General features: G+C 43.9%; 2 protein-coding genes across 4 annotated transcripts; both read left to right on the top strand.

Moving 5' to 3' along the window:
• Positions 1-21485: 21485 nt before the first annotated feature.
• CFAP161 (cilia and flagella associated protein 161) lies at positions 21486-33547 on the top strand. The gene is made up of 7 exons (XM_067471437.1): positions 21486-21740; positions 23303-23392; positions 25243-25478; positions 28206-28290; positions 29283-29441; positions 31191-31264; positions 33275-33547. The coding sequence occupies exons 1-7, from the start codon at positions 21651-21653 to the stop codon at positions 33465-33467; spliced, it is 927 nt and encodes a 308-aa protein (XP_067327538.1). The 5' UTR covers positions 21486-21650; the 3' UTR covers positions 33468-33547.
• Positions 33548-51905: 18358 nt separating this feature from the next.
• IL16 (interleukin 16) lies at positions 51906-117788 on the top strand. 3 transcript variants are annotated; one of them, XM_067471436.1, is made up of 21 exons: positions 51906-52496; positions 67716-68193; positions 70309-70445; positions 72044-72176; positions 76864-76972; positions 78931-79070; positions 82941-83051; positions 83171-83285; positions 86285-86358; positions 88553-88751; positions 89154-89271; positions 90222-90354; positions 91898-91985; positions 94422-94906; positions 97160-97292; positions 100846-101935; positions 103707-103890; positions 106475-106576; positions 112154-112403; positions 113517-113642; positions 117003-117788. In XM_067471436.1, the coding sequence occupies exons 2-21, from the start codon at positions 67885-67887 to the stop codon at positions 117200-117202; spliced, it is 4236 nt and encodes a 1411-aa protein (XP_067327537.1). In that variant the 5' UTR covers positions 51906-52496; positions 67716-67884; the 3' UTR covers positions 117203-117788. The 3 variants fall into 3 exon arrangements, with proteins under 3 accessions (XP_067327537.1, XP_067327536.1, XP_067327535.1); XM_067471435.1 differs by having other exon boundaries at positions 51906-52540; XM_067471434.1 differs by lacking the exon at positions 51906-52496 and adding an exon at positions 63356-63453.
• The last annotated feature ends 264 nt before the right edge of the window (positions 117789-118052 follow it).

Here is a 118052-nt window from a genome sequence, read left to right as displayed (position 1 = left end):
CAACACCTTAGAAGAGTTTCATACAGTCATGTGGCTCATGCCAGCCACATGACCTTGGAGGTGTCTACGGACAACGTTAGCTCTTAGGCTCAGAAATGGAGATGAGCACCAATCTCCAGAGTCGGACACAACTGGACTTAATGTCAAGGGAAAACCTTTACCTTTACCTATATTATTATTATATATTATAATATATTATAATATTATAAATGGCGCAGTGGGTTAAAGGCCTGAGCTGCTGAACTTGATGACTGAAAGGTCACAGGTCCGAATCTGGGGAGCAATGTGAGCTTCCGCTATTAGCCTCAGCTTCTGACAACCTAGAAGTTCAAAAACATGCAAATGTGAGTAGATCAATAGGTACCACTCCGGTGGGAAGGTAACGGTGCTCCATGCAGTCATTCCGGCCATATGACCTTGGAGGTGTCTATGGACAACACTGGCTCTTCGGCTTAGAAATGGAGATGAGCACCAACCCCCAGAGTTGGACACAACTGGACTTAATGTCAGGGGAAAACCTTTACCTTTATATTATATTGTTATTATATATTATGATATTATAATGGCGCAGTGGGTTAAAGGTGTGAGCTACTGAACTTGATGGCTGAAAGCTCACAGGTTTGAATCTGGGGGGCAATGTGAGCTCCTGCTATTAGCCCCAGCTTCTGACAACCTAGAAGTTCGAAAACATGCAAATGTGAGTAGATCAATAGGTACCGCTCCGGCAGGAAGGTAACGGTGCTCCATGCAGTCATTCTGGCCACATGACATTGGAGGTGTCTATGGACAACGTTGGCTCTTAGGCTTAGAAATGGAGATGAGCTCCAACCCCCAGAGTTGGACACGACTGGACTTAATGTCAGGGGAAAACCTTTACCTTTATCTATATTATATTATTATAAAATATTATAATATTATAATGGCGCAGTGGGTTAAAGCACTGAGCTGCTGAACTTGTTCGAATCTGGGTTCGAATCTGGGGAGCAATGTGAGCTCCTGCTATTAGCCCCATCTTTTGCCAACCAATAATAATAACAATAACAATAAAAATAATAATAAACCTTTATTTGTACCCCGCTACCATCTCCCAGAGGACTCGGTGCGGCTTACAAGAGGCCAAGCCCAAATACAATAGTAAAAACAATAACAACAACAAAATAGCTCAAAAAACAAAGCAATAACATTAACAACACACAATGACGCAATTAAAAACCTAGCAGTTCAAAAACATACAAATGTGAGTAGATCAACAGATACCGTTCCAGCAGGAAGTTAATGGCGCTCCATGCAGTCATGACCTTGGAGGCGTCTACGGACAACGCATTAGACGTAGAAATGGAGATAAGCACCAACCTCCAAAGTCAGACATGACTGGACTTAATGTCAAGGGAAATCCTTTACCTTTACGTACACACACACGCACGCACACACATATAGGGATGTGCAAAAAAAGAGAGAGGTCTGTTCCTTCCTAAAACTTTGAAAATTTGCCAAAAATCCATGGATATGTGAAACATTCTGAAATTCAGTGGGATAACAGTGGTAAATGTGTTCTACCATTGTAACATGTGTCACCCCAATAGCTTCAAAAATGAGGGAGATGGGAGCCCCTGAAGTTTCCTCAATTATGTAATTATGTGCATCCACAATTACAGTAATGAAATAGTAACACAATTTCATTAGTCTCATTATGGTAATGAAATTTTCACTAAGTATACTTTAGAAACACTTGGGCTTGTTTATTAGAGCATAGAAACATGCATTTTGGAGGACATCCTAAGTTCCATTCTAAAGTCAGGAGAATCCAAAGGCTATGATTTCGTGTCTATCATTTCATTTAAGTCAACCTTTCCCTTTTACTTACAAAGATAATATTACTGACTGGGTTTTATCCCACGGGATGGGAGAATGGGACTGCAAGTTTTCCAGGCATGATGGCTGTTACCAAATATCTGAAGAGGGCACAATCTCAGAATCACATTGTTCAAAGCTGATTCAAAAAAACATTATTGCAGAATGGGGAGCAGTCTGTTGTATTCAGCATCTCTTCCGGCATATGAACCACAAACGCATAGTGGACAATGGGAATGGGAAAATAACAGGAAGCCGATTAAGTGAAGCTGTGCAATTCTGTCAGTTCCATCAAGAATGCCTTCTTCGAACTGCGCGACTTTAAAAAAAACCCAAACTGTAAAGAAGGTCTGCTTTAATATAATAATGTAATACAACTTGGAGTATTACATTCCTGAGCGTAAGAGCTGTTGGAGAGAGGCATAGGCTGCCTCAGAGTGTGATGGAGTCTCCTTCTCTGGAGGCTTTTCCGCAGAGACTGTCTATCAGGAGTGCTTTGATTGTGCCTTCCTGCCTGGCAGGGAGTTGGACTCGATGGCCTTTGGGAGTCTCTTCCAGCGATAGGATTCTAGGATTATATGTTAGGAGTAGGCAATATGGGGTCTCATGGATACACTTTTTCTCCCCCATCCATTATCTCATCCTGACCAAGGCCAACCCTTTTGGGATCCAAATGTTGCCCACCTTTCCTTCATTTTCTGCCCCCAAAAGAGAAGAGGAAGGGGAGGAAAGGGCAGGGAGGGGACTTGGGGAGAACCCCCTCCCTCCAAGCCCTCCCACCCCACTCCTGCCCTCAATGTGAACCCTAAGTTGGAAAGTTTGCCCTTGCCTTAACTAGTCAGGCTGAAAAATGAACCAGAGATTCCCAGAAGACATCACAGCTCTGTTTCACCATTGCCTCACCACCAGCTACTTTCAGTGGGACAATGAGTTCTACGAACAGAAAGATGGAGTAGCTATGGGGAGCCCTCTCAGCCCGGTCATAGCGAATTTCTACATGGAACACTTTGAAGCCCTGGAAACAGCAACCAAAAAGCCCACGATATGGTTCAGATATGTGGATGACACCTTCACCATTTGGAGCCATGGAGAAGAAGAACTCAACAGGTTCCTGGACCATCTTAACAGCATCCATCCAAACATCCAACTCACCATGGAAAAAGAAAATGAAGGAAGACTGCCTTTTCTAGATGTCCTAGTCATCCGCAAACCAAATTAACAATTGGGTCACACCGTTTACAGAAAACCCACATACACAGATAGATATCTACATCAAAACTCCAGCCATCACCCAAGTCAAAAAAGAAGACCCATTAAAGCCTTGGCAGACCGTGCAAAAAGAATCTGCGAAGCCCACCTCCTCCAAGATGAACTGAACCACCTCAACTGGACTCTCCAGGCCAATGGAGACTCCACCTCAGACATCAGAAGAACTGCAAGACAACCGAGAAGAAGCCACGAGAGTCAAGATGAAGATCCACCCAGAGGAAAAGGGTTCTTGCCAGACATCAAGGGAACCACTGACCGCATAGGGAAGCTGAGGAGGAAACACAACATACAAACTATCTACAGATCCACCAAGAAAATCCAACAAATGCTACGTTCAGCAAAGGACAAGAGGGATCCTCTCACTTCTGCAGGAGTCTACCGTGTACCATGCAGCTGTGGACAAGTCTACATAGGGACCACCAAACGCAGCAGCTTTGCCCAGACACAAATCAAGGAACATGGAAGGCACTGCAGACTACTTCAACCAGAGAAGTCAGCCATAGCAGAGCACCTGAGGAACCAACCTGGACACAGCATATTATCTGAGAAGACAGAAATGCTGGACCACACCAACAACCACCATGTCAGACTACACAGAGAAGCCACTGAAATCCACAAGAAGCATGTGGACAATTTCAACAGAAAGGAAGAGACCATGAAAATGAACAAAATCTGGCTACCAGTATTAAAAAAACTCTAAAATTACAACAGCACAACAACAGAGAGGAAACAAACAAGGACATCTAATCACCTCTCAACAAAAGTTTGCTCTAGGCACTGTCAGGCCATTATATGCTAATCAAGGTGGTCAGTTGAAACATTCACACCTAGCTGCAGCAGACAAGAGTCCTTTGTCTCACCCTGGTCATTCCACAGATATATAAACCCTTTTTCCTAGTTCCAACAGACCTCACTACCTGAGGATGCTTGCCATAGATGCAGGCGAAACGTCAGGAGAGAATGCCTCTAGACCATGGCCATATAGCCTGAAAAAACCTACAACAACCCAGTCATTCCGGCCATGAAAGCCTTCGACAATACATTGAAAAATGATAGTTTCCCTTCCATTCCTCCTTTCCTGAATAGTATGAGGGTTGAATGAAAAGGAATGCCTCCACCTTCGTAACTCCTCAACAGATGGCAGTACTGGTATGCGGCAGGTACTGGCTTGTTCAGTAGACTCTTCTCTACAGTTCCCGGTGGCCTGGCATCCGGACAACTTGGCCGGCCCAGTGGAGTTGATGGCAGAGGACCATTGCTTCAGTGCTGGTGGTCTTTGCTTTTTCCAGCACACTGACGTTTGTCTGCCTGTCCTCCCAAGAGATTTGTAGGATTTTCCAGAGGCAGTGCTGATGGAATCGTTCCAGGAGTGGCATGTGACGTCTGTAGACAGTCCATGTCTCGCAGGCATATAGCAGCGCTGGGAGGACAATAGCTTTATAAACAACCACCTTGGTATCCCTATGGATGTCCCGGTCCTCAAACACTCTGCTTCATTCAGGAAAATGCTGCACTCGCAGAGCTCAGGCAGTGTTGTATTTCAGTGTCAATGTTGACTTTTATGGAGAAGTGGCTGCCAAGGTAATAGAAATAGTCAACTTTTTCTAATGTTACACCATTAAGCTGTATCTCTGGCATTGGAGAGGGATTGGCTGGTGACTGCTGGAAGATCACTTTGGTTTTCTCAATGTTGAATGACAGGCCAAGCTTCTCGTATGCTTCTGCGAAGGTGTTTAGAGTGGCTTGTAGGTCTTCTTCTGAAAGCACACAGATGACGTTGTCATCAGCATATTGGAGTTCTACAACAGATGTTGTTGTAACCTTGGTTTTGGCTTTCAGTCTGTTGAGGTTAAATAGCTTGTGTTTAAACTTGACCTTTAAACACAATCAGAACACAGGGGGTTTTTTGTTTAGGAATTAAGTCAGAAATCTTAACTGAATGGTCTGTTCCCAGATCAAGGCGAGAAGAAGGGCTTATTCCTTCTCACTTACTTCGGCAGATGGAATAAGGTGGTGCAGTGGGTTAAAGCGCTGAGCTGCTGAGCTTGTTGACCAAAAGGTCACAGGTTCAAATCTGGGGAGCGGCGTGAGCTTCCGCTGTCAGCCCCAACTTCTGCCAACCTAGCAGTTCGAAAAGATGCAAATGTGAGTAGATCAATAGGTACCGTTCCGGTAGGAAGGCAACTGTGCGCCATGCAGTCATGCTGGCCACATGACCTTGGAGATGTCTACGGACAATACCGGCTCTTTGGCTTAGAAATGGAGATGAGCACCACACCCCAGAGTTGGACATGACTGGACTTAATGTCAGGGAAAAACCTTTACCTTTACCTTAATCCAGTGGTTCTCAACCTGGGGTCCTCAGACGTTTTTGGCCTACAACTCCCAGAAATCCCGGCTAGTTTACCAGCTGTTAGGATTTCTGGGAGTTGTAGGCCAAAAACATCTGGGGACCCCAGGTTGAGAACCACTGCCTTAATCCGTCTTACTTGGTTCTAAACTGAAGGTCAATGCAGAGCAGAAGGTGAGCCCTGGTACCCAAAAAACAGGGGATGGGTGATGCTGAAGGAAATGGAGGAAATACGTTGATCCCTTGGAGAGAGTTTGCAAGCAGCCGGATGGTCTCCTATCAGAGGTAGGGAGGTGCACACAGCTGTTTCCTCTTGCCCTGAAGAATTTGCACCCTTCCTTCCTGCCTGGAGATGAGCCCCGAAAACTACAGGCTCAGGCCTAGTCCAAGTATAGCTGCATTTTTCAAAACTTTGGCTACCATCCATATTTTTTGCTTTTATATACAGTCCATCGTCAGTTTTATTACAAGCCCGTTCTTTCTTGGTGTTGATGGAAAGGTTATGTTGCTAATGAAGTGGTATAAATGTGGATTCAACTTGAGGGTGTGTATGTTGCCTGTCATACATGACAGAGTGATCTTCCACATTCAGAGGGTCCACATACCACCAAAGTGGATTGCAAGCAGAGGGTGTCCAGAACAACCAGCGCATAGTATCTGTCGCAGGTCAGCAATGAGGATGACATCATGGGGAGAGAATGCACACAGTGCAGCAAAGTGTCCTGCTGGTTTGCATTAGGTTCCCTGTACAGACACTTCCCATGTAGTCAAGAGCTGGAAATAAACAGGCAGCTAGGAAAGCAGGACCGAATATTAGCAGAGGGATGGAGCAAAGTTCCTTAAGGCTGACATCCCATAAATTAGGCACATCCAACCTGTGGCCTGCTGGACAGATGCCTATGAATGCAGCCAACACATACCGGCAATTGTAAACTTACTTGAAGCATTATGAGTTTTATTTTAATTGTTTTATTGTTGTTGTTATTGCTTGTATTGATGTATTGTGGGCTCGGCCTCATGTAAGCTGCACTGAGCCCCTTGGGAAGATGGTAGCGGGGTACAAATAAATTATTTATTTATTTATTATTTATTTATTACTGTGCTTATATACCACCGTTTCTCAGCCTAAATCGGCGACTCAACGCGGTTTACAACACAACGACAAGCAGCAATATTCCATTAAAAAAGCATAAAAACACATACACAATACACAATATTATTGGGCCACCAATAACAATCCAATGCATCTCTAATTGTAATCGCAATCCAATCTCGTCGTCTGTGATTCACCAATCCTTTGTTCATCAGTTTCGTTGCACCAGATTAATCGAATGCTTGTTTAAACATCCATGTCTTCAACCTTTTTCGAAATACCATCAGCGAAGGGGCTGATCTCACCTCTATGGGGAGGGCATTCCAAAGCCGAGGGGCCACCACAGAAAAGGTTATTATGAGATATTATTATTATTATTATTATTATTATTATTTATTATAATAAAAATTATTATTATGAGATATTATTTTTGTAATAATAATAATAATAAACTTTATTATATTATGAGATATTATTATTATTATTATGAGATATTATTTTTGTGGAGCCCCCGGTGGCACAGTGGGTTAAACCCCTGTGCTGGCAGGACTGAAGACGGACAGGTCGCAGGTTCGAATCCGGGGAGAGACAGATGAGCTCCCTCTATCAGCTCCAGCTCCCAATTGCGGGGACATGAGAGAAGCCTCCCACAAGGATGATAAAAACATCAAATCATCCGGGCATCTCCTGGGCAGCGTCCTTGCAGAGGCCAATTTTCTCACACCAGAAGCGACTTGCAGTTTCTCAAGTCACTCCTGACACGACAAAAAAAAAATTGTAACTTGATTGCACAGTTCTCAAGCCAAACTTTGCAGGCGACAATGGAACAGAATGTTTGTTACATTCACAAATGTCACACCAACAGCTCAGTGGTTTTAATCCGGGGAGAGAAAGTTGAGCTCCCACTGTCAGCTCCAACTCCCCATGCGGGGACATGAGAGAAGCCTCCCACAAGGATGGTAAGACATCAAACATCCTGGCGTCCCCTGGGAAACATCCTTCTCTCACACCAGAAGTGACTTGCAGTTTCTCAAGTCCCTCCTGACACACACAAAAAATATTATTCACTTCCTAGACCAGTGGTTCTCAACCTTCCTAATGCCGTGACCCCTTAATACAGTTCCTCATGTTGTGGTGACCCCCAACCATAACCCTAACATTATGAATTGCCATGTAAATAATGTTTTGCAGGATGTATTTTCATTCATTGGAGCAAATTTGGCACAAATACCCAGTATGCCCAAATTTGAATGCTGGTGGGGTTGGCAGGAGGATTGATTTTGCCATTTGGGAGTTGTAGTTGCTGGGATTTATAGTTAACCTGTAAACAAAAAGCATTCTGAACCCCACCAACAATGGAATTGAACCAAAGTTGGCACATAGAACTCCCACGACCAACAGAAAATACTGGAAGAGTTTGGTGGGCATTGACCTTGAGTTTGGGAGTTGAAGTTCACCTACATCCAGAGAGCACTCTAGACTCCAACAATGATGGATCTGGACCAAACTTGGCACGGATACTCCATATGCCCAAATGTGAACACTCGTGGGGTTTTGGGGAAATAGACCTTGAGATTTGGGAGTTACACTTGCTGGGATTTATAGTTCACCTACAATCAAGGAGCATTCTGAACCCCAACAATGATAGAATTGGGCCAAACTTCCCACACAGAGACCCCCATGACCAACAGAAAATACTGTGTTTTCTGATGGTCCTTGGTGACCCCTCTAACACCCCTTCGCGACCCCTCCAGGGGTCCCAACCCCCAGGTTGAGAAACACTGTCCTAGACCCATTTCAAACAACTTCAGAGCAGGATATGGAGTTGAGATTGCTATTGTCGCCTCAATGTCGAACACGAATTTAGGGGGCCCTGCCAAGGCAGAGGCCGGCCAGACCCATAAAAGAGGATCCAAGCACCTGGTGAGAAGGAAAGCACCCAGAAAGATTTTTACTAAATTTCCCAATAAATCTCACCAAGTTGAAGAAGACGCCACCGAGTTGTTTATTTCATTCCAACTGGAACTGATGTCAACTGCAATCATTTGCTGACATAGCTCACAAGGGGAAAAATTACGACTTGAAAGCACACAACAACAACAACAATCCTATCTCATCAGCCAAAAGCAGGTCCACACTTCCCATTGAAATACTAATAAGTTTATATTTGTTTAAATTGTTCTTCATTTTAATTATTGTATTGTTTTAAAGTGTTTTTTGCATTACAAATAAGATACGTGCAGTGTGCATAGGAATTGATTCATTTTTTAAAAAATTATAATCCGGCCCTCCAACAGTTTGAGGGACTGTGACCTGGCCCTCTGTTTAAAAGGTTTGAGGACCCCTGTTTTACAGGATCCCTGGGGGGGGGGGGGGGGGAGGTCACCTCTGACTTCAGCCTTAGTGGATGATCTTCATCTCAACCTTGACAGGGAGAGTGTGTTCCTGTTGGTGCTTCTAGACCTCTCAACGGCCTTCAATATTATTGACCACAGCATCCTTCTGGAATTCCTCGAGGGGCTGGTAATCAGAAGTCTCTGTGCTGCAAGAGGCCAGAGGCTGTTGGCAGGGGCGGCTTGTCCATTACGCGAAGTAAGCGGTCGCGGTACACTTTTTTTGCCAGGGGCGCAGAGGAGCCTCTGTAAATGCCCCTCGACCACCACTTGAGGAGCGCCCCTTCAACTCACAACAGCCCTAGCAGTCCGGGGGGAGCCTCGGCTTTCTTGCCTCGTTGCCGGGCGATCCTCTTCCCAAAGGGGCCGGGCCCTTGAGCCTCGCCTAGCCCCTCTCGTTCCTGCTCAACCTGGCCACCGAGTGCGCGAGCAGAGCCAGCGCTCAATCGTTCTCCGCGTTCGATCCCTTCCCCATGACTGGCTCCCTTTCCTGATCCCCTGGTGCTCTCCTCTCATAGAATCATAGAATCATACAATCAAAGAGTTGGAAGAGACCTCATGGGCCATCCAGTCCAACCCCCTGCCAAGAAGCAGGAATATTGCATTCAAATCACCCCTGACAGATGCCCATCCAGCCTCTGCTTAAAAGCTTCCAAAGAAGGAGCCTCCACCACACTCCGGGGCAGAGAGTTCCACTGCTGAACGGCTCTCACAGTCAGGAAGTTCTTCCTAATGTTCAGATGGAATCTCCTCTCTTGTAGTTTGAAGCCATTGTTCCATTGCGTCCTAGTCTCCAAAGAAGCAGAAAACAAGCTTGCTCCCTCCTCCCTGTGGCTTCCTCTCACATATTTATACATGGCTATCATATCTCCTCTCAGCCTTCTCTTCTTCAGGCTAAACATGCCCAGCTCCCCAAGCCGCTCCTCATAGGGCTTGTTCTCCCCAATCTACGGGTGGGCCAAGGGGCGGAGGTGCCGCATCTGGCCCGCTTCGGGTCCGGAGGCGTGTCTGAAGACCCCAGCGTGCGCACCAAAAGCCGTCTCTTCTCCTGACTTTCTCTTCAGCCATTGGGACCAAGAGAGAGAGAGAGAGAGAGAGAGCCCCTCCGGCTGGAGGTATCTCCCACCTCCGCTCCCTCCTTTGTTTTTGCGCCTACTTTCAGGAAAGGTGGGCATCTCCACCTCTCTCTCTCTCTCTCTCTTGGTCCCAATGGCTGAGGTCCCAATGGCTTTGGTGCATGTGCCGGGGTCTTCAGGCACGCCTCCGGACCCAAAGCGGGCCAGGCAAGGGAGCAAGTGCGGCAAGTGTAGTTACTGGGATGTATAGTTCACCTACAATCAAAGAGCATTCTAAACTCCACCAATGATGGAATTGAACCAAATATGGCACACAGAACTCCCACAACAAACAGAAAATATATATCAATGATTGGTTGGGGGGGGGGGCACCAAAAGACTGTTTGCTTATCGTTGAAAACTACCTAGGGCCGCCTCTGGCTGTTGGGAATGGTGGGAGTTGAAGTCCAAACCACCTGGAAGGCCGAAGTTTTCCCAGGCATGGTTCAACCTCTGGCTTGCTAGTAAAACTGAATTACCGTGTTGTGAAAGGATGCATGTCTAAAAAGCATGGCAGCAACACGACAAGTTTGGAAAGCTCTGCAATACATCCTATGAGTATTGGAAATTAAATGGGGAGGAAAGCCTTTGTGTAAGAGAGCATCTTTACTGAAAGCAGGATACAGAGCAGACGGCAGCCCTGCGCTCCATCTGTTGAGGAAGTGAGCTCCACCCCGGATAAAAGGAGCAAAGAGATTCTAGTAGCGGGTAAACAGGCTGCAAGGCGGCATTTTTGCATACCTTCAAAATTGTCCTGGTTGGTCTGGGAACGTTACCATTCATTCTCTGTCGTCTCATTTTGTCAGCTATTTTTGAAGAAGAAAAAAAGGTTTCTTTTTCCTCTTTCCCACATTGCCCTCGGCTTGCTTCCATGGTTCAAACTGAGTTCAACATTCAAAAATGGGGAAGGAGTGGAGGGAGTGGAATCGTACCCTTTTGTTTTAGATTGTGTGGGAAAAGACAATCCTTTAGGTAACCTGGACCCAAACTACATAGAGCAGTGTTTCTCAACCTGGGGGTCGGGACCCCTGGAGGGGTCACCAGGGGGTGTCAGAGGGGTCACCAAAGACCATCAGAAAACACAGTATTTTCTGTTGGTCAGGGAGGTTCTGTGTGGGAAGTTTGGCCCAATTCAATTGTTGGTGGGGTTCAGAATGCTCTTTGATTGTAGGTGAACTATATATCCCAGCAACTACAACTCCCAAATGTCAAGATCTATTTCCCCCAAACTCCATCACTGTTCACATTTTGGCATATTGAGAATTTGTGCCACGTTTGGTCCAGATCCACCATTGTTTGAGTCCACAGTGCTCTCTGGATGTAGGTGAACTACAACTCCAAAACTCAAGGTCAACGCTCTTCCAGTATTTTCTGTTGGTCATGGGAGTTCTGTGTGCCAAGTTTGACTCAATTCCATTGTTGGTGGAGTTCGGGATGCTCTTTGATTGTAGGTGAACTATAAATCCCAACAACTACAACTCCCACAGGACAAATACCCTTCCCCAATCCCACCAGTATTCAAATTTGGGTGTATTGGGTATTTGTGCCAAATTTGGTCCAGTGAATGAAAATACATCCTGCATATCAGATTTTTACATTACTATTCATAACAGCGGCAAAATGGCAGTTATGAAGTAGCAACGAAATTAATTTTATGGTTGGGGGTCACCATAACATGAGGAAGCGTATTAAGGGGTCATGGCATTAGGAAGGTTGAGAACCACTGACATAGAGCTTTAAAGGTCAAAACCAACACCTTGTACTTTGAGTTGCAGTGAGTTACTGTGAGTTTTCCAGGCTATGTTCCATGTTCCTGAAGCATTCTCTCCTGACATCTCGCCCACATCTATGGCAGGCTTTGAGGATTCAAAGGTTGGGATGTCTGTCGGAAACTAGGCAAGTGAGGTTTATATATCTGTGGAATAATATCCAGGGTGGGAGAAAGAACTCTTGTCTGCTTGAGGCAAGTGTGAATGTTGCAACTGGCCACCTTGATTAGCATTGAATGGCCTTGCAGCTTCAAAGCCTGGCTGATTGCTGCCTAGAGGAATCCTTTGTTTGAAGGTGTTAAAGGTAAAGGTAAAGGTTTTCCCCTAACGTTAAGTCCAGTCGTGTCCGACTCTGGGGGTTGGTGCTCATCTCCATTTCTAAGCCAAAGAGCTGGCGTTGTCCAGCAACCCTAGCCAGAAGACAGCCCTCAAAGTAGCAAGAGCATGAAAGCCACTGGTGCCATCACTTCAGTCTGCTGTGCTTGCTGTGAAGGGGCAATAAAGATCTCCAGCCTGCTCCCAGGACTCCTTGTGAGTAGCCAGCAACCCAGGCCTCCTCCAGTGGGGTGTGACTCAGCAATCTGCAAGGAGGCCTCTACATCTATAAAGCTCTACATCTGCGGCCGCCATCTTGCGTCTCGCTTTTCCATTGCCGCCGCCGTCCCTTCACCGCTGCCGCTGCGACCGGACCACCGCTGGGGCCAGGGCCGAGCCAGGGCGTCCCGCTTCTCCATCGCCGGCGCCGTCCCCTCACCGCCGCCGGTACGACCGGACCACTGCTGGGCCACGGAGAGCGTCGCGGCCGCTGAGGCCGCCATCTTGGCGCCCCGCCTTCACCATCGCTGCCGCTGCTGCGACCGGTCCACCGCTGGGGCCGTTGGGCCAAGCCAGGGCACGGAGACCGCCGCGGCTGTTGCGGCCGCCATCTTGGCGCCTCGCCTCACCATCGCCGCCTTTCCATCGCTACCGCTGCAGCTGCTGGGCCGCCGCTGGGCCATCGCTGCCGCCTTCCATCGCGGCCACCACCATTTGGCCCGCCGCCTTGTCATCGCTGCTAGATTTCACCTTTGCCACCACTGCTGGATCTTCTAGAGTTTCATCTTTTCAGCGTTGACTAATATTGTGTAGAACCTTTGTATGTGCCTTAATATTGTGTAGACCTCTTGTGCTGGCCTCAGTAGTGTGTAGACCTTTGGTGCTAGCCTTAATAGACCTTTAAGCCAGCCCCTATATTGATACATACTGAATGAGAGTTTGATTGACCATCTGTGCTGCCCACCGCTGAGTTGTCACCTCCGGAAGCCCCATCCGCTTGTATACCAACCGTCTAAAGATTCCACCGGGGATCATATCAATAGTTAACTAATTTGCCATCACTTTCATCCCCATTGGAGGGTAATATATACTACCAACTTAGTATATTCCTGGTTGTCATTTGTACCAATATGGTGAGAACATAATAGAGCACTTTAGGCGCCTGCCGCCTGCTGCTAGATTGCACCAGCACTTTCGCCCCTTCCCCATCCCTCCGTGCCGCACTTAATTATTGTCGAATAGAGCACTTTATGATTGTGCCCGATAGCACGTAGTGTCTGCTGTTGATTAAATACTACTATAGACAGGGCTGCATTTAAAAACTTGCACTTTAAGATCTAGCCCATTGGTGTGGCTGGAACACCACCACCATCTGTATTGCTGCTATCCATGTGGTTCCCCATCCCCATTTATGTACTGTCCCTGTTACTTCTGTGTAGCGGAGGGGGCAAAAAAGGAGGTGGGTTGGAGCCTGCGAACGAAAATGGGATAGGGAGGGAGGGGGAGGGGGAGAGAGGATGTTGGCAAGAACCAAAAAATCTAACAACGAGCAAAGTAGAAAGCAATTTCTTGACTATGGATGGCGGCATGGAGGGGGGGAGGTCTTCCACTAGCCGAGGGGCCCCCATAGAGGTCGTGGTGGGAAGGAGGAGATGCGGAAAAAGGAGACCTCAAATTCGGCCTAATTCGGAACGCTTATCCATATTAACAACCCCCAATCGGTCTCCTAAGGTAAATTGGTGTAACCAGGTGAGCGGACCCTCCGGCTTGAAGGTGGTGTTGTTGAACGCCAGATCTGTCAACGGAAAAACGACCTGGATCCAGGATTTAATCCTGGAGGAGCGGGCAGATCTGGCGTGCATCACGGAGACCTGGTTGGATGAAGCTGGGGGCGTAAATCTCTCCCAGCTTTGCCCTCCAGGTTTCTCCGTGCAACACCAACCAAGAGCCGGAGGACGGGGAGGCGGGGTCGCAGTGGTCTATAGAGATTCCATCCATCTGACCAGGAGCCCCATCCCGCAGACCACAAATTTTGAATGCGTCCACCTGAGGGTGGGTGACCAGGACAGAATAGGGATTCTGCTAGTGTACCGTCCACCTCGCTGCACTACAGTCTCCCTACCTGAGCTAGCGGGGGTGGTCTCGAGCCTGGCGGTGGAGTCCCAACAGCTCCTTGTGCTGGGGGACTTCAACATCCATGCCGAGGCAACCCTCACAGGAGCGGCTCAGGACTTCATGTCCGCCATGGCAACCATGGGGCTGTCCCAACGGATAACTGGCCCCACCCACTGTGCTGGACACACATTGGACTTGGTCTTCTGCCAGGGATGGGAGCAGGGTGGCGGTGTGGAGGAGCTGTCTATCTCTCCGTTGCCATGGACCGACCACTTCTTGATCAGATTTAGGCTCACTGCGCCCCCTAACCTCTGCAGAGGTGGAGGACCCATTAAGAAGGTCCGCCCCAGGAGGCTTATGGATCCGAATGGATTCCTGACGGCTCTTGGGGATTTTCCCGCCACCTCGGTAGGTGACCATGTCGAGGCCTTGGTCGCTCTCTGGAATGGGGAGATGACCAGGGCAATTGACAGGATCGCTCCGGAACGTCCCCTCTCGAGTAACCGAGCTAAACCAGCCCCTTGGTTCACTGAGGAGCTGGCAGCGATGAAGCGAAGGAAGAGGGTACTAGAGAGCATGTGGCGCTCGGACCCAAGCGAGCCAAATCGAACACGGTTTGTGTCCTTTCTAAGGGCATATGCCGCTGCAATAAAAGCCGCAAAGAAAACTTTCTTTGCGGCTACTATTGCGTCTGCAAAGAACCGTCCGGCGGAGCTGTTTCGGATTGTCAGAGGTCTTTTAACTCCCCCTACCTCAGGTGGGAGCCCTGACAATTCGGTCACGCGCTGTGAAGCATTTGCTCGGTTCTTTGCAGACAAAGTCGCTTTGATCCGCTCTGAGCTGGACGCCACATTAAGTGCAGTCTCTGTGGATGTGACACAAGCACCTGCTTGTCCTATTTTGTTGGATTCTTTTCAGTTTGTGAAGCCCGAGGATGTGGACAAGATACTTGGAGGAATGAGGCCCACCACGTCCATCCTAGACCCCTGCCCATCCTGGCTTCTGAAGGAGGCCAGAGGGGGATTGGCCGAGTGGGTAACGGTGGTGGTGAATGCCTCCCTTCGGGAAGGCAAGATTCCAGCGAGCCTAAAACAGGCTATTATAAAGCCGCTGTTGAAGAAGCCATCACTGGACCCCACCAAATTCGAAAACTTTCGGCCTGTTTCCAATCTTCCCTACTTGGGCAAAGTCATGGAAAGTGTGGTGGCCTCACAACTCCAGGTATTCTTGAGAGACACGGATTATCTGGATCCGGCACAGTCTGGTTTCAGACCGGGACATGGTACCGAGACGGTCTTGGTTGCCTTAGTCGATGATCTGCGCCAGGAGCTAGACAGGGGGAGTGTGTCCCTGTTGGTGCTCCTGGACCTCTCAGCGGCCTTCGATACCGTCGACCACGGTATTCTTCTGGGGCGCCTTGCAGAGATGGGTCTCGGGGGCACTGCTTTGCAGTGGCTCCGGTCATTTCTGGAGGGCCGTACCCAGAAGGTGTTATTGGGGGACTCCTGTTCAACACCACAGCCTTTGACCTGTGGGGTTCCTCAGGGCTCCATCCTGTCCCCCATGCTGTTTAACATCTACATGAAGCCGCTGGGTGAGATCATCCGGAGTTTCGGGGTGCGGTGTCATCTGTACGCAGATGATGTCCAACTCTGTCACTCCTTCCCACCTGCTACTAAGGAGGCCGTCGAAGTCCTGAACCGGTGCCTGGCCGCTGTAATGGTCTGGATGAGGGCGAACAAACTGAAATTAAATCCAGACAAGACAGAGGTACTCCTGGTCAGTCGCAAGGCCGAACAGGGTATAGGGTTACAGCCTGTGCTGGACGGGGTCGCACTCCCCTTGAAGGCTCAGGTTCGCAGCTTGGGTGTGACCCTGGACTCGTCGCTGAGCCTGGATCCCCAGGTTTCAGCGGTGACCAGGGGAGCATTTGCACAGCTCAGGCTCGTGCGCCAGCTGCGCCCGTATCTTGGGAAGTCTGACTTGGCCACGGTGGTACACGCTTTGGTCACATCCCGCCTCGACTACTGCAACGCTCTCTACGTGGGGCTGCCCTTGAAAACGGCCCGGAAGCTCCAGCTAGTCCAGCGCGCGGCAGCCATGTTGTTAACAGGAGCAGGGCGTAGGGAGCACACAACGCCCCTGCTGTCCCAGCTCCACTGGCTGCCGATTTGCTACCGGGCCCAATTTAAGGTGCTGGTACTATCCTACAAAGCCCTAAACGGTTCCGGCCCAAAATACCTTGCAGACCGCATCTTGGCCTACGAGCCCACGAGGACCTTGAGATCATCCGGGGAGGCCCTTCTCTCGATCCCGTCTGCCTCACAGGCACGCCTGGCGGGGACGAGAGAGCGGGCCTTCTCGGTGGTGGCCCCCCGGCTGTGGAACGCCCTCCCTGCTGAAGTTAGACAGGCGCCCTCCCTTATGGCCTTTCGTAAGAGCCTGAAAACATGGCTCTTCGAGTTGGCCTTTAACTGAGTGCTATATCTTGGCAATGATGACCGGAATGGACCACGACTATGAGACTGACTATGACCCATGATATGACGAAGCGGATTTTTAGTATAAGTATATGTCAAGTAGTAGTAGCATGTTATGTATTGTTCTGATTACTGTAAATTGTCTTTTCTATGTTGTTGTTCACCGCCACGAGTCGCCCCCTGGGCTGAGAGTGGCGGTAAATAAGTGCAAGTAATAAATAAATAAATAAATAAATAAATAGGACATGTGGCCAGAATGGCTGCATGGAGAGGCATTACCTTCCTGCTGGAGCAGTACCTATTGATCTATTCACATTTGCATCTTTTCGAACTGCTAGGTTGGCAGAAGCTGGGGCTGACAGCGGAAGCTCATGCCGCTCCGTGGATTCGAACTTGTGACCTTTCAGTCAACAAGCTCAGCAGCTCAGTGGTTTAACCCACTGTGCCACTGAGGGCTCATATAAAAACTTTCAGACGACACACCTAGGGGCTACAGGTGACATACAATTGTGTCCCAACACACAGTTTGGAATGCTCTTATTTATATTTTGGCAAGACACAATTTGGCAGAGAAGGCAAAAGACCTTGACAAATTACAACTCCCATGATTCCACAGCAACGAACCATGGCAGTTGATGTGATTTACTAATTCTGTAAATCAATGGGAATATTGATTTACTATCCAAATCTGTAGTTCCTGCCCTTGTTCATCTCTTGGGAATTTGGAAGGGATGGAAATTGGCAAAACAGGAATCAGCAATGGAAATGGTAGAAAGTCATTCCCGATTCCCATTGTGTTTTTGTGAAATGATCTTCCCTGGGGATTAAAAAAATGGCTCGTATCTAAGAGGTTTGGGCAGGCTTGGTGTGTCCTTTCCTACTACTATGAATAGCTAGGAAACTTCTTTAAAATCCCCTCAATTTCCTGCCAAAGAGGAAATTGACAGCCAAAGTGGGCGAGTAAAGACAAATTTAGCTGATGAAAAGCAATGAGCATTAGCTTTTTCGGTCACAAAGAGTCAAAACAGAATCCAGCAAACACCAGCAGGGTGTACCAAAGAGCTTGACATGTCGGTTTATAATAGCAAGGAGTTAAACTGGTGCCAAACTATATCAGTTCTGCAGTGTAGATGCAACCTAAAATGACTGGAAGAGGCTTTATTATGCTTTGAACAGGATGTGCCTTCATCCGTATCATCATTATTTTTCATTTCAGATTCAGCCAGGGAACCATCTTGAGCCTCAGTTAAAATGTATTGCTAAGGAAGACAAGGTGATGATAACAAGGCTAAAGAAAGTGGCAAACTGCAACTCCCAGGATCCCATAGCAGTGGTCCACTGCTGTCAAACTGCATTCATTCCACAGTGTAAACACACCCCTTGCTTACTAGTAAATAAGCAGATCACAGCACTTGAAGTGATATCAAACTGCATTCATTCCAGTGTAAACACACCCCTTGTTTACTATTAAGTAAGCAGTCCACAGTAGTTAAAGTGATGTCAACTTGCATTCATGCCACAGTGTAAACACACTTCTTGTTTACTAGGAAATAAGCAGTCCACAGCAGTCGAAGTGGTGTCAAACTGCATTCATGCCACAGAGTAAATACACCCCTTGTTTACTAGTAAGTAAGCAATCCACAGCAGTTGAAGTAGTGTCAAACTGCATTCATTCCACAGTGTAAACACACCTCTTGTTATATAGTAAGCAAACAGTCCACAGCAGTTGAAGTGATGTTGAACTGCATTCATTCCACAGTGTAAACACACCCCTTGCTTACAAGTAAGTAAGCAGTCCACAGCAGTTGAAGTGGTGTCAAACTGCATTCATTCCACAGTGTAAACACACCTCTTGTTATATAGTAAGCAAACAGTCCACAGCAGTTGAAGTGATGTTGAACTGCATTTATTCCACAGTGTAAACACACCCCTTGCTTACAAGTAAGTAAGCAGTCCACAGCAGTTGAAGTGGTGTCAAACTGCATTCATTCCACTGTGTAAACACACCGCTTGTTTCCTAATAAAAAGGCAGTCCACAGCAGTTGAAGTGTTGTCAAACTGCATTCATTCCACAGTGTAAACACACCTCTTGTTTCCTAGTAAGTAAGCAGTCCACAGCATTTGAAGTGGTATCAAACTGCATTCATTCCACAGTGTAAACAAACCCCTTGTTTACTAGTAAGCAAACAGTCCACAGCAGTTGAAGTGGTATCAAACTGCATTCATTCCACAGTGTAAACAAACCCCTTGTTTACTAGTAAGCAAACAGTCCACAGCATTTGAAGTGGTATCAAACTGCATTCATTCCACAGTGTAAACAAACCCCTTGTTTACTAGTAAGCAAACAGTCCACAGCAGTTGAAGTGGTATCAAACTGCATTCATTCCACAGTGTAAACACACCCCTTGTTTACAAGTAAGCAGTCCGCAGCAGTTAAAGTGGTGTCAAACTGCATTCATTCCACAGTGTAAACACACCCCTTGTTTACTAATAAAAAGGCAGTCCACAGCAGTTGAAGTGTTGTCAAACTGCATTCATGCCACAGTGTAAACACACTTCTTGTTTACTAGGAAGTAAGCAGTCCACAGCAGTTAAAGTGGTGTCAAACTGCATTCACTCCACAGTGTAAACACACCCCTTGTTTACTAGTAAGTAAGCAGTCCACAGCAGTTAAAGTGGTGTCAAACTGCATTCATTCCACAGTGTAAACACACCCCTTGTTTACTAGTAAGTAAGCAGTCCACAGCAGTTAAAGTGGTGTCAAACTGCATTCATTCCACAGTGTAAACACACCCCTTGTTTACTAGTAAGTAAGCAGTCCACAGCAGTTGAAGTGACGTCGAACTGCATTCATTCCACAGTGTAAACACACCCTTTGTTTACTAATAAAATGCAGTCCACAGCAGTTAAAGTGACATCAAACTGCATTCATTCCACAGTGTAAACACACACCTTGTTTCCTCTGAAGTTAGCAAACAATCAAGGACAGGGCCTTGAAACAGAACAATTACGCTATTTTAAAAATCCAAAACATCACTCTCCTTTCGTCCAAAAACCTAATTTGGCAACTCCAATTATTTGATTTAAAACAAATGCTTATGAGTTTCGGAACCAACCTTCAGATGAACATATATTGCACAAAGACAGGCAACAAACCAAGTATACCACAAGATGGAGCTATTGTATTAAACTCCCAAACCCCCCAAATGTGCAATAAACAAAAATGTCAGAAAAATGTACAGTCTTCCAAGTTCTCAAAAAACTCTTCATGTGAAAAACGGGCGAGGGGACATAGAAAAGTTCCAAAGGTAAGCCAAAGTGTATCTCGCCAAACTATAAATCAGAGCATTCCAAACTGTGTGTTGGGACACACTAGTATGTCATCTGTAGCTCCTAGGTATGTCATCTGAAAAATTATATATACGTATATATACTAGCCATCCCCTGCCATGCGTTGCTGTGGGCCAGTCTGTGTATATCTGCTTTGTGTGTATATATTTGTGTATATGTGTATATATGTGTGTTTGCATATATATGCGTGCGTGTGTGTGGTTTTGTGCATGTGTTGTAATGTATGTTTTTACTTTTTGGCTTTTTAAGTCTCTTCTGCTGTGTTTTTCAGTGTTTTTATGGGTGATGGTCACTCATTGGCCTGATACGTGTATTGTGTTGAAATCTGGTGTCAATTCGTCCAGTGGGTTTTGAGTTATGTTAATCCCACAAACAAACATCACACACACACATGTATGTATGTATATGTATATGTATATGTGTATATATAATAGCACGAAGGAAGCCCCCAGTGGTGCAGCAGGTTAAACCGCTGAGCTGCTCAGCTTGCTGACCGAAAGGTTGCAGGTTCGAATCCGGAAAGCAGGGTGAGCTTCCGCTGTCAGCCCCAGCTTCTGCCAACATAGCAGCTCTGGTGGGAAGGTAATGGCATTCCATGCAGTCATGCCAGCCACATGACTTTGGAGGTGTTTATGGAAAACGCTGGTTCTTTGTCTTAGAAATGGAGATGAGCACCAACCCCCAGAATTGGATATGAGTGGACTTAATGTTCAGGGGAAAACCTTTACCTTTACCTTGAAGGCAACTCTGAGGCAGAGGTGGCCCTCAATGAAAAGGAGTATGACTTTTCTGATCTCGCCTTATTGTTGTACAGCAGACATGGGTAAACCTGTACAGTGGTTGAGTGAGGAAGGAATACAATAAGTAGTGGCTGTACATCGATAGACACAGTGGGTGGAATCAATCCTTTCTTCTGTGGGTAATAATAATAATAGCAGTAACAACAACCACCTCTGCAAAGGCCAAAAATTATTATTATTATAACTTTATTTGTACCCCGCTAGCATCTCCCGAAGGATTCGATGTGGCTTACACAGGCCGAAGCCTCAGAACACAATACAACAATACAATACATAAAGCAAATTTAAAAACAGTTAAGCAAATGCATTTTTAGGCGTAAGGTGGGCTTTTGCCCAGACATGCTACAGCAGGCATGGGCAAACTTGGGGCCTCCAGGTATTTTGGACTCCAACTCCCATTATTCCTAACAGCCTCAGGTCCTTTCCTAACAGCCTCAGGAAAGGACCTGAGGCTGTTGGGAATTATGGGAGTTGGAGTCCAAAACACCTGGAGGGTCCAAGTTTGCCCATGCCTGCTGCATAGTGACAATGATGCAAAAGAGCACCTTCCCATCTTATGCATTCTGTCCGTTCTGATTGGCTCCCTGTTCTCCCCCAACGGGTCCAATCCCTGGCCAGGAGGGTTCCCCTGACAACCTGTAAACCCAACACAGATCACCCATCTTGCTTACAGAAGGGAACACAAAACCGGTTTGTTTGTTTGACTCCTTCCAGGCGAATCCAGGGCCCTGTCTTTAGAGCAAGGCAATATGTTCTGTGTCAGGAAGAGCATGAGTGGCCGGAACTATAGCCCTGGGGTGCTTATCGGAAACTGGAACGAAGATGTCTACCTTGAAGAGGTAATTCAGACCAATCGCATCATTGCAATTGTGCATCATTAAATCATGAATTTCATACACACACACACACACACACACACACACACACTAGTTCTACCCGCCACGCGTTGCTGTGGCCAACCTTCCCTTTCTCTCCTTTCTTTCTCTACTTCCTTCCTTCTCTCCTTCCTTCCTTCCTTCCTTCCTTCTTTTTCTTTCCCTTCTTCCTTCTCTCCTTCCTTCCTTCCTGGCTGTGAAGCTATAACATATGTAATGTAATGTTATATATTAGGCCTGGGCGGTTTCATTTCGTTAATTCGTAATTCGTTAATAATTCGTTAATTTTTCCAATTACAAAACGATAACGAACCATTCTGGAGCAATCATTAAAAAAAAACGAATTTTTAAACACGTTTTGTAAATGCTTCGTATTTCGTTATTGTATTCGTTTCGTTATTGTTCTGAGGTCGTTTCGTTATTATTTCCGCATGTCTGGGCCAGTTTTATGGTTTAATTAGTGAAAAAAAAATTATAATATCACACCAACAGTCAAGAACAGAGGGAGAGGGAAGCTTCAGAAGTTTTTGGAGGTTTTTTAGCGTATTTCGCGGTCGCGTCCGCCATTAACGAATCGATTCGTTATTGTTTCGGAAATCGATTCGTTAATTTTTTACCATTTACGAAATTTCGTAAATATCGAACTTTTTAAAAGGAAAATTTTGTAATTATTTTAAATATCGAAACAAAAAAACCCCCAAATACAAATCGATTTTAGAAACAAATTTTTGCGTTGTTACCCAGGCCTATTATATATATATATATATATATATATATATATATATATATATATATGTTATAGCTTCACAGCAGCAGCTGATGCCCACTGCACAGTAGACTGACAGTTAACTAGAATTCAAACAACCAGAATTCTCAAGCAACTGGCAATAATATCTATTAATAGGAGGGTACTTTGCATAGTCTGGGATAAGTGAGCCCTCGCTTGCACAATGTGTTAAATCCTTGTGCTGGTAGGACTGTAGACCGACAGGTCAAAGGTTTGAATCTGGGGAGAGTTCAGATGAGCTCCCACTGTCAGCTCCATCTCCCCTCACGAGGACATGAGAGAAGACTCCCACAAGGACGGTAAAAACATCAAAACATCTGAGCATCCCCTGGGCAATGTCCTTGTAAACGGCCAATTCTCTCACACCAGAAACAACTTGCAGTTCTTCAAGTTGCTCCTGACACACACACACACACACACACACAAAACCCCTGACACACACAAAAAAGAAAAAAGGAAATTGTCCTCAATCATTATGTCAATTAACAACATCCATGTTTCATATTCAACATATTTTATGGATGACACTATTTTTCATTTCTAATCTGTGTCGTTTGCATGTTCTTTAAATTGTTCAATCTGTTCTGCTTCTGCATTAACTTTTCAAAAACCTTCTCAAAAATAAGAATGTTACTATGTAGTAAACAGTGTGAAGATTGTACCACTTGGACCTAGCAGCAATAGTATGTGGGGTGCATGTTAAATACTATGTCAATGTGTTTCCCCCCTTTTTAAACAGGAACTACTGAAAGACTTCTTACATAAAAGAGAAAAGGGGGAACTTCTCATCCAGAAATCAGAACGACTGAAAGATAATCTTTATAAGAAGGTATAATTGTTATTACGGCTTTCCATATTTCTATTCTACTTGACTTTTAAGACTACAACTCCTATAACTCCTTCCAAAGACCTCCAGTATTTTTTCCTTGGTCATGGGGGTTCTGTCAGGGTCTATTTTCCCCAAACTTCATCTGTGTTCATATTTGAGCATATGAAATATTCGTGCCAAGTTTGGTCCAGATCCATCATTGTTTGAGTCCACAGTGCTCTCTGGATGTAGGTGAACTACAACTCCAAAACTCAAGGTCAATGCCCATCAAACCCTTCTATTGTTTTCGGTTAGTCATGGGAGTTCTGTGTGCCATGTTTGGTTCAATTCCATCATTGGTGGGGTTCAGAATGCTCTTTGATTGTAGGTGAACTATAAATCCCAGCAACTACAACTCCCAAATGTCACGATTCTATTTTCCCCAAACTCCGCCAGTGTTCACATTTGGGCATATTGAATATTCATGCCAAGTTTCATCCAGATTCTTCAGTGTTTGAGTGCACAGTGCTCTCTGGATGTAGGTGAACTACAACTCCCAAACTCAAGCTCAATGCCCACCAAACCCTTCTATTGTTTTCTGTTAGTCAAGGGAGTTCTGTGTGCCACGTTTGGTTCAATTCCATCATTGGTGGGGTTAAGAATGCTCTTTGATTGTAGGTGAACTATAAATCCCAGCAACTCAAATGACAAAATCAAATTTTTTGAGTGATGGTCACTCCTTGGGTTTGTAGGTGTCTTGTGGCCAAATTTGGTGTCAATTCATCCAGTGTTTTTTGAGTTATGTTAATCCCACAAACGAACTTGACATTTTTATTTATATAGATTATTAATAATAAATAAAGAAAAATCATACATTTAATAATGACAACAACAACAACAACAACAGATAACCCTGAAATACTAAGCTTAAAGGTTTTCCCCTGACATTAAATCCAGTTGTGTCTGACTCTGAGGTGTGGTGCTCATCTCCATTTCTAAGCAGAAGAGCCAGCGTTGTCCATAGACACCTCCAAGGTCATGTGGCCTGCATGACTGCATGGAACACTGTTACCTTCCTGCCGGAGCAGTACCTATTAATCTACTCACATTTGCTTGTTTTCGAACTGCTAGGTTGGCAGAAGCTGGGGCTGACAGCAGAATCATAGAAACATAGAATCAAAGAGTTGGAAGAGACCTCTTGAGCCATCCAGTCCAACCCCATTCTGCCAAGAAGCAGGAATATTGCATTCAAATCACCCCTGACAGATGGCCATCCAGCCTCTGCTTAAAAGCTTCCAAAGAAGGAGCCTCCACCACACTCCGGGGCAGAGAGTTCCACTGCTGAACGGCTCTCACAGTCAGGAAGTTCTTCCTCATGTTCAGATGGAATCTCCTCTCTTGTAGTTTGAACATGAGGAAGAACTTGAGGAAGAAGCTAACCCCGCTCCCCGGATTCGATCCTGCGACCTTTCGGTCAACAAGCTCAGCGGTTTAACCCACTGTGCCACCGCTTGCCCGAAAGCATGTTGTATCTCTTCCAAAATAGCATATGCTAGTTCCCTGCAAAAGTTAACTCACGGGGATTTGAACCTGCGAGCTTTCGGTCAACAAGTTTAGCACTTTAACCCACTGTGCCACGGGAGCAGTGGGTTAAAGGCTTATACTAGGCTTATACTCGAGTATATACAGTACATATTTTCACTTTTATTTGATTAAGAATTAAACAGTTGCAGAGAACTTTCAAATCATGCCATTATCACCGCCTTCAAATTGCAACCCCTTTGACGTTGTTGGGTTCCAGCTCCCAAAACAGCAAAATAATACCAAGTTGAGCAACATTTGTTCTAATCCAGCCTTCCTCTTTCAAACAGGAGCATCTCTCCATTTCAAAAGATGGATTTGTTCACTTTGGGGACACCGTTCTCCTTGTGAACCCGGATGACAACACATCCGCGGGGAGAGACCCTACTACAAGTGGGGACCTCTCCTTAGCTGTGAACCCCGAAGAAGAAGAAATACACAGATCTCAAAAGCTGGTGGCTCCCTGCGGAGTGAGTGCGGTCAGAAGCGTGACACCAATTGGGCGGAATGCGTTTCGGATTTTAAGGTATGAGAAACTGAAAGATCTAGTACAGTGTTTCTCAACCTGGGGGTCAGGACTCCTGGGGGGATCATGAGGGGGTGTCAGAGGGGTCACTAAAGACCCATCAGAAAGGTGGAAGGTGAACTACATCTCCCCTAAATCACTGTCAATTCATCCCAAATCCCTGCAGTAAATTCTGTTGGGAGCAGTACGTGTGAAAAAGATCTTGGAGTCCTCGTGGACAACAAGTTAAACATGAGCCAACAATGTGATGTGGCGGCAAAAAAAGCCAATGGGATTTTGGCCTGCATCAAGAGGAGCATAGTGTCTAGATCTAAGGAAGTAATGCTACCCCTCTATTCTGCTTTGGTTAGACCATACCTGGAATATTGTGTCCAATTCCGGGCACCACAATTCAAGAGAGATATTGACAAGCTGGAATGTGTCCAGAGGAGGGCGACTCAAATGATCAAGGGTCTGGAGAACAAGCCCTATGAGGAGTGGCTTAAGGAGCTGGGCATGTTTAGCCTGAAGAAGAGAAGGCTGAGGGGACACATGATAGCTATGTATAAATATGTGAGAGGAAATCACAGGGAGGAGGGAGCAAGCTTGTTTTCTGCTTCCCTGGAGACTAGGACACGGAACAATGGCTTCAAACTACAAGAGAGGAGATTCCATCTGAACATGAGGAAGAACTTCCTGACTGTGAGAGCCGTTCAGCAGTGGAACTCTCTGCCCCGGAGTGTGGTGGAGGCTCCTTCTTTGGAAGCTTTTAAACAGAGGCTGGATGGCCATCTGTCAGGGGTGATTTGAATGCAATATTCCTGCTTCTTGGCAGAATGGGGTTGGACTGGATGGCCCAGGAGGTCTCTTCCAACTCTTTGTTTCTATGATTCTATGGGGATTCTGTGTTGGATGTTTGGCCCAATTCTTTCATTGGTGGGGTTCAAGGGACTCTTTGATTGTAGGTGAACTATAAATCTCAGCAGCTACAACTCCCAAATACAAAGCTTTAATTTCCCCATACTCCACCAGTGTTCACATTTGGGCATATTGAGTATTTGTGTGAAGTTTGGTCCAGATCTATTATTGTTTGAGTCCACAGTTGTCTCTGGATGTAGGTGAACTACAAATCCAAAACTCAAGGTCAATGCCTACCAAACCCTTCCAATATTTTCTGTTGGGCATGGGAGTTCTGCGTGCCAAGTTTGGTTCAATTCCATCGTTGGTGGAGTTCAGAATGCTCTTTGATTCTGGGTGAACTATAAATCCCACCAACTACAACTCCCAAATGACAAAATCAGTCCCCCCACCCCAGTCCACCATTATTCAAATGTGGGCGTATCGGGTATTTGTGCCAAATTTGATCCACTGAATTAGAATACATCTTACATATCAGTTATTTACATGATGATTCCTAACAGTAACAAAATTGCAGTTGTGCAGTAGCAACAAAAATAATTTCATGGTTGGGGGTCAGCACACCATATAGAACTGTATTAAGGGGTCACGGCATCAGAAAGGTTGAGAACCACTGATCTAGTAGATTCTTTGCAATGTAGCTTTTCATCCCAAAGGTGTTTTTTTTTTAAAGAATTAATTTTTATATTGTAGAGGTGAGCAATGTATTCTCCAGACTTAATTTAGTGGAGCCATTAACCTAGCTACCAGGCATGTGCAATCCATGCTTCTAAATGGTTCTAAAGCACTTACAAAACTAAAATTCTGGTGGTGAAAACTAGGGGGCGCTGGTGCTTTGCTTCTACAGTGTTGCTAAAGTTCTGGTGGTGAAAATTTCAGAACTCTAACAAAACTTTCAAAATTTCATTATTGGTGATTTTTATGACAGAACCAATTAGGAACTGCCATTTATAATGAAATTTTGAAAGTTTTGTTAGAGTTCTGAAATTTTCACCACCAGAACTTTAGCAACACTGTAGAAGCAAAGCACCAGCGCCTCCTAGTTTTCACCACCAGAACTTTGGTTTTGTAAGTACTTTAGAACCATGGATTGCACATGCCTACTAGCTACAAGAGAAACCTCTAAAGATGATCAGACCAGGTCTCAGTTTGGTATGGCTAATTGTACAATTTCAAAAAACAAAGTAAGTGCATCACCAAACATAGTTACAAAGGATGTCCATATGTTATAAAGCATGGTAAGGGTATATGGAATTTGCAAAACTACTCAATTCAATTTTACATACACATAAGTCCTAGTAGAATGTCACCCAGTGATTCAGATTATTGTGCATCTCATCATAATAGGGAAAGCAGTTCTTATGTTAATTAATCACTCAGAATTATTTCTAGGCCCTTTCTACCTTCCCACATAAAATCCAGTTTATCTTCTTTGAACTGGATTATATGGCAGTGTAGACTCATATAATTGATGTATTGTCAAAGGCTTTCATGGCCGGAATCACTGGGTTCTTGTAGGTTTTTTCGGGCTATATGGCCATGGTCTAGAGGCATTCTCTCCTGACGTTTCGCCTGCATCTATGGCAAGCATCCTCAGAGGACGTGAGGTGAGCTTCTTCCTTATAGCCTGAAAAAACCTACAACAACTCATATAATTGAGTTCAAAGCAGATCATATGGATTATCTGATTTGATAATCTGGATTATACGGTAGTGTAGAAGGTGCCCTGGTCTGCTATTTTATCACATTGGTTTATTTTCGACTGGGTCAAAGTACAAAAGGATCCTTCCCTGTTGTGAAACGGTTCTGCTTTTTGTCTCATTATTAAAGCATTGAAGGAGAAGCAATGGGAGAGCCTCTTCGATTTGGGCAGAACTTTGGTCTTGGAGCAACGGGAGGGTTTCCAGATCAAATGGTAAGTAAATATGCATAACAGCCATAAAAATCTCCAGCAAGCATGCAAAGAATGAGGAAGTACTTCATCAGTGTCACAGATGGACAATGAAGCAACAGCTCCCCTGGTGGCCAGAAAAAGTTGGAATGTTAAAATAGTCTCTATCGTTTTTGGTTTCCATTTATCAGATTCCATGGATTCCATGGAAGTTAGCCCTGTACTCTATGCCTTTTGATGTTGGCATGAAAGCTGCTTGGAGAGGCAACATAGGGAGATATAGCTATAAGAGAGTAAACTTGCAAAAGAATTTTTAGAAGTCTTATATCCAACTACTGTTGCAACAACAACACAATTTATTTATATTTCATTTTTTCTCCTCGGAAGGACTCAGCGGATTACAGTTTGCATATAAGACAAACATTCAATGCTTTTTTTGCACAAATAACAACATACAATACACTGATAAGGTAAAGGCCTTCCCCTTTTTTCCATCTCCAGCAATGCCAGGGTTGTGGCGTAGCTGGTTGAGAGCCAGCTGCATGAAAATCACTACTGACTGAGAGGTCATGAGCTTGAAGCCAGCCCAGGTCAGAGTGAGCTTCCAGCCATTTGTCTAGCCTGCTGTCGACCTTTGCAGCCCGAAAGACAGTTGCATCAGTCAAGTAGGAAATTTAGGTACCGCTTATGCGGGGAGGCTAATTTAACAAATTTATGACACCATAAAAAACTCTCCAGCAGCATGTAAACGAATGAGGAAGTACTCCATCAGTGTCACAAGTGGATGGTGAAGCTACAGCTCCCCCGGTGGCCAGAATTCAAAACGTATACCCTCATGAAGCTGGAAAGTTAAATAGCCTCTGTGCCTCTGTCTGTATTGTCCAGATCAATGCAATACTACCCCTCTCCAAAATCCAGACCCTAGTCTCTAATCCTACTAGTACTTGATTTGTTCTTTTATTAGTCTGTCTATCTTAATTGCTTCTTGTCCAATTTCTGGACAAATCCATTTCTAGCTATATCTAATGAGCGACCACAAGACGTTTATGAATATGACCAAGAAATCCCACACCCAGTCTGCATTCATGACGGATGAACTTACGTACCTGGCTTCTTGGCAAGCTATCTTTTTGGATCCACAGTTTCGCCTGGAATACGAAGGTTTCCCAGTTCCTGTAAGTTTCAAAGTCCCTTGCATGCTATTTTCCCCGTTTGCTGTGCCTGTCCCATATAATTTCTTATATCTCCCCTTCCAGCCCTGTAAACAAACACATTCTTACAAGATTTACTCCTCTTCTTCTTCCTTCCTTCCTTCCTTCCTTCCTTCCTTCCTTCCTTCCTTCCTTCCTTCCTTTCCTTCCTTCCTTCCTTCCTTCCCTCCTTCCTTCTTTCCACCCTTCCTGTCCTCCCTCCCACATTCCTTTCTCCCTCCCTCCAACCCTCCCTCCTTCCTTCTTTCCTTCCTTCCCTCCTTCCTTCTCTCTCCTCCTCCTTCCTTCCTTCCTCCCTCCCTCCCTTCCACCCTTCCTTTCCTTCCTCCTGCATTACTTCCTCCCTCCCTTTCTTCCCTCCCACATTCCTTTCTCTTTTCCTTCCTTCCTTCTTTCCTTCCATCCATGCTTCCTTCCTTCCCTCCTTCCTTCTTTCTTTCCACCCTTCCTGTCCTCCCTCCCACATTCCTTTCTCCCTCCCTCCCTCCTTCCTTCTTTCCTTCCTTCCCTCCTTCCTTCTCTCTCCCCCTCCTTCCTTCCTTCCTCCCTCCCTCCCTTCCACCCTTCCACCCTTCCTTTCCTTCCTCCTGCATTACTTCCTCCCTCCCTTTCTTCCCTCCCACATTCCTTTCTCTTTTCCTTCCTTCATTCTTTCCTTCCATCCATGCTTCCTTCCTTCCCTCCTTCCTTCTTTCCACCCTTCCTTTCCTCCCTCCCACATTCCTTTCTCCCTTCCTTCCTTCCTTCCTTCCCTCCCTCCCTCCCTCCCTCCTTCTTTCCACCCTTTCTTTCCTTCCTCTCGCATTCCTTTCTCCCTTCTTTCCCTCCCCTCTTCCTTCCCTCCCTCCTTCCTTTCTTCCCTCCCTCCTTTCTTCCTTGTTTCCACCCTTCCTTTACTTCCTCCTATTCCTTTCGCCCATCCTTCCTTCCTTCCTATCTTCCCTCCCTTCCTCCTTCCTTCCATCCTTCCTTCCTTCTTTCTTTCCACCCCTCCTTTCCTTCCTCCCACATTCCTTTCTCCCTCTCTCCTTCCTTCCTTCCTTCCTTCCTTCCTTCCTTCCTTCCTTCCTTCCTTCCTTCCAGCCTTCCTTTCTTCTTGTCTTCTTCTTAAGCCCTTCTCAGAGGCACTCACAGTCCTTTGGAGCTGTTCTGGAGCTGAAGAATATGTGTATTTTCAAGGGAACTTGCTCCTCTTCATATTTGGAGGGAAGGATCCTTAGATCAACAGGATCAATTAACGTGATTGTGTCATACATCATCATATTTTCTGCTGCAGTTCAATATTCTAGAAATACTCTCTCACCCATTTTTCATCAACTGACCTTCAACTTGTTCATCCAGACTTTTCCCCATTTCCATTAGCCAACATTTTACAACCCACTTAGTGTTTTTTTAAACTACACAACAATCAGGAGTTATTATAACAAAAAGAACAATTGCAGAAGATAACAATAATAAAGTAAGTTGATACATTGAGGCAGAAGATAATAAATCTCACTATCAGTAAGAATAAAATGTTATTGAAATTCAAAAGGACTAAAAATATTTAAGAGGTCTCCATGGGTTCCCCAAAAACCATGACATAGGTGCCAAGTGAATCTCTATGGGAAGGTATGAACTTTCTACCAAATGAGTTAATCTCTTTTTAGTGCACCTTCTTCTCCTTTGAATCCTGGAGAAAATCTGCCTCAAAAATTTTCTTTCTTTTCCTAGGCAAACACCAAGATTCTCATTGTCCACAGCTATACAAACCAAGGATTGGCGATTCATAGAGACTTTTATGTAAGGTAAGTAACTTCTGTGCCTATGGAATTTTGACATTACTGGCATAGACTGAGTAAAACAAAGCTTTGAATATTTTTTCCCCCAAAAATGACAACTTTCAGAATCCCCCAATCCCCAAAACTCAATCCCAAAGAGATATCTTTGCCAGCTTCTTTTAACTTCTAGGCATGGGCAAACTTCGGCCCTCCAGGTCTTTTGGACTCCAACTCCCACAATTCCTAACAGCCCCAGGCCCTTTCCTTTTCCCCAGATTATCTGCATTGAACTGGATTATACGGCATTGTAGACTCATATAATCCAGTTTAAATCAAATAATCTGGATCCAGAAACTGTCAGGATTTATTGAGATATAATTGTGTGTTTTAAATGTAATTCTTGTATTGCCAATATGGATGCCACTCAGAGTATAATGCTATGCTGAAATGTTTATGTTGAGGCTGTGATTGAGTGACCTTAAGATAAGCTCTGCTGCTGAGAAAATTTAGGGAGTTAACCACTTGGGAGTAGAAGAGCTAAGCAGCTGCAAAAGAACGGTTTTGACTTTCAGTTTTCCTGGTGTGTTCCTGTGTGTCGCTCGCTGAAGATGGATATGCTTTTGCTCTGTGCTTAGTAAACTGAGTTTTCCTTGTATCCCGACGTCTCCAGAGTCCATGATTTTACAGAGCTGTATCTGGTGTATCTACCTAGCATTTGCTTCTGTCAAGATAATAATAATAATAATAATAATAATAATAATAATAATACTTTAATTGTACCCCACTACCATCTCCCCAGAGGACTCGGTGCGGCTTACATGAGGCCGAGCCCAAATACAACAATACAGACGATAAACAACAATACAAGCAGTTAAAAATTTAAAAAAACCATAAGCAGTAAAATATACATTATCACTAAGACAACACACAATTAAAAACAGTGGGAAGGCCAAATGTAAAGTTAAAATTGGAAATAATGTTGGGACATGGACGAAAGGGCGTACTAGCAGACCTAAAGAAATGTAAAGTGCTTTGGAGGACAAAGTGCTATGAGATCATTATTCCGGGAAGGCACACTGGAACAGCCACATCTTCAAGCTCCTCCTGAAGACTGCCAGAGTTGGGGCCTGTCTGATGTCTTTAAGGAGTGTGTTCCAGAGTTGAGGGGCCACCACCGAAAAGGCCCTCTCTCTCGTCTGCACCAATCGTGCCTGTGATGCTGGTGGGATTGAGAGCAGGGCCTCTCCGGATGATCGAAGGGATCGTGTGGGTTCATATATGGAGATGTGGTCACGCAGGTAGGCGGTTCCCAAACCGTTCAGGGCTTTGTAGGTAAGAACCTGCACCTTGAATTGAATCCGGTAGATGAATGGTAGCCAGTGGAGCTCCTTGAACAGAAGGGTTGACCACTCCCTGTAAGGAGCCCCAGTTAACAACCTGGCTGCCGCCTGTTGAATCATCTGAAATATTTGGGCCGTTTTCAAGGGCAGCCCCACGTAGAGTGCATTGCAGTAATCCAGTCTAGAGGTGACTAAGACATGGACCACCTTGGCCAGATCCACCTTCCCGAGGTACGGTCGCAGTTTGCGCACGAGTCTTAATTGTGCAAAGGCCCTCTCGGCCACCACCGGTGCCTGAGCCTCAAACATAAGTGAAGAATCCAGGAGGACCCCCAAACTGTGTACCTGTGACTTCAGGGGGAGTGCAACCCCGTCCAACACAGGTTGCCACCCAATACCCCGGTCTGGTTTACGATCAACCAGGAGGACCTCTGTCTTGTCAGGATTAATCTTCAGCTTGTCTGTATTCAGCTTGCACCTTAGCTTGTCAGAAACTACATTATATGGCAGTGTAGATGGGGCCATACAGGCTGCATCTACACTGCCCTATACCCAGTTTCAGAATGTGTAGACTGATAAAATCCAGTTTATTTATAATCCTGTTTATGGCATACCTTTATTTCCCTGGATAACTCCCAGTTAGCAGGTGAAAACAGTGCAGAATGCTTGTAATGCTTCTCGTTCTTTCCATTTGAAGGACGTACTTTGGAAAGGAGTATGAGGTCAACTGTCACACCTATCTGGACACCCACAAAGCCGAAAAAGACATGAATCACTGGGTAATGGTGACCGGAAATCCTAGCAGTGATGCAACCACCATGTTTGACCGACCAAACCCGCCATCGGAAGAGACAAGAATACAAAATGCTGAACTCCAGGATGCAACATAACTTTGGTTTAAAACAAATTATTTTGTTATCAATGTAAAAATAAATAAATAGAACCAGAGAGCAGCAGTCAGAACATGAAAGTTGCCTCATGTTTCTTTGCCGCTAACCTGGGATCAGATCCTAGGGTATAAGGACAGTGTAGAAGGACCACAACTAGATCTACACTGCCCAATAGCCCAGGATCTGATCCCAGATTATCTGATTGAACAATTATATGAGGCCCCTTGTACACTGCCATATAACCCAGGTTATCAAATTGGACAATCCACATTATTTGCTTTGAACTGGATTATAGAGTCTACACTGCTGTGTAATCCAGTCCAAAGCAGTTAATCTGAATTGTATATGGCAGTGTACAAGCAGCCGGGGACATGAGAGAAGCCCCTACCAGGATGGCGCAATGTCCTTGCAGACGGTTAATTCTCTCACACCAGAAGCAACTTGCAGTTTCTCAAGTTGTTTCTGACACGAGGGGAGAAAGGCTTTCCAGAAGAGAAATGACTCTTATCTGCACACCATTTCCCCATTTCCCTTTTTAAAAAACTCTCATATTCACTGGGTGATCTCCTTGCAGACGGCCAATTCTCTCACACCAGAAGTGACTTGCAGTTTCTCAAGTCATTTCTGACACGAGGGGAAAAAATGCTTTCCAGAAGAGAAACGACACTTATCTGCACACCATTTCCCCATTCCCCTTTTTCAAACGCTCGCATATTCACTGGATGATCTCCTTGCAGACGGCCAATTCTGTCACACCAGAAGCGACTTGCAGTTTCTCAAGTTGCTCCTGACACCAGAGGGAAAAGGCTTTCCAGAAGAGAAATGACACTTATCTGCACACCATTTCCCCATTCCCCTTTTTCAAACGCTCACATATTCACTGGGTGATCTCCTTGCAGACAGCCAATTCTGTCACACCAGAAGCTACTTGCAGTTTCTCAAGTCGCTCCTGACACGAGGGGGGAAAGGCTTTTCAGAAGAGAAATGACACTTATCTGCACACCATTTCCCCATTCCCCTTTTTAAAAAACCTCTCATATTCACTGGGCGATCTCCTTGCAGACAGTCAATTCTGTCACACCAGAAGCGACTTGCAGTTTCTCAAGTTGCTCCTGACACAAGGGCAAAAAATGCTTTCCAGAAGAGAAACGACACTTATCTGCACTCCATTTCCCCATTTCCCTTTTTCAAAAGCTCTCATATCTACCCCTGCTTCCAAAGTTTTGTGAATTGTGAGAACAAGCCTTCTTGTTCTCCTTCCTTATTTTATATTCCAAGATGGTCGAATTCCACCTCTACATATTTGAGAAAGTTGAAGCCTCCGGCACACGTTTTGCATAAATATATTGCAAGAAAGGTCAACATAATACAAAAAAGCTCACTTTCTGCAAAGGCATGAGGAATGGCCGATTGCACTGTATAGCAGCATGTTCACAATGTGCTTACCCGTCCCCTGCAAGCAATTATCTTTTCCCCTTGAACAAAGCATTCATTCATCACACACACACACAGAGTTCTCCCTCCCCTTCCCACCCCAAAGTCGAACTCCAGCAGGCAAAATTGATGTATGCCAAACACTACGCTCCTTACACAACACTATAGTGTGAGCTGTTTAGTTTCAGAAACACTACACGTTATATAAAGAGCGGAATCAGAGTGAAAGCTTTTTTTGTTTACGGTGTGTAGGCAGCAATACGGGCAACTCAATCGCAGAGAGTAGCACCAAAATAGCCAAATAGCTTACTCTTCCCCATTAAAATTCCTAACAGTTGTATGGCACTGTAAAGAATAACATTTATCACAGCAAGAACACTGTGGTTGTACCTTTATCTCTTCTGTTGCACCTTTAGCTCTTTGTGCTCTGTACTGAAAATCCATTCACATCTGCAACATCAGATCCAGATCCTCCAGATGCAGTACACAATGGTTCTGGCCCAGTTTACTTGTCCACACATATCTCCTGCTACAATCCACCAAGGACCCTAAGATCATCCGGGGAAGCCCTCCTCGTTGTCCCCCCATCATCGCAATCACGTTTGGTGGGGACAAGGGACGGGGCCTTTTCTGTGGTGGCCCCTCGGCTGTGGAACTCCCTCCCAAGCAAAATTAGATCTGCTCCATCATAGAATCATAGAATCAAAGAGTTGGAAGAGACCTCCTGGGCCATCCAGTCCAACCCCATTCTGCCAAGAAGCAGGAATATTGCATTCAAATCACCCCTGACAGATGGCCATCCAGCCTCTGCTTAAAAGCTTCCAAAGAAGGAGCCTCCACCACACTCCGGGGCAGAGAGTTCCACTGCTGAATGGCTCTCACAGTCAGGAAGTTCTTAGAATCATAGAATCATAGAATCAAAGAGTTGGAAGAGACCTCCTGGGCCATCTCCAAGGTCATGTGGCCAGCGTGTCTGCATGGAGTGCCATTACCTTCACACCGAAGCAGTACCTATTGATCTACTCACATTTGCATGCTTTCAAACTGCTAGGTTGGCAGAAGCTGGGGCTGATAGCAGAATCATAGAATCATAGAATCCTAGAGTTGGAAGAGACCTCCTGGGCCATCCAGTCCAACCTCATTCTGCCAAGAAGCAGGAATGTTGCATTCAAATCACCCCTGACAGATGGCCATCCAGCCTCTGTTTAAAAGCTTCCAAAGAAGGAGCCTCCACCACACAGAGAGTTCCACTGCTGAACGGCTCTCACCAGGCATGTAGCCGGGAAGGGGGGGGGGCTTGGAGGGCTTCAGCCCCCCCCCCCGAAATTCTCATGGTGGTTCGCGAAAAGGCTTTACTGGTGCATTATTTAAACTGCTATGTTTATTAATATCATGATCTGATCACTATAATCAATATATTCCATATGCATGGGGATATTGGGTTAACGATACAAAAGGTTTGCTGGGGTAGACCCTCTTTCACTCAGACTCAGCCCCCCCGAAACAAACTCAGCCCTCCCCTGAATCGAAATCCTGGCTACGGGCCTGGGTCTCACAGTCAGGAAGTTCTTCCTCATGTTCAGATGGAATCTCCTTTCTTGTAGTTTGAAGCCATTCTTCCATTGCGTCCTAGTCTCCAGGGAAGCAGAAAACAAGCTTGCTCCCTCCTCCTCCCTGTGACTTCCCCTAAAATATTTATACATGGCTATAATGTCTCCTCTCAGCCTTCTCTTCTTCAGGTTAAACATGCCCAGCTCTTTAAGCCGCTCCTCATAGGGCTTGTTCTCCAGACCCTTGATCATTTTAGTCGCCCTCCTCTGGACACATTCCAGCTTGTCAATATCTCTCTTGAATTGTGGTGCCCAGAATTGGACACAATATTCCAGGTGTGGTCTAACCAAAGCATCCCTCCTGACCTTTCGGAAACAAGGATCAGGACTTTGCAGACTAGACTGACCTGCTGGCAAAGCGATGGTTTTAATGGACTTAACTGACTGCTTTTAGGACGATTACTTAAATTGGCGACTGTTTGACTGTTTGAATGTTTTTATACTGTTTTATATTGTTTTTATTTAAATTGTATATTTATGCTTTTGGTTGTGGGCACCATGGTGTGCCGGTTGTTAGCCGCCCTGAGCCCCTCTGCGGAGGTTGAGATCCAGACTGGACTATTGCAATGCGCTCTACGTGGGGCTGCCCTTGAAGACGGCCCGGAAGCTCCAACTGGTACAACGGGCAGCAGCCAGGCTCCTTACTGGAGCAAACTATAGGGAGCATACAACGCCCCTTTTAAAACAGCTTCATTGGCTACCGATAAGTTGCCGAATCAAATTCAAGGTGCAGGTAATAATAATAATAATAATAATAATCCTTTATTTATACCCCGCTACCATCTCCCGAAGGACTTGGTGCGGCTTACAAGAGGCCGAGCCCAAATACAACAATAAAAGAGCAGCAACAACAACACAATAACTCAAAAAACAAAGCAATAACAATTAACAACACCCAATGATGCAATTGAAAACAATGGCAGGGCCAATTGTAACAATCAAAATTAAAAAATGCTGGGCATGACAAGGTGGGGTGTTTGGAGGGGGATGGGCATGCAGATATCCTGAATCTCTGATAGGCTGGGTTTGAGCCTGTCAGTCGCCTAGCCTGACGCAGATGGAAAAACGCAGATCTGCTCACAGCAGAGACCTGGGCCTCCATTGTGAGCAGCAGAGGGTCCAATAAGACACCAAGGCTTTTTACAGAAGATTTATTTCTTTATCGTGTCATCCACAACCAGACCATTGTATTACATTTCTAACAGAACAAAACAAACAAACAGATAAGAAAACACAAATTTTGCAAGCCTGGTAGTTGATTAAATGTCCTTTGACCAGTATCTGGCCCCTTGGAGTGCCTCTGATGTTGCTGCAAGAAGGTCCTCCCTTGTGCATGTGGCAGGGCTCAGGTTGCATTGCCGCAGGTGGTCAGTGGTTTGCTCTTCTCCGCACTCGCATGTCGTGGATTCCACTTTGTGGCCCCATTTCTTGAGGTTGGCTTTGCATCTTGTGGTGCCAGGGTGCAGTCTGTTAGGCGCCTTCCAAGTCGCCCAGTCTTCTGTGTGCCCAGGAGGGAGTCTCTCATCTTGTATCACCCATGGATTGAGATGCTGGGTTTGAGCCTGCCAGTTTTGGACTCTCGCTTGCTGAGGTATTCCACCGAGTGTCTCTGTAGATCGTAGAAAACTATTTCTAGATTTAAGTCGTTGGCGTGCTGGCTTTTATTTGTCGTGTCAGAATAACCAGTCAAATTATATTACATTTCTAACAGAACAAAGCAAACAAGCAGATTACAAAATTTGTGAGTATGAGAGTTGATTAAATGTCCTTTGACCAGTATCTGGCCACTTGGAGTGCCTCTGGTGTTGCTGCAAGAAGGTCCTCCCTTGTGCATGTGGCAGGGCTCAGGGTGCATTGCAGCAGGTGGTCAGTGGTTTGCTCCTCTCCACACTCGCATGTCGAGGATTCCACTTTGTAGCCCCATTTCTGAAGGTTGGCTCTGCATCTCGTGGTGCCAGAGCGGTCTGTTCAGTGCCTTCCAGGTCGCCCAGTCCTCTGTGTGCCCAGGGGGGAGTGTCTCATTGGGTATCAGCCATTGGTTGAGGTTCTGGGTTTGGGCCTGCCACTTTTGGACTCTCGCTTGCTGAGGTGTTCCAGTGAGTGTCTCTGTAGATCTTAGAAAACTATTTCTTGATTTAAGTCGTTGGCGTGCTGGCTGATACCCAAACAAGGGATGAGCTGGAGATGTCACCGCCTTGGTCCTGTCACTATTGGCTGCTACTTCCCGGCGGATGTCAGGTGGTGCAATACCGGCTGAACAGTGTAATTTCTCCAATGGTGTAGGGCGCAGACACCCTGTGATAATGCGGCATGTCTCATTAAGAGCCACATCCACTATTTTAGCGTGGTGAGATGTGTTCCACACCAGGCATGCATACTCAGCATCAGAGTAGCACAGCGCAAGGGCGGATGTCTTCACTGTGTCTGGTTGTGATCCCCAGGTTGTGCCAGTCAGCTTTCGTATGATGTTGTTTCTAGCGCCCACTTTTTGCTTGATGTTCAGGCAGTGCTTCTTGTAGGTCAGAGCACGGTCCAGAGTGACTCCCAGGTATTTGGGTGCGCTGCAATGCTCCAGTGGGGTTCCTTCCCAGGTAATCCTCAGAGCTCGGGATGCTTGTCTGTTCTTAAGGTGAAAGGCTTGTCTGTTCTTAAGGTGCCTTTACAGAAGATGACGGACCTAGTCTTGCCATCCAGGGTAGGCACCCGGACAGCCCAGCCAAAGGATCTTTTAATGCTTATATTGTCTTGTTAATTTCACATTTATGCTGTTTTCTTTGTATGTATTGATTATGTTACTTGGAAACCGCTCTGAGTCCCCTTGGGGAGATAGAGCGGTATATAAATAAAGTTTTGTTTTGTTTTGTTGTTGATAGGACAGGATACAAATGTCCGAAATAATAAATAATAGAGTAAAATAATAAATGTAATAACAGAGTAAAATAATATATTTAACAACAACAACAATAATAATAGAGTAAAATAATAAATGTAATGATAATAATAATGCTGATGACTTTACATTCCAGGTGGAAAGACTGACCGTGCAAATACGAATGTGCACACGTTGCCCACCTCCACCTCCTTAGTAACTGGAATAGAAATGCTCTGTTTCTATAAATAGCCTCCAGAATTTGCTAACTGTGTGCTTTTGAATCTGAGCCTAAGTGAAAAAAAGGGAAATCCATCAGTGCTGCCATGGCGCAAAGAGGGTGTGGTTGGAAACAAGAGTTGTTCTCTGTTGAAGAATGTCGAATTTTATAACCAAGCCCTCAAGTGTCTGGAGGATGTCACAAGGTTTTCTTGCTGGGCTGAACTACAAAAACAGCAGAGGAAAAAATGAAGCAGTATAGACAACATGTGCCCAGTGTTTTCCTTTCTTGAAAAAAGTTGGTTGAGAACATTCAAGGATAGTTGTCTTGGCGACAGAGTCATGGAGTTGGAGGAGACGGCCAATGGCCATCCGCTCCAACAACGAGTCATGCAAACATACAGAATGGGGGACGATGCCTGGCTCGACAGTGTGAAAAAGATCTTGGAGTCCTCATGGACAACAAGTTAAGCATGAGCCAACAATGTCATGCGGCGGCAAAAAAAACCAACGGGATTTTGGCTTGTATAGTGTCTAGATCAGTGGTTCTCAACCTTCCTAATGCCGCGACCCCTTAATACCGTTCCTCGTGTTGTGGCGACCCCCAGCCATAAAATTAGTTTTGTTGTTACTTCATAACTGTAATTTTGCTACCGTTATTAATTGTAATGTAAATATCAGGTATCCAGGATGTATTTTCATTCACTGGACCAAATTTGGCACAAATGCCCAATACGCCCAAATTGGAATACTGGTGGGGTTTGGGGAGGGGCTGATATTGTCATTTGGGAGTTGTAGTTGCTGGGATTTATAGTTCACCTACAATCAAAGAACATTCTGAACTCCACCAATGATGGAACTGAACCATACTTGGCACACAGAACTTCCATGACCAACAGAAATTACTGAAAGGGTTTGGTGGCCATTGTCCTTAAGTTTGGGAGTTGTAGTTCATCTACATCCAGAGAGCACTGTGGACTAAAACAATGATGGATCTGGACCAAACTTGGCACAGATCCTCAATATGCCCAAACGTGAACACTGGTGGAGTTTGGGGAAAATAGACGTTGACATTTGGAAGTTGTAGCTGCTGGGATTTATAGTTCACCTACAATCAAAGAGCATTCTGAACCCCACCAATGATAGAATTGAACCAAACTTCCCACACAGAACCCCCATGATCAACAGAAAATACTGTGTTTTCTGATGGTCTTAGGCGACCCCTCTGACATCCCCTCGCGACCCCTCCAGGGGTCCCGACCCCCAGGTTGAGAAACACTGGTCTAGATCCAGGGAAGTCATGCCACCCGTCTAGTCTGCCTTGGTTAGACCACACCTGGAATACTGTGTCCAGTTCTGGGCACCACAACTGAAGGGAGATGTTGACTCTAAGCTGGAATGTGTCCAGAGGAGGGCGACTCAAATGATTAAGATTTTGGAGAACAAGCCCTATGCGGAGCGGCTTAAAGAGCTGGGCATGTTGAGCTGGCGGCTTAAAGAGCTGGCCTCCTTAATGAGAGCATTCAACACTCCCCCCCCCCCCCCCATCAAACTTGGTTGCTTTGCTACATCGGCTATTGCTGCAAGTAATGACAGTGTGAATAAACTGTCAATATATGCTTGAGATAGTGCTTGCAGTTCTGGAGGGACTCTTAATTTTTTGCATCTCATAGATTTAGCATGGGGATTTGGTTAACCAGTTAAAATTCATGAGTAAACCAGGTTTTTTTTTTAACCTGAAATATTTCGGGGGGGGGGGGGACTCCTAACACACCCCACCCCCCCGGCTACAGGCCTGGATTGGCCAGTGACTGCTGGAAGAACACTTTGGTTTTCTCGATGTTCAGTGACAGGCCAAGCTTCTCGTATTCTTAAAAAGGTAGGTAAAGGTTGTCCCCTGACATTAAGTCCAGTCATGTCTGACTCTGGGGTGTGGTGCTCATCTCCATTTCGAAGCCAAACAGCCGGCATTGTCCATAGATACCTCCAAGGTCATGTGGCTAGCATGACTGCATGGAGCGCCGTTACCTTCCTGCCGGAGCGGTACCTATTGATCTACACACATTTGCATGTTTTCGAACTGCTAGGTTGGCAGAAGCTAGGGCTGACAGCAGAAGCTCATGCCGCTCCCTGGAATCGAACCTGTGACCTTTAGGTCAACAAGTCCAGCAGCTCAGTGCTTTAACTCACTGCGCCACCGGGCAGCCCCTTATCTCGTATGCATACTTGAGTATATATACTTGAGTATATTCAGGGGCTGCTCGTCCATTACGCACTTTTCTTTTTGCCAGAGGCGCAAAGGCACCTCTGTAAATGCCCCTCGACCGCCCCCTCAGCTCACAACAGCCCTAGTAGTCCGGGGGGAGCCTTGGCCTTCTTGCCTCGCTGCCGGGCGATCATCTTCCCAAAGGGGCCGGGCCCTTGAGCTTCGCCTAGCCCTTCTCGTTCCTGCTCCACCTGGCCACTGGGTGTGCGAGCAGAGCCAGCGCTCAATCGTTCTCTGCGTTCGATCCCTTCCCCATGACCGGCTCCCTTTCCCAATCCCCCAGCACTACACCCGCCTCCTCTCCTCTCCCCAATCCGTGGGTGGGGCAAGGGGCGAAGCCGCCGTGCCTGGCCCGCTTCGGGTCTAGAGGCGTGTCTGAAGACCCCAGCGTGCACACCAAAAGTCGCCTCTTCTCCTGACTTTCTCTTCAGCCATTGGGACAAAGCAAGAGAGAGAGAGAGAGAGAGAGAGAGAGCCCCTCCGGCTGGAGGTATCTCCCACCTCCGCTCCCTCCTTTGTTTTTGCGCCTACCTTCAGGAAAGGTGGGCATCCCCACCTCTCTCTCTCTCTCTCTCTCTCTCTCTCGGTCCCAATGGCTGAGGAGAAAGTCAGGAGAAGAGGTGACTTTTGGTGCACACGCCGGGGTCTTCAGGCACGCCTCCGGACCCAAAGCGGGCCAGGCAAGGGAGCAAGTGCGGCAAATGTAGTTACTGGGATGTATAGTTCACCTACAATCAAAGAGCATTCTGAACTCCACCAATGACGGAATTGAACCAAATATGGCACACAGAACTCCCACGACAAACAAAATATATATCAATGATTGGTTGGGGGGGGGGGGGAGGGCAAAATACTGTTTGCTTACCATTGAAAATTACCTAGGGCTGCCTCTGAGTATATTTCTTCCAGTTTGTTTCATACTCTTGGATGCAAACCTCCTCCGAAGAAAACCCTACGATGGGATTGCTATAAGCTGGAGTTGACTTGAAGGCTCATAATAACAACAACCACAAAGATCCCGAGCCCTGGCTTTGGGTTTGTAATATGACATTAACCATGACCTGCCTCACATTGCAAACATGAATACAATGGGAGGTTGGTAATGCTGCAATGCCCAAAGTGGCCTGCAACAGGCCAATCCTCGCTGTTTGAAAGAGGAGGAAAGCCACACAAGAGTGCTGGGGGTGAAGGGGGCAGGGGATGTTTGTCACTCACAGAAGCCTCCATCTGGAAATGCTCAGAAAGGTAAAAGCCCTTGGTAGGAGAGAGAGAAAAAACCCTGAATAGTGCATGATTTAAAACAGCTGAACAAACTCCTAGCCTAGAAGGTGAACTTGTATGTGGGGGTGGGAAGAAAACATTCAGCAACAAAACATTTTACTCCTCTGGTAGACTGCCTTGTTTTCAACTACTTTGCTTTTATTTTTGTTAGCTTTCCAAGTACAACTCTGCGTATTTTGTCCAAAATGTACTTTATACAGCTTGGCAACTTGCTTCTCAAAAATTAAAGAATTTTATGATTATCCTAGACAGCACTGAAAAAGTAATTGGTTACTACGAGTTATATACGAGGGTTGAATGAAAAATAATGCCTCCTCCTTCGTTACTCCTCAACAGATGGCAGTACTGGTATGCGGCAGGCACTGGCTTGTTCAGTAGACTCTCCTCTACAGTTCCATTTTGGTGGGAAACCTTAGCATTGAACTGTTGAAGTGGAAAGTATGGAACCCTGCACAGACGGTCAATCAATGCGACTTAAGCAATGTGCAGTCATTGAATTCCTGACAACAGAAGTATCACGCAAAAGGAGATTCATCAGAGAATGCAAGTTGTTTATGGTGATTGTCTTGATGTGAGTACTGTGCGTCATTGGGCGAGTAAGTTTAAAGATGTTGAGGTGACACCTTCTGCTGTCAAAAATTCAATGACTGTGCATTGCTTAAGTCGCATTACTGATCATCTGTGCAGGGTTCCATACTTCACACTTTAACAACACAACCATTCAGGCTTCCCACCATAGAATCAAATCATAGAATCATAGAATCAAAGAGTTGGAAGAGACCTCCTGGGCCATCCAGTCCAACCCCATTCTGCCAAGAAGCAGGAATATTGCATTCAAATCACCCCTGACAGATGGCCATCCAGCCTCTGTTTAAAAGCTTCCAAAGAAGGAGCCTCCACCACACTCCGGGGCAGAGAGTTCCACTGCTGAACGGCTCTCACAGTCAGGAAGTTCTTCCTCATGTTCAGATGGAATCTCCTCTCTTGCAGTTTGAAGCCATTGTTCCATTGCATCCTACTCTCCAAGGAAGCAGAAAACAAGCTTGCTCCCTCCTCCTTCCTGTGGCTTCCTCTCACATACTTATACATGGCTATCATCATATCTCCTCTCAGCCTTCTCTTCTTCAGGCTAAACTTGCCCAGCTCCTTAAGCCGCTCCTCATAGGGCTTGTTCTCCAGACCCTTGATCATTTGAGTCGCCCTCCTCTGGACACATTCCAGCTTGTCAATATCTCTCATGAATTGTGGTACCCAGAATTGGACACAATATTCCAGGTGTGGTCTAACCAAAGAGGAATAGAGCATTACTTCCCCAGATCTATACACTATGCTTGTATTGATGCAGGCCAAAATCCCATTGGCTTTTTTTGCTGCCACATCACATTCCTGGCTCATGTTTAACTTGTTGTCCACAAGGACTCCAAGATCTTTTTCACATGTCCTGCTCTCGAGCCAGGCCTCATCGTCCCCCATTCTGTATCTTTGCATTTCGTTTTTTCTGCCTAAGTGGAGTATCTTGCATTTGTCACTGTTGAACTTCATTTTGTTAGTTTTGGCCCATCTTTCTAATCTGTCAAGATCGTTTTGAATTGAACTGTAGAGGAGAGTCTACTGAACAAGCCAGTACCTGCCGCATAGCAGTACTGCCATCTGTTGAGGAGTTACAAAGGTGGAGGCATTACTTTTCATTCAACCCTCGTAGTTACTAATGTAACTATATAGTTATATAGTTACTAATTATACTACCCGTATAATCTCTATGTTTCTTTTGAAAGTAACTTTACTTTGATACTTTACTTGCGATATTTATTACTACTATTCAATAGCAACATCACCACCTGATGGCCGAAAGCGAGGAGGAGCTGAGGAGCCTTCTAATCAAGGTGAAAGAAGAAAGCGCAAAAGCCGGGTTGCAGCTAAACATCAAAAAAACCAAGATTATGGCAACAAGAATGATTGACAACTGGGAAATAGAGGGAGAAAACGTGGAGGTCGTGACAGGGTTTGTATTTCTAGGTGGGAAGATGAGTGCAGATGCAGACTGTGGCCAGGAAATCAGAAGACGCTTCCTTCTTGGGAGGAGAGCAATGTCCAGTCTCGATAAAATCGTAAAGAGTAGAGACATCAGACTGGCAACAAAGATCCATTGCCTAGTCCAAGCCATGGTCTTCCCTGTAGTCACCTACGGATGTGAGAGCTGGACCTTCGGGAAGGCTGAGCCAAGGAAGAGAGATGCTTTTGAGCTGTGGTGTTGGAGGAAGTTCTGAGAGTGCCTTGGACTGCGAGAAGATCCAACCAGTCCATCCTCCAGGAAATAAAGCCCGGCTGCTCACTGGAGGGAAGGAGACTAGAGACAAAGTGGAAGTCCTTTGAATGCCACATCATGAGGAGACAGCAAAGCCTAGAGAAGGGAATGATGCTGGGGAAAGTGGAAGGCAAAAGGAAGAGGGGCCGACCAAGGACAAGATGGAGGGATGGCATCCTTGAAGTGACTGGACTGACCTTGAAGGACCTGGGGGTGGTGACGGCCGACAGGGAGCTCTGGCCTGGACTGGTCCATGAGGTCACGAAGAGTCAGAGACGACTGAACGAATGAACAACAACATTCAATAGCAACTAGAGTTGTTGCTTTAAAAAGTAACAAAAGGAGAAAAGAAGCAGATTCCCCACCACAGACATCAGAAGAGCTGCAAGGCCAAGAACAAGCCACAAGAGTCAAGAAAAGTATTCTTGCCATACATCAAGGGAACCACTGATGATGATACATGGCACTGGGTTGCTGTGAGTTTCCCAGGCTGTGTGACCGTGTTCCAGAAGCATTCTCTCCTGACGTTTTGCCCACATCTATAGCAGTCATCCTCAGAGGTTGTGAGGTCTGTTGGAAACGGCAAGAGAGGTTTATATATCTGTGAAATGTCCAGGGTGGGAGAAAGCAATTGTGAATGTTGGAGACAAATGTGAATGTTGCAATTGGCCAGCTTGATTAGCATTGAATGGCCTTGCAGCTTCAAAGCCTGGCTGCTTCTTGCCTGGGGGGAATCCTTTGTTGGGAGGTGTTAGCAGCCCTGATTGTTTCCTTTCTGGAATTCCCCTGTCTGCAGTGCCTTCCGTGTTCCTTGATTCGTGTTTGGGCAATGCTGCATTTGGGGGTCCCTATGTAGACTTGGCCACAGCTTCATGGTATACAGTAGACTCGTGCAGACATGAGAGCCTCCCTCTTGTCCTTTGCTGAACGTAGCATTTGTTGTATTTTTAAAGTAGGTCTGCAGTTTGTAGGTTTTGTTTCTTCATCAGCTTCCCTATGTGATAATCAGGACAGTAAATAAAGAGCAACACACAACAAACAGGGGAATTCCAGAAAGGAAACAGTCAGGGTCACTTAACACCTCCCAACAAAGGATTCCCACAGGCAGGAAGCAACCAGGCTTTGAAACTGCCAAGCTATTCAATGCTAATCAAGGTGGCCTCAACCCTACTGTGCTTCAGTATTTATATTTATATTTTTTATGTACTAAATGTACCAACTCCAGCAAAGGGTCACCGCCTTGTTGTGGCGCTGGAGCTTGAGCACCTCAATGATGTCATGAGCGAAACCGTGAAGGGCCACCCAAGATGGGACGGTCGTGGCAGAGAGGTCAGACCAAGCGTGATCCCTGGGGAAGGCAACGGCAAACCACCCCAGTATCCTTGCCAAGAAAACTAAATGGACCAGTACAACCAGAGATATGTCGGTATGCCATTGGAAGATGGGACTCCCAGGTCGGAAGATGGCCAAAATGCTACTGGGGAGGAGCAGAGGATAAGTTCAACTAGCCCCAGATGTGATGACGCAGCTAGCTCAAAGCCGAAAGGAAGGCTAGCGGCCGACGGTACTGGAGGTGAACGACGAATCCGATGCTCTAAAGATCAACACACCATAGGAACCTGGAATGTAAGATCTATGAGCCAGGGCAAATTGGATGTTGTTATTGGTGAGATGTCAAGACTAAAGATAGACATTCTGGGGGTCAGCGAACTGAAATGGACTGGAATGGGCCACTTCACATCAGATGACCACCAGATCTACTACTGTGGACAAGAGGAACATAGAAGAAATGGAGTAGCCTTCATAATTAATAAGAAATTCGCTAAAGCAGTGCTTGGATACAACCCAAAAAATGACAGAATGATCTCAATTCGAGTGCAAGGAAAGCCTTTCAACATTACAGTGATCCAAATATACGCCCCAACCACAGCTGCTGAAGAAGCAGAAGTAGATCAGTTCTATGAGGATCTGCAGGACCTACTGGACAATACACCAAAAAGAGACATTATTTTCATTACAGGAGACTGGAATGCCAAGGTGGGAAGTCAAATGACAACTGGGATCACAGGCAAGCATGGTCTGGGAGAACAAAATGAAGCGGGACGCAGGCTGATAGAATTTTGCCAGGAAAACTCGCTGTGTATAACAAACACTCTCTTCCAACAACCTAAAAGACGGCTTTACACATGGACCTCGCCAGACGGTCAACACCGAAATCAGATTGACTACATCCTTTGCAGCCAAAGGTGGCGGACATCCATCCAGTCGGTGAAAACAAGACCTGGGGCTGACTGTAGCTCAGATCACGAACTTCTTATTGCTCAATTTAGAATAAAACTAAAGAGATCAGGGAAAATACACAGACCAGTTAGATATGATCTCACTAACATTCCTAGCGAATATACAGTGGAAGTGAAGAACAGATTTGAAGGGCTAGATTTAGTAAACAGAGTCCCAGAAGAACTATGGACAGAAGTCCGCGACATTGTTCAGGAGGCGGCAACAAAGTATGTCCCAAAGAAAAAGAAAACCAAGAAGGCAAAATGGTTGTCTGCTGAGACACTGGAAGTAGCCCAAGAAAGGAGGAAAGCAAAAGGAAACAGGGATAAGGGGAGATATGCCCAGTTAAATGCGCAATTCCAGAGGTTAGCCAGAAGAGACAAGGAACTATTTTTAAACAAGCAATGCATGGAAGTGGAAGAAGACAACAGAATAGGAAGGACAAGAGACCTCTTCCAGAAAATTAGAAACATTGGAGGTAAATTTCAGGCAAAAATTGGTATGATAAGAAACAAAGATGGCAGGGACCTAACAGAAGCTGAAGAGATCAAGAGAAGGTGGCGAGATTATACAGAAGATCTGTATAGGAAGGATAACAATATCGAGGATAGCTTTGACGGTGTGGAGAATGAATTAGAACCAGACATCCTGAGGAGTGAGGTTGAATGGGCCTTAAGAAGCATTGCTAACAACAAGGCAGCAGGAGACGACGGGATCCCAGCTGAACTGTTTAAAAACTTAAAAGATGATGCTGTCAAGGTGATGCATGCCATATGCCAGCAAATATGGAAAACACAAGAATGGCCATCAGACTGGAAAAAATCAACTTACATCCCCATACCAAAAAAGGGAAATGCGAAAGACTGCTCCAACTTCCGTACAGTGGCCCTTATTTCTCATGCCAGTAAGGTAATGCTCAAGATCCTGCAAGGAAGACTCCAGCAATACATGGAGCGAGAGTTGCCAGATGTTCAAGCTGGGTTTAGAAAAGGCAGAGGAACGAGAGACCAGATTGCCAATATCCGCTGGATAATGGAGAAAGGCAGGGAGTTTCAGAAAAACATCTACTTCTGCTTCATTGACTATTCTAAAGCCTTTGACTGTGTGGATCATAATAAATTGTGGCAAGTTCTTGGTGGGATGGGCATACCAAGCCACCTTGTCTCTCTCCTGAGGAATCTGTACAAGGACCAAGTCGCAACAGTAAGGACTGACCACGGAACAACAGACTGGTTCAAGATTGGGAAAGGCGTACGGCAAGGCTGCATACTCTCACCCAACCTTTTTAACTTGTATGCAGAACACATCATGCGATGTGCGGGGCTTGATGAATGCAAAGCTGGGGTGAAAATTGCTGGAAGAAACATTAACAACCTCAGATATGCAGATGACACCACTCTGATGGCCGAAAGCGAGGAGGAGCTGAGGAGCCTTCTAATCAAGGTGAAAGAAGAAAGCGCAAAAGCCGGGTTGCAGCTGAACGTCAAAAAAACCAAGATTATGGCAACAAGAATGATTGACAACTGGAAAATAGAGGGAGAAAATGTGGAGGCCGTGACAGACTTTGTATTTCTAGGCGCAAAGATTACTGCAGATGCAGACTGTGGCCAGGAAATCAGAAGACGCTTCCTTCTTGGGAGGAGAGCAATGTCCAGTCTCGATAAAATAGTAAAGAGTAGAGACATCAGACTGGCAACAAAGATCCGCCTAGTCCAAGCCATGGTATTCCCTGTAGTAACCTACGGATGTGAGAGCTGGACCATAGGGAAGGCTGAGCGAAGGAAGATCGATGCTTTTGAGCTGTGGTGCTGGAGGAAAGTGCTGAGAGTGCCTTGGACTGCGAGAAGATCCAACCAGTCCATCCTCCAGGAAATAAAGCCCGGCTGCTCACTGGAAGGAAGGATACTAGAGACAAAGTTGAAGTACTTTGGCCACATCATGAGGAGACAGCAAAGCCTAGAGAAGACAATTATGCTGGGGAAAGTGGAAGGCAAAAGGAAGAGGGGCCGACCTAGGGCAAGATGGATGGATGGCATCCTTGAAGTGACTGGACTGACCTTGAAGGAGCTGGGGGTGGTGACGGCCGACAGGGAGCTCTGGCGTGGGCTGGTCCACGAGGTCACGAAGAGTCGGAGACGACTGAACGAATGAACAACAACAACAACAAATGTACCAAGTTTGTATGAAACTTTGACTTTTATTTCTTGTGCTGGTCTAGGACCAAAATAAATAATTTGATTTGATTTGAGGTGGCCAATTCAACAGTCACACTTGCCTCCAACAGACAAGAGTTCTTTCTCCCACCCTGGACATTCCACAGATATATAAACCTCACTTACTTAGTTCCCAATAGAACTCACCACCTCTGAGGGTGTCTGCCATAGATGTGGGCAAAATATCAGGAGATAATTATTCTGGAACATGGCCATACAGCCCGGAAAACTCACAGCAACCCAGTGACTCCAGCCATGAAATCCTTTGACAACATATTATTATGGTTTTTTTTTTTAATTTTACTAGCTTTCCCCTGCCATGTGTTGCTGTGGCCCAGCCTGTGTCTATGTGCTTTTTTTGTGTATATATGTGTATATATTTGTGTATATGTGTATATACGTGTGTTTGCATATGCATTGTAATGTATTTTTATTTTTGGGCTTTTAAAGTTGCGTCCACTGTGTTTTTAGGAGTGATGGTCACTCATTGGCCTGAGAGGTGTCTTGTGTCCAAATTTGGTGTCAATTCGTCCAGTGGTTTTTGAGTTATGTTAATCCCACAAATGAACATTACATTTTTATTTATATAGAGTAGCCATCCCCTGCCACGCATTGCTGTGGCCCAGTCTGTGTATATGTGTTTTGTGTGTCTATGTATGTGTATATGTGGTTTTGCGCATGCGTTGTAATGGGTTTGGGGGGGGGGGTTAAGTCTCTTCCACTGTGTTTTCAGTATTTTTATGAATAACTAGCCATCCCTTGTCACACATTGCTGTGGCCCGGTTTGTGTATATATTTGTTTTGTGTATATATATATGCATATATGTGTGTATATATATATTTGTGTATATGTGTATATATGTGTGTTTGTGTATATATGTGGTTTTGCACATGCATTGTAATGGGTTTTTGGGGTTTCTATGTCTCTTCTGCTGTGTTTTTCTATGTTTTTATGAGTGATGGTCACTCGTTGGCCTGATAGGTGTATTGTGTCCAAATTTGTTGTCAATTTGTCCAGTGGTTTTTGAGTTATGTTAATCCCACAAACCAACGTTACATTTTTATTTATATAGAGTAGCCATCCCCTGCCATGCATTGCTGTGGCCCAGTCTGTGTATGTGTTTTGTGTGTCTATGTATGTGAATATATGTGGTTTTGTGCATGCATTTTAATGGGTTTTTTCTTTTGGCTTTTAAGTCTCTTCCACTGTGTTTTCAGTGTTTTTATGAATCACTATCCATCCCCTGTCACACACTGCTGTGGCCTGGTTTGTGTATATATTTGTTTTGTGTATATATATATGCATATATATGTGTGTGTGTATGTGTGTTTGTGTATATATGTGGTTTTGTGCATGCGTTGTAATGGTTTTTTTCTTTTGGCTTTTAAGTCTCTTCCACTGTGTTTTCAGTGTTTTTATGAATCACTATCCATCCCCTGTCACACACTGCTGTGGCCTGGTTTGTGTATATATTTGTTTTGTGTACATATATATATATATGCATATATGTGTGTGTGTATATGTGTGTTTGTGTATATATGTGGTTTTGCACATGCATTGTAATGAGGTTTTTTTTGGCTTTTTATGTCTCTTCTGCTGTGTTTTTCAGTGTTTTTATGAGTGATGGTCACTCGTTGGCCTGAGAGATGTATTGTGTCCAAATTTGTTGTCAATTCATCCAGTAGTTTTTGAGTTATGTCAATCCCACAAACGAACATTACATTTTTATTTATATAGATTTGTATCCTGCTTTTATCTTCTGTGATCCCCTGTGATTGTTCACTTTACAGATTTTCAGGCACAAAAGAACGTCTTCCTGATTGCTTTTAACACAACTTCCTATGAAAGGCATTTTCATCAAGGATTAAACAACCCCAGTGTGTTAAGGCTCCCCTCCCCTCTTTCTCTCTCCCGGCTTTCCCCGCTTTTGGAAAAAAGAGCCATAAATGAATCATTTCATTGCAACCTTGGGCAAATGGGTCTGAGGTGCTGGATTGGAAGTGAACCATGCAATTACATAAACATCGGAGCGGCCAGTCCGCCAGTGAGTGGAAAGACATGGATGTTAGAGGATTATCCAAACAGTAGAACACTTTTTCCATGTGTGTGTAAGAAAAAAGCCTGGCACACTTGGGCTGACTCCCCTCCCTGCCGCCAACACTTTGGAAGGCGAGTCAGGAGAAGCTCAAAGGGGAGATTCAGACTTTCAATTTGTGTTTGTGATGAAGGAGAAGCAATTCAGCAGTGGGGGCTTTGGTAAACTCACATCTCCTTTGCTCCTTGGCCTCTCCAGCAAGAGGAATGGCAGGCAGAGATGCTGCGCCGCCTGAACCATCCGGCCTAGAAAAACCAAACTAAGCAAAGAAAGAGAAGATTGTCTTGAGATGTTGCACTGAACTACGTGAAACTTTGGGCGGGCTGGACGTCTTTTTGCCTTTCAATACAAAACTTCAAAAACTTCCAAAAACCTGTGGAAATGTCGTAGTGGGATGTCGTAGCGGGATGCATAGCTGCCTGTAGCATCAAGCATTTGTTTTCCTTCATAACCAAGGCATAGCTATGAAACACAAAGCTATTTTGGCCTTCTCAAAGGTGGTAAGTACCTCTGCTGAATGTGACCTTGAAATGGCAAATGTCCAGTACAGTTTGTGCTGCTAACTGATATTGGTGCTCTGTCTGTTTGTTTTGAAAAATCCAGGTTTTTAAAGGTGAGAGCGAGAAGAAGGGAAAAATCTGCTACCACCATCTGTTATCATCTGTTTTGTGTGTACTTTGCTTTATTGTAATTATTTGGGCTTGGCCTCATGTTAGCTGCCCCGAGTCCCTTCGGGGAGATGGTGGCGGGGTATAAATAATATCTAATTGTTGTTATTGCCTTATGTTTTTGATTTGCTTTGAGTTGTATTTGTCATGCTGTTGTTGTGTTGAGGCCTTGGCCTTTGTAAGCCACATCGAGTCCTTCGGGAGATGCTAGCGGGGTACAAATAAAGTTTAATAATAATAATTAATAATAATAATAATACAATATTATTATTATATTACAATATAATAATAATTATTTATTTACATTATTTATTTATTTACTTTATTTGTATACCGCCCCTCTCAGCCTTCCGGCGACTTGAGGTAGTTTACAAGGCAAAATTCAATGCCACAAAAACATAGTACAATTTAAAAACATTAACAGCAATAAAATCAAAGAAAAAACAATAAGAACATGTCAGTAAATCATCAATATATTATTATTATTATTATTATTATTATTATTATTTTACTGACACAAAAACACAGTATGTCAAAGCAAATGAGATCTATATTCTGAATATTATTATTATTATTGACACAAAAGCACAGTATGTCACAGCATGCGAGATCTATATGCTGGATTTCGTATCACAAAATCACAAGTTGAACACTTCCCAAGGGTCTAGGAGTATTATTATTATTATTATTATTATTATTATTATTTGAAACACAACAAGATGAGTCCACAGCAGACAAGATCACTCTGCTGGCTGTTGTATTGGATCACACGTTGGACACTTCCCAAGTGTTTAGGACTCTGTGATGTATCGGCGAATAATGCGTGCAGGTCCAAGTAAGGTGGCCTTTTGCAGCTGGCAGATGGTAATTTTGTCATTGCCGATTGTGTTTAAGTGCAGATCAAGGTCTTTAGGCACTGCACCCAGTGTGCCGATCACCACTGCGACCACCTTGACTGGCTTGTGCCAGAGTCTTTGCAGTTCGATCTTTAAATCCTCATATGGTGTCAGCTTTTCCAGTTGTTTCTCTTCAATCCTGCTGTCGCCTGGCATAGCAAAATTAACAATCCATACTTAGTTTTTTAACACAATCGTGAGGTCAGAAGAATTCTGCTCCAAAACTCTGTCTGTCTGAATTCAGAAGTTCCAGAGTAGCTTGATGCATTATTATTATTATTATTATTATTATTATTATTATTATATCATGTAAGCCAGTGTTTCTCAACCTGAAGGTGGGGACCCCGGGGGGGGGGGGGGGTCGCGAGAGGGTGTCCGAGGGGTCGCCAAAGACCATCAGAAAACACAGTATTTTCTCTTGGTCATCTGGGTTACGTGTGGAAAGTTAGGACCAATTCTATTGTTGGTGGGGTTCAGAATGCTCTTTGATTGTAGGTGAACTATAAATCCCAGCAACTACAACTCCCAAATGCCAAGGTCTATTTCCCCCAAACTCCACTAGTGTTTACATTTAGGCATATTGAGTATTTGTGCTAAATTTGGTCCTGATCCATCATTGTTTGAGTCCACAGGCGTAGATGAACTACAACTCCCAAACTGAAGATCCATGCCCACCAAACCCTGCTAGTGTTTTCTGATGGCCATGGGAGTCCTGTGTGCCAAGATTGGTTCAGTTCCATCATTGGTGGAGATCAGAATGCTCTTTGATTGTAGGTGAACTGTAAATCCCAGCAAGTACAACTCTCAAATGATAAAACCAGTCCCTCCTCCCAACCCCATTAGTATTCAAATTTGAGCATATTGGGTATTTGTGCCAAGTTTGGTCCAGTGAATGAAAATACATCCTGCATATTTACATGACGATTCATAACAGCAGCAAAATTACAGTTGTGAAGTAGCAACAAAAATAATATTATGGTTGGGGGTCACCACAACATGAGGAACTGTATCAAGGGGTCGCGGCATTAGGAAGGTTGAGAACCACTGATGTAAGCGGAGGGAGATAACAACAAAACCAAAACAAAGAGGTTTGATTGAGGCCTTTAAGACAGGACCAGACAGATCAGGGGTCCTCAAACTAAGGCCCGGGGGCCAGATGTGGCCCTCCAAGGTCATTTACCCGGCCCTCGCTCAGGGTCAACCTAAGTCTGAAACGACCTGAAAGCACACAACAACAATCCTATCTCATCATCCAAAAGCAGACCTACACTTCCCACTGAAATACTAATAAGTTTATATTTGTTAAACTAGTTCTTCATTTTAATTATTGTATTGTTTTTAAGTGTTTTTTGCACTACAAATAAGATATATGCAGTGTGCATAGGAATTCATTTTTTTTTCTAAATTATAATCCGGCCCTCCATCAGTTTGAGGAACTGTGACCTGGCCCTCTGTTTAAAAGGTTTGAGGATCACTGAGGCAGATAAACACAATCAAGAGGTAGATAGTAGTTTTACTTGTGTTCTATTTTGAAATGGTCATATGACTGATCAAATAAATAAATATTATTATGATAGTTTTCAACCCCTTCAACCCTGCCATATATTCCAGATTATGAAAAAGGCAATCCACATGCTCTGCTTTGACCCGGATTATCTGAGTTGCCCGGGTTATTTGAAAAAGTCAATTTTTAATTGTACAAAATGCATAAGGTTGTGGAGTGGTGACAACTGGTATGCAGATCCATTGGTATTTGAGTTATGTTGGTCATGGGGATTCTGTGTGGGACATTTGGCCCAATTCTATCATTGGTGGGGTTCTGAATGCTCTTTGATTGTAGGTGAACTATAAATCCCAGCAACTACAATTCCCAAATGTCAAGTCTATTTTCCCCAAACTCTGCCAGTGTTCACATTTGGGCATATTAAGTATTTGTGCCAAGTTTGTTCCAGATCCATTATTGTCTGAGTCCACAGTGCTCTCTGGATATAGGTGAACTACAACTCCACCAAATCAAGGTGAATTTTCCCCAAAGACCTTCAGTATTTTTTTTTTGCTGATCATGGGGGCTCTGTGTGCCAAGTTTGGTCAAGTTCGATTTTTGGTGGAGTTCAGAGTGCTCACTGATTGCAAGTGAACTAGACATCCCAGTACCTATAATTCCAAAATGTCCAGGCCAATTCTGCTCAAAACCCACCAGTATTCAAATTTGGGCATATCAGGTATGCATGCCAAGTTTGGCCCAGATCCATCATTGCTTGTGTTCATAGTGTGCCCTGGAAGTAGGTGAACTACATCTCCTATAAATCCCTCCAAATATCTTCAGTATGACTGATTGGTTATGGGGGTTCTGAGTGCCAACCTTAAAAACTGTGGCATAGACACGGAACTGGGAAGCCCTGGCCCTTGAGCATTCTAACTGGAGGTCAGCTGTGACCAGCAGTGCTGTAGAATTTGAAGAGGCACAAATGGAGGGTGGAAGAGAGAAGCATGCCAAGGGGAAGCCATGTCAAGCCAACCCTGACTGGGACTGCCTTCCACCTGGAAACCGATGCCCTTACTGCAGGAGAATATGCGGGTCAAGAATAGGGCTCCACAGTCACCTATGGACCCACCACCAGGACATAGCACTTGGAGGACAATCTTATTTGGACCATGAGGGATCACCTAAGTCAGTAAGTAAGTTCCAGGTCCATCGTTGGTGGAGTTCAGGGTGCTCCCAGATTGCAGGTGAGGTGAACTATACATTCCAGTACCTACAACTCCTATAAACATTGGTAAATTCTCTCCAAATCTCTCTAGTATGTTCAGTTGCCGATCAATTCCTCTGTTTGCTGTGTGTCATAGCAAAGAATGGAAAAGGGTTAAGGGAGAGGCCGTGGGCGGGGTCATGCAAATTCCACACCAATGGAGAGAGTCAGAAACACTGGGATGTCTGTGGTGGAGGAAACACATAAAATCTAGGATGAAATTGCCTGTATGAAATCCTTCACTTGAGTGGTGGACTTTATGGTGTTTGTGGAAAACATTGAAAGGCTCTTGTACATGTTTATGGTGGGCTGGAGGATTAGCACAGCTGGTAAATCATCAGCAGCTATAAGATCTATCAACCAAAAGATTGCAAGTTCGAAGCCCTGGGTTGGCGTGAGCTGCCAACTGTCAGCCTAGCTCATTGTTTACCTAAACAGCTTTAGCTGTGATTAGAGAAATTAGGTACTGCTAAAAGTGGGGGAGGTGTTTTATGACACCATAAAGAAAGAAGATCAGAAAATGCTGGGTGACCAAAAGGAAGGAGGAAGTCCTGACGGCTCTTCATCATAGGAGATAGAGCAACAGCACCCCATGGACTCGAGCCCAACCTTGCATGGCACCTCCTTCTGTTCTGTCTGTCTGTGTATTGTCTATACAAAGCTACATTGAATGTTTGCCGTGTATGTGTACTGTGATCCGCCCTGAGTCCACTTTGGGGTGAGAAGAGCAGAATATAACTAAAGTGTTGTTGTTGTTGTTGTTGTTGTTATTCTCCATAACCTGCAATGTCTTTGGAGAGAGGGCTGTTTGTGTCTCCTGAGTAGTGGGAGCTATAGCTATTTGTGGAAGTGTGAGCCTGTCTGTGTAGGTGGACACCCTAGCCACACACATACACACACACATATATTTTCACTTTTATTATGTGTACTAGCTGTCCCCTGCCATGCGTTGCTGTGGCCCAGTCTGGTGATCTGGAAAATAAAGTAATGAGAAAGTGTTGGTTTCCAATATATGTAATTCCTTTATGCTTTTGAGTAAACTGTATTTCTTGTTGTTTTTTTGTCAGTGGAATATTTGTGTCAAGTTTGGTCCAGATCCATCATTGTTTGAGTCCACAGTGCTCTCTGGATGCAGGTGAACTACAACTCCCAAACTCAAGGTCAATGCCCACCAAACCCTTCCAGTGTGTTCTGTTGGTCATGGAAGTCCTGTATGCCATGCTTGGTTCAATTCCATCATTGGTGGAGTTCAGAATGCTCTTTGATTGTAGGTGAACTATAAATCCCAGCAACTACAACTGCCAAATGTCAAGGTCTATTTCCCTTAAACTCCATTTGTGTTCATATTTGGGCATGTGGAATATTCGTGCCAAGTTTGGTCCAGATCCATCATTGTTTGAGTCCACAGTGCTCTCTGGATGTGGGTGAACTACAATTCCCAAACTCAAGGGCAGTGTCCACCAAACCCTTCCAGTTTTTTCTGTTGGTCATGAGAACCCTGTGTGCTAAGTTTGGCCCAATTCCATCATTGGTGGAGTTCAGAATGCTCTTTGATTGTAGGTAAGCTATAAATCCCAGCAACGACAATTCCCAAATGACAAAAGTCAATTTTTTTGAGTGGAGGACATAAATTGGGCTGTTAGGTGTGTTGTGTCCAAATTTGGTGTCAATTCCCCCAGTGGTTCTTGAGTTCTGATGGTAGCACAAACGAGCATTACATTTTTATATAGATAGATAGATAGATAGATAGATAGATAGATAGATAGATAGATAGGTACATAGATAGATAGATAGATAGATAGATAGATAGATAGATAGATAGATAGATAGATAGATAGATGTATCACTAAAAATGTCTATTTCCCTTGTTAGAGCAGCAAAGCCCATCCAATCCTTTTTATTATTTATGGGAAAACACACTGGGCTGAATGCTGGGTTTGTGTCTGATCTAAGAAAGCATTACTTAGAACCCTTCTTGCCTCCTCCTCCCCATTCACCCACGTAGAGCTATTCTCCATCTCTGAAACACACGCTTCCTTCAAAGCTTTGTTCAAGTGTAACATTCCATGCTTGGCCCACATATCTTACCAAACAACAACAGGTCCCCAGAAGTCTGTTCTGCAGTTGTGCCGTTATTTTATGAATTGTGTAGTAAAGGTTTCCCCTTGACATTATTATTATTATTATTATTATTATTATTATTATTATTATTAAACTTTTATTTGTACCCCGCTAGCATCTCCCGAAGGACTCGATGTGACTTACACAGGCCGAGGCCTCAACACACAACACAACAATACAATCTAAGCAAATTAAAACAATTAAAGCAAAATAAAGCTAAAAGAACAACAGGCAATAAACAATACACTAAAACACCATAAAAACTGGGCCGGGCCAGAATAATGGGTACAAGATTAAAAGTGCTGATGTGACAGGTGGTATATATAAGGCTTCTAGGGCAAGTGCGGTGTGCGGTGTGCAGCAATCATTAGTTCTAGTAAAGTGCGTCTGGGACTTGGTAGTGGAGATTTCCTATTCTGGGAAGGCACATCAGAACAGCTAGGTCTTCAGGTTCTTTCTGAAGACTGCCAATGTAGGGGCCTGTCTAAGATCCTTGGGGAGGGTGTTCCAGAGTCGGGGGGCCACCACAGAAAAGGCCCTGTCCCATGTCCCCACCAAGCGCGCTTGCGACGCGGGCGGGATCACAAGCAGGGCCTCTCCAGATGACCGAAGTGAATGCGTGGGTTTGTAGATGGAGATGCGGTCACGCAGGTAGGCTGGTTCCAAACCGTTCAGGGCTTTGTAGGTAAGCACCTGCACCTTAAATTGGGCTCGGAAAATAAACAGCAGCCAGTGGAGCTCCTTGAACAGGAGGGTTGACCTCTCTCTGAAGTGAGCCCCAGTTAGCATCCTGGCTGCTGCCCGTTGGACCAGTTAGAATCTCCGAGCCGTTTTCAAGGGCAGCCCCACGTAGAGCGCGTTGCAGTAATCCAATCTGGAGGTGACCAAGGCATGGACCACCCCGGCCAGATCAGCCTTTGTGAGGTACGGTCGCAGTTGGTGCACGAGTCTCAATTGTGCGAAAACCCTCCCAGACACCGCCGACTCCTGAGCCTCAAGCATAAGCGATGAATCCAAGAGGACTCCCAGACTGCGGACCTGTGGCTTCAGGGGGAGTGTAACCCCGTCCAGCATATTTATTATGTATAATAGACTCAGGGCCCTTCCACACAGCCATAGAACTCAGAATATCAAGGGGGATAATCTGCAATATCTGCTTTGAATTGGGTTATCTGAGTCCACACTGCCATACAATCCAGTTTTGAGCCGATACTGTGGGATTCCATCTGAACATTAGCAAGAACTTCCTGCCTGTGAGAGCTGTTCAGCATTGGAACTCTCTGCCCCGGAGTGTGGTGGAGGCTCCTTCTTTGGAAGCTTTTAAACAGAGGCTGGATGGCCATCTGTCAGGAGTGCTTTGAATGCAATGTTCCTGCTTCTTGGCAGGGGATTGGACTGGATGGCCCATCAGGTCTCTTCCAACTCTATGATTCTATGATTTTATACAGCTCTGTGGAAGGGACCTCAATAATCCAGTTCAAAGCAGATAATGTGGATTGTTTGTTTGATAATCTGGATTATATTGCAATGTAGAAGGGCCTTGAGAAGGATGGGAGGGACTAGATGAGAAGGAGAAAGGAAATAGATGAGAAAGTAGACCGGACCTCGGGACTTTTCCATCTAAGGTAAAGGTTTCTCCTTGACATTAAGTCTAAACGAGTCCGACTGGCGGGTGGTGCTCATCTCCATTTCTAAGATGAAGAGCCGGCGTTGTCCATAGACACCTCCAAGGTCATGTGGCTGGTATGACTGCATGGAGTACCGTTACCTTCCCGCAGAAGTGGTATCTATTGATCTACCCACATTTGCATTTTTTTGAACTGCTAGGTTGGCAGAAGCTGGGGCTGACAGCAGAAGCTCATGCCACTGCGACCTTTCGGGGGGTTGGTACTCATCTCCATTTCTAAGCCAAAGAGCTGGTGTTGTCTGTAGACACCTCCAAGGTCATGATCTACTCACGTTTGCATGTTTTCGAATTGCTAGGTTGGCAGAAGCTGGGGCTAACAGCGGGAGCTCACTCCGTCCCGCAGATTCAGGGTGAATCTCATGGCTGCAGCTTTGGAGAACATTTCTCCAATATACGGATGTCCTCTGTACAGCATACATATAACTCTTGGAGCATGATTACTGCACAATGGAGCTTTTCATATGAAGATAGCCATAAATGTGCCTAGGGTATGGCTAGCCGCATAAGGGATTGCCCCACCATAACCATTGCTGGCTGCCCTGAAGCCACTTCTGCGGAAATGTTGACTCATTTTACCCTATGGCTGGTGGGCATTCACCTTGAGTTTTGGAGTTGTACCAAAGTTGACTGAAAAGTAATGCCTCCACCTTCGTAACTTCTCAACAGATGGCAGTACTGGTATGCAGCAGGTACTGGCTTGTTCAGTAGACTCTCCTCTACAGTTCCATTTTGGAGGGAAGCCTTAGCATTGAACGGTTGTGTTGTTAAAGTGCGAAGTATGGAACCCAGATTTGAATACTGGTGGAGTTGGGTTCATTTTGTCATTTGGGAGTTGTAGTTGCTGGGACTTACAGTTCACCTAAAATCAAAGAGCATTCTGAACTCCACCAACAATGGAATTGAACCAAACTTGGCACACAGAACTCCCACGACCAACATAAAATACTGGAAGGGTTTGGTGGGCATTGACCTTGAGTTTTAGAGTTGTAGTTCGCCAACATCCAGAGAGCACTGTGGACTCAAACAATGATGGATCTGGACCAAACTCAGTACGAATACTGAATATGCCCAAATGTGAACACTGGTGGAGTTTGGGGAAAATAGACCTTGACATTTGGGAGTTGTCGTTGCTGGGATTTATAGTTCACCTACAATCAAAGATCATTCTGAACTCTACCAACGATGGAATTGGGCCAAACTTCCCACACAGAACCCCCATGACCAACAGAATATACTGTGTTTTCTAGTCTTTGGCAACCCCTTTGACACCCCCCTCGCGACCCTCCCCAGGGGTCCTGACCCCCAGGTTGAGAAATGCTGTTTTATATTTTCAAATCCCTAATCGTTTGTTATGTTTACTATGGAGAACTGAAGTTCAAAAACATCCAGGTTGAGTTTTTTTTTAAAATTTTATTGGTTTTGCGCTTACAATAAATAGAGGAAAACAGTGAAACAATGACGTGACAAAGACGAAACAGAACTACGAATACAACCTAGTAATAAGTACGCCTAGAGGTACAGCGAGTTACTCCTAGGTGTGGAACACATACATATCTAACCAACAAACGTACATACGGTGCCCCTTGGATCCCCCCTCCCCCCCCCCCTATAAAACCGACTTCCCCTCACCAATCATTTACAATGGTTAGTTCTCCCGCATGGGAGACGATTTATACAATAAATAAAGTTATTACAGCCTTTCTCTCCTCATTTCTTAAAATGGTTTTATACTAACTTTTTTGTAACAATACATATTATTTCTTAAAACCTTATTTCCTTTTCTTAGTATTCTAAATTTGCATTCCTTAAAGTGCGATTCCTATTTTTAATATTACATTTGTTTTAAACATTAATTCATTTGCTACATCCTCTCATAGAGCGGCCTTAGTCCAACCCGGTATTCCCATATCTTTCATTCTCGATGTAATTTTTAAGCAAACTCCAGTCTGTCATTTCAAAGCCTTTTCCAGTGTTTTGTCTTAACCAAAAGGTCAGTTCATCCATGTCTTGAATTTCTATCAGCTTTCCTAGCCACTGGATCATAGTTGGTGTCAATTCTTGCTTCCACATTTTAGCATATATCATTCTAGCGGCTGTAGTAAAGAAAATAAATAGTTTTTCCATGTTGTTATTGGGGAACAGCTTTTTATCAAACATTCCTAATAAATATAGTTCTGGGAGCATTGGAATTTCTAATTTTAGGATTTTCCTACACTCGTTATGGATAGACCTCCAATATTCTTTCGCTTTTGGGCATAGCCACCAAAGATGGTAAAAGGATCCCTCCCTCACTTTACATTTCCAACATCTGTTGTCCGTATTCCTATACATTTTAGCTATCATCTGAGGTGAGAGATACCAGCGATGCAGCATTTTTAGCCAGTTCTCTTTCATATCCGATAAATAGGTATACTTTAATCGTTTCATCCAAATTATTTCCCATTCCTTTAAGGGGAGAGGTTTTCCTATATTTTTGGCCCACAAAATCATAGAATGTTTAACTGCCTCAGTTTCAGTAGCCCATCCCAATAAGTTCTGGTATATAGATGTTACTACTTTCCTGTCCTTCTTCAGAATCCTTCCCCATAGGTCGTTTTCATCACCGAAACCTATTTTCTTGTCTTCTTTGTAACTTTCTTTAATTTGGGCATACTGGTACCACGAAACGTTGCTAAAGTCCTTAGCTATGTCTTCCTGTGACCTTAATTCAATGACACCATTATTTTTATGCAAGATATCTTTGTAGGACGGCCAATAGGTCCACCCTAACAGTCTGCGTTGCTTAGCCTCCAGGGGGGAGATCCATAGCGGTGTTTTGTGGAAATAATGTCCCTTGTATTTATTCCACACCTTCAGGAGCGCTGATCTAACGAAGTGGTTCCCGAAGTTACTTTCGGTTTTCCCTCCCCCATGCCAAAGATACGAGTGCCACCCTTTGCGAAGATCGAAGCCCTCTATGGTCAGGGTTTTAATGTTGAGTTTCAATGTGCTCAGGAACCCATTTTGTCATAAAGTAGCCACAAGATGCAACCTCACCACGAAAGACACCTCTCAGGCAGGATGCCCCAGAGAGAGAGTTTTGCTAGATTTCTTTGCCAATTTGATTTCCCCTTGCCTCCTTTTGCCATTATGAAATAGCAGCCGTGTCCCATAGTCTTATACAGACTCACTGAAACAAAGTCATGTGACAATCCTTGGGTATGTTTCCAATTATTGTACTTGAGATTTTTTTGCCCGGCCTGTGAGGACAAACAGCTTTCTGATGGAGTCTGTTTTTTCTGCTTCTTTGTTGTAAGTCTCTTTTAATATTTTATTTTTTCGAAAACGTATGTGTGTTCTCTCCTTCTCCCCTAGAACAGCTCTGATTTCTCCTGGAGGAAGTGATAAGAGAGTGGTAACCTTCTGATTGGATGCTTCGTTTTGATCAAATATCCTCAATTACACTTTATTGGAAAGGATTTTTAACAAGAGAGTGCTGAATGTGCTGACGAAGGCTTTCATGGCCGGAATCACTGGGTTGCTGTGAGTTTTCCGGACTGTATATCCATGTTCCAGAAGCATTCTCTCCTGACGTTTTGCTCACATCAATGGCAAGCATCCTCAGAGGTTTTGAGGTCTGTTGGAAGCTAGGCAAGTCAGGTTTGTATATCTGTGGAATTCCCAGGGTGGGAGAAAGAATTCTTGCTTGCTTGAGGCAAGTGTGAATGTTGCAATTGGTCACCTTGATTAGCCTTGTAGCTTCAAAGCCTGTCTGCTTCCTGCCTGGGAAATCCTTTGTTGGGGCATGTTAGCTGGCCCTAATTGTTTCCTGTCTGGAATTCCCCTGTTTCTGAGTGTTGCTCTTTATTGACTGTCCTGATTTTAGAGGGTTTTTTTAAATACTGGTAGCCAGATTTTGTTCATTTTAATGGTTTCCTTCTTTCTTTTGAAATTGTCCACATGCTACCTTCGTGACTGCATTTCTGTATACAAACCCACACGATCTCTTCGATCATCTGGAGAGGCCCTGCTCATGCCCCCACCTGTATCGCAAGCGTGATTGGTGGGGACGAGAGGGAGGGCCTTTTCGGTGGCGGCCCCTCAACTCTGGAACTCATTCCCTAAGGATATCAGGCATGCCCCAACCTTGGTAGTCTTTAAGAGGAGCTTGAAGATGTGGTTGTTCCAGTGTGCCTTCCCAGAATAACGTTCCCATACCACTTTGTCCTCCAAAGCACTTGATATTGTTTTAAGTCTGCTTAAAACCGCCCCATCACTCTTTTCGCCCATGTCCAGCATTATTTTTTAATTTTAATTACATTTGGCTTACCCATAGATTTTAAAGTGCGTTGTCTTATTTGATAATGTTTATGTTATTGTTTTACTGTTTTGTTGTTTTAAATTGCTTGTATTGCTATTGTTATTGCTGTATTGTTGTATTTTGGGCTCGGCCTCATGTAAGCCGCACCGAGTCCCTTGGGGAGATGGTAAGTAAAGGTAAAGGTAGTCCCCTGACATTAAGTCCAGTCATGTCTGACTGGGACTCTGGTGCTCATCTCCATTTCTAAGCCGAAGAGCCGGCGTTGACCGTAGACACCTCCAAGGTCATGTGGCCAGCATGACTGCATGGAGCACCGTTACCTTCCCGCTGGAGCGGTACCTATTGATCTACTCACATTTTCATGTTTTCGAACTGCTAGGTTGGCAAAAGCTAGGGCTGACAGCGGAAGCTCACGCCGCTCCCCGGAATCGAACCTGTGACCTTTCGATCAACAAGCTCAGCAGCTCAGTGCTTTAACCCACTGCGCCACCGGGGGAGATGGTAGCAGTGTATAAATAAAGTATGATTATTATTCAGTTCTTGTGGGTTTTTTCGGGCTATAGGGCCATGTTCTAGAGGCATTTCTCCTGACGTTTCGCCTGCATCTATGGCAAGCATCCTCAGAGGTGAGGTATGGATGCTTGCCCTAGATGCAGGCAAAACGTCAGGAGAAATGCCTCTAGAACATGGCCATATAGCCTGAAAAAACCCACAAGAACTGAGTGATTCCAGCCATGAATGCCTTTGACAATATTATTATTATTATTATTATTATTATTATTATTATTATTATGCTTGTGGATTTCAATGGCTTTTCTGTGTACCCTGAAATGGTGGTTGTTAGAGTGGTCCAGCATTTCTATGTTCTCAAATAATATGTTGTGCCCAGTTTGGGTCATCAGGTGCTCAGTAAGCAGTGGATAAGACAGGTAGAATCATAGAACCAAAGAGTTGGAAGAGACCTCCTGGGCCATCCAGTCCAACCCCATTCTGCCAAGAAGCAGGAATATTGCGTTCAAATCTCCCCCGACAGATGCCATCCAGCCTCTGTTTAAAAGCTTCCTAAGAAGGAGCCTCCACCACACTCCGGGGCAGAGAGTTCCACTGCTGAACAGCTCTCACAGTCAGGAAGTTCTTCCTAATGTTCAGATGGAATCTCCTCTCTTGTAGTTTGAAGCCATTGTTTCGCATCCTAGTCTCCAAGGAAGCAGAAAACAAGCTTACTCCCTCCTCCCTGTGGCTTCCTCTCACATATTTATACATGGCTATCATATCTCCTCTCAGCCAGGTCATGGAGTTCTTCTATTCGGATTGACCCAACAGGCAGCTCTCACAGGGAAACCCCATGAGAGCAGCACGTGACATCCTCTCAATGCACTGGGTGCCACATGGGTGCCACATGGTCCCATAAAGATCTTGGAGTCCTCGTGGACAACAAGTTAAACATGAGCCAACAATGTGATGAAGCAACAAAAAAGCCAATGGGATTTTGGCCTGCATCAAAAGGAGTCTAGTATCTAGATCTAGGGAAGTCATACTCCCCATGCTCTATTCTGCCTTGGTCAGACCACGCCTGGAATATTGTGTCCAATTCTGGGCACCACAACTGAAGGGAGATATTGACAAGCTGGAATGTGTCCAGAGGAGGGCGACTCAAATGATCAAGGGTCTAGAGAACAAGCCCTATGACAGTGTTTCTCAACCTGGGGGTCAGGACCCCTGGGGGGTCGCAAGGGGGTGTCAGAGGGGTTGCCAAAGACCATCAGAAAATAATACCTTCTGTTAGTCATAGGGGTTCTGTGTGGGAAATTTGGCCCAATTCTATCGGTGTGGTTGAGAATGCTATTTGATTGTAGGTGAACTATAAATCCCAGCAACTACAACTCCCAAATGTCAAGTCTATGTTCCCCAAACTTCACCAGTGTTCACGTTTGGGCATATTGAGGATTCGTGCCAAGTTTCGTCTAGATCCATCATTGTTTGACTTACCACTGCTTTCTGGATGTAGGTGAACTACAACTCCAAAACTCAAGGTCAATGTCCACCAAATCCTTCCAGTATTTTCTGTAGGTCATGGGAGTTTTGTGTGCCAATTTTGGTTCAATTCCATCACGGGTGGAATTCACAATGCTCTTTGATTGAAGGTTAACTGTAAATGAAAGCAACTACAACTCCCAAATGACAAAATCAATCAACCCCCCAAACCCACCAGTATTCAAATTTGGACATATTGAGTATTTGAGCCAGATTTGGTCCAGTAAATGAGAATACATCCTGCTGCACATCAGATATTTACATTACTATTCATAACAGTAGCAAAATTACAGTTGTGAGGTAGCAACGAAAATAATTATATGGTTGGGGGTCACCACAACATGAGGAACTGTGTTAAGGGGTCGTGGTAATAGGAAGGTTGAGGAACACCGCCCAATGAGGAGTGGCTTAAAGAGTTGGGCATGTTTAGCCTTCAGAAGAGAAGGCTGAGAGGAGACATGATGGGGGCCATGGATAAATATTTGAGAGGAAATCATAGGGAGGAGGGAGCGAACTTGTTTCCTGCTGCCCTGGAGCAATGACTTCAAACTACAAGAGAGGAGATTCCATCTGAACATTAGGAAGAACTTCCTGACTGTGAGAGCTGTTCAGCAGTGGAACTCTCTGCCCCGGAGTGTGGTAGAGGCTCCTTCCATGGAGGCTTTTAAGCAGAGACTAGGTGGCCATCTGTCAGGGGTGTTTTGAATGCAATTTTCCTGCTTCTTGGCAGGGGGTTGGACTGGATGGCCTATGAGGTCTCTTCCAACTCTTTGATTCTATGTTTTCTGAGTGTTGCTCTTTATTGACTGTCCTGATTTTAGAGTGTTTTTAATACTGGTTGCCAGATTTTGTTCATTTTAATGGTTTTGTGATGTCAAATAGGGGAGGAGGAGCCATGATTGGGTGCCACATGCTCCCATAATGGACAACAAACATGATGGCTGGAACCTTAGTGTTATGGTTATCCAGCCAAGCTGAACAATCCAGATTGGCCATAGAGAACTGACCACAAGCCTAATATCCTTTAACATAATTGGTTTTAACATGTCCTTAGGAGAACAGTGAGCAAAATACTTCTTTTCTACTCTCCTAGTATGCTTGGAGACACACATAAACAACAGTTACTATGCCCAGCATATCTTTGGAGATAGAAAAAAATGATTATTTGTGACCTGAAGGGCTGTGTCTTAAATCAGTGTGTTGTTTTCATTTGTGCCAGGGAGAAAAGCAGAAAAGTCATATCGATGACTGACTCCTGACTCTGCCTCCATCCTCTGATTTCCAAGAACATTACTTTTCAAGAAACTTAATTGCAACAATGAAGAAAAGAATGAAAGCAACAGCTATGGCAAATCGATAGGGGACAGAATATTTTTTGGTCCCTGAAGATGGAGCGACCGAACGGCTCAAAGACTCGGAAATCGAAGACGCTGCGCTCCCTTTCGCGCTCCCTCATCCTCTGCAATGGCAAGAGCAGTGATGATGGATCGAGCCCGGAGGAGAAATGCCCCAACCCCTTTGAGGATCGATCCAACTGGGGTCAAGAGGAAGCAAGCCACTGCCCTCGCCTTGAATTAGTGTGTACTTCGTCCAGCGAAGGTGGCTCTCCTGATCCACTTATGCTCACCAGCATGATGCAACTCAGAGCCTCAGCCAGTGATAGCTGCAAGAATATCAAGAGAAAGTTCTTCATAAAGGTAGGAGAGCATCAACTATTGGCTACTCAGAATTTCCAAGGATTGGGTGAGATTCTCCCCTTCCTCATCATGAACGGTCTCGGCGTTGTAGATGCAGAGGCATAAAACCCTGGCCAATATTCTTTCCTCAGAGGCAGCATAAATCGCGTGCCAAGGGTATTACACCCCTCCTGTGTCTCTGGCTCATCCACGGCACTCTTCATTCAGTGGCACAGCAGGCTGCCCCTTTCCTGGAATGGGGAGAGAGCATCACCACAGGGCAAATCTGTCATTATGGCGCGGTGCACAGCAGGGATAAGCTGAGGTCTTGCAGGCATCTTTTAGAAAGCGCTCCTGAGTTTAAGAGCTGTTTGTTTGGAGGACATTCTGGAAGATGGTCTATATTTTCATCTACTGCTAGTCTTACTTACTACTTACTTACTTACTTACTTAGGCGATCCCTTGCCTAAGATGGTCTTCCATGATGGGTTTCCTTGTGGATTCGTAGGTGGCTGTGGAGCCCTATTCTTGACCCGCATCTTCTCCCACAGTGAAGGCATTGGTTTCCAGGTGGAAGGCGGTCCCGGCCGGGGTTGGCTTGACACGCCTTCCTCCTGGCACTTTTCTCTCTTTCACCCTCCACTTGTGCCTCCTCGAATTCTGCAGCACTGCTGGTCACAGCTGACCTCCAGCTGGAGCGCTCAAGGGCCAGGGCTTCCCAGTTCTCAATGTCTATGCCAGAGATTTTAAGGTTGGCTTTGAGCCCATCTTTAAATCTCTTTTCCTGTCCACAAATATTCCGTTTTCCGTTCTTAAGTTCAGAGTAGAGCAACTGCTTTGGGAGACGGTGGTCAGGCATCTGGACAACGTGGCCGGCCCAGCGGAGTCGATGGCAGAGGACCATCGCTTCAATGCTGGTGGTCTTTGCTTTTTCCGCTTGTCCGCTTGTCTTCCCAAGAGATTTGCAGGATTTTCCGGAGGCAGCGCTGATGGAATCGTTCCAGGAGTTGCATGTGGCATCTGTAGACAGTCCACGTTTCACAGGCATGTAGCAGGGTTGGGAGGACAATGGTTTTATAGACAAGCACCTTGGTATCCCTACAGATGTCCCGGTCCTCAAACACTCTCTGCTTCATTCGGGGAAAATGCTGCACTCGCAGAGCTCAGGTGGTGTTCACTTTGGTGGAGAGGTGGCTACTAAGGTAGCGGAAATGGTCAACATTTTCTAATGTTACACCATTAAGCTGTATCTCTGGCCTTGGGGAGGGGATGGCTGGTGACTGCTGGAACAGCACTTTGGTTTTCTCAATGTTCAGTGACAGGCCAAGCTTCGTGTATGCTTCTGCGAAGGTGTTTAGAGTGGCTTGTAGATCTTCTGAATGCGCACAGATGACATTGTCATCAGCATACTGGAGTTCTATAACAGATGTTGTTGTAACCTTGGTTTTGGCTTTCAGTCTGCTGAGGTTAAACAGCTTGCCATCTGTCCGATAGATTACTTCCACTCCAGTGGAAGCTTCCCGTCAACAAGGTGAAGTATCATAGCAATGAAGATGGAGAATAGAGTTGGGGCAATAACACATCCCTGTTTGACACCCAATTCCACCTTAAATGGGTCACTTTGGGAGCCATTGCTGTCCAAGACTGTTGCCATCATGTCATCATGGAGGAGCCTCAGGATGTTCACAAATTTGTTTGGGCACCCGATTTTTTGGAGGATGGCCCAGAGAGCGCTGCGATTCACTGTGTCGAATGCCTTTGCAAGGTCGATGAATGCCATGTACAGAGGTTGATTTTGTTCCTTACTGCTAGTCTAGAGTATGTATGGCTGCAATATTGGTGAACCAAGAGCCTTCCAATGCTGGAAGTTAATTACTATGAAATTATTATGAAAGCCAGGTTAGAAAATAATGTTGTGTGTCCAGGTGGGGTGGTTGTTGCTGTCGTCACTTCTACAATATTATACAGTTCTTGCAAGATCATTAATGACAATGTATGTGTATTAAAGGAAGCTGTGGGCATTCAATTCTATCTAGGGCATGAGGAGACTTGAAGAGCCTTCAGGGCCACATGCTGCTCGATTGCTTCAGGTACTTCATCCCTGAAAAAATATGCTTGCTTTGTCTTCCCAACCAGGATAGTTGCATTTGGAAGCTCTGCGCTGCCACAGGAAATGATAACCTAGGAATTCAAGTCTCTCAAAGTCCCAACTGTTCCACTTTTGGAAAAGAACTCACAGTGAACTACATGATCGATGGAGGAGCCGCCCAGAGGTACTTCACCTTTCCTTTAAAATCCCTTTCCTTTCGTATGTCAGAAGCGACTTGAGAAACTGCAAGTCGCTTTGGATGTGAGAGAATTTACAATCTGCAGGGATGTTGCTCAGAGGACTCCTAGATTTGATACCATCCTTTACTTAGGCAATCCCTCATTATCCGAGTAGGATAGTCTTCCAAGATCAGTCTACTGGTGGTGGGTCCATAGGTGACTGTGGAGCCCTATTCTTGACCTGCATCTTCTCCCGCAGTGAGGGCATTGGTTTCCAGGTGGAAGGCGGTCCCGATCGGGGTTGGCTTGACGCGTCTTCCTCTTGGCATGTTTCTCCCTTTCGCCCTACATTTGTGCCTCTTCAAATTCTACAGCACTGCTGGTCACAGCTGACCTCCAGCTGGAGCACTCAAGGGCCAGGGCTTCCCAGTTCTCAGTGTCTATGCCAGAGTTTTTAAGGTTGGCTTTGAGCCCATCTTTAAATCTCTTTTCCTGCCCACCAACACTCCATTTTCCATTCTTGAGTTTGGAGTAGAGCGGCTGCTTTGGGAGACGGTGGTTGGGCATCCTGATAACATGGCCGGTCCAGCAGAGTTGATGGCGGAGGACCATTGCTTCAATGCTGGTGGTCTTTGCTTCTTCCAGCATGCTGACATTTGTCCGCTTGTCTTCCCAAGAGATTTGCAGGATTTTCCGGAGGCAGCGCTGATGGAATCGTTCTAGGAGTTGCATGTGACTTCTGTAGATAGTCCATGTTTTGCAGACGTATAGCAAGATTGAGAGGATAATAGTTTTATAGACAAGCACCTTGGTATCCCTATGGATGTCCCAGTCCTCAAACACTCTCTGCTTCATTTGGAAAAAGACTGCACTCGCAGAGCTCAGGCGGTGTTGTATTTCAGTCTTAATGTTGATGTCTGTAGACAGTCCATGTTTCACAGACATATAGCAGGGTTGGGAGGACAATAGCTTTATAGACAAGCACCTTGGTATCCCTACGGATGTCCCGGTCCTCAAACACTCTCTGCTTCATTCGGAAAAAAGCTGCACTTGCAGAGCTCAGGCGGTGTTGTATTTCAGTGTCAATGTTGACTTTTGTGGAGAGGTGGCTGCCAAGGGAGCAGAAATGATCAACATTTTCTAATGTTGCACCATTAAGCTTTATTTCTGGCATTAGAGAGGGATTGGCTGGTGACTGCTGGAAGAGCACTTTTGGTTTTCTCAGTGTTCAGTGATACCATCCTATGGGAGGCTTCTCTCATGTCCTCTCATGGAAAGCTGGAGCTGACAGATGGGAGCTCACCCTGTCTTGTGGATTTGAACCGCTGACCTTCAAATCAGTAGTTCATCCAGCACAAGGGTTTAACCCATTGCGCCACTTTGGCTCACTTATTAAATCCTATGAAAAGCAAAAATTACAGGGAAACATTGCAGTTATCTTTATATATGTGATGGTCTTGCAGTATCCAAAAGATGGAACAGACTTGCAGTGCTTTCCGCCCTGAGGGCAGGGCTAAAACGGAATGTCCTGCATCTCTGCCTTAGGATGTTTAGGGTTTGTTATTAAACAGTTGTGTATCTCTTTGTTTTGTTCCCTTTTCAGGGGTGGCTGCGTGAGGTCTGGTGATGAGCGGTTGAAGGTTAATGGGCAATCTGTTAAAGAGCTCTCCAGTAAAGAGGCAGAATCCATCATCCAATCAGCAAAAGGATTGGTAAATTTAGTCATTGCTAACAAGGTAATCAGGCCTGGGAAGTTCAATTTCTGTGGCTGCTTCTGGGTTCTGATCAGAGCCTAATAAGGAACGTTTCAAAACTTTGGTTTCGGGGGACCTTGTGCAATAGGTCTTAGCCCCCTTCTATGTTGCCCTATATCCCGGGATCTGATCCCAGATTATCTACTTAATAGTAATAATAATAATAATAATAATAATAATAATAATCTTTATTTATATCCCACCACCATCTCCCCAATGGGGACTCGGGGCGGCTAACATGAGGCCGAGCCCAAAAGTAGTACAACAAAATAAGATACAAAACAACAGAAAATTAAACATAACAAAATACATAATGTAATAAAATAAAATAGACAATGCAAAATAACATATTGTCGAAGGATTTCGTGGCCGGAATCACTGGGTTGTTGTAGGGTTTTTCGGGCCATATGGCCATGGTCTAGAGGCATTCTCTCCTGACGTTTTGCCTACATCTATGGCAAGCATAATCAGAGGTAGTGAGATCTGTTGGAACTAGGAAAAAGGGTTTATATATCTGTGGAACGACCAGGGTGGGACAAAGGACTGTCATCTGCTGGAGCTAGGTGTGAATGTTTCAACTGTCCACCTTGATTAGCATTTAATGGCCTGACAGTGCCTGGAGCAAACATCTAATCACCTCTCAACAAACGTTTGCTCCAGGCACTGTCAGGCCATTATATGCTAATCAGGGTGGACAGTTGAAACATTCACACCTAGCTCCAGCAGACAAGAGTCCTTTGTCCCACCCTGGTCATTCCACAGATACATAAACCCTTTTTCCTAGTTCCAACTGACCTCACTACCTCTGAGGATGCTTGCCATAGATGTAGGCAAAACGTCAGGAGAGAATGCCTCTAGAACATGGACATATAGCCCAAAAAACCCTACAACAACCCAAAATTACATAATAAAATCAATCAAAAAGGGCAGGCCAAGTGTGCAAAATAATGTTAAAAACTTTAAAACCCTGGGTGAGATAGGAAATAGAAAAGTGTATCTATAAATGTCTCCATTGACAGATAATCTGGAATAAGAAGACAATCTGGGATCAGATCCTGGAATGGATATAGGAGCAATATGGAAGGGGCCCGAGTCTCCCTATATATCAGGGCTTCTTACATCCCTTCTACACTGCCATATAATCCAAGATGTCAAAGCACATAATCCACATTATCTGCTTTGAACTGACTCTACGCTGCCATATAATCCAGTTCAAAGCAGATAATCTGGATGTACAAGCGGCCAGAGTCTATACTGCCAGTGAATCTGGGATAAGAAGATAATCTGGGATCCAATTCTGGGATATAGGGTATTGTAGATCCAGCCTCAATCAAAGGTGCCTTCTACAGTGCCATATAATCCAAGTTATCAAAGCGGATAATCCGCATTATCTGCTTTGAACTGGATTATATGTGTCCAAGCCCCCTTCCCTCTCTCCTGAGGAATCTGTACAAGGACCAAGTAGCAACAATCAGAACTGACCACGGAACAACAGACTGGTTCAAGATTGGGAAAGGCGTACGGCAAGGCTGCATCCTCTCACCCAACCTTTTTAACGTGTATGCAGAACACATCATGCAATGTGCGGGGCTTGACGAATGCAAAGCTGGGGTAAAAATTGCTGGAAGAAACATTAACAACCTCAGATATGCAGATGACACCACTCTGATGGCCGAAAGCGAGGAGGAGCTGAGGAGCCTTCTCATCAAGGTGAAAGAAGAAAGCGCAAAAGCCGGGTTGCAGCTAAACATAAAAAAAACCAAGATTATGGCAACAAGAATGATTGACAACTGGAAAATAGAGGGAGAAAATGTGGAGGCCGTGACAGGGTTTGTATTTTTAGGCGCAAAGATGACTGCAGATGCAGACTGTGGCCAGGAAATCAGGAGACGCTTCCTTCTTGGGAGGAGAGCAATGTCCAGTCTCGATAAAATAGGAAAGAGTAGAGACATCAGACTGGCAACCAAGATCCATTGCCTAGTCAAAGCCATGGTATTCCCTGTAGCCACCTACGGATGTGAGAGCTGGACCTTAGGGAAGGCTGAGCAAAGGAAGAGAGATGCTTTTGAGCTGTGGTGTTGGAGGAAAGTGCTGAGAGTGCCTTGGACTGCGAGAAGATCCAACCAGTCCATCCTCCAGGAAATAAAGCCCGACTGCTCATTGGAGGGAAGGAGACTAGAGACAAAGTGGAAGTCCTTTGGCCACATCATGAGGAGACAGCAAAGCCTAGAGAAGACAATTATGCTGGGGAAAGTGGAAGGCAAAAGGAAGAGGGGCCGACCAAGGGCAAGATGGATGGATGGCATCCTTGAAGTGACTGGACTGACCTTGAAGGAGCTGGGGGTGGTGACGGCCGACAGGGAGCTCTGGCGTGGGCTGGTCCATAAGGTCACGAAGAGTCGGAGACGACTGAACGAATGAACAACAACACACTGTCATATAATCCAGATCAAAACTGACCATCTGGATTTTATACAGCAGAGTAAAAGGGCCTTAAACGTCCACTTGTGACCCCTTTCTGCCCAGAGTACCTTTTATTCAACCTAGAGTAGATAAATCAGCATTGGGTATTCAGGTTTTAATTTGTCTGTTTTCTATTTGTGTTCTTTTTTTATTTTGTGAAAATCTGGAAGGTGCCTCTACTCTGATGACTGTGTTTTGACGATCCAAGTTTCAACACCCTCTATTAAGATTTTCTGAAATATGGGAGCTATTACCAGAATCTTCCAAATACATAAATAATGCCTTGCATGAGTATGATAGAGGAAAGGGGATGGAGAAAGCCTTCCTCCTACTTGAGCCAGGAATGTTCATGTGAGATATTGCCTCGAGTGTATGGAGTCACAAGCTAATCCCATCCTCTCTCAGCATTTCACAGTTGAAACCAGGACACATCTGGCTAAACAACATCAGTGTGCAGTCAGGATAGCAGTAGTTATACATGGGTAAGACTAGGCAAGCTAGGAGAAGCTGCAAAAGTTTGCTTTTGTCTGAAGTTACTGGGAAGGGCAAGATATTACCCTTTCTGTTGAGTTAATGGAGCACAAACTACTTTTGCATTTTGTACTCAGTTTACAGCAGTTGAGCTAAACCAGGCATGGGCCAACTTTGGCCTTCCCTCTAGGTCAGTGATTCTCAACCTTCCTAATGCCATGACCCCTTAATACAGTTCCTCTAGTTGTGGTGACACCCAACCATAACATTATTTTCGTTCAGTTCTTGTGGGTTTTTTTCGGACTATAGGGCCATGTTCTAGAGGCATTTCTCCTGATGTTTTGCCTGCATCTATGGCAAGCATCCTCAGAGGTGACCTCACCTCTGAGAATGCTTGCCATAGATGCAGGCGAAACATCAGGAGAAATGCCTCTAGAACATGGCCCTATAGCCCGAAAAAACCCACAAGAACTGAGTGATTCCAGCCATGAAAACCTTCGACAATACATTATTTTCGTTGCTACTTCGTAACTGTAGTTTTGCTACTGTTATGAATTGTAATGTAAATATCTGATATGGAGGATGTATTTTCATTCACTGGACCAAATTTGGCACAAATATCTGATATGCCCAAATTTTAACACTACTGGGGTTGGAGGGAGGATTGTTTTTGTCATTTCGGAGTTGTAGTTGCTGGGATTTGTAGTTAACCTATAATCCAAGAGCATTGTGAACTCTACCAACGATGGAATTGAACCAAACTTGGCACACAGAACTCCCACGACCAACATAAAATACTGGAAGAGTTTAGTGGGCATTGACCTTGAGTTTTGGACTTGTAGTTCGCCTACATCCATAGAGCAACACCCCATATGGCCACTTTTGAATACTGGTTGGGTTGGGGCAGGATTGATTTTGTCATTTGGGAGTTGTAGTTACTGGGATTTACAGTTCATCTATAATCAAAGAGCATTGTGAACTCCACCAATGATGGAATTGAACCAAACTTGGCACACAGAACTCCCACGACCAACAGAAAATACTGGACGAGTTTGGTGGGCATTGACCTTGAGTTTTGGTGTTGTAGTTCACCTATATTGAGGGAGCACTGTGGACTCAAACAATGATGAATCTGGACCAAACTTGGCACAAATATTCCATATGCCCAAATATGAACACAGACGGAGTTTGGGGGAAACAGACCTTGGCATTTGGGAGTTGTAGTTGCTGGGATTTATAGTTCATCTACAATCAAAGAGCATTCTGAACCCTACCAATGATAGAATTGAGTCAAACTTCCCACACAAAATGGCCACGACCAACAGAAAATACTGTGTTTTCCGATAGTCTCTGACCCTCCCTCATGACCCCACTAGGGATCCTGACCCCCCAGGTTGAGAAATGCTGGGGGTGTTTTGACATGTTTTGGACATCAACTTTGGCTCTCCAGGTGTTTTGGACTTCAACTCCCACCATTCCTAACAGCCTTGGACCCTTTCCTTTTCCCCCTCAGCCGCTTAAGTGGCTGAGGGGGAAAAGGAAAGGGCCCGAGGCTGTTAGGAATGGTGGGAGTTGAAGTCCAAAACACCTGGAGAGCCAAAGTTTGCCCAGACCTGTGCTAAACTGAGGACAAAGGGAGAAAGTGAGGGAGGAGAGAGAAAGTGTGACATTTTAAAAACAGCTGTTGAAGTAGGATGGCAGAGGATGAATCTTTCTTTCTTTCCATCCATCCTAGGAATCCTCAGTTTGCGTAAACGAAGAGCAACCCGTTAAACTGACCAGGCAAAATGGCTCCATTCTACAGACCAAAGCCAAGTGCCAAAGGACTCGCAGTAATTCAGCCAGTGAGTTTAATACTGATTGTGATTGTTTTTGGAAAGGCATGACTTTTCATAGAATCCTAGAAACAAAGAGTTGGAAGAGACCTCCTGGGCCATCATCCAGTCCAACCCCATTCTGCCAAGAAGCAGGAAAATCGCATTCAAAGCACCCCCAACAGATGGCCATCCAGCCTCTGTTTAAAAGCCTCCAAAGAAGGAGCCTCCACCACACTCAGAGGTTGTGAGGTCTGCTCCATACACCTGCTCCATGCTGGGGCTTTCTCTAGACTTCTTATATATTATTTATTTATTTATTTATTTATTATTCAAACTTATATGCCGCCACTCCCCTACAGCTCGGAGCAGCTTACAAGAATGGCTAAAATCTAACACAATTAAAAAAACCCCAGCAATATCAAAGATCAAAAGCCTGTTGAAACAAATATGTCTTACATGCCCTGAGGAACGCTGATAAGTTCTGCAAGGCACGGACTTCAGGTAGCAGAGTGTTCCAGCCAGAGTAATGGTGCCACTGCTGTGAAGGCTCTGCGTCTGGTTGCTTTTAGGCACAAGGTCTTAAAACTGGGAACTTCCAATAAATCTTATAATAATAATAAAACTTTATTTGCACCCAGCTACCTTCTCCCCAAGGGACTGAGTGTTGCTTACATGAATCATAGAATCATAGAATCATAGAATCAAAGAGTTGGAAGAGACCTCCTGGGCCATCCAGTCCAACCCCATTCTGCCAAGAAGCAGGAATATTGCATTCAAATCACCCCCGACAAATGGCCATCCAGCCTCTGTTTCAAAGCTTCCAAAGAAGGAGCCTCCACCACACTCCGGGGCAGAGAGTTCCACTGCTGAACGGCTCTCACAGTCAGGAAGTTCTTCCTCATGTTCAGATGGAATCTCCTCTCTTGTAGTTTGAAGCCATTGTTCCATTGCGTCCTAGTCTCTAAGGAAGCAGAAAACAAGCTTGCTCCCTCCTCCCTATGACGTTCTCTCACATATTTATACATGGCTATCATATCTCCTCTCAGCCTTCTCTTCTTCAGGCTAAACATGCCCAGTTCCCTAAGCCGCTCCTCTATGAGGCCGAGCCCACAATACAACAATAAACAATAAACAGCAATAATGCAAAAGCAATACATAAACTCGTAAGCAAAATAAGCAATAAACATTAAACAATAACACGACGTGTTTAAAAACCTATGGCTGGGCCAAATGTAATAATTAAAATTTTAAAAATAAGGCTGGGCATGAACAAGGTGACATGTAACAACTGGGATAGAAATTTTGGAGAGGGAAGAAATGTGCAGACAATTTTAAATCATTATTAAAGTGCGTTTAAGGACATATTGCTGGGAGTTTCCTATTCTGGGAAGGCACACTGAATCAGCCATGATTTCAGGCTCCTCCTAAAGACTGCCAGAGTTGGGGCTTGCCTAATGTCCTTGGGGAGTGAGTTCCAGAGTTGAGGGGCCACCACCGAGAAGGCTCTCACCCTCGTCCCCACCAATCGCGCTTGCGATGGTGGTGGGAGCATGAGCAGGGCCTCTCCAGATGATCGAAGAGATTGTGTGGGTTCGTACACAGAGATGTGGTCGCGCAGGTAGGCAGGTCCCAAACCGTTTAGGGCTTTGTAATCTTGGTCCTTTATCCTTTATACTCACTTTAAATCAGTAGGCTAGTCAAACCTTCTGGATGGTATCAGTATAGTAATACATGTAATATTTATATTACATGTAATACTATTAATAATGTTACATTATAATAGTATAGTACAATATAGTAATATTTAATACTGATATTGGACTATGCAAATAATATAATATATTGTGTGTGTGTGTGTGTATGTGAGTAAGCTGCTCTGAATCCTCTTCGGGATGAGAAGGACGGCATATAAATGTTGTAAATAAATAAATACGTTAAATCAATTAATAACTATTTCATATCTTCCCCTTTCTGTTTTTGAACAGGCGTGAGTCCCTACTGGATTGGCGAAATCGATGGTCCGATGGCCAAAAAGTCAGCCTCCCGATACAGACAGTCCCATTCTCTTTACAGCAACAGGAAGTCACTCTCTCAGCAGCTGGACAGTTCAACAGGGAGAGCTCCTGTGAGTCCAAGACGAAAGGGAAACTCGTCAGGTTGCAGCACCCCAAGGCAAAGCTAAATAAGGGGCAGCTGCAGTGTAGCTATGCGGGCAAAGCTCCCCTCTCCATTGCACCTCCAAATCCATCACATGTAGTTTCCCTGCAATGAGGCAGATTGCTTTCCAATATCCCACTGTTTCCTGTAAGATTTCCAGATTTATTTGTCGTGTCAGGGCAGCCAGTCAGTTGTATTACATTTCTAACAGAACAAAACAAACAGACAAAATACAAAATTTGCAAGTTCGGTAGTTGATTAAATGTCCTTTGACCAGTATCTGGCCCCTTGGAGTGCCTCTGGTGTTGCTATAAGAAGGTCCTCCCTTGTGCATGTGGCAGGGCTCAGGGTGCATTGCAGCAGGTGGTCTGGGGTTTGCTCTTCTCAGCACTCACATATCGTGGACTTTGTGGCCCCATTTCTTGAGGTTGGCTCTGCATCTCGTGGTGCCAGAGCTCAGTCTGTTCAGCGCCTTCCAAGTTGCCCAGTCTTCTGTGTGCCCGGGGGGGGGGGGGGAGTCTCTCATTGGTTGAGGTTCTGGGTTTGAGCCTGCCACTTTTGGACTCTCGCTTGCTAAGCTGTTCCAGAGAGCGTCTCTGTAGATCTTAGCAAACTATTTCTAGTTTTAAGTCGTTGACATGCTGGCTGATACCCAAACAGGGGATGAGCTGGAGATGTCTCTACCTTGGTCCTTTCACTATTGGCTGCTACTTCCCAGCGGATGTCAGGTGCTGCAATATCAGCTAAACAGTGTAATTTCTCCAGGGGTGTAGGGCACAGCCACCCCGTGATAATGCGGCATGTCTCATTAAGAGCCACATCTACTGTTTTAGCGTGGTGAGATGTGTTCCACACTGGGCATGCATACTCAGCAGCAGAGTAGCACAGTGCAAGGGCGGATGTCTTCACTGTGTCTTGTTGTGATCCCCAGGTTGTGCCAGTCAGCTTTTGTATGATATTGTTTCTAGCGCCCACTTTTTGCTTGATGTTCAGGCAGTGCTTCTTGTAGGTCAGAGAACGGTCCAGAGTGACTCCCAGGTATTTGGGTGCGCTGCAATGCTCCAGTGGGATTTCCAGATAATAGGATATTAATTCTTATACTCTGTCCTGGGGGGATGGGTCAATTAGCAGCTCCGCAAGACAACATATCCAAGTCGGCTGCCCTTCTGTATCTCTGAATGGCAGACAGGTATACCTCGGTTAACAAAGTGAATGTGTTCCTGGGCATGGCTTCTTTACTGGAACTTGGAATAACATGGAAAGAATAGGCAGAGTAAGGACCCTGTAGCATACTTGCAGTCCTCTAGATATTGTGAAACTCCATCACCATTCCCCCCCAGTTAGCATAGCCAATAGTTAAGTTTAATGTATTGTTGAAGGCTTTCATGGCCGGAATCACTGGGTTGTTGTAGGTTTTTTCGGGCTATATGGCCATGGTCTAGAGACATTCTCTCCTGACGTTTCACCTGCATCTATGGCAAGCACCCTCAGAGGTATTGAGGTCTGTTGGAACTAAGACAAAGGGTTTATATATCTGTGGAATGACCAGGGTGAGACAAAGTTAAGTTGTTGCTGTAGATATGATACGAGGGTTGAATGAAAAGTAATGCCTCCACCTTCGTAACTCCTCAACAGATAGCAGTACTGGTATGCGGCAGGTACTGGCTTGTTCAGTAGACTCTCCTCTGCAGTTCCATTTTGGTGGGAAGCCTTAGCATTGAACGTTGTGTTGTTAAAGTGCAAAGTATGGAACCCTGTGCAGACGATCGGTCAATGCGACTTAAGCAACGTGCAGTCATTGAATTCTTGACACTAAAGGAAATTCAACAGAGAATGCAAGCTGTTTATGGGGATTGTGTTGATGTGAATACTGTGCGTCATTGGGTGAGTAAATTTAAAGATGTTGAGGTGGGAACATCTGACTTGCATGACAAACAAAGAGTTGGGCGTCCTGTGACAACAACCACTGAGCTTCACAAACAAAAGGTTGACAGATTGATTCAGGACGATCGTCGTATCACTCAGAGAGAAATTTCAAGCATAATCAGCATTTCACAAGAACGTGTGGGTCACATTATTGCTTTGCTTGGCTATCAGAAGATCTGTGCACGATGGGTACCCAGGATGCTGATGCCTGAAATGAAAGCGCACAGACTTGAAACTTCAGAGACTGGATCTCATCACCGTACGACATCCTCCATACAGTCCAGATTTAGCACCATCTGACTTCCATCATTATGCTTCTGATGAAGATGTTAAGAGAACTGTGAGACGCTGGTTATGGAAACAGAGTGTCAACTTCTTCCATGATGGCTTCAGATACATCGTTGGCAGAAAAGTATCCAATGGTCTGGTGATTATGTGGAAAAGTGAATAGTGGTAGTTAAAGAGCACATTCTAAGGCAGTGATGGGCAACCTTTTTGAGCATGGTGTATCAAAACTCGCCAAAAAACTGAGCATAACTCAGGTGAGGTGTCACTTCGAGAAAAAAAACCAATATAACAAAAATATATATTGTAATATATAATTGTATTTAATAAACCAAAAAACTAATTATTTAACTTACCTGCTTTTTTCTATAATGTCATATATCTTGGCATTATAGAAAAATGCTGGTGCAGGAGCCGAGGATGAAATGTCCTCGGGATGTGGCCCCATTCTTCTGTGTATGTGGCTGCATGTGGCTGCATGTCATCGAAAATGGCTACGCATGTCAGTGCTGACACACGTGTCATAGGTTCGCCATCATGGTTCTAAGGATTATTTCTGCATTTGATTTGCTAAAATATTCCCATTTGAACCCAAGTAACGCAGGTGGAGGCATTACTTTTCATTCAACCCTCGTACATGAAGGCAATTTGGGAGATCCAATAGTCCTCCAAATGTTATTGGTCTCTGTTTCCTGTCATTCCTGAACATTGGTTATAATTGCCAGGACAGAGAGGAGGTACACCTCACCTTTAGGCTTGAGAAAGGCGGGATAGAAATATTGTGAATAAATAGATCAATAAACATCCGAAGGGCCACCTCTGTAGTAGAGGCTGGGAGATCCAGATGTCAAACTAGATTCGTTATAATAGCAACAGGTTGTTGTCCTTTGGAGTGGCATGGCATTCACTTTTAGAATCATAGAATCATAGAATCGAAGAGTTGGAAGAGACCTCCTGGGCCAGCCAGTCCAACCCCATTCTGCCAAGAAGCAGGAATATTGCATTCAAATCACCCCTGACAGATGGCCATCCAGCCTCTGCTTAAAAGCTTCCAAAGAAGGAGCCTCCACCACACTCCGGGGCAGAGAGTTCCACTGCTGAACGGCTCTCACAGTCAGGAAGTTCTTCCTCATGTTCAGATGGAATCTCCTCTCTTGTAGTTTGAAGCCATTGTTCCATTGCGTCCTAGTCTCCAAGGAAGCAGAAAACAAGCTTGCTCCCTCCTCCCTGTGGCTTCCTCTCACATATTTATACATGGCTATCATATCTCCTCTCAGCCTTCTCTTCTTCATACTAAACATGCCCAGTTCCCTAAGCCGTTCCTCATAGGGCTTGTTCTCCAGACCCTTGATCATTTTAGTCGCCCTCCTCTGGACACATTCCAGCTTGTCAATATCTCTCTTGAATTGTGGTGCCCAGAATTGGACACAATATTCCAGATGTGGTCTAACCAAAGCAGAATAGAGGGGTAGCATTACTTCCTTAGATCTAGACACTAGGCTCCTCTTGATGCAGGCCAAAATCCCATTGGCTTTTTTTGCCGCCACATCACATTGTTGGCTCATGTTTAACTTGTTGTCCACGAGGACTCTAAGATCTTTTTCTGTCATTCTGTTCTGAAATGCAGCTCCTTTCCAGAACTTCACGGTCCTTAAGTACAGTCCAGTTAATACACACCGCATGCGGATTGCAAGCCTCCTTCATTACCAATATCGTTTTAATGAAAGGCCAGGGGAAGGTAAGGCACTTCACTGTTTTCCTTTGTGCAACCAAGCTGGGACTCTCTCAAATGGGTTCATCTGTATGGGGAGTAAATAATATTGCATTTGCTGGGACTTACCTATACCTTCCCATTAGGGCCTCGGCTTCAGCATTGTGGGAGGTCAAGACAGCATTTATGGCCCCATTGGGATATATGTGAAGACCATCTTTCCTCAGGGGGCCGCTGCTGCCGATGGAAGGCTGCAAGAAGGTAGGAAAACCTGGATTCGGCATCAATAATGTAACTTGTTGAGAGTTTAGACTGCAGAAAAGTCTGTTCAGGGAAGAGCCTTCAAGTACAACAGACCCGATTGAGTTACACATCAATAGTACTTTGATTCCACTCAGGGCTGTAGCCAGAAAAAGATTTCGGGAGGGGTTGAAATTTTGGGGGGGGGGGAGGTTGAAAATTTCGCGGGGGGGGGGGGGGGGGTTGAAACCTGCCTCCTAGCTTAGGCTGAAGCCAAGAGCACAGCAGGGGGCAGAGCAGCCTTCAATAGCCTGCAGCTCCGCCCTTGTCAACCACCTCCACCAAGTCTGGCCTCCTTAATGAGAGCATTCAACATCCCCCCCCCCCCCCAACTTAGTTGCTTCACTACTGTTCTGTCGCGCGCTGGGCCTGTAAAGAATTGTCTTTAGAACAGGATGTGCAACCTTTGCCCAGCGGGAAGCCAGGGGGCCTAAAGAGAAGTTCTCAGAGGTTTCCACCACAAACAGTCTTTAGATGGCTTGAGAAGTACAACAAAGTCTTTTATTAATGAACAATCAAAGAGAAACTTCTCTTGTCTTCAGTAAAGCAAATGATTCCAAGCTTTTAGGCAACTGGTGAATTCCTAATTTTGCCCACGAAGGACAGGCAACTGTCTTCAATCACTTCTTCTTTAAAGGAAAATCCCCGTTTTAACTTCTCCCAGGCTGACTGTAATCTAACCCTTGCTGATGTGGGCTCTGCTACCGGGTTGAACTGCGTCTCAAACGCCGAATGGACCTACCAGCAAGACAGTCGATGTTCTCTAGCTGGAGTTCTTTGGTCTTTAGGGCTGTTTTCCTGGAAATTATTTGGAGACTCTTAAGAGCTTTCTCCCCCGGAAGGTCTTAAGGGTTGAAGCTTTTGTACAGGGGAAGCTTGCACACATCCTATACATAAGCTTACCTTGCTGAGACTAACTAAAAATGGCTCCCTTCCCTTCCCAATTGCCCTGAGCAAGGGGCGGGACCAAAACTTAACAGTGATGGACAGGTGACTTGCCCTATGACTGCAACCAAAGAAGCCGCCTATCTGCAGAGTCCCTGAAACCTAGGACTGTAAGCAAACATTTAACACCAAGCAAATAAAGTTGGAGCTCCTGGTACAGCTGTACCAGAACAACTGCATCGGCTATTGCTGCAAGTAATGACAGTGTGAATAAATTGCCAATATTTGCTTGAGATAGTGCTTGCAGTTCTGGAGGGACTCTTGATTTTTTGCATCTCATAGACTTAGCAGGGGGATTGGGTTAACCAGTTAAAATTCATGAGTAAACCAGTTTTTTTAAAAAAATCTGAAACATTTCGGGGGGGGGGGGTTGAACCCCTAACCCCCCCCCCTCGCTATGGGCCTGATTCCACTTTAATGATTGTGACTGTGTCTTAGGGAATCCCGGGATTTGTTGCTGGTGAAGCACTCAGGTTAGCCAAATGTGAAAGGTCCCTTATTTAATACTAAAGACATTTTAAATATCTTGGGAGGCTTAATGTATGCGTATTCCATCCCACTGGGCATGGTTTACATGAGCAGATACTGAAACAAGAAGCATAGTATAACTGAGCAGCAAGATGATTTCCTTATGAAAATAATTTGTGGAAATGGATAAACTTACTATGTTGAGTAAAGAGAACTCTCTAGCTAACTTTAAGAAGGACTGGGGCCCATTTGTTGTATTCCTCCAGCAAAGATGGGGTAAGGTAAAGGTAAAGGTTTTCCCCTGACATTAAGTCTAGTCGTGTCTGACTCTGGAGGTTGGTGCTCATCTCCATTTCTAAGCCAAAGAGCTGGAAAATGGAAGGAAAAAGGAAGAGGGGCTGACCAAGGGCAAGATGGGTGGATGGTATCCTTGAAGGTATCCTTGAAGTGACCTTGAAGGAGCTGGGGGTGGTGACGGCCGACAGGGAGCTCTGGTGTGGGCTAGTCCATGAGGTCACAAAGAGTCGGAAGTGACTGAATGAATGAACAACAACAGAAGTTTCCCCGACATTAAGCTGAAGAGCTGGCATTGTCCATAGCCACCTCCAAGGTCATGTGGCCAGCATGACTGCAAGGAGCGCCGTTACGTTTCCACTGGAGTGGTACCTCTTGATCTATTTATTATTTATTTAAAAGTTTTCTATACCGATCTTCTCACCTAAAGAGGGACTCAGATCCAATTCACAACATGTGTTCATAACAAAAGTACAAACCACACAATGCATCAACAGTAAACAATTAAAAACATATTACAATACAACATCGTCATCGTCACACTTACATAGCCATGTCATCAAAACGTTCCTGGTCATAATTCACAGTTATTCATTCTCCTTCCATGTGGGCCAAGGTTGATTCAGTTATCAAAGGCCACATTCCATAACCAAGTCTTTGTTAGCTTCGTAAACGTCAGGAGGGAGGGAGCAGTTCTAATCTCCTGTGGGAGGGAGTTCCACAGCCAGGGAGCCACCATCGAGAAGGCCCTGTCTCTCATCCCCACCAACCGCGATTGTGACAGTGGTGGGATCGAGAGCAGGGCCGCCCCGGAAGATCTTAGAGACCTCGATGGTTGATCTACTCACACTTGCATGTTTTTGAAGTGCTAGGTTGGCAGAAGCTGGGGCTAACAATGGGAACTCACCCCATTCCGCGCATTTTAACTGCTGATCTTCTGGTCAGCAAATTCTGCAAATAAGCAGTTTAACCCACTATACCACCGCAGCCCTTTTTAGAATTAGAAGGGTATTATTATGTGGGGAAAGGATGTGTCAATGGTTCTTTAATGGATGTGGAACATTGAGAGAATATAACCACCAGACAGAGAATGTAAAACCTTTAGATTAGATAATGTAGATTGTATAGAAATGTTTTTTTAACTCTATATAAAAAAGTATTTTTTAACTTTTTGTTTGTTTGTACGTTTGTGTGTAGGTATTGAATAACTGAGAAAAAGAATAACTGAGTGATTTATTTATTCTGATTTATAGGGGATGAAATCCTGGAGCTGAATGGAGAATTGATGTATGGACTCACCCATTATGAAGCTCTGCAGAAATTCAAGGTCATGTGATAGAATCATAGGATCTCGCCCTTACTCCGCATCCCTCTCTTTATATGCATCGCTCACATGGCCCTCACAGACCTTGTGTGACCCACAGTCACCTTGTGTGACTGTGGAGCAGAACAGACAACTCCGCATCTGTGTGCATGCCCACTATGCCCTGCCTGGTGTACAGAGGAAGAATTGTTGGAGGCTACAGACAATGCGGTGGCTGTTGCCAATTTTTGGTCAGAAATTATTTAGCCATTTTTGCTCCTTCTATTTTTATTGGCTCAGCAGGTTAAATCACTGAGCTGCTGAACTCGCTGACCAAAAGGTTGGCGGTTCGAATCTCAGCTCCTGCTGTTAGCCCCAGCTTCTGCCAACCTAGCAGTTCGAAAACATGCAAATGTTTTTTTATTTTTAACTTGTTTTTGTTATACACACACATACACACATATATATACATACATAGATGGAGCCCCCGGTGGCGCAGTGGGTTAAAGCGCTGAGCCGCTGAGCTTGTTGACTAAAAGGTCGCAGGTTCGAATCCGGGGAGTGGCGTGAGCTTCAGCTTCTGCCACCTAGTAGTTCGAAAACATGCAAATGTGAGTAGATCAATAGGTACCGCTCCAGCAGGAAGGTAACAGCGCATTTAAAGTAAGGTCCACCTGCATTCATTCCAGAGTGGAGATGCACACAGAGCAGGGTATGGACCTTGGGAAACTATAACTCCCAGGAGGACTCCATCCTGGGAGATAAGGTGTCCCTTAATAAATATAAACTGACCATTAGGATCCTTGGGAGCTCCCAGTGGCGCAGTGGGTTAAAGTGCTGAACCGCTGAGCTTGTTGACTAAAAGGTCGCAGTTTCGAATCCGGGGAGTGGCATGAGCTTCCACCGTCAGCCCCAGCTTCTGCCACCTAGTAATTCGAAAACATGCGAATGTGAGTAGATCAATAGCAGGAAGGTAACAGCGCTCCATGCAGTCATGCCGGTCACATGACCTTGGAGGTGTCTACAGACAACGCCGGCTCTTTGGCTTAGAAATAGAGACGAGGACCACACTCCAGAGCCAGACATGCTTGGACTTCATGTCATGGGAAAACCTTTACCTTTACTATCCATACATAGAAACATACAATCTTCAAAATTCAGCAGTCAAAATGCAAGTATTTTTTTCCCAATCCCACCACCACCACATCCCCATTGACCCCCCCCCCCCCCACCCAGGAACAGTTTACTACTTTGCTATACTTATTACAATTTTGCAATCATGAGGATAGTATCATTTAACTCCTTATATCTATCTTTCCCCTTTATTCTGGAAATGAGACCCTTCCATTGTGCCTCCCAGGTCCTTCTGATTTGGCCTGTCTTATAATAACTTTTCCTTTCACTAATATAATCTTGGAGTAAGTAGTTAAAACATGCAAATGTGAGTAGATCAATAGATTAGATACCACTCTGGCGGGAAGGTAACAGTGCTCCATGCAGTCATACCGGCCACATGACCTTGGAGGTGTCTACGGACAACGCCGGCTCTTCGGTTTAGAAATGGAGATGAACACCACCCCCCAGAGTCGGACACAACACAACACAACAACAACAACAACAACAACAACACTTTATTTATATTTCGCCCTTCGTACCCCGAAAGGGACTCAGGGCAGATCACAGTACATATACACGGCAAACAGTCAATGCCACTTTGTGTAGACAGTACACAGACAGACAGAACAGAAGGAGGTGGTTTGTTTCAGCTGTTTTTGGTGCCATGGAAGGTTGGGCTCGAGTCCAGGGGTGCTGTTGCTCTATCCTCTATGACAAAGAGCCGTCAGGACTTCCTCCTTCCTTTTGGTCATCCAGCATTTTCTGATCGTCTTTCTTTATGGCATTGTAAAACACCTCCCCCACTTTTAGTGGTACCTAATTTCTCTAATCACAGCTAAAGCTGTTTTCGAATTGCTTAGGTAAACAATGAGCTAGGTTGACAGTTGGCAGCTCACACCAACCCTTTAGGTTGATAGATCTTATAATTGCTGATGATTTACCAGCTGTGCTAAATCTTTACGTTTACCAACGTAGCTGCTTATGCTCCTTCTATTTTTATCAGTTTTATGCTAATTTATGCAATGCTTTTGATACGAAATGAATAACATGGCCCTGAGCTGCAACCGCACCCCATCTCATGATGATTTCTTGTCTCTAACAGGCCAAGAAAGGTCTTCTTACCCTCACCGTCCGAACGAGCTTCGGCACCCCACACTTATCATCCCATTTCTGCAATTCACCAAGCACCGGGTTATGCGTAGCCAAGGGGGACAGCTCCGTTGGTGGGAAAACGGCTCCATTCCTCTTGGGTGCCCCAAACCCCAATGACCGGATCATTGTGGAAGTCTTCTTAAAGAAAGGTACACATTCGAAGTAGCCCAGGAACAGAACAAAACCAAAACACAAAGTGAAATAGTGCATGACTTTGGAAATAGAAATGAAATGCACAGCTATAGGATGAGTGACCCCTGACTTGGAAGCGGTCCATGTGAAAGGGATATAGGAGTCTTGGAAACTTTTCTGATGGCAGTAATGGGAGATATCCTCAAGTAAAGAGGTTTTGAAGTCCAAAACACCTGGAGGGCCCAAGTTTGCCCATGCCCACCCTTGCAAATTTCAAAGGTGTCATGTGTGTGTGGGGGGGGGGGCGAGTGGGGGGATCTACATTTTTATATTTTTCACCTATTGAGTTGTTTTTCTTAATCATTTAATGGCTTTTTTTGTTTTATACTTTTTTGTGTTTTATGTATTTTTTTTTCCAGAGGCTGGTGTGGGCCTAGGCATTGGATTGTGCAGTATCCCTTATTTCCAGTGTATTTCAGGAATCTTCATCCATGCCCTTTCTCCTGGCTCTGTGGCTCATATGGATGGAAGGCTCAGGTATGTTCAGCAGCATCATAAAATCATAAGAGTTGGAACAGACCATCCTCTGCCTTACTGGAAGAGTTGGAAGAGACCTCATGGGGCATCCAGTCCAACCCCCTGCCAAGAAGCAGGAAAATCGCATTCAAAGCACCCCCGACAGATGGCCATCCAGCCTCTGTTTCAAAGCTTCCAAAGAAGGAGCCTCCACCACACTCCGGGGCAGAGAGTTCCACTGCTGAACAGCTCTCACAGTCAGGAAGTTCTTCCTCATGTTCAGGTGGAATCTCCTCTCTTGTAGTTTGAAGTCATTGTCCAGTCTCCAGGGAAGCAGAAAATAAGCTTGCTCCCTCATTCCTATGTCTTCCTCTCACATACTTATACATGGCTGTCAATTCTCCTGAGTATGAAACAAACAAACAAACAAATAATAAATGGGTTCTTGTAGGTTCTTTCGGGCTATATGGCCATGGTCTAGAGGCATTATCTCCTGACATTTCGCCTGCATCTATGGCAAGTATCCTCAGAGGTAGTGATGTCTGTTGGAACTAGGAAAAAGGGTTTATATATCTGTGGAATGACCAGGGTGGGACAAAGGACTCTTCTCTGCTGGAGCTAGGTGTGAATGTTTCAACTGACCACCTTGATTAGCATTTGATGGCCTGGCAGTGCCTGGGGCAATCTTTTGTTGAGAGGTGATTAGATGTCCCAGATTGTTTTCCCTCTGCTGTTTTGCTGTTTTAATTTTAGAGGTTTTTTTTTAAATACTGGTAGCCAGATTTTGTTCATTTTCATGGTTTCCTCCTTTCTGCTGAAATTGTCCTCATGCTTGTGGATTTCAATGGCTTCTCTGTATAGTCTGACATAGTGGTTGTCAAATGAAATAATCAAATGCTGAAAAAGTGATTTATTTTCCTACCTTTCAATATCATGCAGCACTCTAATAATTGTTGTATTCTTTTCCGAAGGGTTGGAGACGAAATCATTGAAATCAATGAAGCATCCATTCAAAACATGACCCTCAATGAGGTCCATGCCCTCCTAAGCCACTGCAGCCCTGGCTCTGTGCAGGTGATAGTCAGTAGGCATCCAGATCCACAGGTAAATTGACTGTCATGTGAAGCTTCTGGGTTTTGCAAGGCAGGTAACAGATTGTTGTTGTTGTTTTGAGAAGCTAGAGCATCAGGACTGTATAATAATACCTCAGACAGAAGAGGACACTGTTGATCAGGAGGAGTACCTTTCCAAAGTATATCCTCCAACTTCCCATTTTGATAAGGATTGTCCCAGCTAAATTCTTTGGTCCTTTTTTTCAATTGTTTTTAAAATGTTCCTGTTTTTCCTCCCATTTTCCCCCTTAGTTTACCTCATTTGCTGCAAAGTGCGTTCTATAATAGAAAGGTAATTTGCATTCAATTCACTCAGCCAAGAAGAAGAAAAGAGGAAGAGGCCAAAAACCAGTCCTTTCTAGTAGTCTCAGTTCCCATCTACACTGCCATATAATCCAGTTCCTGAATCCAGATTATCAACTTTGATCTGGATTATATGGCAGTGTAGACCCATATAATCCAGTTCAAAGCAGGTAAACTAGATACAAAAATTGGAATATATGGATCCAGCCTCAGACAAAAGCAAGCGGTTTCTTTCTACTATTTATTATTATTATTATTATTATTATTATTATTATTATTATTATTCGAAACACAACAAGATGAGTCCAGCGCAGACAAGATCACTCTGCTGGTTGTTGTATTGGATCACACGTCGGACCCTTCCCAAGTGTCTAAGACTGTGTGATATATCTGTGAATAATGCGTGCAGATCCCAGTAAGGTGGCTTTTTACAGCTGGCAGATTGTAATTTTGTCAGCGCCAATTGTGTTTAAGTGCAGGCCAAGATCTTTAGGCACTGTACCCAGTGTACCAATCACCACTGGGACCACCTTGACTGGCTTGTGCCACAGTCTTTGCAGTTCAATCTTTAAATCCTCATATCGTATCAGCTTTTCCTGTTGTTTCTCTGCAAACCTGCTGTCACCTGGGATTGCGACATCAACAATCCATACTTTGTTTTTTAACACGATTGTGAGGTCAGGAGTATTGTGCTCCAGAACTCTGTCTGTCTGAATCCGGAAGTCCCAGAGGAGTTTGGCGTGTTCATTCTCTGTAACTTTTTCCAACTTGTAATCCCACCAGTTCACCAGTTCTTTGTTGCAGACAGATGGTATTATTATTATTATTATTATTATTATTATTATTATTATTATCTATATTTGTATACCACCCTTCTCAGGCAACTCAGGACGGTTTACAATGGCAACGATTCGATGCCCAAAAACACCATAAAACAAACATTCAAAAACATTAACACATAATATAAAACCATAACAAGAATACTAAAAGCAAACATCATTTGCGTCTCCTAATAAAAACATTGTCCTACTAGCTCGTGGAAGCTTCCTCAATTGTATCTTTTGCCATCAGATTCTTTTTTTAGAAGGATTACAAATAATTAGTATGAACTCTAAGACGGCAACAAAGTCCCACGTGGGAACTTTAATGAGAATACTCGAACTTGTGATCTTCAAGAGACCACTTTTTGGAACCAGTTCACTCTTTAAACGAATACCTGTGACACTTTGCAGGTCTCTGATCATCAGCTGAAGATGGCTGTTTTGCAAGCTGTAGAAAACAACAAGTTAGAAAGAGAGAGGTACCAGTGGAGTACTGAAGGTAAGGAAAATATGTCCCATTATTTAAGTTTCTTTTTTTTAAGCATCTAACTGGATGAGAATAAGGACTTAAAATACACAAAGAATGCCCTACCCTACGCTTGAAACCAACCTAATGCAATGAACACAGCGGCTTTCTACATTTTAAGTATAGCACTCAGTGGAATTTCGTAAATGTGATGAAGTGGCATGGATTGAGTTGCATCGGATAACTCATTGCTCATAATAATTTTGTTAAAATTACCTTTTTGAAGCGATATTGAAGCTTTTTAAAAAAACAGAAGTCCCTTTGCCCTTCCGAAGCCTTTTCCATCATTTTTGTTATGGCTCAGGAAGTGAGTTGGAAATTTTTCAGCTTTTCCCTGCTTCTGGTCCCTGGCCTCGGCTCAAGCCAGAGAAGCCAGTTTTAAAGCCAGAGAAGCCAGTTTTAAGCCAAAGAAGGAAGGAATTTCCTCCGCTCGCTTTTCCCCGCTTCTGGTCCCTGGCCTCGGCTCATGTCAGAGAAGGAAGGGATTTCCTGGCTTCGGCTCAAGCCAGAGAGGCCAATTTTAAAGCCAGAGAAGCCAGTTTTAAACCAGAGACAGAAGGAATTTCCTGGCCTCAGCTCAAGCCAGAGAAGCCAGTTTTAAACCAAAGAAGGAAGGAATTTCCTCCACTTGCTTTTCCCTGCTTCTGGAGTAAAACAACTACTTTCAAAATAAAGACCACCCAATGAATCAGGAAATAAGACTTTCAAACCATTAAGTCTCGGAAGTGTCAAAAAGTTTTGAAATTTTTTTCTGTGAAAATCGGAATTGACTTTAGACTCGAACCACTACATTCGAAACGTGTTTTGAACCATTTTTTAAATCAACCAAGCCTAGTAACTAACTGTGTCATTCAAAATTCTGTTTTCTGCCTCAACCAGCCCAATGTTGCTGGAAATCTTGTAAGCAGGACCTACAGGCATTTTGGGTTGAATTTTTCAGATTGTATGCCGTTATTTGCTCAATCTTATGGGTTCTCCCAATCTAATCTGTCCGAATGGATTCTCCCCTATAAACCATTAAAATTGTTAAGATCTTCTGGAGGGGCCCTGCTCTCGGTCCCACCTCCTTCACAATTGCGTCTGGTGGGGACAAGGGACAGGGCCTTCTCGGTGGTGGCCCCTTGGCTCTGGAACTCTCTCCCGTTGGAGATTAGATCTGCCCCTTCCCTCCTGACTTTCAGAAAGCTGGTAAAATCTTGGCTTTGGAATATAGCATTTGCAGAATGATGATTGAGTCAATAACGGCTGACCACACCGGCGGATGGTGATGAATTTGTGATTTTACTCTGACGACCTGGCTTTTGTAATTGTATGATCTGTATTTTAATGTATTTTTGTATTAATGTATTATGATGCTATTATGTTTATTCTATGTGTGAAGAAGTTGTTAAACTGCTGCCACCAATTGTGAAGAAGACCGTTTTAATGCCACCGAATGCCACCAAATGTGAAGGTGCGAGTGGTAAAACACCCACTGCCACCTAATCTATGAGGGAAGCCAGGCAACGATCAATATCAGCCTAGGAGCTATTTTATAAAGGGACTGTTAATTACAGAAGGCTTTATTTATTTGATAGCTTAGCGTTTACTTTCCTGGCTTGACTTTACTATTGCAGGCTGTTCAACTTAGGAGAAACTGTATCAGGCAAGGCTTGAGGAGAACAGTAACATGTTTATTTTAAGAGGAGTATAACATGTTTAACTGTTTCTTCTCAAGAGGCACAAATCTTGATGGTTACATTGGAAAGGTTTCATGAGTAATCTCAGGCACAGACTTCAAAACGTTTCACAGCAGGCACAGCAGGCTTAAACCTAGCCAAACCTTGATTCTTAATTCAGAATCAACAACCCCCTGTAGCTCTCTCACTACCGGGTCCTTCTCTGCAACCACTTTGGTTACCAATTGATTCCCTGAATCTCCACACTGAGATCCAGTCTTTCCTATAGCACACCGGCTACAGACACATTCCCTGAATCTCCACCCAGAGACTCAGTGTTCCCCTCAGTAGCTCATTGGCGTACTGACTGACTTTTTAAAACAGCTGCCTCCTGAAGAGGCAGTTGGCTCCGCCCCTGTTGCTATGGCAACTCAGCTAACGCCAAGCCACCATCTCCCACAAAACATAATCTCCCATACTTACCATCCCTAAACCACTGTCCAAACTACACATAACCAAAGGAATAAAATTTACACATTGTCACACTATGTGTGTATGAATTTTCTTCTGTTAGCCGGCCTGAGTCCTTCTTCGGAGGTCGAGAAGACCGAGTTATAAAAGCTCTAAATAAAATAAATAAATAATCAAAAGTAGTGAACAAGTGATGAGTTGCATAACAAGTTACCTAAAATTATTGGTAGCAACTTTGCTTCCTTTTCCTCCCAATATCTTCTTCTTGTTTTAAAAACAGGTGTCAAAAGTCTGGAGAACAGTTGGCATAAGAAACCTCCTTGTGAAAAATACTCTGAGAAGCATGCTCTTCGTGGCAATCATCACTCCCAAAAGATTATGATCCGCTCCAGCAGTGACAGCAGTTGCAAGCCCAGGTCATCTGGGGGAAATGGTCTTGCTGACCAGCTGACCGATTTGAAACCAAAAGGACATAGTATTGACATACCGGTCATCAGGCAATCTGGCTCGTTGTTCTCTTCTTCCAGATCTAGTCTAGAGAACGACTCATCTCCACCAGGACTTAAGGACGCCAGTCACCTCTTGCGAAACAACACAAAGAAATCCACGGAGATCCTGGTTCGAAAACCTAGGTCATCCAAACCCAAACCCCCACCAAGGAAGTATTTCAAACAAGACAGTGCTGTCGATGAGCAGATTAGCAGAGAAGTGAAAGACAAGACCGGCCTGCAAGGGGATGGGAACCTAACTTCTCCAAATACTCAGGCAAGACAGATATGTTCACAGTAGTGCTCTCTTCAGTGGATGGCACGGACTTTGGTGCTACAGGGTGTTAGGAAAATATTTACCAAAAAGAAGAACGCTTAGCTTACGGCAAGCGGAAAGCAACAGTCTGCCTGACTTGAGATGCAGAGTTTTATCTTTAAGAGTTTCAAAAATGTATTAAAACATAAGGATTACATTTCTTGATAGAAAATGATTGGGTCTAAGATTTCTAATTAACTCAATTACTTTTAAGTTCAACCAAAAGGATAAATAACGTATATACTCAAGTATAAGCCAAGATTTCAGCCCCTTTTTTAGGCTGAAAAAGCCCCCCTTGGCTTATACTTGAGTCAAAGTTATTTATATTTTACTCTATTATTATTATTATTACTATTATTATTATTATTACAGTTATTATTTTACTCTATTTATTATTATTATTATTATTATTATTATGACATTTACATTCTTTTACTCTATTATTATTTTTATTACATTTATTATTTTACTCTATGATTATTATTATTACATTTACATCCTTTTATTCTATTATTATTTTATTACATTACTTTATTATTACTGTTATTATTACATTTACTTTCTTTTACTCTCTTATTATTTTTATTACATTTATTATTTTACTCTATAGATTGTTATTATTACATTTATAATCTTTTACTCTATTATTATACTATTTATTGTTTTATTATTTTACTCTATTATTATTGTGATTATATTTACATTCTTTGCTCTATTATTTTTATTACATTTATTATTTTATTCTAGGTATTATTATTATTACATTTATTATTTTACTCTATTATTTTTATTTTTATTACATTTATTATTTTACTCTATGATTATTATTACATTTACATTCTTTTACTCTATTATTATTTTATTACATTTATTATTTTATTATTATGCTTACATTTTAGTCTATTATTTTCATATTTATTTTATTAATTTACTCTGTTATTATTGTTATATTTACATTCTTTACTCTCTTATTATTTTTATTACATTTATTATTTTACTCTATAGATTGTTATTATTACATTTATATTCTTTTAGTCTATTATTATAATATTTATTGTTTTATTATTTTACTCTATTATTATTGTTATTATATTTACATTCTTTGCTCTATTATTATTTTTATTACATTTATTATTTTATTCTAGGTATTATTATTATTACATTTATTATTTTACTCTATTATTTTTATTTTTATTACATTTATTATTTTACTCTATGATTATTATTACATTTACATTCTTTTACTCTATTATTATATTTATTATTTTACTCTTATTATTATTACATTTATATTCTTTTATTCTATTATTATTTTATTACATTTATTATTTTATTATTACTCTTATTATTACATTTACATTTTTAGTCTATTATTATAATATTTATTGTTTTATTATTTTACTCTATTATTATTGTTATTATATTTACATTCTTTACTCTATTATTATTTTTATTACATTTATTATTTTATTCTAGGTATTATTATTATTATTATTATTACATTTATTATTTTACTCTCTTTATTATTATTGAAAGGATACATAAGCATGTTTACACTGAAGGTGGTTAAAATAATGATTTGATCAAAGTTGGACAGTCTTATCTTGAATTACAGTTTTATGTAAATATTCAAAAACAATTAACTTACTGATGCCTCAATTAATGAATTTTGTATCTATTTTTATTTTGAAATTTACCAGTAGCTGCTGCATTTCCCACTCTCAGCTTACACTTGAGTTGGTACATTTTGATAGTTTTATGTGGTAAAACTGGGTGCCTTGGCTTGTATTCGGGTCGGCTTATACTCGAGTATATACGGTATCTAAAGACAATATTCTCTCATTCATACATAATTGAGGATGCTTCATGTTTGCCATCTGAGCCTGAAGTATAAAGGTTGCTGTCATACAGAGGGTGCACTGAGGGAGTGTACATTGTGAAGAAAAAGTGGGGTAATAATAATAATAATAATAATAATAATAATAATAATAATAAATAGAGCATGGGAGAACAGAGGCTGGCAAATGATATCTTTGCTGTTCTGGCGAGTTTAGCAAATGCTGCAATAGCAAGGCACCAGCCCAGCTCTCTGAAATGGAGCATAAGTGGGTTCTGGCAAGCCATGCTACATATGGGGAAGCAAGCTTTGATGCAGAGGATGCCGTTTTGTGTGGTTATGTTTTGTCACACTTGTGCTTCCTGTTTATTTCGCAGGAAGTAGAAGACCTGCTGTGGCAAAGAAACAAAACGGTTGTAACGTGCGGTGCCTTTGCAAGTTCTTCAGTACCGAGACCTACAGAAGAGTCAAACATCGGATCTGTAGACCAAGAAAAGAAGGCCCACAAAGGTATGTTTCGTTCTGTGCAATTGTCAGCAAAGATGAGCTCATTCATGCTGAAAAGGCAGCAGTGGTGCTGAAATTTGAAGCTGAAATTTCAGTTTCAGGCAGCCAATGACTCAAAACAGGCAATTAGTGAATAGTACTGGTGGAAATTGAGGACAAATGTAGGATATATTCAACCTGGTTTGACATTTCTCATCCTGGGGGTCGAGACCTCTGGAGGGAGTTGCGAGGGGTTTTCAGAGGGGTTGCCAAAGACCATCAGGGAACATATATTTCTGATGGTCTTAGGAATCCCTTTGACAAAAAGGTTGAAGATCATAGAATCATAGAATCCTAGAGTTGGAAGAGACCTCATGGGCCATCTAGTCCAATCCCATTCTGCCAAGAAGCAGGAATATTGCATTCAAATCACCCCTGACAGATGGCCATCCAGCCTCTGTTTAAAAGCTTCCAAAGAAGGAGCCTCCACCACACTCCGGGGCAGAGAGTTCCACTGCTGAACGGCTCTCACAGTCAGGAAGTTCTTCCTCATGTTCAGATGGAATCTCCTCTCTTGTAGTTTGAAGCCATTGTTCCGCGTCCTAGTCTCCAGGGAAGCAGAAAACAAGCTTGCTCCCTCCTCCCTGTGGCTTCCTCTCACATTTTTATACATGGCTAACATATCTCCTCTCAGCCTTCTCTTCTTCAGGCTAAACATGCCCAGCTCCTTAAGCCGCTCCTCATAGGTCTTGTTCTCTCTGCCTGTCCTTCTTTTCCTTTTTGGAAATGGACAGTGAATCCTCACACCAAAAACCTTCCTTTGTTGTGATCCGCTGGCCTTGCAACCAAGGGGAGGTCTGTTTCTTAGACTCCAAGCAAGGAGGGGAGAGCAGTCGTGCTCAGCACATAGCAGTGTGGTGCACGTGTGCAGGCAAGGGAGAGTGTGTGATGCTGGAAGGAGGTTCACACCAGCTAATCCCTTCAATGCGTGGTGGTTCTGTGTGGGAAGATTGTCCCAGTTCTATCACTGGTGGAGTTCAGAATGGTCTTTGATTGTAGGTGAACTATAAATCCCAGTAGCGACAACTCCTAAATGTCAAGGTCCTTTTTCTCTAAACTCCGCCAGTGTTCACATTTAGACACATTCACTATTTGTGCCAAGTTTGGTCCAGATTCAAGGTCAATGCACACCAAACCCTTCCAGTACAACTCCGAGACTCAACTCCAAGACTCAAGGTCAATGCACACCAAACCCTTCCAGTATTTTCTATTGGTCATGGGAGTTCTGTGTACCAAGTCTGGTTCAATTCCATCATTGGTGGAGTTCAGAATACTCTTTGATTGTAGTTGAACTATAAATCCCAGTAATGACAACTCCCAAATGTCAAGGTCTATTTTCTCTAAACTCTGCCAGTGTTCAAATTTGGGCATATTGAGTATTTGTGCCAAGTTTGGTCCAGATCCATCATTGAGTCCGCAGTGCTCAGTAGATCAGTGTTTCTCAACCTGGGGGTTGGGACCCCTGGGGGGGTCGTTAAGGGGTGTCAGAGGGGTCACCAGGGACCATCATTAAACACAATATTTTCTGTTGGTCATTAGGATTCTGTATGGAAAGTTTGGCCCAGTTCTATCATTGATGGGATTCAGAATGCTCTTTAAATCCCAGCAATTACAACTTCCAAATGGCAAGGTCTATTTTCCCCAAATTCCACCAGTGTTCACATTTGGGCATATTGAGTATTCTTGCCAAGTTTGGTCCATTTCAATCATTGTTTGAGTCCACATTGCTCTATGGATGTAGGTGAACTACAACGCCAAAACTCAAGGTCAATGCCCACCAAACCCTTCCAGTATTTTCTGTTGGTCATGGGAGTTCTGTGTGCAAAGTTCAAGTCCATCCTTGGTGGAGTTCACAATGCTCTTTGATTGTAGGTTAACCATGAATCCCAGCAACTACAACTCCCAAATGACAAAATCAATCCCACTCCAACCCAACCAGTATTCAAATGTGGGTGTATTGGGTATTTGTGCCCAATTTGGTCCAGTGAATGAAAATACATCCTGCATGTGATATATTTACATTACCATTCATAACAGTAGCAAAATGACAATTATGAAGTATCAACGAAAATAATGTTATGGTTGGGGGTCACCACAACATGAGGAACTGCATTAAGGGGTCATGGCATTAGGAAGATTGAGAACCACTGTTCTGTCATGTGCTGGCCCTGTAACAGCTGTCTTTTCTATAGGACATATACTTTAAGCCCAGTGGGAAGCCAGGGGGGCTCAACGAGAGGTTCTCAAGGATTTTTCTGAATTAATGGTCTTTAGAGTCTTTAATGATGCAACAAAGTATTTATTATGGAACAAACAACAAATCTTCAGTTGTTCAAACAACACTTCAAGGCTTTCTTAGTCTAGCCCTCAATGGACTGGTACCTGACTTTGATTAACTGTACTTTCTCTGTAGAAAAAAAAAACCCTATTTAACCTCTCCCAGGCTGTTTACTATCTATGCCTTATCTGTGTGGGTCCTACTACCGATTCCAAATGCGTCTGGGTATTGAGTAGACCTACCAGCTGAGGCTTGTAGACATTTCAGATGGAGTTCCGTGCATCTGTAGTGCTGTCCTCCCTCCGAGAATTCTTTGAAAACTTCAGGGCTGTTTTCCCGCTGATTGCTGTGAGGCTGAGAGGCTGTGAGCTCTCAGCCAGAGCCTTGGGACCTTTTCTCTGGAATTTCTGTTTCTGTTTCCCCGGATGTTCTTGAGAAAAGAAGCTTTTCTACGGGACGAGCTGGTCTACGTCCTATGGTTTAGCTTCCTTATGTGAGACTGCCCCAAAAAAATTGGCTCCTTTTCCTCCCAGAGCCCTGAACAAGGCCAGAACCAAAGCTTAATTATGATGGGCAGGAGGCCTGCCCTATGACTGCAAACAGATAACAGAAAGAAAATAAAGTTGGAGCTCCTGGTACAGCCGTACCAGCACAACCACTGATTTATGAGATGCATTGGATATTATGTGTCTGCTGTATGACAAATGTATTGAATTGATTGAAAATAAAATAAATATATATAGCCACAGGGAGGAGGGAGCAAGCTTATTTTCTGCTTCCTTGGAGACTAGGACGCGGAACAATGGCTTCAAACTACAAGAGAGGAGATTCCATCTGAACATGAGGAAGAACTTCCTGACTGTGAGAGCCGTTCAGCAGTGGAACTCTCTGCCCCGGAGTGTGGTGGAGGCTATTTCTTTGGAAGCTTTTAAACAGAGGCTGGATGGCCATCTGTCAGGGGTGATTTGAATGCAATATTCCTGCTTCTTGGCAGGGGGTTGGACTGGATGGCCCATGAGGTCTCTTCCAACTCTTTGATTCTATGATTCTATGATTCTATATTTTAAAAATCAGAAAACCAGCTGAGGAAATCACATGTAAAAGATGGCAAAGGATTGGTCATTGTGGATCTATGGACAATGCCCAGGCCCACATTTTCCTAGCTACTTTGACCGCAGAAGTGTTTGGGGTGCATATGTTTGTATTGATTGAAATGTTGTCACCTTTTTCCTTATTTAGGAAAGACTGTCCCAACAGTGCAAAGGCCTGCACTCCGAAGACAGACAAAAATCGACTATAGCCTTGGGCTCACAACCGAAGACCCTTGGGTTAGAATTTCTGACTGCATCAAAAGCTTGTTTAATCCCAGTATGTCAGAAGACGGGCACGCCTTGGCCTTGCATCCCACCAATGACACAAATGGAGACCATCAAACATCCAGTTGCTCAGAAGCAGCCCTGCAAAGAACAAACGGAGATACAGTCAATTCAGAAGAACCGAGGTCATCAGATGAAGGGGATTTTGTGAAAAAGGGTCCGCCAGTTGCACCTAAACCGGCCTGGTTTCGTCAAAGCCTGAAAGGCTTGAAGAAAGGAAAGTCAGACATAACAACTCCCAGAAATGCAACCGACCTCCATCAGAATGTGTCTGACAATGAGCTGCCTTCCGTTTCCAGGGGAATCCGTGTCTCTCCAAGAGGGTCATCCATAAAGCAAAGGATAAGCTCATTCGAAAGTTTGGGCACTCCTCAGTCTCAAGAGAAAGGAAACCAAAAACTCAGCCCCAAGCTTTCGATTCAGAAAGAAGCATCTCTTGGCAGAAAGGAGCCAAAATGTGCAACAGCAGCTCATTTCGACCAAATTTCAGCCAACAACAGTGGTAACTGTCAGGGTTGTGAAAGCACCACAATTCAGATGTTTCTAGAGGCAAGCAGCATAGACTCATCTTGCAGTTCGAGAGAGGAATATGCCTCTACTCCGAAGGCAAGCAAAAGCACCCCCACTGAATGTTCTCTGGGTGCGCTACAAATCACAGAACCCGTTTCACACATTCAAAAAGTGCCGAGCCAAAGAGCGCGCAGCTTTCCACTGACCTCGGCCCAGTCGCATGAGATGCTGAAAACCAGTGGGGAAAAATACAGCAAAATCGATTCCATAAGCAACCACTTCTCGTCGGCTTTAATGAAATCGCTGCATTCCTTTCCTCAGTTTTCGCCGTGTCTTCGGAAAAATTTGCACGATGGGTTCCCAAAGTCCTGCTCAGAAGAAAATGCTTCGAATGTCTCCCACACCAGTACGGGTTATTCTTCGGACACTGGCTTTTCTCTTAAGTAAGACAACAATGTTTTCCATTCTTAACAGATTGTGTCGCGCTTTATCTCACAATTCAGCAGCAGATCAGTTGCACAGTTTCAGCGCTTTCCAGTAGCTTCTTCCTGCACAGTATTTTCAGTCAACTGCTCCCACAAACTGCAGTCACTCTCTGCAGGAACTCTCCACAGGCACTTGAGCACATGCCCAGCCATTGTTAGTTTTACTATTGTCCCTCCACCCCCCACACCAGTCTAGATGACACTACAAACTTACCACAGCACACGGTTATATCTTGTCTTAGCAGACAGGTTCTTTTAATAAATTACACAGAGCCTTCGGCAAACAGCATCACAGCACAAGGAGAGAGAGAATACACTGTACATGACTTCCTTATATACAATTCTGTACATTTACACATAGCCATCACTGATTGGTTCCTAACCCATTAACGTAACTCAAACCCAGGATTGCATCATTCACAATCACCTGGACTAGGCCAGAACACATTCCCCAAATGATTCCCTATATATAGTTAATGCATGACTCAGCATTTCCAATAGAAGCGTATTAGTAGTGCATGACTCACCTATATTACATTACAATACATTGTAAAACCTGACAGATTGATTTGACAGTAAACAAGCCCTTCACACTATTTGGCAGTTTAGGTAAGATGTAGCCAACAGGAAGGTCTTGCTGCAAATCTGGCATTTCCGCTAAGTTTAGATAGTCAAGGCAAAGGTTTTCCCCTGACATTAAGTCTAGTCGTGTCTGACTCTGGGGGGTGGTGTTCATCTCCATTTCTAAGCCAAAGAGCCAGCATTGTCCATAGACACCTCCAAGGTTATGTGGCCGGCATGACTGCATGGGGCACCATTATAATCAGTAAGCATCCAGATCCACAGGTAAATTGACTGTCATAGTGAATAGGAAGACCTTGCTGCAAACCTAGCATCCCCACAAAGTTTAGATAGTAAAGGTAAAGGTTTCTCCTGACATTAAGTCTAGTCGTGTCCAACTCTTAGGGATGGTGTGCATCTCCATTTCTAAGCCGTAGAGCCGGCATTGTCCAAAGACACCTCCTAGATCATGTGGCCAGCATGACTGCATGTAGCACTGTTATCTTCCTGCAGAAGCGGTACTTATTGATTTACTCACAAATTAAATGTTTTCAAACTACTAGGTTGGCAGCAGCTGAGGCTAACAGTGAGAGCTCACCCCGCTCAAACTGCCAAGCTTTCTATCTGCAAGTTCAGCAGTTCAATGGTTTAACCCACTGTGCCACCAAATTTCAATATTTCCCTAAATTTCAATCAAAATTTGTTGATAAAGTTTATTTATTTATTTATTTATTTATTTGCAGTATTTATATTCCACCCTTCTCACCCCGCAGGGGACTCAGGGCAGATTACAATGCCATAGACACACAAAATATATAGACAGACACCCAGAGGCTATTTAACATTCCAGCTTCTGGCCACCAGGGGAGCTGTCGCTTCACTGTCCGTTTGTGACACTGTTGAAGTACCTCCTCATTCTTTGATTGTTTGCTGGAAATTTTTATGGCATCGTAAATTAGCCTCCCCGCATAAGCGATACCTAACTTTTCTACTTGACAGATGCAACTGTCTTTCGGGCTGCAAAGGTTGACAGCAAGCTACACAAAGTTTGCCCAAAGTTGCAGTGGAAAAGGAAAGATTGAAGCCTGTTACAGTTTACTGTAATGCACCGTACTGGATAAGTTTACAATGGCAATATTAAACATTTCTCATTTCCTCCTTTGGCTAGCCTCTCTGAGCTGAGGGATTATGGTGAGAGTTGGTCAGCTCGTGAAAAAGATGTTGGTGAGCAATGCTGCAGTTCGTCCCAGGCTTTGGACTTCTCAGGACAGTCTGTCATCTCCCTCCTTACTCCTGAAGAACTGGAAAAGCTGATCGAGGAGGTGAAGTCTTTAGATGAGACTACATTAAAGGTTTGTGCATTACTTTGTGTGAATGCACCTTTTTCGGCATCTTCTGTGTCCACTGGGCTTGAGCATGTGGCTTTGTTGTTGTGTGCCTTCAAGTCATTTCTAATTTCTAGGAATCCAAAGTAATCTATCATAAGAGTTTCTTGGACTCAGGGCAGGTCACAGAACATACATATGCGGCAATTTCAATACTATTTTATACACAAACAAGACAGACAATTATACATAGATAGAGGTTGTGACGACATGAAAATTGTGTGTAGTTTGCATTTGATCAACCCACACACTGCCTTGCCAAAGACATAAAATATGCCATGCAGATGATCAATAAAGAACTAATAGTTTACTCCTTGTCATTCAGAACAACATATTTACAATCATGTGATCAGTTGCATCAACTAACATAATGTCCTTTTAGGAGAAATTTAAAATTGTCTTTCTTTGTCCATGTGTAGAAACTCCTTCAGCAGCTCATGAAGCAAGAGCACACTCCAAACTCAATCTCTCTCTGCTCCTCTCTGCTTCTACACTCAAGTCTGATAAATGTAACAGTATCCAAAGTCCCAAGCTCAGCCATCTCCCAAGGCATAGCCCTACCAATCAGCTTCATGAATTTTACTTTACACTAGGTGTCCCCTGCCATGCATTGCTGTGGCCCAGTTTATGTATATGTGTTTTGTGTGTATATATATTTGTGTATATGTGTGTTTCGTGTGTGTGTGTGTATTTATATGTGTGTGTGTGTGGTTTTGTGAATGCGTTGTATGTTTTGACTATTTTTTTGGCTTTTTAAGTCCATTCTGTTGTGTGTTTCAGTGTTTTATGAGCGATGGTCACTCGTTGGCCTGATAGGTGTCTTGTGTCCAAATTTGGTGTCAATTCGCCCAGGGGCTTTTGAGTTATGTTAATCCCACAAAAGAATATTCCATTTTTATTTATATAGATGAAATGTGTAAAAATATGTGTGCAACCTGATGGGGGAAAAAATCAATGTCTCTCCCATGCATCTCTTTATAATTATGTAATTATTATATGGTGTATATTCATCATATATATTTACAAAGTGTGTGTGTGTGTATTTGTCTGTCTGTCTGTCTATCTATCTATCTATCTATCTATCTATCTATCTATCTATCTATCTATCTATCTATTTATCAGGTGTGGGCCAACTTGTGCCCTCCAGGTGTTTTGGACTTCAACTCCCACAAGGAATGGTGGGATTCCAAAACACCTGGAGGGCCCAAATTTACCCAGGCCTGATATATATATATGCTGTCCCCTGCCATGTGTTGCTGTCGCTCAGTCTGTGTATATGTGTTTTGTGTGTGTATATATGAGTATATGTCCTCGTGGACAACAAGTTAAACATGAGCCAACAATGTGATGTGGCGGCAAAAAAAGCCAATGGGATTTTGGCCTGCATCAATAGGAGCATAGTGTCTAGATCTAAGGAAGTAATGCTCCCCATGCTCTATTCTGCTTTGGTTAGACCACACCTGGAATATTGTGTCCAATTCTGGGCACCACAATTCAAGAGAGATATTGACAAGCTGGAATGTGTCCAGAGGAGGGCGACTAAAATGATCAAGGGTCTGGAGAACAAGCCCTATGAGGAGTGGCTTAGGGAACTGGGCATGTTTAGCCTGAAGAAGAGAAGGCTGAGAGGAGATATGATAGCCATGTATAAATATGTGAGAGGAAGTCACAGGGAGGAGGAGGGAGCAAGCTTGTTTTCTGCTTCCCCGGAGACTAGGACGCAATGGAGCAACGGCTTCAAACTACAAGAGAGGAGATTCCACCTGAACATGAGGAAGAACTTCCTGACTGTGAGAGCCGTTCAGCAGTGGAACTCTCTGCCCCGGAGTGTGGTGGAGGCTCCTTCTTTGGAAGCTTTTAAGCAGAGGCTGGATGGCCATTTGTCAGGGGTGATTTGAATGCAATATTCCTGCTTCTTGGCAGAATGGGGTTGGACTGGATGGCCCATGAGGTCTCTTCCAACTCTTTGATTCTATGATTCTATGTGTGTATATGTGTATATATGTGTGTTTGCATATGTGTGTGTGTGGTTTTGTGGATGCGTTGTAATATGTTCTTTGGCTTTTTTGGCTTTTTAAGTTCATTCTGATGTGTTTTTCAGTGTTTTCATGAGTGATGGTCACTCATTGGCCTGAGAGGTGTGTTGTGTCCAAATTTGGTGTCAATTCGAACAGTGGATTTTAAGTTATGTTAATTCCACAAACTGAAATTACATTTTTATTTATATAGATTTGATACGCACACATTGACTGATTTCTTACATGCTGCAACAGAGGTATATATGAGTATAAGCTGACCCATATATAAGCTGAGACACCTAATTTTACCACAATAAAACTGGGAAAATGTATTTAATTGAGTATAAGCCGAGGGTTGGAAATTCAGCAGCTAGCAGTAGATATTTCTGAGTGGCAGGATTTGGACTAGATGGTCTTGGGATCCCATTCCAACACTATGATTATACCATTTAGCTATAAACATATGGCAAGCCCATGCTGTATTGTGTCTTTGGGTCTGATCAGTGAGAGCATTTTCCTTCCTTTTTGCACAGCAACTCAATGAGATCCATGTTACTGTTCTGCACAAAGAAGAAGGTGCTGGCCTTGGGTTCAGCTTAGCTGGTGGAGTAGACCTAGAAAACAAAGACATTACGGTAAGTAACCTTATTCATTTTTAAGCTGATGTTGAGAGCATGCATTCTGAACTCTGTGTATGTTTTTTGGTCTAATTTCAAAAGCCCTCTTCAAAATATCACTTGGGGCTTCTGGAAAGAGTGGTCTGATCAGTCCCTTAGAGCTAACTATATGTATTATCTAAAAAAATCAAAGTCATGTGTTGATGTAATAGTCTGATAAGTGTACATTTTAGAAAATTAATGGTTACAAACTAATTATTGTTTTAACAACAACAACAACAACAATAATACTTTATTTATAGACCACCGTATCTCCTCAAAGCGACTCAGCATGTATGGCAAACATTCAGTGGCAAACATTCAGGCAAATTAACATCAAGACAAATGATATTAAACAATATAACAGCCTAACTCAAATTTGATAACAAACAAATAAATAACCGACAGTAAAAACTTAAAAAAAACCCATTAAATAGCTTAATGACTGTTTGTTTGCTTATTTATTTATTTACAGTATTTATATTCCGCCCTTCTCACCCCACAGAGGACTCAGGGCGTATTACAATGTACATATACATGGCAAACATTCAATGCCATAGGCACATAACATATATAGACAGACACACAGAGGCTATTTAACATTCCAGCTTTTGATGAAGGTATTGAAATCCCTGGATTGCAGTTTCTTGTTTTATTTTATTTTTACTATTTATTTACAGTATTTATATTCCTCCCTTCTCACCCCGCAGGGGACTCAGGGTGGATTACAATGTACATATACATGGCAAACATTCAATGCCATAGACACACGACACATATAGACAGACACACAGAGGCTAACATTCAGTGGCAAACATTCATGGCAAACATTCAGTGGCAAACATTCAGGCAAATTAACATCAAGACAAATGATATTAAACAATATAACAACTCCCTAACTCAAACTTAATAACAAACAAATAAATAACCGACAGTAAAAACTTAAAAAAAAACATTAAATAGCTTAATGACTGTTTGTTTGCTTATTTATTTATTTACAGTATTTATATTCTGCCCTTCTCACCCTGCAGGGGACTCAGGGCAGATTACAATGTACATATACATGGCAAACATTCAATGCCATAGACATGCAACATATATAGACAGACACACAGAGGCTATTTAACATTCCAGCTTTTGATGAAGTTATTGAAATCCCTGGATTGCAGTTTCTTGTTTTATTTTATTTTTACTATTTATTTACAGTATTTATAGTCCGCCCTTCTCACCCCGCAGTGCACTCAGGGTGGATTACAATGTACATATACATGGCAAACATTCAATGCCATAGACACACAACATATATAAACAGACATACAGAGGCTATTTAACATTCCAGCTTTTGATGAGGGTATTCTGGCCACCAGGGGAGCTGTCGCTTCACCATCCATTTGTGACACTGACGAAGTACTTCCTCATTCTTTGCATGCTTGCTGGAGATTTTTATGTTGTCATAAATTAGCCTTCCCACATAAGCGGTACCTAAATTTCCTACTTGGCAGAAGCAACTGTCTTTCAGGCTGCAAAGGTCGACAGCAAACTACACAAATTGGTTGGAAGCTCACTCCGACCCTGGCTGGCTTCGAACTCATGACCTTTTGGTCAGTAGTGATCTTATTGCAGCTGAGTCCCAGCTTGCTATGCCACAATCCCGTGTGTATGTTATGACATTGCTTCATACACACAGAAGCCAGAAGTATAATTCTCCTCCTTTTGGCTTTTGCACATCACAGTTGCGATTGAATCACTTCAGGTGGTTCCACATGTCCCACTCTTCTCTTGGGTTGGATCAGGCATAGCAATATGTGCATCATTTAAAAACCACTATGTTGTTGACTTCTTTGTAGATGTTGAGTCACAAATCACCTGGCTGTCTGGAAGCACTTCAAAAGGAAAGACTTTGAGTTGCAATAGCCATTGGTTTCCTTAAGTATAATTATGAAAACTTTTGATGGGTGTCACCGACGTACAGCTGAATTCATTCCCAGAAACTTTGGGGTTAGGTTATCATTAAAGGCTGGCTCTAGCTTCTGAGTTTTGGCAGCTGATAAGATCAGGATCCTTACCTTTGATAACTTTAAAAGGTAATGAGGCAATCCTTTCATGCCTACGTGTGAAGAAACCAAATTGTTTTTGTGTCGTCACACCCAGACTCTATAAAAAATAAACTAAGATGTGCTTCTCTCTTTGTCTGGGCGGACCGCGGGGGTCTTTCTTTAGAAGCTTGAGATTACCAGCAACTGAGGCTACTACAGGCTTTGAAAATCAAAACAGAATATTTATTTCTCAAAGTCCTTGCAGACTTGGCACAGCTTGTTACAGTTACAAACGAAACAGTCAATTGGTGAAACTATAGAGATGGTCTTTCTTTCCTTTCCTTTAGTTACTGAGATAACTTTTCCCCAAAAGGCAGAAGAAAATCCTGAGATCTTTTCACCCTAACCCTGAGCTGCTATGGTTTAGAAAAAAGCAGGTTTTTTACCTATCTATAGCTCAAGGTTAGCTTTGGAGATGAAGTAATGCTCAATATATAACTCAATACCTATTCTATCTATCTATCTATTTATCTATCTATCTATCTATCTATCTATCTATCTATTAAGCTTGGGTAACCACGGAAAAATTTGGTTCTAAACTCGTTTTGTTTTTAGGGGGCCCTTGCGTTTCGTTTTTTTTAATAATTCCGAAATTTTCCTTTTAAAAATTTCAAAATATATGAAATTTCATGTAATTACAAATCGATTCATTAATGGCGGACGCGGTTGCGCAATATGCTAAAAAAAAACCTCCAAATGGGACAGGGGGAACTTCTGAAGCTTCCCTCTCCCTCTGTTGTTGACTGTTGGTGTGATAAAACAAACAACAACTATAAAACTTGCACCAGACATGCCAAAATAATTACGAAATAATTACAAAATAATTACAAAATAATTACAAAATAATTACGAAATAAATTGAAAAAATTGTTTCGAATCTAATTTACTCCTCACACTATTCCTGCATGGCTCAATATTGGATCGTAAGCTAATTTAAATATGAATTAATAACGAATTACGAAATTAACGAACGAAACTGCCCAAGCCTACTATCTATCTATCTCTATAGTACTCAATAGCTTCTCTATCTAAATAACTCAATCTATAGCATCTCAATCTTCCTGCCTAGTTCTCAATCACTAAATTTACCTTTCTATCTATTTCTCAATCTCAATCTATATCTATGTCTCAATCGTTCTTATAATGGTTTTTTCAGAGTTACCTGCCTGACCAACAGCACATCTGAAGCTTTCTTTCCTACTGAAGGAGGCAGGGGAGATTTCCAAAATGGAGATCTCAACCCAGGAAAAAGGGCGGTCTCTGAACCCAAAAGGATACTTTCTGAACCAATAGCTGTAAAAGGGGGCTGCAGGCTGGCTTTCTAGCCTCTAATGCTGTTAACTTTCAAGTGCAGCTCAGATTGTAGCAACCCTGGGGAAATGCAAAGGAACACTCTCCCATGCAATTAAAAGGTAATGCAAACTATGCTCCTGGAAGACGGAACAGTTTTTGTATCAACTGAATGTCATGTAGGATGATGTTTTGTTGTTCTCAGCCTGGGCCAACGACTGAGCGAAAGCTGCATGTTGCCTTCGCATTAGCTTTACGCTCACACCGATTTTCCGTCTTCCTTTCCCTCATATAATCAGATGTGGGAGGCCATTCCTTAATAGCTGCCCATTTATCTTTCTTAACTAGTGCAAATGAGAATCTGTGAAGCCCTTGTGTAGATCTTTCTCTCCATTCCATCCCACGAATCCTTTTTCAACCATCCAAGCTCTACCTGGCTTAGATGAGCTTCTTGAGAACTTTCCTATCTTAGAATTGATTTCCTCTAATAAAGCTTAGTTTCTTTTCTCTAAGCCATTACTCCTTAAAACAAGATTAACCCAATGAACCGCTGAATGCATTCTAACAGATTTCACCTAAAGAAACCTAAAATGTATATAGGGGAGGGACAATGGCTTCAAACTACAGGAAAGGAGATTCCCCCTGAATATTAGGAAAAACCTTCTGACTGTGAGAGCTGTTCAGCAGTGGAACTCTCTGCCTCGGAGTGCAGAGGAGGCGCCTTTTTGGAGGCTTTTAAACAGAGGCTGGATGGCCATCTGTCGAGGCTACTTCGAATGCAATTTTCCTGCTTCTTGGCCCACGAGGTCTCTTCCAACTCTATGATTACATGGTTCTATTATTCTATTCTGAGAGTGCCTTGGACTGCGAGAAGATCCAACCAGTCCATCCTCCAGGAAATAAAGCCCGACTACTCATTGGAGGGAAGGAGACTAGAGACAAAGTTGAAGTCCTTTGGCCACATCATGAGGAGACAGGAAAGCCTAGAGAAGGGAATGATGCTGGGGAAAGTGGAAGGCAAAAGGAAGAGGGGCCGACCAAGGGCAAGATGGATGGATGGTATCCTTGAAGGGACTGGACTGACCTTGAAGGAGCTGGGGGTGGTGACGGCCGACAGGGAGCTCTGGCGTGGGCTGGTTTATGAGGTCACGAAGAGTCGGAGATGACTGAATGAACAACAACAACAACATTATTCTATTCAGAAAAATGCAATCAAAGTACCCCTGACAGATGGCTGTCCAGCCTCTGCTTAAAAATCTCTAAAGAAGGAGACTCCACCATGCTCGAAGGCAGCATATTCCACTTTGAATAGCTCTTAATATCAGGGAATTCTTCCTAATGTTTAGGTGGAATCTCTTTTCCCACAATTTGAAACTATTGTTCCATACCCTAGCCTCTGGATCAACAGAAGATGAGCTTGCCCCCTCCTCAATGTGTCATCCTTTCAAATAGTTAAGCATGTCCCTGTTCAAGCCTCTCTTCTCCAAACTAGACTCTTTCCTGGTATTGATAGTAGGCTCACAACACGGTGATTATTTTTGTCCTCTCCCCCCACTTTTGAGGATGAGAGCAACATTTCTTAGAATCATAAAATAATAGAGTTGGGTTCATTTCTGGGCTTCAAAAGCCTCTTTGATTGTAGGTGAACCATAAATCCTAGAAACTACAACTCCCAATTGTCAAACCACCTTGAGTCACTGATAAGGCTGAGAAAGGCGGTATACAAGTATAGTAAATAAATAAACTGTCTTTCAGGCTACAAAGGTCGACAGCAAGCTACACAAATTGGTTGGAAGCTCACTCCAACCTGGGCTGGTTTCGAACTCATGACCTTTCAGTCAGTAGTGCAGTAATGCAGCTGACTCCCATTTTGGATTCATATTCAGAGTTGGTCACTGCTATTTGCTACGCTCAAGAATATCAACTATATGGCTATAACTTTGAAAATGTTTTCGCTGTCTGGTTTTTGATTGTACCTTAGTGATTGCTTAGTCTTTTGATTTTGGGATGATTTTTTTCTTAATAGGCATATTTATTATTGTTGAACCGTGTGGTGTTTGGGTGAAAAGGAGCCAGGCAGGTGGCTGGGCTGCAACAATAGGATGTACAAAATACTTTCTGAGCAAAATACTTTCTGAGCATATGTGTGTTTGGCTGGCATTTCTAACAGGTTCATAGAGTTTTCCCTAGTGGACTAGCATCCCAGGAAGGAACTATTCAGAAAGGAGATGAAGTGCTGTCAATCAATGGGAAGTCCCTCAAAGGCTCCTCTCACAACCACGCGCTGGAGATCTTGCGGGACGCTCGCCAAGCAAAGCAGGCAGTTATTGTTACAAGGAAGCCCAGAGAGAGGAAAATAAGCCTCAATGCATCTCTTGAGTCCTCTGTGTCGTCAGGAGGTGAAAACTCAACAGACTGCAGTAAGTATATTTGATGGCATTACTTAGCAGTACATGCTCTTAATGGATTCAGGAGTAAACCATCAGTTGTTTGCAAATGTATGCAAGGAAGCTACGGCAACACTGAAATGGATCCTCTCCAAGCCTGGCCGTGGTGGTCCAACCCTTGGGCTCCATCTATGATGCACTTTCCTCCATCCTAAACTGAATGGCTACCCCACTGTTTATTCTTTTAGGGTTCCCCTCAATTACACAGCGCCTTCCAAGTCTCCCAGTCTTCTGTGTGCCCAGGGGAGAGTCTCTCATCTGGTATCACCCACGGATTGAGGTGCTGTGTTTGGGCCTGCCACTTTTGGACTCTTGTTTGCTGAGGTGTTCCAGCGAGTGTCTCTGTAGATCTAAGAAAACTATTTCTTGATTTAAGTCATTGACGTACTGGCTGACACCCAAACAAGGGATGAGCTGGAGATGTCTCAGCCTTGGTCCTTTCACTATTGGCTGCTCCTTCCCGGCGGATGTCAGGTGGTGCAATACCGGCTAAGCAGTGTAATTTCTCCAGTGGTGCAGGGCGCAGACACCCCGTGATAATGTGGCATGTCTCATTAAGAGCCACATCCACCGTTTTAGCGTGGTGAGATGCATTCCACACTGGGCATGCGTACTCAGCAGCGGAGTAGCATAGCGCAAGGGCAGATGTCTTCACTGTGTCTGGTTGTGATCCCCAGGTTGTGCCAGTCAGCTTTCGTATGATGTTGTTTCTAGCGCCCACTTTGGGAAGATGGTGGCGGGGTATACATAAATATTACTATTATTGTTATTATTATTATTATTATTATTATTATTATTTTCCTTTAATCAACATCTTCATGGATTTGGGAACTTGGGCTTCAGTGTGACCCCCCTCAACATCACTTTTATTGCGATCCAGGTAATTTATTTTCACTTAATTTATGCTTAGGGAAGGCTAGCATTCATTGAATGTTTGTGGTTTTCCTGAATTTCTAACATGATTCTTTCCCAGCCCTACCTGGAGATGCTGTAGTTGAACCCAACACCTGCTTGCAACTCATTCTCTACCCCTGAGCTTTTTCTATGTGTCCTATTCCCCTCTCAAAATATTGTATTTTAATACAGCATCTGAAGACCTGATTTTCATGGTGACCTTGGAGAAGACCTCTGCTGGTTTAGGGTTCAGTTTGGAAGGAGGGAAAGGCTCCATCCATGGAGATAAGCCAATCGTAATTAACCGGCTATTTAAAGGTATGTATTTAAGGTTGGTTGCAATGGAAATGGGCTAGCCTTCATTCTATATAGGCAAAATTGCAAAATCCTATAGGAATAGTCATTTATACCTTCCCAGGCAGGCTGTTTGGCAAGGAGAAAGAGAGAAAGGAAACTGGGGGCGGGGGATGACTTTGCCTAATATAATAATAATCAAATAGTAATAATAATGATTCTTTTTGTCGTATCAGGAGCGATTTGAGAAACTGCAAGTCGCTTCTGGTGTGACAGAATTGGCCGTCTGCCAGGACGTTGCCCAGGGGACACCCGGATGTTTTGATGTTTTACCAACCTTGTGGGAGGCTTCTCTCATGTCCCCGCAATGGGGAGCTGGGGCTGATAAAGGGAGCTCATCCACGCTCTCCCCGGATTTGAACCTGCGACCTGTCGATCTTCAGTCCTGCTGGCACAAGGGTTTAACCCACTGCGCCACCGGGGGCTCCTATCATAATAATGATGATATTAATAATATACCTTCTTTACATTCCACCTTATCTACAGAAGGGAACTAAGAGCGGATTACAGTACACATAAATAATATATTGTATATACATATAACTTGTAAGCTGCTCTGAATCTCCTTTGGGTTGAGAGAAGGAGGGGTATTAAAATAGTAAATACATAAATAAATAAATGTACCATAATAATAATAATAATAACAATAATATAATAATAAAACTTTATTTATACCTCACCACCATCTCCCCAAGGGGACTCGGGGTGGCTGACATGAGGCCAAGCCCAAAAAAATACATCAAAGCAAGCAAGCAAATAAAACACAATATAATATTATAAATAACATAACATAAGCAATAACACACAAAAGATTTACAACCAACATAGTTGGTTTACTCACAAACTTCATGTATTCTGCATACTGATCCTTTGCATATGAATCCAGTTATAGATAGGATTTGAAGTTGTTTCTCTGTGTTAGTAACACAGGACATCATTTCTTATAACCAACAGTCCAAAGTTCAAAACTCCTCTCTCTTCTGAGATTCTAATAGAGTATCTGTCTAGTCTGAAAGTCCAGTGGAATCTGTAGAGGGACTCAGCTGGTCTGAGTCCCTCTACAGAGGTTGAGAAGATCAGGATATAAAAGTTTTAAATAAATAATAAAATAAATAAATCTGTAGAGTCTGAGAGTTTGGAAGCATACTGTTCCTATTTAAGTCTAAAGCATACAGTTCCCAAAATGGAGTCTGAGTCCTGAACAAGCCCAGATCTGATCACATGGTCTGCAGCACCTTCTACAACATAGATCCAAGGAAAAGCTGCAAACCAATATACAAATATATGAGGGTTTAATAAAAAAAGTAAGGCCTCCACCTCCATAACTCTTCAACAGATGACAGTATTGGTATGTGGCAGGTACTGGCTTGTTCAGTAGACTCTCCTCTATAGTTCCATTTTGGCGGGAAGCCTTAGCATTGAATGGTTGTGTTGTTAAAGTGCGAAGTATGGAACTCTGCGCAGACTGTTGGTCAATGCAACTTAAGCAATGTGCAGTCATTGAATTCTTGACAGCAGAAGGTGTCACCCCAAAGGAGATTCCTCAGAGAATGCAAGCTGTTTATGGTGATTGTGTTGATGTGAGCAGGGGCGGCTCAACCATTACGCAAAGTAAGCAATTGCAGTATAGTTGATTTTGCCCAGGGGCACTCTTAAGTTGCTCTTGGGAGAAAATAGACCTTGACATATGCAAGTGATAGTTACTGGGATGTATAGTTCACCTACAATCAAAGAGCATTCTGAACTCCACCAATGATGGAATTGAACCAAATATGTCACACAGAACTTCCATGACGAACAGAAAATATATATCAGTGATTGGTTGGGGGGGGGGGGCGCCAAAATACTGTTTGCTTACCGTTGAAAATTACCTAGGGCCACCTCTGGATGTGAGTACTGTGCGTTGTTGGGTGAGTAAGTTTAAAGAGGTTGAGGCAACACCTTCTGTCAAGAATTCAACGACTGCGCGTTGCTTAAGTCGCATTGACCGACCATCTGTGCAGGGTTCCATACTTCGCATGTTAACAGCACAACTGTTCAATGCTAAGGCTTCCCGCCAAAATGGAACTGTAGAGGAGAGACTACTGAACAAGCCAGTACCTGCTGCATAGTAGTACTGCCATCTGTTGAGGAGTTACGAAGGTGGAGGCATTACTTTTCATTCAACCCTCTTACAATACAGTAAGCAATCTGAATTGTATACATAACAAATAACTAGTGAAGGCTTGAGAAGGTCATTTTTTTCCAACCGTATCTAAGAAGCTAGAGCTGATAAGGTCTATCTGGTGCAATTTTCTGACTCGGTGCCCCAAATAACCCCAGGAACAGGCCTTAAAACAAGACACTAAGGCATTTTTTCATTGGGCTTTTTAATCAACTACAATGTTGTTAGGTTTGTGTAACTGTTGCCTATTGAGATTTACAATTGTAAGACCATTGACATGATTGTAAACGTTCCTGAAATCACCTTCAAAACTCTTTTACTCTGGCTGGATCTTAAGGTAGGTGAGTCAGGTTGGAAAATAGATCAAAGCCATGAAATTGTCTGATGCAGGATTATACAACTTCCTGATGTATTTCAGCCAGCCGCACTATGTATTGATTTTGTTTTGTTATGTATCATATATTTCATTACAGTCAATTGTATTACATTGTATTACATTTCTACCAGAACAAAACAAACAAACAGACAAAAAACAAAATTTGCGAGTTTGGTAGTTGATGAAATGTCCTTTGACCAGTATCTGGCCACTCGGAGTGCTTCTGGTGTTGCTGTGAGAAGGTCCTCCATTGTGCATGTGGCAGGGCTCAGGTTGCATTGCAGCAGGTGGTCAGTGGTTTGCACTTCTCCACATTCATATGTCGAGGATTCCACTTTGTGGCCCCATTTCTTGAGGTTGGCTCTGCATCTCGTGGTGCCAGAGCGCAGTCTGTTCAGCGCCTTCCAAGTCGCCCAGTCTTCTGTGTGCCCAGGGGGGAGTCTCTCATCTGGTATCAGCCATTGGTTGAGGTTCTGGGTTTGAGCCTGCCACTTTTGGACTCTCGCTTGCTGAGGTGTTCCAGCGAGTGTCTCTGTAGATCTTAGAAAACTATTTCTAGATTTAAGTCGTTGACGTGCTGGCTGATACCCAAACAAGGGATGAGCTGGAGATGTCTCTGTCTTGGTCCTTTCAATACAATTGACTGGTTGCCCTGACACGACTATATATATATATATATATATATATATATATATATATATATATGTATTGATTGCTGTTCAGCACATTGGCATTTGGGATGTAATTTCTACACCAATAATGAATCTTGGCTGCTTTTCTTTAGGAGCGGGATCAGAACGCAGCCTTGCTGTTCAACCTGGAGATGAGTTGCTGCAAGTGGGCACCAACCTCATGCAAGGTCTCTCCCGGTTTGAAGCCTGGAACCTCATCAAGACGTTGCCGAACGGGCCGGTTACCGCGGTCATCAAGAGAAAAAGCTCTTTCTCCAGCACAACGGCTGAATCTTCCCATGGAGAGGCATGACAATAAGAATAATAACAAACTAATCTGGACAAAGAAATGACTTGCTTTCCTTTCTAACAAAATAGCTAATTTTATCGGATGACATGGAATATCTACAAGGGAACTGTTGCACTCCAGGACAGGAAAGGCCCTCTGACTTTAAAACACACCACACAAAAAGAAACAAATCTTTTTTTATTGAAGCGTAATAAAACAGCCAGTAGAAAGAAATGCTTGTAAGAAAATAGGAAAGTTCCAAAAAGCAAAAGGTCAGTAAAATGCAGTAACTCAAAGCAAGGTCCATAAAAGATATAAAAGCAATCCAAGGCAGTATTTATCCAAATAGGAATCAACAGGATGTAAAGACAATCCAAACGCTGCTAGTCAACATCAAAAAGCTAGAAGTATCCTCAAGAACAAGACCCCTTTCCATGGCACATGAACTTGATTTCCAAACGATGCCTGATCTAGCAGGTTTTCTCTTGAAGCAAACCTTATATCCCAAAACCCAGAAACTGGTTTTGTTTTTCTCCTCCCTTGGCTCTGACGAAGCCTTTCGGAGTGAGGTAAATCTTGAGTTTGTTGTCGGTCCTGTTTTTCAACACCTTTTCTGGCTGCTTTGAACTGGGTTATCTGAGACCACACTCAGATATGTCTGCCTTGATGTTCTGGGATATAGAGCTGTGTGGAAGGGCCCTAGGACACAGAAGAATGGCTTCAAGCTACAGGAAAGGAAATTCCACCTGAACATGAAGAACTTCATAACTGTGAGAACTGTTCAGCAGTGGAACTCTCTGTCCCGGAGTGTGTTGGAGGCTCCTTCTTTGGAGGCTTTTAAACAGAGACTGGATGGCCGTCTGTCGGGGGTGCT

Source organism: Anolis sagrei, chromosome 9, assembly GCF_037176765.1.
Source record: "Anolis sagrei isolate rAnoSag1 chromosome 9, rAnoSag1.mat, whole genome shotgun sequence".
In the NCBI taxonomy this organism is placed as follows: Eukaryota; Metazoa; Chordata; class Lepidosauria; order Squamata; family Dactyloidae; genus Anolis; species Anolis sagrei.
The sequence above is the reverse complement of the archived record's forward strand: the minus strand, read 5'-3'. Positions and strand labels throughout refer to the sequence as shown.

What these genes read in the sequence shown, in the direction of transcription:
- CFAP161 (XM_067471437.1), top strand. Translation starts at nt 21,651, where the DNA reads ATGTTCTGTGTCAGGAAGAGCATGAGTGGCCGGAACTATAGCCCTGGG. An exon ending in AATGCGTTTCGGATTTTAAG is followed by an intron (nt 25,479 to 28,205) that starts GTATGAGAAACT and finishes TCATTATTAAAG; the next exon opens with CATTGAAGGAGAAGCAATGG. An exon ending in ACGAAGGTTTCCCAGTTCCT is followed by an intron (nt 29,442 to 31,190) that starts GTAAGTTTCAAA and finishes TTCTTTTCCTAG; the next exon opens with GCAAACACCAAGATTCTCAT.
- IL16 (XM_067471436.1), top strand. Translation starts at nt 67,885, where the DNA reads ATGGAGCGACCGAACGGCTCAAAGACTCGGAAATCGAAGACGCTGCGC. An exon ending in CGATGGAAGGCTGCAAGAAG is followed by an intron (nt 83,286 to 86,284) that starts GTAGGAAAACCT and finishes TCTGATTTATAG; the next exon opens with GGGATGAAATCCTGGAGCTG. An exon ending in TAACTTCTCCAAATACTCAG is followed by an intron (nt 94,907 to 97,159) that starts GCAAGACAGATA and finishes TTTATTTCGCAG; the next exon opens with GAAGTAGAAGACCTGCTGTG.